This window comes from Colias croceus, chromosome 2, assembly GCF_905220415.1.
Source record: "Colias croceus chromosome 2, ilColCroc2.1".
Taxonomy (NCBI): domain Eukaryota; kingdom Metazoa; phylum Arthropoda; class Insecta; order Lepidoptera; family Pieridae; genus Colias; species Colias croceus.
This window is the reverse complement of record NC_059538.1, coordinates 10,480,291-10,600,110: the sequence shown is the minus strand read 5'-3', so window position 1 is coordinate 10,600,110 and position 119,820 is coordinate 10,480,291. Positions and strand designations below refer to the sequence as shown.

At 33.7% G+C, this 119,820-nt stretch overlaps 7 protein-coding genes across 14 annotated transcripts; 5 read left to right on the top strand and 2 right to left on the bottom strand.

Moving 5' to 3' along the window:
- The first annotated feature begins 12,411 nt into the window (after nt 1-12,411).
- On the top strand, nt 12,412-20,985 carry LOC123702929 (aspartate aminotransferase, cytoplasmic). Its single transcript, XM_045650788.1, has 9 exons — nt 12,412-12,590; nt 12,999-13,106; nt 14,573-14,646; nt 15,101-15,209; nt 17,541-17,758; nt 18,111-18,261; nt 18,632-18,797; nt 19,617-19,688; nt 19,850-20,985. The coding sequence occupies exons 1-9, from the start codon at nt 12,479-12,481 to the stop codon at nt 20,067-20,069; spliced, it is 1,230 nt and encodes a 409-aa protein (XP_045506744.1). The 5' UTR covers nt 12,412-12,478; the 3' UTR covers nt 20,070-20,985.
- Nucleotides 20,986-23,677: 2,692 nt separating this feature from the next.
- Nucleotides 23,678-29,897, bottom strand: LOC123701988 (periodic tryptophan protein 1 homolog). The gene is made up of 13 exons (XM_045649622.1): nt 29,689-29,897; nt 29,505-29,563; nt 29,198-29,316; nt 28,924-28,997; nt 28,636-28,741; nt 28,097-28,204; nt 26,865-27,039; nt 26,482-26,578; nt 26,136-26,306; nt 25,628-25,718; nt 25,246-25,327; nt 24,416-24,567; nt 23,678-23,801 (listed from the first exon to the last, which is right to left on the bottom strand). Exons 1-13 carry the CDS (start codon nt 29,770-29,772, stop codon nt 23,731-23,733), a joined length of 1,389 nt encoding a protein of 462 aa, XP_045505578.1. The 5' UTR covers nt 29,773-29,897; the 3' UTR covers nt 23,678-23,730.
- A 452-nt stretch (nt 29,898-30,349) lies between these two features.
- On the top strand, nt 30,350-36,605 carry LOC123703697 (zinc finger protein weckle-like). 5 transcript variants are annotated; one of them, XM_045651800.1, is made up of 10 exons: nt 30,350-30,481; nt 31,177-31,413; nt 31,498-31,582; nt 32,780-32,963; nt 33,049-33,391; nt 33,774-33,904; nt 34,235-34,360; nt 34,588-34,696; nt 35,102-35,270; nt 35,655-36,605. In XM_045651800.1, the coding sequence occupies exons 2-10, from the start codon at nt 31,194-31,196 to the stop codon at nt 35,833-35,835; spliced, it is 1,548 nt and encodes a 515-aa protein (XP_045507756.1). In that variant the 5' UTR covers nt 30,350-30,481; nt 31,177-31,193; the 3' UTR covers nt 35,836-36,605. The 5 variants fall into 5 exon arrangements, with proteins under 5 accessions (XP_045507756.1, XP_045507748.1, XP_045507739.1 ...); XM_045651792.1 differs by lacking the exon at nt 30,350-30,481 and adding an exon at nt 30,761-30,955; XM_045651783.1 differs by lacking the exon at nt 30,350-30,481 and adding an exon at nt 30,761-31,087.
- Nucleotides 36,606-36,957: 352 nt separating this feature from the next.
- On the bottom strand, nt 36,958-41,318 carry LOC123704693 (protein lifeguard 4-like). The gene is made up of 5 exons (XM_045653125.1): nt 41,161-41,318; nt 39,404-39,567; nt 38,699-38,804; nt 38,047-38,198; nt 36,958-37,536 (listed from the first exon to the last, which is right to left on the bottom strand). The coding sequence occupies exons 1-5, from the start codon at nt 41,224-41,226 to the stop codon at nt 37,284-37,286; spliced, it is 741 nt and encodes a 246-aa protein (XP_045509081.1). The 5' UTR covers nt 41,227-41,318; the 3' UTR covers nt 36,958-37,283.
- Nucleotides 41,319-55,935: 14,617 nt separating this feature from the next.
- LOC123700279 (acetylcholinesterase-like) lies at nt 55,936-96,292 on the top strand. Of its 2 annotated transcripts, XM_045647456.1 has the most exons (5): nt 55,936-56,031; nt 80,899-80,979; nt 90,725-92,522; nt 92,909-93,084; nt 93,565-96,292. In XM_045647456.1, the coding sequence occupies exons 3-5, from the start codon at nt 90,757-90,759 to the stop codon at nt 93,687-93,689; spliced, it is 2,067 nt and encodes a 688-aa protein (XP_045503412.1). In that variant the 5' UTR covers nt 55,936-56,031; nt 80,899-80,979; nt 90,725-90,756; the 3' UTR covers nt 93,690-96,292. The 2 variants fall into 2 exon arrangements, with proteins under 2 accessions (XP_045503412.1, XP_045503420.1); XM_045647464.1 differs by lacking the exon at nt 80,899-80,979 and having other exon boundaries at nt 55,950-56,031.
- Nucleotides 96,293-103,740: 7,448 nt separating this feature from the next.
- Nucleotides 103,741-109,859, top strand: LOC123703577. 2 transcript variants are annotated; one of them, XM_045651660.1, is made up of 8 exons: nt 103,741-103,771; nt 105,033-105,124; nt 105,845-105,974; nt 107,146-107,285; nt 107,853-107,913; nt 108,642-108,753; nt 109,301-109,396; nt 109,654-109,859. In XM_045651660.1, the coding sequence occupies exons 2-8, from the start codon at nt 105,046-105,048 to the stop codon at nt 109,714-109,716; spliced, it is 681 nt and encodes a 226-aa protein (XP_045507616.1). In that variant the 5' UTR covers nt 103,741-103,771; nt 105,033-105,045; the 3' UTR covers nt 109,717-109,859. The 2 variants fall into 2 exon arrangements, with proteins under 2 accessions (XP_045507616.1, XP_045507624.1); XM_045651668.1 differs by having other exon boundaries at nt 103,745-103,776.
- Nucleotides 109,860-111,200: 1,341 nt separating this feature from the next.
- LOC123703382 lies at nt 111,201-114,399 on the top strand. 2 transcript variants are annotated; one of them, XM_045651302.1, is made up of 8 exons: nt 111,201-111,271; nt 111,414-111,512; nt 111,869-112,025; nt 112,306-112,448; nt 112,617-112,677; nt 112,905-113,022; nt 113,679-113,774; nt 114,169-114,399. In XM_045651302.1, exons 2-8 carry the CDS (start codon nt 111,416-111,418, stop codon nt 114,259-114,261), a joined length of 765 nt encoding a protein of 254 aa, XP_045507258.1. In that variant the 5' UTR covers nt 111,201-111,271; nt 111,414-111,415; the 3' UTR covers nt 114,262-114,399. The 2 variants fall into 2 exon arrangements, with proteins under 2 accessions (XP_045507258.1, XP_045507256.1); XM_045651300.1 differs by having other exon boundaries at nt 111,411-111,512.
- Nucleotides 114,400-119,820: the final 5,421 nt, after the last annotated feature.

The following is a 119,820-nucleotide window of genomic DNA, read 5'->3' as shown; positions in this document are numbered from 1 at the left end:
ATAGACAAGTTTATTTCTTCTTATCATTTACCCACCATTTACCCGACAACTTCATTTGAATAGGTTCAAAGTTCAGTTGAATTACCTACAAAAAAAGGTTTTATTAACTTTGCAATTGCAATCATATCCAACGACAGTAAAATTTTTTTGACACAAAGAACCATTGATTGAAGTTATCAAACAGCTTTCTAAAAATTTACGTCTTAAAGATTTTAACATTGTTGAATTTAAAAAGCGCAACTAGATAAAAATGCCAGAGCCTCCCACTATCGGCCATCAAGTGAACTTCGGCAAATCTTTGGTAGGCCTCATCAAGCAAGGCTTTTGGGAAATTCCGGCGGTTATGTGTTCCACAATAATGGGTTTTATAGGAATTGGCATGGGTTTATATGGCCTCCACAAGTATAACAAGGACAATGGAGAAAGTCGGGAATATAAGAATATTTATACGATCATGAGGCCAGAGGATCATAGAGTTGGTCGCTTGAGAAACCCAGTGTATACTCAGTACTAAATTGTTTCTTGGTTTAGAATTTAATTAATAAATAGCTGTGTATTATTGCGCTATTGTGTACTTCCTTTCATTGCTTTCTTTTTGCGTGTAAAATGCACCAATAATTAGTAGGTATTATGTAGTTAATAAATTTAATAAAATAATGTTTTTAAAAACTAACTTTTGATTGTTGTAATATTATAACGAATACCTAACCAATACATAAAAATTAAAATAAAGCTGGTAATTTAATTTTAAACCTGAAATTAATTTAATAAAAATGTGTATTTTATCTTTGTAGCGCGAGCGTCATAATCTGAATAGTTTAACTTGTGTGTAGATCGAACTCTAATATCTCAGTCTGAACCTTTGGCTGTCTGAAGTCTGAACCTCCGCTAGGCGTACTAGTGTTCTGTGGTCAACTATATTATAACGACATAGCAGTTATTCGAATAATCATAAATAAAAAATATGATGATTCACCAAATGTGGTGGGAGACAGTTGTCGCGGCTATAATGACCACCCATCAGCTGAAGACGAGTCGCCAAGCGTCCGTGTTCCGACTCGATGAAGCTGATGTAGCCTTAGTGAAGACGGGTCGAGTCAGTTGCGCTCTGACAATCGGGACGATCTGACACACTGAAGTTGCTGCATCTGGTGCCTAGTCATGGAGGTTAGCGGGATCCGAGGCACGGTGCACCGCTGGCCGACCGCTGGTCAGTAGGGGGCCCAAGTAGAGTGCTAGCCACACGCGAAAGGCTGCCCCGCCAATCAGCGAAAAATCCCAAGTTGCGCCATAGTGCCGGTTGGCGACCGGATGAGAGGGCCCTATGGACAACTTGGGGGGGCTCGGGCGTCCCCGCAGTCTCCAGACTAGTCCCCAATAGTGCGGCAACTGAGTGTGTGTCTCTGGTCCTGGTGTTAAGCGCCTCGACTCACTGCCGTCTTCATACCTACTTCACTCTCTTCTAAAACAACTATGAACAAGGCAAGATACAGGAATAAAGTTGCACAGCGGCAGCACTCCCTCTCGCTGAAAGTGGACCTAACTAACATCAGAGGTCTCCACTCTAATCTCGCTGCAGTCCACTTCCACCTTGAGACTCATAAACCGTGTATCTTGTTCCTCACGGAGACGCAGATAAGGTGTCCGTCTGACTTGGCGTACCTGTCCTATCCCGGCTACACCCTGGAGCATAATTTTAAGGCTCGGTCAGGTGTGTGCGCGTACGTCCGAGATGACATCTGTTGTCGGCGTCTCCGGTATCTTGAAGACCCCCATTTTTCAGTGTTATGGATGCTGGTGGACACAGGCCCAGAGAAACTTCTCTATTCCTGTGTCTACCGGGCGCACAGCGGAGACCAGGAGACGATCAGGCTCACAGAGTACCTTAGTGAGGTGGCGGATGCTGCTCAACACAAATACCCTTCCGCTCAGCTTGTGTTACTGGGGGATTTTAATGCCCACCACCAGGAGTGGCTATACCCATACCAGTGCACTGACCTAGCTGGGAGAGAGATGCGTAAACTGTCCATTGCATTAAATCTCACCCAGCTGGTCCAAGGAGCGACGCGGGTTCCTGATGTTGAGAGCCACACAGCCAATTGCTTGGACCTTCTGCTGACAACAGATCCAGACCGTTACTCGGTGGCGATTTCTTCGCCGCTTGGCAGCTCCGATCACTGTCTGGTGAAATCTGTATCTGTCTACTCGCCGCCCGATCCCAGTCCTAAGGGCTCTCGGCGCGTGTGGCGATACAAGTCAGCAGATTGGGATGAGATGCGTTCCTTCTTTGCGTCTTATCCCTGGCGGCCTGTCTGCTTTTCTTCTGATGATCCTTCGACCTGCGCGGATGCTGTGACAGATGTGCTGCGACAGGGAATGGAGTACTTTATCCCATTCTCGGACGTGGCCATGTCCGGCAAAGCTCAGCCCTGGTTCAGAGCCGATTGCAGACGCGCTGAAGCGCTAAAGCATGAAGCATATCTGGCATGGGTTGATGCTCGACACCGCAAGGCCAAGGACGTGTCAGACAAGAAGAAAGCCTTCAACCGGGCCGCCAAGTCCTGCAAAAAGGCTCTACGGAAAGCTCGATTTGACCACGTCAGCCGTATAGGGAACAAACTAGCTTCTTACCCCTCTGGTAGCAAAGCGTTTTGGTCCCTGGCTAAGACGGTTGAATCGAATTTCTGCCGCCCCTCACTTCCTCCACTGCTGAAACCGGATGGGTCGCTGGCTCACACCGCCGTAGAGAAAGCGAACCTTTTTGCTTCTCTTTTCGCGGAAAATTCTCGTCTTGATCCCGCAAATGCGAAACCTCCCAGTCTACCTGGATGCGAGGTGAATATGCCGGAAATTCGCATCCGTCAGACTGAGGTGCTTAAAACGCTGCGGAATCTTGACGTGAATAAAGCCAGTGGCCCTGATGGAATTCCAGCCATAGTACTTAAAACCTGTGCACCTGAGCTGGCTCCTGTTTTGACACGCCTCTTTCGCCTCTCGATGACGACTGGAATAGTACCGAAATCTTGGAAACTTGCCAACGTGCAGCCCGTGCCCAAAAAAGGCAGTCGTGCCGACCCTTCCAACTATAGGCCAATTTCAGTCACGTCCATACTCTGTAAGACTATGGAACGTGTACTGAACAGTAGGCTCCTGGCACACCTAGAAGCGAACGACCTTCTCAGTGACCGACAATACGGGTTCCGCCGAAACCGGTCCACTGGGGATCTTCTAGCGTACGCCACCTACGTCTGGAGTGAGGCCATAGAGAATCATGGTGAAGCACTTGCTGTCTCCCTTGATATCTCGAAGGCCTTCGATAGGGTCTGGCATGATAGCCTAATTGGCAAGCTTCCATCCTACGGTCTGCCTACCGGTTTCTGCGCCTGGATCTCAGATTTTCTGAGAGACCGGTCGCTACGAGTAGTCGTTGATGGCTGCTCGTCCGACCTAATGGCTATCAATGCCGGGGTCCCTCAGGGATCAGTTCTCTCCGCAACACTCTTCTTGCTACACATCAACGATCTGCTGAAACCCGGTATCTATGGGTACGCAGACGATAGCACTGTTGTGGAGAGATATGTATCCAGCGCGCGAGCCAGTATGGCACAAATCCAGTCTCTACGGGAGGCGATGGTCGATCGCATGAACTTGTCCTTACAGGCGGTCTCCGACTGGGGCGATGCCAATCTGGTCAAGTTCAATGCTACTAAGACCCAGGCGTGTCTATTCTCCGCTAAACGGAGTCCATTCCATCTGACTCCGACTTTCCAGGGTGTATCCGTGCCGATAACCAACCACCTCGAGCTTCTTGGCATCACCTTGACGCCTACTCTGAACTTTGGTTCCTATATAGAGTCCAAAGCCCAAGTAGCCTCAAAAAAGCTTGGAATTCTGGCGAAGGTGAGACAGTATTTCAGCCCGGGACAGTTGCTCAACCTTTATCAAGCACAAGTCCGATCGTGCATGGAATACTGCTCTCACCTCTGGGACGGTTCCGCCAAGTACCAGCTGGAGGCGCTTGAGGCGATAGAGAGGCGTGCCAAGAGGCTCATAAACGACGATGAGCTAGTAGGCAAAAAACTCCAGAGCCTCGCTCATCGTCGCAGAGTGGCCAGCTTATCGGTTTTTTACCGGATACACTTTGGTGAGTGCGCTGCGGAACTTCACGAACTTGTTCCGCCATCCCCGTTCTTCCATCGATCGTCGAGGCGCACAGATTCTAGGCATCGCCATATGGTGGACGTTCCATGTACCCGGACTAAGCGGTTCGATTCTACATTCTTCATTCGAACCGCAAGGGACTGGAACGCGCTTCCTGAATCTGTGTTCCCCGACGAGTACAATATGGGGGTCTTCAAGCGAAGAGTGAACCGGTACCTACTAGGGAAGCGCGTACCATCTTAGACCGCATCTCAGCTTTCCATCAGGCGAGATTGTGGTCAAGCGCTTCCCTATCCTAAGTAAAAAAAAAAAAAAAAAAAAAAATGTGTTGCTAAGCGCAAAACTCGAGAACGGCTAAACCGATTTCGTTAATTCTTTTTTTATAATAAGTACTCCTTGAAGTACGAGGATGGTTCTTAGCAGGGCCGTCTTAGACTATGCCGGGGCCTTTGGGCACACAAGAATTGGGGGCCCTTTGAAACCAAACTAGTTATACAAATTTTTTCCCATAAATATATGTGTTTTTGCCCTAAATTGAAACTTATAGAAGTAACTAATAAGAAATGAGAAAATTTTTGCTCCATTTTTTTATACATTTTACAAAAAAGTTACTTCTGACCAATTTTGTATTAGGTATATGGTCTTTTGATGAAACTTTTTTTCCTTATTTTTTGCTGCTGCTGTAATGGCGCTCCAAAGTTGACTTAAATTAAATTTAATTAAGAAATATTTTAAGAATTACTTTTTCAAATTACCTTTCTCTTTTTCAAATTTATCTTTTTAATATTAGCATCTGGATTTTTTGAAGTGAAACTTCTTTATCGGGGTTGGAAAAAGTGTAACATTTTTTCGTTACGCGCCATTTTTTTCTTATCCCTACCACGCGTGATTCGATGTCTTCGACGACGTTTCTGTAAAGTTGCATATATGTATATAATTTTTGGAAAAATAAGATTATAAAGAAGTTTCACTTCTTACGTGTGTACACAAGTACACGCACACATTATTCTTTCGTAGCCGTTTCTTATCAAAATGGTAGGAAGCTACATCTACAAATAATGTATTGATTCTTTTGTATAAATAATTTTATGATCTACAAGTACTAGTTCGCGTTCGCGTTCGCGTTCGCGTTCGCGCTCGCGTTCGCGTTCGCGCTCGCATGCGCGCTCGCGTTCGCGCTCGCGTGCGCGCTCGCGTTCGCGCTCGCGTGCGCGCTCGCGTTCGCGTTCGTTTTCGCGTGCGCGCTCGCGTTCGCGTTCGCGCTCGCATGCGCGCTCGCGTTCGCGCTCGCGTTCGCGCTCGCGTTCGCGCTCGCGTTCACGTTCGCTTTCGCGCTTGCGTTCGCGTTCGCGTTCGCGTTCGCGCTCGCGTTCGCGTTCGCGCTCGCATGCGCGCTCGCGTTCGCGCTCGCGTGCGCGCTCGCGTTCGCGTTCGTTTTCGCGTGCGCGCTCGCGTTCGCGTTCGCGCTCGCGTTCGCGTTCGCTTTCGCGCTCGAACTCGCGTGCGCGCTCGCGTTCGCGTTTGCGTTCGCGTTCGCTTTCGAGCTCGCGCTCGCGTGCGCGCTCGCGTTCGCGTTCGCGTTCGCGTGCGCGCTCGCGTTCGCGTTCGCGTTCGCGTTCGCTTTCGCGTGCGCGCTCGCGTTCGCGTTCACGTTCGCTTTCGCGTTCGCGTTCGCGTTCGCACTCGCGTTCGCGTTCGCGTTCGCACTCGCGTTCGCGCTCGCGTGCGCGCTCGCGTTCGCGTTCGTTTTCGCGTGCGCGCTCGCGTTCGCGTTCGCGCTCGCGTTCGCGCTCGCGTTCGCGCTCGCGTTCGCGCTCGCTTTCGCGCTCGCGTTCGCACTCGCGTTTGCGTTTGCGTTAGCGTTCGCGTTCGCGTTCGTGTTCGCGTTCGCGTTCGCGTTCGCGTTCGCGTTCGCGTTCGCGTTCGCGTTCGCGTTCGTGTTCGTGTTCGTAGTTTAGTTTTACCTAATTTCAGTGTAATGAAAGAAGGCTTCGTCGAAGGTCGAAATGATTTAATTTACGTAATATTAATATAAGTGAAACATCTTTAGGCGCGTTTAGAGTTAAATTTCAAGATCGCGTCATGGCAATACCGTCACGTCATGGAGTAAGGCGACCACGGCGACGATTCTCTACAACGATCTTTGCATCTTGGTAATAGTGTGTGTACAAATTCACGCTGGATGTTTAGAAAATCATGTAATTTTTTAAACAGAAAACGTGTTTAAAAAATTGCAGATAATTTTTTGCACAGGGCAATGTGCGCTGACATTCAAAACATACAAGAAAATATAGAAAATAATACTAAACAAACCATACAGAGAAACCGCAACAAAAAAAAAATCGTATATAAAAAGTATTATATTCTTGAAGTAAATCAAATTTGCAGAGTAATTTTCTGTCCAAAAAGTAATGATATCCCACCAAAAACATGAATGTAAAAACTGAACTCGGCTCCAATTTTTACATTTATGTTTTTGGTGGGATATCAATTATTAGTATCAATAGCGGATTCTATTCTCTAGCGTTTCTGCCACTTGTCTACAGGCCCAGAGATTAAAGTTTTGTCACAACGCCCATATTAAAAGCTAGGTATTCTGTAAACTTATACTTGTTATTATTTTCATAATTCCGAAAATAATTCAAGTAAGTAAATGTCTGATAAGTTAATTATAATGGTGTTCGAATCACTCGAATTATTTCTATACATAGATGTTTTGATTCGAATAAATCTGAAAATGATCTGACGTTCTGGCAACGAGAAAAGTGTATTGCTTTTAATAAAATATTTTGAGATATATGTGAGAAAAATTGTCTCCAAAAATCTCCTCCAGGGGGCCCCCAGACGATGGGGGGCACTGGCCCCCTGTGCCCCTATGGTAAAGACGGCAATGGTTCTTAGAAAACGTAAACATGTACATTGTACATGCCTCTACCACGGGCGAAGTCGGGGCGGATCTCTAGCGTGTAATAATAATATTTTATTGTATGGAAAGGAGAGGAAATTCCACGCTTCTAAATTGATAAAAACTGTGGATAAAAATGAGAAAGACCAATTATTATGATATCGTGTGTGATTAAGATATGTAGTTTGTAGGTAGCTGAGATAAGTAAAATCAAAAATGTATCGGATGTTATGAATGTGTTTTTTAAATTATAAAAATACTAGCGGTCCGCCCCGGCTTCGCCCGTGGTACATATTAACGTTTTCTCTACATAAGAACCATCCTCGTACTTCAAGGAATATAATAAAAAAAGAATTATCGAAATCGGTTCAGCCGTTCTCGAGTTATGGAATTACAACGAAAAGTGGCATTGATTTTTATATATTAGACTAGCTGGTGCGTTGTGCGCGGGCTGCAAGCAGCCCGCGAGCCCCTTTTGCCCCTGGGTTGAAGCAATAGGGCAGTCATTTGAAAATATATTCGGATTTTCTGTCCATTTGTTACATCTGCTAACAGCGATTCTACAGTCAGTCGTTAATGCTTATAAATTCCCCATTCAAGTATTTTCCACTCCGGGAGCGTAGTGCGCGGGCTGCAAGCAGCCCGCGAAGCATCCCAGGGCAAAAATCTTCAGTCATTTGAAAATGCATTCGAATTTCCTATCCATTTGTTACATCTCCTAACAGCGATTCTACAGTCAGTCGGTAATGCTTATAAATTCCTCATTCAAATATTTTATATTCCGGGGGGCTGTCCACCTTCGAGGGTGCGTGGTGCGCGAGCTGCAAGCAGCTCGCGGCTCATCCCAGGGCAGAAATCTTCAGTCATTTGAAAATGCATTCGAATTTCCTTTCCATTTGTAAACATCTGCTAACAGCGATTCTACACTCAGTCGAAACTGCTTATAAATTACTTATTCAAATATTGTTAAATTTTTGAAACGTCTTATCGATAGCGGGCAGTGACTTTTGATAATAAACTGTTCAAGAGTTAACCTAACACGCTCGTCGCTTCGCTCCTCGCTACCTATTTGAATATTTAGGCCGGCCGCTGCCGCTCTTCGCTACCTATTCGAATATTTAGGCCGGCCGCTGCACCGACTCGCTCGCTTCGCTCGCTTGGCTCGTGCGATAGGTAGTTCAAAAGTTAACCTAACACGCTCGTCGCTTCGCTCCTCGCTACCTATTTGAATATTTAGGCCGGCCGCTGCCGTGACTCGCTCGCTTCGCTCGCATGGCTCGTGTGGTAGTTCAAAAGTTAACCTTACACGCTCGTCGCTTCGCTCCTCGCTACCTAAACTGCTTATAAATTACTTATTTAAATATTTGAAACGTAAAATTTTTGAAACGTCTTATCGATAGCGGGCAGTGACTTTTCATAATAAACTGTTCAAGAGTTAACCTAACACGCTCGTCCCTCGCTACCTATTTGAATATTTAGGCCGGCCGCTGCCGCAACTCGCTCGCTGCGCTCGCTTGGCTCGTGCGGTAGGTAGTTCATAAGTTAACCTAACACGCTCGTCGCTTCGCTCCTCGCTACCTATTTGAATATTTAGGCCGGCCGTTGACGCGACTCGCTCGCTTCGCTCGCTTGGCTCGTGCGGTAAGTAGTTCAAAAGTTAACCTAACACGCTCGTCGCTTCGCTCCTCGCTACCTATTTGAATATTTACGCTGGCCGCTGCCGTGACTCGCTCGCTTCGCTCGCTTGGCTCGTGCGGTAGTTCAAAAGTTAATAAATATTTTCTACTCCGGGAGGCTGTCAACCCTCGAAGTTGCGCGGTGCGCGGGCAGCAAGCAGCCCGCGGTGCCGTCTTTTGCCGATGCTATTCAATTACCCTTCCTACTATGGAAATTTCCATACAAAATTTTCGAAAAAAAAAATTTCGCTTTTTAGCAAAAAATTTTATGTGCCTGGAAGCGGACCAAGTTTTTAAACATTTTTTACCTTGGTGACCCCAACCTAAGTGCCACCAGTTCAGAGAGCCGTTGAATTTCGTGATGTATGGAAAATGGAAACCGTGGGTCGGAGAGAAATTCTGAGTATGCAGTTTTGTAAATCTGACCAATCAGAGCACAGAAGTCAATTTTCAGACCGATCGTGACGGAACCGGCGCCACCATCTTGCTTTGAAAAATTGGCCATTTTTTGAAAAAAAATTGCGTCCAATTTGAAATTTCTCGATTGCCCTGGTAGCACCCCATCTTCCTGATCATTTTTTAGTTCTACACCCCCCACCTATCTCACGCCGTTTCAGAGAGCCGTCGAATTTTGCGTTGTATGAAACTCGGAAACCAGCGATGGTAACTCGATTATGAGTATGCCAACTTAATATGCGGCTCGATTAAAGTCCCTGTGCCAAGTTTCAGCGCAATCGGACTAGCGATGGCCGTTTTAGAATTTGTATGGCGGCGGCCATTTTTTCCGCCATTTTGAATTTTTTTCACTATCTGTGGTAATTGCTCGAGGTCTACTCCAAGTTTAGTTCGAGCACCCCAGATGCAGCTGCTACCGTTTGCGCGGGCCGTTGACCGTCTTCGCGAGATGTGGGAAAGTTTAAGATTTCGGATTTTTCGGGATATCCTGGGAGCTGGGCGAGTACGAATGCGTCATTGGTGTATTTCTCCATTGCACCACCTCGTCTAAATTTTCGTTTTTATGTTTGCGCCAAAAATGGAAAAAATCCAAAATCGAGCGTCCCACTATGGCTCCCTGGTAGCGTCCCAGGGTGGTGATCATTTTTAGTTCCGGGACCCCCAACCCAACTCACACCGTTTCCGCGGGCCGTTGGATTTTGCGTTGTATGGAAGTTGGAAACAGGGGCCCGGAGCCACTCGAACGGGGCATCGATCGATTCGCCGGCTCGAACAGAGCACGTGTGCCAAATTTTAGACGTAAGGATTCATAAACGGCGATTTTGGCAAAGTACGGCGGCCATCTTGTTTTCGCGAAAATCCTCATTTTTCCACCACCCCTGGTAATCGCCACCAGTTCCGAGCATTTTTTGTTCAGACACCCCCCCTCCAGGTACCACCGTTTTTGCGCACCTCCAGGGGTCCACTTGGTTTTCGAAGATGATCGAGATCGCTATATTTTTCCGGTGGTCACTGGGAGCACCTCTACACGATCACGTCAAAATCCCCCCAACTTTCCCCGTAGTTTCCGAGAAACCCGATGTCAGTCAGTCAGTGAGTGAGTGGTAGTGTAGCTTTATATATATATGATATAGCGTACAAAATAAATGCAATATGATCGTCGATCGAAGCTCGACGTGCGTCGCCACAGAGCAAGAATCAAGATGTGCGTCGTATCATGGTCGTATCGACGGCACAGAACATAATATTATCACAGACTAATAAGTCAGTCAGTCAGAACTGAGTATATAATATTTGTATACTACGTATACAAATATTATATACTCAGGGGAGGTCGACGGCCACGGGGATGATCACAGTTGCAGAATACTGTGGTTGCAGTCTGAGTTTACTCTATGAGTCTGAGGGCAGTCGAGTGTCGACCAATGACTAAGGAATGTGATTCCTTATTCATTGGTGATTGGTGTCGACCAAAGAGTAAAGGACTGTCACATCTGTCACATCTTGATTCTTGATACCAAGCATAATTGATACCTAAGAGCAATTAACCTATAGAGTACTTGTATCGAGCGTATACAATTTACATATATTTGTTTCTCTCTATCTAAAGAAAACGTCGTATGAAAGAATGAGAAAGCTATAGACAACAAGCTACGTTTCAACATAGTCATGGCACCATTTTTACTATAGGTACGTATTTAGATAGATAGAAGGTGATAGTGATGGGATGAAATTTATGATGCGATTACAATGAAATTTGGAAAAATTACTTTTGATCCCGTAAATCCAACAGGAATGGGAACTATGCGGGTTTTTCTTTGAAAACGCATGTATATTAAGTATGTATTTCAATAGTAGTTTCTCATCTATGAGAACTGTCATTTAATCAACCGTTTAATTTTCACATAGTTACACATTTAAAGTAGGTAACTTATGTGTAAAAAATTTCAAAATAAAAATTCACTCTCTTTAATCAAATGTATTTATTATCTACAGGAACAAAAAAAAACGTAAGCGTAAGATTGCGAAGCGAAGATTCTAGAGTATCCATCTTGATAACACGTAGGCTCGAAATGCAGTGAACACAATATTGCAAATTGTGGCGGCGTCCAATCAACTCATGTCTCACGTTTTATACCCATTTTTTATTTAGCTCTGGAAATCTAAAACAAAATGAATTTATTAATAATCTGAAAGAGAAATTAATAAACAACAAACGAAAACTAAAACACATAGTGCAAATAAAACAACCACGTGGTATGTTTTATTTTCCTGCGGTAAAAAATTTACATCTATTATTTGCAACAACAACTACATATAAATCTGATTTATGAAACAAAATAAATAAATCAACGTTAATATGAAATAGATTTTTTGTCATAAATCGATAATATACGCTAGATGTGTTACAACACTACGGTGGTAAACAAAATGCCAAACGTGATATTATTGTGACGTTTTTTAAAAATTATTTCATTATTTTATATTCCACAACCCCATAAAGTGGGTAAATGTTACAGATACAACATAAAATTACAAAAAAGCGCTTGATAAAACCTTCAAATAGGTTTAAAACATAAATATTTATCAATTTGCTGAAAATCACTTACCGATGGAAAGATATTTTTACATTGTTTTTATCCAAAACTCCCATTCGACTAGTGATAGCCGGTTGCTAAACATACAATAGTTATTTTAGCACACTGACAAATAAAAAGAAACACTGTACACTATATATTTTCTAAATATTTCGTTAAAAACACTTGACGCACTGAGCCCACCAGCTGGTTGGAAAACAAACTGACTGCCGGCGCGCTACGTTTGAAGACAGTGCAGATACTCTATCGCTATCTCAATCTGGCTTTTGCTGTTATTGACTAAGAGTAAGTAGATTAGAAAATATGTATTTTGTTCTGTCTTAATATAAGAACTCTATAGGTTAATTGCTCTTAGATTGATACCTATAGCTATAGAATAAAAACCATTGGAATAAATAACCAATGACTAAGGAATCCTATAACCACAGAACAAATATACTCTCCTATAACCTACCTACATAGAATAAACATGTAATTGACAGTGACGCAAATGACATTGTTTTTGTGAAAGGTCATATTGGTGAAATCTACTGATAAAAGTATTTTTTGTGATAAAAATATATTAAATAAGAGCATTTCAGTATCGATTGCAAAGAGTATAGTAATATAGATCGATTGTTTAAATCATTCCGTGTCGGTGTGTTGGCTAATTTGGTTGTGTTTTAAATAATACAATAATAACAATGAGTTCACGTTTCGCGGTTGTCGAGCAGGGGCCACCGATTGAGGTGTTTCTGCTAAATAAATTGTGTGCCGACGACACAAATAAAAATAAAGTGAATCTGGGAGTTGGCGGTAAGTGTAACAATTAGTTAGGTATATTTTATTAGCGTAATATGTTTAGAAACAATGCGATATAATAAATGTTATTATGTAATAATATTTTGATAAATCAGCATACCGGCATCGCATCACGCAAAGCGAAAGGGGATGTAAAAATAAATATGAAACATACAATATTGTATATTGTTTACCGGTGTCTTGATGATGTGCCAAAATATTGTAAACAAAAGTATATTTTTGACTATTGCTAAGGTTCAAGATCGAGTTGGTTGACTTGTCTTAAAAATAAACTTATTTTGATTACACTATTTGAGAAAGGATACTCTACCATTTTGTTTTTATTAATTTTTTTAAAACACTTTATGTATCCTTTTTATATTAACTATTTTACCGGTAAATGAATTGTTTGTATCTTTACAGCATACAGAGATGAAAATGGAAAACCATGGGTATTGCCTGTTGTGCGTAAAATGGAAAAACAGATGGCAGCTAATGAAAATCTGCTCCATGAATACCTGCCTGTACTCGGTGAGATTCTGTTATTATTAATCCTTTGATATAAAAATCCAAAATGCATGCGTATATATATCATTGTGATTGAAACACTGAAAAGTTTATGCATGTTAATAAAATATATAATGAGTAGTGCATGTTTTTCTCTAATTTAAGAAATTTTAATTGTTGTTCGCATTATAATTTTATAATAAAAATTATCAATACAATAATGATTCAAGATTAGTGTAAAGGAGTAGAAATAGCACATACAAGGCTTATCTTATCAGAAAATACAATAAGTTTTATATTGCTCTGATTAACCTATAAATATGTTAATGTATCTAAATTATTTATGTAATTATTTAGGGAAAAGATTCCTAACCCCTTAAAATGACGAGTTTACTATCAATCTCCAAATAGATATGTTATCTATTCACAATGACATAACACCATAATAATATTTTAAATATGTAATATATTTCCTACAGTTGATAAGCAAAGGTTTTTTTATATAAGACACCTTGTTATCATGTTTTTTTCTTAGTTTACTTAAATGTTAATTGCACAGAATCATATTGTGAATATTTATGACAAATATGTACTTTTTTTGGATGGTATGAATTCAGAATTAAAATTTTAGCTAGATTGTGTCCATTTAGTCTTAGAAGAAATTTTAATATATAATTTAGATTGTATTATTAAAAACTACATAATAAGCACATAAAATGTTTGTGTACTTACAATATTCATTATTATAAGATCAGGATAAAATAAATTAAATCTTCAATGTAAAGTGGATTAAAAGGGGAATACCTATATAAAATTTGTAGTGAAACTTCTTTAGGCGCGTTGATAGTAAAATTTCAAGGACGCGTCATGGCAATACCGTCTCGTCCGCGTGGAGTGGCGTTTTGGTATCCTTGTATCTTGCTGATGAAGTTTTACTTCTGACACATGTGCTTGACATACACTCTTTTTATTATAATACCCTTGTAGTATCATATGCAATGTCTGTTTAGTAAATATAAGACAACCTTAAAAAATACTTCACATACATGTGAATGGATGTTATTAAAAATATGTTATTATTGATGCAACTTATTTACTGTATTGGAGTATTGATTATTCAGGCTGGTTGCAGAGCTTGACCGACCATCAGTGCGTACCGTCGATCCTGACGATACGCATCAACAATGTGTAATGTGTATGATATGACACATATACGCATGACAATACGCGTGCGTATGGTCGGTCTAGCTATGAACGGTTTTATGAATTTTCATACATATGACAAGCGCGACTGAAGTACGCACTGATGGTCGGTCAAGCTCTGCAACCAGGCTAAGATTATTATTTTCCAAATAAATTATAATAAATACCAGCTTTGTGCAGTGTTGTACTAAAAGCTTTTCTGTATTACCTACTGATTTGTTATAGCAAAGGAAATTAGTTAGTAAACTAATACTTACATAAATATTATCTTATAATTTGTATTGCAGGCCTTGAACAATTCAGCAACTTGTCAGTTTCTATGCTGTTAGGTGAAGACAGTCCTGCTTTGGCTGAAGGAAGAGTAAGTTTATAATTAACTAACCTTCTGCGTGCGGCTCCGCCCGCTTTGAAGAAAACTTAACAAATTATGCATACTGAAACGTTCTTCGAAAACCCCCATAAAATCAGTTGCATTTAAAAGATTGAAACAAACATAGGGATGAATAGGCAGTGACAGCGACTGTGTTTTATACTATGTAGTGAAAATATTCGCTATTTTATTAATTTATTATTTGTTTGTACTTATAAGTAGTGTAATCTAAATATTTATTGAGAGAGATTTAAATACAATGTATTTAATTTGTACAATTTCTCTTATTATCTACTCTTACGATAAATACGCAAGTTAGATTGTTTTGTTACGGATTAACTCAAGAACCTAGTAAAAATATATATGTAGTTTTATTTCATCAGTGATCACATACATTATTTATGAGTAACTAAGAAGAGTGGATAATGTTTTATGTTAATTACAGGCTTTTGGTGTCCAAACATTGTCGGGAACAGGAAGTTTAAGAGTTGGTGCGGAATTTTTGAACAAGCACCTTAAATACACAACATTCTACTACTCGAGTCCAACATGGGGTGAGAAAGATTAATTAATTTAATATTATGTAAAATTTAAAGATATACTGATATATTGCCAGATAAATTTGTCAGTAATATAATAAAGACTTTTACAATCTATAGTGAGTTTAAAAATTGAAAAATAAAGTTGTTAAATAAAGATATAATTTGTGTTCAGGTTATGTTTTAATTAGGTACAGAACACTTATGTGTACATAAATGCCTTAATTAAATTGTGAAATAGAAAAAGTTGTTGCTTATGTTATCAAAAACGTTATAGCTTTCAATTGATTCATTTCGTGTTGAGATATTACCAACTGATATACAGTAGGTACAACAATCACGTAAATTTAAGACGAAGAGTGGAAACAATATTTTTGTAGATAAAATTGTGATTTGGAAGATTTTTATTAATTACCGTGATAATTGTATATTATAAAAGGATAAATTTAAAGCGAAAATATTATGAAATCTGAATTAATCTATAAGTACACATTTGGTACAAATAGTCACTGTATAAAATTAAATAAAAGACAGTTGTTTAGAATTTTGGAAACTGTGCAATTATTTGTTTCTTCAATATCAATGATGTAATATTAGTTTTCCGCCCGCACCTTCGCCCGCATTGTTTTAAATAAATAGCTTATTGCCAAATTAATTGGATGGTTAAAACTTCCTCGACAACCCCTATTAATTAACTTCTTTAGGCGCCTTGAGAGTAAAATTTCAAGGTCGCGTCATGGCAATACCGCCATGTCATGGAGTAAGGCGACGATTTTGGTATTTTTGAATCTTGCCATAGAAGTTTCACTTTTAATAGTCCAAGATCCCAGAGCGATAAGACATAACTTATTTTCTAAAAGATGAAACTTTAAGTTCTCAGTAGTGTCTCATGTACTTTGTATACCTGCGTGTTTGTGAAGTTTGCCCAGTGACACCTGGGAAGGTACCAGGTGAGAAAGGTGACTAAAAATAAGAGTTACTTTACTTAAATTTAGATGGCTGATTTTTACATATATTTTATAGAATATCATTCTCAAATGGTATCGCAAGTATCAGACACTTTTCATGGACCAAAACTTTAGTCAGACGCTTTAAAGCTCCGCCAAAAATAAATAAACTTTACTTATTTTTTAATGTCTGATTTTTTAATATGTTATCAACATAACTATTACAAAATTATATTTAATCAGTCAGACAAATTGGAATGACCAAAAATCCACTAAACACAAAAAATATTCAGCCGTGAGTACGAACGCGAGAGCACTTTATGAGCATGCGTGTCAGAGGGAAGAATGTAAATATTCCAAAAAGTACTTACTGCTTTCGATAAAATATTTCTGCATCTCTTTTCAAATAAAATGAATTTCAACATTAAGGTAATAATTAATAATTATTAAAATTAAAATAATTTATTGCATATATTCGGTAAATTATTTTTTAGCATAGAACCTCCACCTTTTTGTTTTAGGATGAAAAAGAAAATAGTGTGACAGGCTTAGTGCTTGACAAAGTGGTAAAGTCACGTATCGATAAAAATACAATAATTATAATATCATATATGCAATTCATATCATATATGCAACTATAATATAATATATGCAATAAATTATTTTAATTTTAATAATTATTAATTATTACCTTAATGTTGAAATTCATTTTATTTGAAAAGAGATGCAGAAATATTTTATCGAAAGCAGTAAGTACTTTTTGGAATATTTACATTCTTCCCTCTGACACGCATGCTCATATAGTGCTCTCGCGTTCGTACTCACGGCTGAATATTTTTTGTGTTTAGTGGATTTTTGGTCATTCCAATTTGTCTGACTGATTAAATATAATTTTGTAATAGTTATGTTGATAACATATTAAAAAATCAGACATTAAAAAATAAGTAAAGTTTATTTATTTTTGGTGGAGCTTTAAAGCGTCTGACTAAAGTTTTGGTCCATGAAAAGTGTCTGATACTTGCGATACCATTTGAGAATGATATTCTATAAAATATATCTAAAAATCAGCCATCTAAATTTAAGTAAAGTAACTCTTATTTTTAGTCACCTTTCTCACCTGGTACCTGCCCAGGTGTCACTGGGCAAACTTCACAAACACGCAGGTATACAAAGTACATGAGACACTACTGAGAACTTAAAGTTTCATCTTTTAGAAAATAAGTTATGTCTTATCGCTCTGGGATCTTACTCTATAAGTCGTGACTCGGCACACACGCTCTATTTTTTAACTGTCCCTTTAAAGTGGGTCAAAATCGATTCTAAAGGAGTTGGTTATATACAAAAATGTAGCTGACATACAGACGAAGGCTAATTATTAGTGTGTTCATTTTTTTTTTAGAAAACCATCACCTCGTATTCGTGAACTCTGGCTTCACGTCACCACGCACTTACCGCTATTGGAACCCCAAAACTCTGGCGATCGACTTCGACGGAATGATCGAGGATCTACAGAAGGCGCCAGAGAACTCTGTGGTCATACTGCACGCGTGCGCACACAACCCGACCGGCATTGATCCCACGCAAGAGCAGTGGATCAAGATCGCTGATGTTATGCAGGTTTGATGTGCTTGGTTATTAATAAAATTATTGTTAAAAAAATAATGTTTACTACTCCGTTCTAAGCAATGTTTTTCTTGATAACGGGGTAATAAACAATTTATAAATTGTCGGAAAGTGGACATTTTGTTGTTTGCATGTAACTCATTATAAAGATATCACAAAAGTAAAGACTGTTTAAGTAAGAATTGACGTCAAATCATAAAATAAAACGTCCATTAAAATACATGTGCGACTACATGTGTTCCAATCAGGATATTCAAATTTAAAACCATGAATAGAGTTTTGAAAATTGTTTTCAATTGGATTTTTTTGTGTCTAATTTGAATTTAATATTGATATTTTTGTCCAGGAACGCAAATTGTTCCCGTTCTTCGACAGCGCGTACCAGGGCTTCGCGTCTGGTGACCTCGAGCGGGACGCGTGGGCGGTGCGCTACTTCGTGAAGCGCGGCTTCGAGCTCGTGTGCTCGCAGTCGTACGCGAAGAACTTTGGGCTCTATAGTGAGTGCGATACGGGCTAGTTTTGTGTGTTGTGGGTAAATTATAGGGAATAAAAAAAAATATATTATTATATGTATGAGTATTATTTTAAAGCTAATTGGGATTTTCTTAGTTATTTTAATATTATTCACTTAAAAAAGTCAACAAGAACTAATAATCTTAAATTAATTGATGCATGTTTTTAAGTAATGACTAATGCCTGACATTGCCTATATTTTATTATTTTCTGAAAAGTTTGTCTATATCGCAAATAGGTAAACGCCTATACTTATCAGGTGAATATTTAAAACAGAAATGGTTCAATAGACATTACCTGATTGTACTTACCAAAATCACAACACGCGAAAATTAATACAAACCTCTTTTACAGACGAGCGTGTCGGCAACCTAGCCTTCGTAGTATCGGACGCCAAACTGATCCCCGCTATGAAGTCGCAGCTCACGTGGGTGGTGCGCGGCTCGTACTCCAACCCGCCGGCGCACGGGGCGAGGGTTGTGGCCAACGTGCTCGCTGACACCAAGCTGTTTGACGAGTGGTGAGTGGCGAGCTTTATGTGGCAAGTGACAGGTGACAGGTGGTGCGGGAGGGAGTGGCGAGCTTTAGGTCTTGACAGGGGGGCGAGTGGTGAGCTTTAGGTCTTGACAGGGGGGCGAGTGGTGAGCTTTAGGTCTTGACAGGGGGGCGAGTGGTGAGCTTTAGGTCTTGACAGGGGGGCGAGTGGTGAGCTTTAGGTCTTGACAGGGGGGCGAGTGGTGAGCTTTAGGTCTTGACAGGGGGGCGAGTGGTGAGCTTTAGGTCTTGACAGGGGGGCGAGTGGTGAGCTTTAGGTCTTGACAGGGGGGCGAGTGGTGAGCTTTAGGTCTTGACAGGGGGGCGAGTGGTGAGCTTTAGGTCTTGACAGGGGGGCGAGTGGTGAGCTTTAGGTCTTGACAGGGGGGCGAGTGGTGAGCTTTAGGTCTTGACAGGGGGGCGAGTGGTGAGCTTTAGGTCTTGACAGGGGGGCGAGTGGTGAGCTTTAGGTCTTGACAGGGGGGCGAGTGGTGAGCTTTAGGTCTTGACAGGGGGGTGAGTGGTGAGCTTTAGGTTTTGGTGACAACAGGACGGGGAAGGACAGGTTGAGGGGGAAGGACTTGTAGTTGTTACTTATAACAACACAATTTGAAAACTTCTTCGTCCCATTCACAGGCTGAATGCTATAATGCAATAAAGTTTTGACTTTTTTGAATTCACAATTTACAAAAAAAAGTATAAATTATATAAAGTAATTGATCACAGAATCATATAAAATCAAATATTATATTAAAAATAATATCTATATTTAGACTGTTATATAATTTATGAATTTTTTTTTCAGGAGAGACCACATCAAAATGATGTCTGCCAGAGTAATGCAGATGAGAGAAGCGCTTCGTGCTGAGCTTATCAAGTACGTATTGAATATATTATAATTATAGGAGCAATTTTTTTTAATACTGATAATTTTAAACACTTGCCAAAAACAGAAATACAATAAGAAGTTTTCAAATATTATAATAATAAGTACTTTCAAATATTTACAAAAATAACATTTAAATATATTTTTTTCAGACTGGGCACACCAGGAAACTGGGACCACATAGTGAAACAAATCGGCCTCTTCTCATACACGGGTCTCACACCGAAACAGTGCGAATATCTCATCCAAGAACACCACATTTATTTATTGAAGTCCGGACGTATCAACATCTGTGGCCTTAACCCAAGCAATGTGCAATACGTAGCAAAGGCCATCAACGACGCCGTCACAAAGTTCCCGGCTGAAGAGTAATGCTTTTTTATCATTATAATCATTTTGTCTGTGTGATTGTACAATTTGTGTATTATAATATGTGGATCGGGCAACACAGTCATTTTATTTTATCTGTATTCATAAGAACGTCACAACAACGAATAGTGTTTAAAAATAGAACTGTAGTTGTAGGTACGGTTTGTGTAATCTGTGGTTGAAATTGCGCGGGAAATTTGACAGGCAGCATTTATTATGGCGGCTACTTTACGCTGAATTGTACGATCGCACACACAATCAGCTTTTAAGTGAGATTATTATTTTAATAAAAGGCAATGAATATCGGAAATAGAACAATTTTTATAACTATATACATATTACATTATATAGATGCTATTATTTATATACACGTTTTTTAACTACAAGAGAATAGTGTGAAAATAGAACTAAACCCACTTGCCTTAACGCTTATAAATAGTATAGACTCTAATAATATAGCATTTTAACATTTATAGTATAATCCATTTGGATACTTTTTCTTTTAATTCGGTTTGAGATTATTGCACTGCCGCAAGGGACGAAATCGTGTTCAATTTAAAGTGAGGGACCTTTTTGGTCGATATTTTTATGAAAGCTGGATATTTTCTTGTTATTTGTTAACTATAATCGAGTATTTATGCGCTTTTAGTTAATGCATGATTAAACGTGAATATTTAGAGTTCCTTATTAGTTTATTTGTATCAACAATCATACAGTGTTTAATGTAATCAAATGTTATGTTTATATTTAGGTGTATAACGTCTATGAAACTGTATTATTGTAACATTCAAATATAATTTGTGTTAATTTTTTATAATAAATTCGTGATCTACAAATTCCCAGGCGCATAATATGATTGTGTAGTTTTTTTTTATTTAGTTCCTTGTAAGAAATGTTGCAAATATAATCTCAGTTACAATTCTTGTTTTATTTATTTTTACCATCTACATAAACATCGTTAAACATATTTAGTGAAATTGGATAGTGATATAATTTTAATAAAATAGTAAATCTCAGAATACTCACACATTTTTACACTGCCTACTTTTGATATACGTATGTAAAAATGTATAGGGTTATATTAAGTTCTTACAAATCGCACCATAAACCTTACCTTAATTAATTTTTAGAAATTATTTATTCGAAGTTAAAATACATAATAAAAAGAGAAGTCAATGAGTAAATCGTTTTTGTTAATACATATGAATGCTAAAGTATTCACCACATTCGCATCTATTGGTAATGTAATATTATTTAGGCTATATATAGCCTACTTCGATAAATTGACTAACTTTGGTATCAAAACGAAAAAAAATAAAATCAGTAGTTCTGAGTTTAGCCCGATGATCCAAACAAAAAACTCAGGGCGCTTTCAATTGATGCGTTTCGTGTCGGACGGCTGCGGTGCCGAAGCGGTGCGTTAGACGTACGATCCTTTTTTCATACAAAACGCTCGGTGCGGCGCCGCGAGCGTTCGCGGTAACGCATAAATTGAAGGCGCCCTTATAAAATTAGTAAAATTATTATCGAAGATCCCACCGCAGGATAAGTACGTTCATAGTTTTTTTGATGAAACGAAAATTTTATGTATATTTATAATTAAGAGAATGTATATCGACTAGATTTCCAGTCAAAATTTGGCCGCAAGCAATTTTAATTAATATTCATCATCTTTAACAGCCAGCAACCCTCATTTGCAGCTGAATTTAATAAGGCAATCATATATGATATTGAAAAGAAAAAAAAATAGCTTTAATTTGATATATGATTCATTAATGTGCGTTATGGATTGAAACCATACCTGTTTGCACCAGGCTGGGTGGCAGGTGAAAAACGGCAAACGTGGTTTTTTAGTATCTTTATGTAATTTAAGGTGATGTAGACTATAAATAACAAGTGAACGGATTTTTTTTCCAAAAAAATCGATTCATCGATCTCGAATCGATCGAAAAAATTTATTTTAATAAAACATGCTTGAGGCCAAAGGAGAATGGCGAAACTGGGCCTAACTGTTACAGAAATCATAATATATTTAAAATTCATTATGTTATTTTTAGTAATTCTTGGTAAAATATTTACTTCTGATTCTATGGGAAAACAAATCTTTGAAAAAAAAGATAATGTGTTCACTACCGGCATTGTTATTTAGATTTCTATGACTACCGGTCTTATCAAGCAGAGATTGTCAGTGTTGTCAGGAGTAAAAAAGTCGAATATATCGATTAATACCACAGAATGAATGTCTATATTTTATTTTTAATTTTTTTGAATTCAAATGCTTTATAAATCAGAAGCAAAACTTAACTTATTTTTAACACATATCTTAATTTATTTAGATCATTCTATAAAATAAAAACATGTTTTACTTAATCAATAATAATTATAACATTTTTATTAAGGTACCTGGCCATTAATAAAATGTCAAATTATTAATCATAATTGTGTCAGTGATGAGTGATTTGTTTATGTTTGTTGTTTGACATTTGAGTGAAGTTTTAGGCCCTTCTCCCATTACGATACGCATAGGCGATTCAAGTATCCTGCAAGTCTCGGAGACTAGTCACCGCGGAGTATCTCACATACATTTTTATGTAGGCTCGCACACTACGCTACTGGTATCCTACACGTCCGCGACTAGTATAGCACTACTCACCGTGTCGGTCGCTTTTGCATCGCGTCTCGACTCTCGCGCGTATCTCTTCGTTAGAAAGATAAAAATATCTAATCCTCATGTTGTAGTTCTCGTTCGGCTACAAAAAGTATCCAGTACTTCTTACTCTTACGTTGGCGTCTTCTATTTCTATAAAAAAGAAAAACTGCAAGAGCTTCTTCGTCACTGGAATCGCTGATTGCTCGACATAACGACGTAACTGTTGTTGCAATAAATAAATTAATTATTATTATTATAACGTCGGTCCACAAAAACAAGGCACAATAATGATGAATTTAGCCATTTTTCAGTCGCATAATATGCGAGCATCGGGTAGCCAGCAAATATCTAAGTAGTTCTACGCGAGTATCGTATTCTAGAAGTATCGTACCTAATGGCAGAAGGGCCTTAGTAACGTTATATTCAAAATTGATCTTAATCAATATCCCAATATCTCTGCTATCCCATAGAAAAGATCTATAATTATTATATTCATAGAGTCTGTATATTTTTATCTATTTAATCACCCATAAATCATCAGTGTAACGATCGCCCAGAGTCCTATGGGAGTTTGCCATTCTCCTTTTGACTGGCAACCTAGTCGATATACCTATTATATTCTTCATAAAACTATGAACGCAATAATCTTGCGATGGGATCTAGTACCATTAGTTTGTAAATAAGTTAAAAGTACCTTTCTAAAAGTTATAATTTTGTTGCAGTGACTGCGCGTCAAAATTGTAAACAATTGGGTTTAAGGATCTTCTCAAAGCGGTGGCAGTATTTTCCAAATAATGGATTACCAGTATTTTAATAAACTGTACATTTTGAATCATTTATATTTTATTGTTATATATTCCTTTTTATTTTTGGAAATAAAAATATTATTAAACATTTTGGATTTTTACTATAACACCCTCGAAACTCATAAGTCATAACAGTATTTTAAGGAGAAACACGATTGAAATATGTATATAAATTTTATTTTTTCTTATTAATCTATAAAATTATTGTCTATGACTCCATAGCTTCTGTATTTTCTGCTGACACGGTGACTTGAGGCCGTGATCCGAAACGGTTCATGACTGCGAAAAAAAAAAATATCACATGAATAAAGTTATGAATTTAGATACAAATTATAGATTCATTTTAGAAATTAATTTCTTCAATTATAAAATAATAAAATCTATGTATGGGTTCACTCTTTACCGAGTTTTTTATATTTAAAAAATAGTCAAGGAATCCATGACTGCTATATTTATAAATATGACCAACCCCTTCTTCCTTTCAAAATTAGACAAACGATAGCGATAGCAGTATTTATCTATCTATCGGAGATATTACATACTAAAACATACAAGTCAATAGATGTTACTGTTTGCGAATTTGGTCAAATATATTGCTGTAATTTCTTCCTTTACAACTGTAATGGCACACCCAGTTATAAAGTTGGCAAACTGAATTATTATATTATCACTAGCTGCGCTCCGTTGTTTCACCCGCGTGGCTCCGCTCCTGTTGGTCATGGCGTGATAGTATATAGCCTTCCTCGATGAATGGGCTATCTAACACCGAAATAATTTTTCAAATCGGACCTGATCGTTTCTGAGATTAGCGCGTTCAAACAAACAACCAAACTCTTCAGCTTTATAATATTAGTATAGATTACACACACACACACACACACACACACACTTACCCTCGTCACTGCTGGTCAGGTCGGCCAGCTCGATGCAGTTCTGCTTGTTGTCGCCGCCCACGGCCACGGCCAGCGGGTGGTCGGGGCAGGCGGCCGCACACAGCGCTTGCCCAACACGGCCAGCCCGCTCGCTTACTTGTACGGCGCCAGCACTGACGAATTTAAATTGTTTTTTATTATTATTACGATAGATCTGCTTTTTTGTATGAGTTTTGTGGTAATAAATGTGTGATAATAAAGTTTTGTTATTATGTGTTAGTTGTTACTATGCCTTTACTGATGTGTATTATTATTGAAATGAAACTTCTTTATCGGGGTTGGAAAAAAATTTATATTTATAAATTTATAAAAAATTTAGTGTAACATTTTTTCGTTACGCATGACATTTTTCCGTTACGCGCCATCTTTTTCTTATCCCTACCACGCGTGGATCCGCTTATTTCTGTAAAGTTGCATATAGTAAATTATTTTTTGAAAAATAAGGTCATAAAGAAGTTTCACTTCTTACGTGTGTACACTACTACATGCACACATTTTTATTTTTGTATAAGTTTTGTGGTAATAAATGTGTGAAAATAAAGTTTGTTTCTTATGTGTTACTATGCATTTACTGATACGTATTATTATTATTTTAATTGTTTTATTATTTTTACAAATTTTTTACATGCGTTCAAAGATTTCCGAGAATTAATTTATGACACTCAGAAAGCGAACCAACTAAAATCTGTTAAACTCTTAATTTTATTGTATAGCAGACAATTTTACAATTATATTTATTTTTCAGTGCCTTTTACAGCTAGCAATCTGATATTAAATAAATATTCACTCACCTAGTTATGTCCCATGTCTTTAGTTTCGCATCTGTACCAACGGTTATCATCAAACCGGGTATCTTATCACTTAGAATTAGACCTGAAATTAATAAAAAATATTTAAATTTCTTTTTCATTGTAAGAAATGATAAAATATTAAAAAGAAATTGAATGATGTTGTAGTGAGAATGAAAAAAGGAAACATTTTTGTGATTACTTTTTTATACTTACCAATTTTATAATAAATTTTAAATTAGTAAAGTGTAAACGATAAAATTATTTTAGAAAACATTATTTCTGAATGACTTATTTAATTCTAGTTTTCATACAAGTAAAGAAACAGAGATTCAAGTTTAATTTTTTTCTCAGTTCAACTCGGGCTCCTAAATAAACGACATACCTGTAACCTCTTTCTCGTGTGCCTGTATCGTCCACAACGGTTCGTCCTGTCTGCAGTCCACGTACGCAACTTTGCCTTCGTTGTTGCTCATCTAATTATAGAGAAAAACAATAGTAAATTTATAGTGGGTAGTTCAATAAAATATGTTTTACTTAAGAAGGACATTCTTTTTTTCATATTTTTACCCGCCTTCTCCGTCTCGCTCGCCCGTTCCCTTTAATTTATCGATGAGCGTTAACTTATGAAACGGGCATTCGATATGATGAGATAGGTTAAGTTCAGTTTATTTAAAAACTGTACAGAAAAAGAATCACTGTTAAGCGAGGCTCCGTCGCATCGTAACCTGCACCTGCCGGACTTTGGTCTTGGTCGCACTTGGTTAGGTGTTAGTTGCACTTGGTTTGGTGTCAGTTGCACTTGGTTTGGTGTCAGTTGCACCTACCTGGCGTGTTCAACTAACTCAGTCGTGCAGACTGCAGTCTGTGCCGCGCGCACAGCTAACACTCACCGCGAAGCAGAAGGGACTGTGCACATCCCACAGCACGCGCTCTATCTCGGGGCCGAGCGCCCACGTGCGGTGCGCGTCTGGTGTCCTGCAGTCTGTGACACGCGCGTGACCGTCGCACGCGCCGGTTAGTAGCGTTTGCGCTTCTAGCGGGTGGAATACGAGCGATTGGACCTAGAGTATTGAAAAGTATGATTAAAAATTAAGCTTTGACTCTCTGAAATGAAATCGTCTTCTTCTTCTACTTCAAAATAGTCCTAGTGTATTTATCACATAAATAAGTATTGTGTAACATTTCCAATAAACACAGAAAAGACCAGCAAAAAACATTACAAAAAAAGAAACAAACCTTATCTTGGAAGTAATCAAGTTTCGTGTGCGGCGTGCCCTGATCGAGGTCCCACAACAGAACTGTGTTATCCGCAGACCCGCTCGCCATCACGTGCCTAATAATAATTCAATAATATACTTTAACAGAAAAAAATAATTTTACTGCCGTTTATTTAGTCCAATTAAAAAATTCGGTGTTAATCATCAAGCTTAGAAATCGTTTTGCACACTCTGACTGAAAACGATAAGTATTGAAAAAAAAAAATAAAAAAAATTGTCGGCAATATACGCCATTTTAATTCTGACAGCGAAGAAAGAGTCTAATTCATCAGGCTACTGTAAATATAACATTTATAAAAATTTCTAAATAAGTAAAATATAATAGAAATAAAATGTACTCACGTAAAATTCCTATTCCACGACAAATCTAAAACAGCATCTTTATGTCCGACGCGTTGTATTTTCTTCTTCTTATTAGGCTTTTTGCCGAGTTTGAATGCTGGATCTAGACAGTTCTCTATGTCTAAATCCCATACTTGTATGACGGGATCCATCCCACCCAGCGCACATAGGTTACCTGAATGTTATCAATCGTTGATTTTTTTATGCTATTTATATGAAATAAAAATAAAATTTCATAAAATGACAGTGGAAGAAAAATATTGCGTATTTAATTTCCGTTTTCCAAAGATTTCGAACAAAAATTGTATGAATTAGGCATCTATGATCGACTAAAACTTTTTCAAATAGATTCTCTAAAATCCATACTAATATTATAAATGCGAAAGTAACTCTGTCTGTCTGTCTGTCTGTTACTCAATCACGCCTTAACTACTGAACCAATTTGCATGAAATTTGGTATAGAGGTATTTTGATACCCGAGAAAGGACATAGGATAGATTTTATCCCGGAAATCCCATGGGAACGGGGACTATGCTGGCTTTTCTTTTAAAACACGGGCGAAGCCGCAGGCGGAAAGCTAGTATGCTATAAAAATAATATATAATTTTAAATCCTTTATAACTGCTCATTTTTATAAATTTACTGTACCATTTGTTTTAAATTCAAATATACTATTGTGCTTAGCTATATTTTCGCAAGTAAATTGTCTACGCGATGTTGAGTAATGTCGATCATAGATGGCGCTAAGCGACGCTGCATCGCGCTATAGTTATTTTTTACGGATTTTGCAGTGTTATTTCTGCTATAATAGCATTGATGATACTATTTTTTTTATATAATATTAGTTTACAATGCAGATTTTAATACATTTTCACACGCTTTAAAGGTAATAAATTAATAAATTTCTATACATACAATAAAAAACTATTCCATTTTTTTCTGAATATCAAACTCTTATGCAGTTTGAAGTCAACTTCACCACCAATACCACAATATTCCTTCTTACTTATAACGACTTCAATACTGGCATATATAATGGGCCCTCTTCACAACAGGCAACGTTGGGCGAGTAGAGACAATCATCATAGTGTAGAGGGCCTAAATGTCTATGATAGGCCGTAATGTTTATTCATAATCGCCGAATTGGCGGCAAACATCGACGATCACTTGTTCGGCCAACGCTGCTCATTGTGAAGAGGCTATTTAGACTAAGACTAAAATACGTTACTTACCAGGCTGTGGATCTGATGGGTCATGGCTCAGCCATTCTATACATAGAGGGAACCATGGCAAGATTATATCGTGGTGAACATAGAATGATCCCTCCTCTTTGTTGTATACTGAAAATAGAGGTTTAATTTGATTGAAGATATATATATAAAAGTATTGTTATATTGTAGTATCAAAAATCTATACTAATATCATAAATCTGAAGAGTTTGTTTGTTTGTTTGAACGCAATAATCTTGGGAATTGCTTGTCTGGTTTGAAAAATTATTTCGGTGTTAGATAGTCCATTTATCGAGGAAGGCTATAGGCTATATTATATCATCTCACTAAGACCAACAGAAGCGGAGCACAGCTAGTAAAAGATATGGTTGAACATAATGTATGCAAATACAAATTGATTTTATGACCCAGATAGTTACAGCATATAACAAAGAATATCATGAAGTTTTCTACTGATGAAAACTAACATTTGGTTTGGTTATTGTACAGGTAATACACTATTGATAATTGATATACATTTCTCATTTCCAATATGTACTTACTGTAAACTTCTAAAATACTAGCATCACTCTCTACATGGCCCACTAAAAGCAGGTTATCATCAGATTTTATTATGTCATCTTCTTCATCACTGTCCGCACCATCAGTCTGTAATAAAAACAATAATAATTATAATGAATGAATAAAACTAAGAATTCACTTTTAAAATTTTTAATGGGTCATGATTGAGTACTTTGATAAAAATCAATCCTTACAAAATATGTTTAATAAATTAACATTTGTTTGTTTTCAAAGTGAAACTTTTTTTTAAAGTATCACTATTTCCTTACCCTGATTTTAACATCTTCACTCAGATCTCCAAGGTTAGGCAATGTGGCTATAGTTCCCAGACCAATGGGATTAGCTGTGGATACAATTATTTAACATTTTAAGCATTATAGATAGTATATGATATTTAATTCTAAATTTATCTATTGTATTGTGGCCCAATCGGGCCGCTCGGGGCTCAATGGGTTAACTTAAAACATACTTTTTTATAAAATTATTTAAAATATATACTGAAGTCTGAAACTATAATATAATATAAATATATAAGGACATTACTATCATCCTCCTCGTCATATTTCTCAAAGTTGAACTCATCATTGGGATCAGCAGGCTCAGGAGCTGCACTTGCTTCATTGCCTTCTGAGTCACTGTTGTCATCGCCCTGTTCTGTTAATCTATAAATTAAAATATATTATACAACAAGGAAAATAGCAGTAACAGAAAATAATATCAAGCATTTAAATATGATTATTTAGTTTGTGTATTTAACTCAGCAATATGTTTATAATATCGGTGAATATTATAGCTACTGGTACTTAAATATAATTAACAATTCTACATATTTATATTAAATTCGTGCTACCTTAAATCATCAGCTGTTTGTTTGATTATTTTTTCAAGTTCCTTTTCAGTCAATTCAATCTGTAACAATACGAATATGTATTATTGGGAAGGAAACACTCTTTTCTTTTTTCTTTTCTTACCTTATGTATTCCATTATAACATTAAATTGTAACGTAATTAATGAAAAACCAATGTTAGTGTACCTTTTCGGGGACCGGTTTTGCAACGCCTCGGCGTACGAAGTGCATACATGATACCAAGCTAACTGATGGCGTATTTTCTTCCATTGTGATTAAATAGTTTTAGAAAATATATTTCATAGAACGAGCAGATTATTAATTTATGTTTACCAAAAATCTCAACACGAGGACTATCACGTTTTTTTGACAGCCGTCACTTGTCAGTTTATTGTCAAGTTGCCAGAAAGGACAGTCAGTTCACTCAGTTCACACAAGTCGGCTAATTACTCTGTAGTCAACTAGTCAGGACCACCGACCATTCACGCTGGGATCATGCTAGAGATCCAATAAATATACTTTTTGCCTATAATTCTATTTTTTGCTTGTCTCATCATAATCTACCAAAGGTATTTATTCTTGATATTAATAAAAAATCTTAAAAGATATAATTGTAATAAAAAACATATTTAAATGTTCTAAATATTACGTAAATTCTAGAATGCATCACTTATATACGTCATATTCTTTACCAGTTATTCAATTTCCTTCTGTTAATCCGTAACGAACTTACCGCTCGCGCCAATCCGTTACATCCTAATAGTGAATGGTAACCTTATGTGATGTTAATAGCGTGGTGTAAGCGTGGTGTGCTACAAAAATCGTTCACTTATTCGTGAGTAGTAAAGTGAGTATTGTTTTATGTCTTGCAAAGAGTGTGTTAAAAATAGAAATTAACTTTCTACGTTGAAATTGCTGATATTCCACGAAGGCGACAGATTTATAATAAAAAGACGTCTTACATTATTCGATTTTCCATGTAAGTGACAATAGTAAAAATTGTGTTTGCATGTCACCGTAACAATTTTGTGCAAATTCCTAGATAATATAAAATCTAATATCAAGCGTTTGCATTTCTGATTTCACAATAACACTTTTAAAGCTTTCTGGTTCCAAAAATTAAAAATTTATTGTTCAATGAACTACTGACAGTACCTACACACCAAGGTCCAAGAGTCTAAATAGTACTTAGATAGTTTAAAAACGCTTAGGTAGGTATTGTGTCAACTTGTCAGTTTTTAAATTTTTGTTTCAAATACGGTGAAATTTAAAAATGCATTAAAGAAATGTTGAAATTATTGTGAATGCGTATATTAAATACAACTTAAGTTACGAACAGAATGCTGAACTTAATCTTTAAAAAATGTGTTCAAAACAAGACTGAAAATTTGATGACTTCCCATAAATATTGTGCCTAATGACTGCATGAGTGCTTTATGATTATTTACTAAATGTAATTAAATATTATTGTGTTTTCTATAGAAACATATGTACAGTTACATTGAAGTAAAATAGAAATGTTATGTTTGTGCAGCAACTATTTTGTGTGAAGTTATAATCAAGTGATAATAACTATGTACCTAATGTAATGTTTATCTTAACTTTTATAATGTTTTACCACGAAAGTTAGTTAACTTACCAAAGTAAAAGTTATTAATTACTGTGTAATTTTAGATAGAAAAATAATAACTATGAGTTCTAATGGAGTGACCAAGAAAAAGTACAAACATAGTTCCTATTGCTGTGTCCCTCAGTGTATGAACCATGATAGGGAAGGTTTAAGCTTCCACAGTTTCCCCTCCAATGAAAAACTCAAGAAGCACTGGGAGACAATATTGAAATTGCCCAAACCAGCTTCTCGTTTTGTCCGAGTGTGTTCGGAACATTTTGTCAAACATGATTTCTTTCCAGGTATTTTATTTTCCATATTTTTGTAACTATTTCATTCATATATGGAACTATAATTCAGCAATTTCTTTATTTAAAATTTTACAGGGTCGAATAGACAGAGGCATAGGCTGAAAAAGAATGCAATACCAAGATTAAAGCTCCCTAAACCAGTACCTAAATCTAAGTCAAGGTACATATATTGCACATTAATTTACAAAAAATAAAAATGGTTACTTTTCCCTTTCATTACCTTCTCATGTTACCTGGGTTAAACAGCACTGTCTGATGCTGCCCTGAACATTTTTGGGATATTACCATGTGTCAACTGTGTTTTTTTATTGCTTATAAGATTCATTAAGATGTTCATCTGAAATTTATTTATAATTCTGTTGATTAATTTGAGTTTGTTTGATATAATCATAACATAATATAAAATAAAATCCAGGTATTTGTGGTATGTACTAGGTACACTCAAAAATACAATTTTGGACAAAAAATATAATATGTCAAGAGGCTTTTTTTTTTTCTAATTCAAATATTTAAAATTGCAAATTATTTTCATTTCTATTTTTATCAAATTATTCCTTTTTTGGGTAAATAATTGGTGGTTTACTGGCAACATTTTGTAATGTGACATTTCGAGAAAGGACATAGACAATACGTTATACGATGTCTACACGACACGACACACGTTCTTTGTACCTTTCGAAGTGCTTTCGATGTTGTAAAAATTAAATGTTAGTTATCTCTTTAACTCATTAAGTTATATTGATAATAATATAATAGTTACATAGTGTTTATAATTTTTGTGTTTTTATAAACTTTTCATTATTTTGATAACTAAAAAATTTACTTGGTCATAGACTAAAATCCATATGATGAACAGTACATTACGCGTCTGTCAGTTTTATTTTATCGGTGCTCTTGTATTAGTGTGAACTACGATTAGTACAACAAAAATATTCAGTTCTATTAATATTTCCCTTTATAATTTACTTTATTTGCAATTAATATTTGATAATATTAATCCTTATTGTAAAGTGTAAAGTGACATTGTTGATAAGGTTTTAGTCTAAATGTGATTTGTCGTATCAAAATAAGTTTTTATCAGGTTTGTTGCCAAGAGTTCTGTCTATGATTTTTAAAATTAAATTATATTAACTAGTTTTTTTATATAACTACATAATCTTGTTCCATATTTACTTTCATATTATTATATTATTTCAATTTTTAATAATGATCCTTGATAAATCTTGTCTGTAGCATATGTCAATATGAAATGTCACTGCCTAATTTTGAATGTCATAAAATTAAATAAATATTGTTATTTTTTTTTACTTTTACACAGAAATGCAATAAAATGAATGTAATTATTCTTTATTTTTAGTTTTACACCTAAGATGTTAAAAGATGAAACGAAACACAATGAAGTTATCGATGTCGAATGTCGTGCTTGTTTGCAAAAGTGCCGCGAAGGAGAGAGATATGAATTATTTAAGTGCTGGGAACCTCCATGGACCGGAATGGAGAATACAGTTGTGGAAGATTTGATAAAATTGACTCATGTACAGGTATGTCTTGCGTAATTTATTATTACGATTAAACTTGGTTTTATATATTTATTTTTCGTTATAAAGTCCGCATTAACTTTCACAGATTTTAGAAACGGATAAGCATTCCAAAGTACTCTGCCATTATTGTTACAAAATGTTGCAAAAGGCTAACAACTTTGTTCAAATAGTTCGTAGAACAGATGAAGTTTTAAAGCAGAGGTTTATAGAAGAATCCAATGGAGAGGATAATTACTGGCCTAAACCTATACAGATTGATAAAAACATGGACAATTTGTATGATAATGTGAAAATTAAAGAGGAAGTTCCATCCGATGATGAATATTACGGACATATGAATGGAACAGACCAAACACAGGAATTTCCTAAATTAGATATTAAAATAGAGGCTGAAGAATGGGATGAAAATGCACCTGTTAGAATAAATGGTAAATATTAAATTAATAATTAATGTGTTAGATAACATTGAAATTAATTTTAATTAACTCATGTACTGTAACATTTAAGTGTAAATATGTTTTTTATCTCTGTTTAAAAAACACTGATAAATAGGTCATTTTGGTAAATATTATACATAATATCATAACATAGAATGTACTACATATTGTTATATAAAGTAAACAAATAAAGTCTAATTTGTTTAACTGATTCCACTTTTTTATTTTTTATAAATAATATGTATTTTTCAATACTATTTTTTACTACTATTTTTCAATACTCAAGTTTTTGAATTTAAGATCTGTTAATGCAATCTATGCTATCTATTGTATAAAAATGATAGAAAAATAATATTTATTGAAACATTTTCAGGCACAATTTCCCTTAGTCAACTAAATGCTGAAATGGCCAGGTTACATGAATCTCCCCCGCCCAGTAAAAACGAGGGTGACGAAAATATGAATAGTGTTTTAACTAATGGCGATGAAGCAAGTGGTATTCCTGTAAGTATTTTATTTTGCTTGTGACCTGTCTGGAATAGTATTGAGGGACTGTATCAATTTTGGTCAATAGTAAAATTATAATTTATAACTAATTTTAAACTCTTCTATGTTTACACTAGCTTTCTCTAAAACCTAATAAAATATATACTAAAACCTTTGTCTTAAATCACTCTATCTATCTAAAAAACGCACAAAAATCTGCATAATTTTAAACATTTTAGCATACATTAAGGGACAGAGAAAGCGACTTTTTTAATAATATGTAGTGATATCACAAATCAATGAACATTGTGTTGTGATAAGTGAGTACCCAATAATGTGTGTTTTCAGAGTTTAGCAACTAAGATAAAAGATGAGCCCCTTAGTGAGGACGATGTGGATGAAAATGTAGCTCCCGACCTGCCTTTAGAGTGTTTATTGTGTATGAAACCATTTCTAAGTATCAGTGGACTTAAGGTTAGTTGTTTTTTAATTATTTTTATTTTACTAGTAGTAGTAGTGTAAAATCCAAATGAAATAATAAAATTCTTGTGAATTGATTACCTTATTTGTATATAGTTTTATAGTAATAAATTCAAATTTTAATAAGATAAAAAATACCATTAGTACTTTATTTACTTGTTGAGAGTTATAAATCTTATAAACAAGTAACAAGTCAATAAAAACTATATTTTCTATTACAGGCCCATGTTATAGCACAACATTCATACAAAACGGTGAAGAGAAAACACACAGATAGCCTCAGTCCTGAAAAGAACGAATTTCTGTACACCTGTACCATCTGCCAGAGAAGTAAGTATTATAAACTAGCGGTCCGCCCCGGCTTCGCCTTTGGTACATATTCACGTTTTCTCTACATAAGAACCATCCTCGAACTTCAAGGAATATTATAAAAAAGAATTAACCAAATCAGTTAAGCCGTTCTCAAGTTATGAGCTTACCAACACATTTTGGGATTCATTTTTATAAGATATTGTTTTTTATTGGTTATCCTAGTTAAATAAAATGAAATTTATTTTGAAATTTTTAATCGATCCTATTATAGTTATAGTTATAGCTTGCAGCCTGTAATGATTGAATAATAACATTGTGAATGAATCAGCATGTTTTGGATCCAAAAAACGTAACGAAATGTGTTTAAGGAAGTTATAGTATAGGCTAGCGAGATAGTCTGTAAAAAAAACTTTTCTTTTGCAGAGTTTGAAACATCAACGGACCTGATGGTGCACGAGACGTGCCACAACAAGTGCGTCTGCTACGTGTGCAACGCGAGCTTCGACACGTTCGACGCGCTCAGCGAGCACCGGCGCAGCTGTGCGGGCGAGGGGAGACTGGGCCGGCGCGTCACACTGGACGATGTCAAGCGGTGAGCGGCTTGTGTACAGTGGGGCAGTAGACACGAGCTGCGACACGTTCGACGCGCTCAGCCAGCACCGGCGCAGCTGTGCGGGCGAGGGGAGACTGGGCAGAGTTGTATTCATAGACTTTATTAAATTACTGTTTTAATAGTAATATTTCAACGCTAAGGTGGTTTATCAATGCACAGCCAAAACTATTGGATCGATTGATTTTGGCATGCAAATAGCCATTATGATATCGGCATCCGCCAAGGATTTTGATAAAATATTCTATTCCCTTGACGATAAAATAGGTCATGAAAGTTCATTATATCGCCCACACCGGCGAATCTAAAAATGCTAGCTAGTAATTTATATTTATGACTGTAAATAACTTTTTCTTATATTTTCAGGCCTAACAAACCAACAATAGAGCTTGAATGTCCACACTGCCCAGAAACATTCACGGACGCATATTACATGGACATACATTTAGAAATACACCATCCGTCGAACGATGTGTGCACGCCGCAAAGTTCTGATGAAGAGAATATGGAGATTGAAGCCCTCGAAAGCTTATTGGAGGAGATTTAGTATTTAAAATGCAGGCTTGTGATTGGTCCATTTAAATTTAATTTGGTGAACATTCTGCCTCGTGATTGGATTATACATGCTGTCATTTGTGACGTAAGAGTTTTAATTGGCTACAGTTGATGCATGAAATTGTTTCTGGTTTTAAAAATATTCGCGGTTTTTTTTTCGTTTGATGTTGCCAGTTATCAAAGCTAATGTTAAAAACATCTTATTAAATTGTACACCAAATAATTAGAACCATGATGTCGAGTAGTTTTTATTATTGTGAATATACATGTGTAAATTCCTTAAAAAATCTCACTTCATTTAATTTTTCACCTGTTTCATACAGTTGAAAATGCACACTTCATAATTTTCATTACTATTAATAATGATCTGATTAATTATTACAATTGGGAGTTTTAATTTTACTAAGGTATGTCGGCGCCATCTTGGCTTTAGTTATTTTGCTGTATATTGCAAGTTTTACAAATTAAAATGTGAATAAATCTAAATATTCTGTTTTATCGTCAAATTGGAGTTGTAATTTAAAATTTAAATAATTTTTGTAAAATATTACGTAAATCTGTATATTTTTTTAAACGTGTTCAAAATCGAGGATGTGAAAACTAGTGTGATTGGTGCGTTTGCATGGTTTTAAAATGTGATCCGAGTAAATAAAACTGTAATTTTAATATGTATAGGTTAATATTTCGCTAACTGTATGAATTCATTGTATATTGTCATTAGTGTAAATACTCATTGTATTAAATATACATGATTTTAATAGATTTTTGTTGTTTTCTTATAACTCCTTTATCATTTTCAGTAAGTTGGTACCTAATTTTTAAAATTAACTTGTTCGTCGAATATTAGACCATATATTATTATATTATGAACTATAAACAAATATGATTTTAAATGCATGATTGACACAAGTAGGTACCTATTTATATCTTACTTTTTACTTAAATAGTGCTTTTCCACAATAATGTGAGAGGATGTGTAGCGAGGAATGTGTTTGTAAATAACCAATAGTATCGCTTCAAACGCGATTTCTAAATAACCAATCATATGCACCCTAATTCTCTGAAGCAAGAATCAGGGATGGATAAAAGGCGGTATAAAATTAAAACAAACGAATTTTTCCAAACAATATATTTGCAATTGGACATTGATATTAAATAGTTAAATAATGGCATAATGTGCTTACTTCATACATATAAAAATAATAATAATCAAAACTAAATTCATTCGTGTTTGGAAAATAAACTGACATTACTTTCACTCACAGCCACATTTACGGAAAATAAAGTCCAATACAATAATACGATACAATACTAAAACCTTTGCAACAATAAATAGCACCGGTGAATAAAACCGATATTTATATACAATATCAAATATAAATCTATACAGAGAAAATATAATTTTTAAATTTGTGAGGTAACAGTTACAATAATACTGAATTAATTACGATTTATTTCGTTTAAAATGCGCAAAATATACAGGAATAAGTTGAGGATATCCATGTATAAGTTGATTGTGGCCAGAATGTATTCTTCTGGGGACAAAGTGGTCATTAACTGTTGCGTGTCGAAAATTAGGAACAGGCCAAAGAAAATGGCGCCTGTGAATGATAGAGCGACTTCGAACGCGGAGCTTTGTAGGAAAATCTGTATCAGCCCACCGATTATAAGCACGCTGAGTCCGGCTACGAGTCTGAAAATATCACAAATATAATTTAAGAAAATACATATATTGCAAATATTTAAAATGTAGTTAACAATTTTATAAACAATTCATTGAACATAAATTAAAATTATTATTGTATGACATTGTTTTGTTTTTTTTTAAGAATCCAAATAATAAAGGTGCTTAGAAGAACCAAATGTTTTTGAAAAGTTGGTCAAAAGATGAATAAATGTTTAAAAAAACGCATAAGCTGTATAAGATCATTGAGATATACATATGGAGACGACACCGCCTACATCACTTATGTTATCTCACCATAAGCCATATGGCTTAACTGCACCCTCATTTTTTATATGTTTTAAAGTGAAACGCATCAAATATGCCTTCGTGTGAGTACCTAACCAGATAATAATTTTTAAAACTTAGTTAGAGCATAAAAATGGCGCACAGATTTTGTTCGTGGTGTCTCCTCCATACGTAGTAATATTATCTCAATGTATAAGATGGATGATTTTTTGTTTAAATATTTCAACTTACCCATAACCTACAAAGGAAAAGTCCCGTTTAGTGTTGAAAGTGAAGAGCGTCAGAGCGAACACCACAGTAAAGGTAAGTGCCAGAGCTTGCAGCACTATGAACGTGTCGAAGTAAGATACAACTACGCCGATCGTGTAGGCTTGTATCACTGTCTGGAAGTGAAATATTCATTTAAAAATCTGTGTATACTAGCTATACAATTATCTTTAACTAGCTGTTCCCCGCGGTTTCACCCGCATTGCTCCGCTCCTATAGCCTTCCTCGATAAATGGGCTATCTAACACCGAAAGAGTTTTTTAAATCGGACCAGTAGTTCCCAAGATTAGCGCGTTCAAACAAACCAACAAACAATCAAACACTCTTCGGCTTTATAATATTAGTATAGATATATTGAGTTCTTAAATCCTACACTGGTATATGCATTGTCCTTTGCCTAAGGTTGGCAGAGACGGCTTAGAGCGATAAGGCAAAATTAATTAATGTTTCTTTTTAATATAATTAAATAAAAATTACTGGAAAAGTAAGTCAAGCAAAATATTTTATTAAAACACAAGTCATGACCAACATTACTGTTTAAACTTGCTTACTATCTAATACTAAAGAAGAGTTAAAAAAAAAAGGTTTATTTAAAAACATTTCTTTATATACTTACAAATCCAGCCAATAGATAGAGGTTGGCTGGGTAGTCCCGCCGTTTTGCGATCAGTGCGAACAGTGTGACCATGCTCAGAATGAAGGCGATGAATACCATCCACTCACTGAAAACAATGATGTTATGAGAATTCTAGTTGTGCTCTGCAGTTTTACCCGCAGTGCTCCGCTCCTGTTGGTCTTAGCGTGATGATATATACCTTTAGCCTTCCAAGATAAATGGGCTCGAAATAATTTTTCAAATCGGACCTGAGATTAGCGCGTTCAAACAAACAAACTCTTCAGCTTTATAATACTAGTATAGATAGATTGTTATTTTTTTTTATATATATATCTTCAATTTTTTTTATTCAAGTGATGGCTTTTTAGTAAATTCAATAACTTAATAAAATTAAAAATGATTTTAGGAAAGTTGATAAACACATACAGTGGTGTTTATTTATAGTAATAGATTATGGATAGTACACTAACATTAATTATAATAGATATTCATTAATTTTTCCTAAAAGAATTTGATTGATGAGAATCAATTTATTTTAACACAAAAGCTGCAAAGTCATCATCTATACAGTGATAAAAAATAGATCTAAACCATGAATATTTTAAATTAATTGAATCTTTCGGGTAAAAGCAATACTTTCAATCTACTAGTTTACTAAATAAGTGTCTTAAAAAAGACCATCACACAAATGAAACCATAACCCACTTGGAATGTATGAAGACTTGTACAGGTTTGACGAGCAGGAACACGGCGGCTATCGCGACCGTCACAAGCAGTTGTATCGTGAGCAGACTGTACACTTTGCGCACGAAGCCCAGGCGGATCTCCTTGTCTGCGTTCACCACATTGTTGCGGTATGCGAAGTCATCCTGGAAGAGAAGAATTAAAAAATCATCATCATTGTCCACCCATATATATCCCCACTGCTATACATCACTACACTACATCGCTGGCCGATTGTGGGTTAGTAGATAGTCGTTTTCCTCACAATGTTTTCCCCTTCACGGTTCGAGCAGTGGTGAGCATGAAATGCACAGATAAAGATAAAATTCTGTCCGGAAATCCTAGCACTTAACTTATCATATACTTGATGGCTTAAAAGTTGATGTCGATTACAACGAAAATTATATTTTTTATTTAATAAATAAATTACAAAATGGAAATTTTCAAAAAAATATTTTTGTGGTTTTTTTTTACTTCCTTAATTTTTTTTTTGAAAAAAGACAGTAAAAATGCCCTATGATTTTTCCCAGTTATTTTGCAATGTGCTACTTAATGGAAATGGTTGTGCTAATTTCGCTAAAGAATGTTTGATTTGAACATTGAAATATCAATTAATAAATAATTCTGAAGAAAAAGTTATGAGTAGAAGAAAGCTGCTATAAAATAACTGTTGTTCTGCCTTACTCTAATCATATAGGGGGAAGAAAAATATATTATCTTATCCAATTTTCAGACCTACCCAATATGTATGAGACAAAATTTCATTAAAATTAGTCAAGCTATTTTGAAAGAGTTTAACTTTAAACACAAATTTTATATACCTATCAGATAAATATTTCATGAAATTATACATTTTTTGCATTGTTATTCAATTTAATTGAAATTATTGGAACTGATTATTTATGTATAATATTTCCTAGAATAATAGAGTATTTTATCTGTTATCGTCTTTTGCCAGTATTGATATGAGGTAGCAATGTTTTGGTAATTTTATTATTAATTATGTATTAATTTTGTGCAACAAAACTTACAATTCCATTTAAGCTGGGTTTTCATCTTTAACGGTAACAACTGAAAATAGTCATTTTATGTTGTTTTCTTCATTTTAAGTTGGAGTTTACGATTGTCATTGAATTGAAAATGTTTTCTAACATATTATGTAGCTATAATGTCATAAAATTTGTGTATATTTTGCATTGCTTATTATTTTACACAGATTTACCTACTTACCTACACCAGCTTATTAGGTAGTAGGTACTAGCAAATATATATAACCCGTTATATATGCATATATAATAATTGAATCATATTGAAAATAACATTATTTTTTATTTGCGTAAATGTAAAACAATATGGATAGATGTTGACTTTTAAGATTATGGATGTTTATCTTATCAGAGCACAGTTAGTGATATAAGTAAGACAATATGGCAAATTTTAGAGTATTTTGATGTAATTAACATATTAGTGTGACGTCACATCGATTCTATATTTTTATGGTTGATTTATTTCGAAATGAAAGTTCTAATTACATTAGGGTTTTCCCCGAGGTCTTTATGAAATACGTCGTGATTACTCCTTATAGTTAATTCTTTTATATTTCATGTAGGTCAATGTAATTGCATGTTTACCTATAGGAAAAACAATACAAATAATACGACGTGAAGTAAATAGTTAAACTGTGAAGGCCATCTGGTGTAAACGAGATCGAAGAAATTGTATACAAACTAGTGTATTACCTCGATGTTTCCTTTCTCCCCAAGCTCGCAATCTTCTTGAGCGTACATTAACGGTATACTAGCCATTTTAAATACACTGAATCAGTAGTTTTCACAAAATAATATTTATTTCACCACTACCTATTTGTTTGACCTGGCGACGACGACAGTTGACATTTGCCAAGTGACATTGACAATTATTACAAATTACAATATTGCAATCAATAAAAACTAGTGCGGACAGACAAATCATTAGGCACTTAGGCACTAGGCATGATAGGTATGAAGAATTGAGGCATGCCATGTCTAATTTTTATTTAATATTTAAATTTTAGTTTATGACTAGTTTTAACTTTTACTCCAATGTTTATAATCTGCAGTTTGTTATTAATTAAAAGTGTGGGTAATGTTGTTGCCTGTTTTAGCAAGGATAACATTTTTTTACATTATAGGTAGTTTCTTTTAATATTCCATAAACCTTCACACAAAGATGAAGAAAGGCACCTACTAAGCACACTACTAAGTAAATAGGTGTTCTGGTGTTTTTGCACTTAATTGTAATTCAAACCGCAACACTACTTTTGTTGATATTGAGCGAAATGTAATTTTATTTACGTAAGATCAAGACATCAAGGCTAAAAAAAGGCAAAAAAAAGTATGGCACTCATTGAGATATACATATGGAGACGACACCGCCTACATCACTTATGTTCCGCTCAACATACGCCTTATTGCGTAACTGCACGCTCATTTTTTATTTGTTTTAAAGTGAAACGCATCAAATATGCCTTCGTGTGTGTTACGATCCCACCAAAAACATAAATGTAAAAATTGGAGCCGAGTTCAATCGTTGACTAATTTGCCAAAAAAAGAAATGAGATCTAAATGTGTGCCAAGTTCTGCAGACAGTCCAGAAATTTATTTACAAGGATTTATTAAGTTCTTAGGTTGACTGAAAACTCAATTGTTTTATTTTCCCTTAGAGAACAATGTTTATTCCAAAATATAACTTTTTTAATTTGAATAATATAATTATTTTCACAAAGCAAACAACTAATGACCTATTGAACCCCATAATTTGATGAGGCTAGTTTTTAGAACCTCTCAAAATATAAACAGTATGTAAAACTAGCCTCATCAAATTATGGGGTTCAATAGGTCATTAGTTGTTTGCTTTGTGAAAATAATTATATTATTCAAATTAAAAAAGTTATATTTTGGAATAAACATTGTTCTCTAAGGGAAAATAAAACAATTGAGTTTTCAGTCAACCTAAGAACTTAATAAATCCTTGTAAATAAATTTCTGGACTGTCTGCAGAACTTGGCACACATTTAGATCTCATTTCTTTTTTTGGCAAATTAGTCAACGATTGAACTCGGCTCCAATTTTTACATTTATGTTTTTGGTGGGATATCATTACTTTTTGTACAGAAAATTACTCTGCAAATTTGATTTACTTTATGAATATAATACTTTTTATATACGATTTTTACTATTTTTTCTTGCGGTTTCTCTGTATGGTTTGTTTAGTATTATTTTCTATATTTTCTTGTATATTATGAATGTCAGCGCACATTGCCCCGTCATTATCTGCATTTTTTTAACCCAATGAGCCCCGAGCGGCCCGATCGGGCCACGACACAATAGATTTTCTATTGTGTCTGTGATTCCGGGGGCTGAGTTAGACTAGTTTTCTGTTTAAAAGATTACATGATTTTCTAAACATCCAGCGTGAATTTGTACACACACTATTACCAAGATGCAAAGATCGTTGTAGAAGAATCGTCGCCTTACTCCATGACGTTACGGTATTGCTATGACGCGATCTTGAAATTTTACTCTAAACGCGCCTAAAGATGTTTCACTTATATTAATATTACGCAAATTAAATCGTTTCGACCTTCGACGAAGCCTTCTTCCATTACACTGAAATTAAAACTAAACTAAACACTCATAAATAAAGAATAAATAAATGTGAATATGTAAAATTATATATTATTTTTAACTGTATGAGCAATATTTTTATTACAATTTTCTTTTATTTTACGTTTAATAACAGTCTTGAATAAAGAAATCATGCAATCGAAGTAATCCGCCCTAGCGATACAAGCGCGAGTGAGTGTGATGTCAGAGGCGCTTCGAATCTACAGATGTTTCGTCCTAAAATATGTAAACTTCAATAATCTATATCTCAGTCATTTATTGATGGATTTCAAAATTTTTTTCGGCCACTGATTAGTTTTGATCTATTTTTTAAGACTAGTAAGGTGAATATACTATTTTCTATTTTTTTAAACTTTTCCATTTTTCCATACAAACAAAATTAATGTCATTGAATAAAAAATTAAATACAAATAAATTCAGTATTTTCTGATTTTTTCCTTTGTACACTCACTATTACCTAGTTGATTACAAAATTTGAACTTTCTAGGTCATCTGGAAGTGGGTTAGGTTTTGTATATGTCTATAAGTCAGTCAGTCTTAAAAATTGCGATTTTTGGATATTAATATCTACGCAACTGGTTAATCTGTATTTATGAAATTTAAGGTTCTTGTTTATCTTGAGGTCCTCTTGATATGTACCAAATTTGGTTTATTTAACTTAAATAGTTTTCGAGTTATAAGGGGGTGAAAAGTGGCTCGAAATGGTTCGTGTAAATATACACACGGCTGCTGCTCGCCAGTTCTCTTCGCTTGAACTCGGCTTGACACGCTGCCGCGTGTCTAGATATTGCACAAATAATACGAGAAAGTGCAAAGGAATAACTTTCATCGGTAAGTACCTAACTAGATAATATTTTTTAAAATTTAGAGCAAAAAAATGGCGCACAGATTTTGTTCGTGGTGTCTCCTCCATACGTAGTAATATTATCTCAATGATGGCACTCGGGGACTGCCGCGGTAAAGCTATTGCATAGCATGCCTTCAAGCCACACCTCCGAGCCCGTCGGAGTGGGGAGCGTGAGGTTTTTTCGTTACGGAATTTCTCGATTCGTTTCCCGCGCTCAAGGCCCGCGATAGAAGCTATGCAATAGCTTAATAAAAATGAAATACATGATATTATGCTGTTGGGCAGCCCTATCATAATGATTTCCTTTTAAAGATGAGCGCCAGTTTATGACCTATTTTATTATTATCTTAATGTAGAGTACAGCCGTAAATGTTCAGCAGTTTTATACGATGCATTTACTTTCATCCATTAAAACGATGCGCTTGCAGGAATATTAGGGTTGTGTAATTAATATTTTAAATTCATTTTAAATATTAATTTAAATTTTGAATAATGCTACAGTTTTATTATTCTACTAGTTCAGGGTTTATTTTACAATCTGTTGCACTAGATTGTTGTTAACTTGTTATTAACTCTATAGCATTTTTGAAAATGTTCACATTTTTTTAAACTATAATATATTATTAGATATGTATTTCAAATCTTAGATTATGGACATTATAAGCATTTTTTCTGTTAGTTCTCTTCATCAGAAAGTACTAATTATTTAAGTCATCATATATATTATTTAAAAGATATTACTGAAAAGTATGTTCAATAAGTTAATTAATATATTTTGGCTTTTTGCAACTGAGATAATTTACTCTGGTTAAACTCGTTTGAAGTAGTAGAGCATAGGTACGCAATAAAATAGTAATTACTACTCGACCTCACCCGTATAATAGTAAAGTTTTAATGCCTGTAAAATAATGTTCGTTCATCAATAGATGATATAATTAAATAATATGGTTATGTTAACGAAGAATTATGTTTATCTATTTATTAAATGTTTTCTACTAGTTCATAGTACTAATTTTAGCGAGGTAGGTATCTACCAAAGAAAAGTTCCTTAGTCATGCGGTATACGGTCATACGGTAAAAGTTCCCTAATCATAATAACAGGCTTTTTTGGTCATTTTGGTATTATCATCATCATCAGCCCATATATATTATGTTGCCACTGGTGGGACACGGGCGTCCTATGAGGGTTACCTAGCCATAATCCACCACGATGGCCGCATCACGGTGACACCGCGCAAATTAATTGAACAAGCAATTTATTTCCTGCACGCTCGAACCCCGGACTTTTCGACTTGAAGTCCGAGGTGCTCACCACTGAGCCACCACTGCTGTATTTTGGTATAGGTACCTACTACCTACTACCTAGTCACATTATCGAGTAATACACACACCTCCGTCCAAACCTGTAATTTAATTTAAGAGTGTTTAGCGGTATAAGTAAAAAGTGCGGGGGAGTGAAGCTGTGAACATGAGTAGGTATTTATATTAAATTACAAATAAAATATAATACTTCCCATTTACGAAGCTCAGTGACCTAGAAATACAATTTTATTGTAGCTCTCAAGGCCGAGTAAGATTGTAGAGTATTATTGTTTTGCAGCAATACAATAGAAAGAAATATATTTTCTTAGCGAATTTTATTTTTCTTTTTATTAGAGTATGAATAAAAGAAATTAAAACTATTTTTAGAACGTGATTGGTGATTGTTTTGTGTTTTTGTACCATTGTCCGTGAGTTTTGTTCCCAATTCAGGCCAGAATTATTTTATACAAATTTTCGCGTTGACGCTGAAAATATAGTGTTTGAAATGAAGTATAAAAAAGGATCATATTATCAAGATTTTTATCATGGAGCGATTTAAATTTAAAATTTTATTAGGTACTCAAAACTATATGACCTGAAAAGTATATGATCATAATATTATTGTTAATTAATAAATAAAGAAAAAATAAATATATTGAGATCTCTTCATTGTAACATACATTATAACTGATGTTACAATTTAATGTAGCCAGGATGACCTGTATTTACTCCTCTCTGGACACAAAACGTTTACTTTTTACTCGTAAAGGAATGAATTTTCTTTAAAGGTACAAGAAAATAGTACTTAATATAAGTATTATATGCGTTCCGCCTCTCTTTTTGACGTTATTTCAAAAAAAAACCTAACCTAAAAACCTTACAATTCCAAAGCTAAAGGTGACATTCCACCGTTCTCATAACGGTGTGAAGTATTGGTTTATTTTTAAACGACCATTAGAGCGCAGTCGACAAGTATCCAAGAAATTTAATTAGAGTTCTTGCGAAATTAACCCAATAAAGATGTCGAGATAAGAGTTTTCGGGAGCAGTGTGTATTCTGCAACCGGTCGATATGATTTTCGTCGTGCGATATTTTATAAGTACCTATTACAAAGTTGGGTAAACAATTAAATTTTGTATAAAATCTATAAATGATTAAGCAAGCTGAAAAATTCATAATTAAATGAGCCCGTTTTTCCTTATCCCCTCGTTGGAAAATAACTTCTGTGGAGGTATAGGTCATAATCTACCACCTTATCTTTTTTAAGTGGGTAAATCTTGCATAATATGCCCACAGCCCCCGGGGAAGGAGCCGTGGGTTATGTCGGATTTTTACCGACCTAAACCCGACTGTGTTCCGTCGAGCCGCAAATGATGGGGCCGCGGGTATTGTGTCGAATTCTTCCGCGACATAATCTACCACCCTGGGCGATTGGCAATTGCAGGTTGGTAAATGTTAATCGTCGAACGTTTTCATTATTGTATACATAATATAATGTTATTTTTCTCACGAAATTTTCCTTCTTGATTGGAGAAGTGGTTATTAACCCATAAGTACAATGTTTGTTAAAATAAAGTATGTATGTTGGAATTTCATGCTATTCTATTTTGATTAGATATCAGCATCAAATTTACGAAAAATTACTAAAATAATAAGTATTGGCGAGATATATTTGAGAATACCCCACCAACACTGAAAAATGGCCGCGAAGGTATTCCACGCGACATTTATTTGTAATTAAATTCTTTCAATGTTGCGTCTAAAAATAAACGTGATTTCCCAATTTTAGGGTAATATTTTAGTGGTAAGCATCATTTTTAAAATAGGTCCATATGTATTTTATATCAGTGCTATTTGAATGAGTGCAGCATGATTTAATTAAAATATTTATTAATTTCAACGTTCCTAAAATTTGATTTTTGTATATTTACCTCTAAAATGTTAATATTTATCACCACAGATCAATGAACGATACTTAATTGTATAAAATATAATCTACCGTAGGCTCAACGTTGCATACTGCATTGTGCTATAATATTCCGCATTGCGTCCGATGCACTCGCAATTAATAACCTATAAGTAACGAAAAAGATGACCCCAATATATTAAACGTAGTGAGCGAACGAGCAAGGGTCGTAGGTATATTGTGAAATAAACCGGCGTTATTGGGAATGGAACGGAGATTCTATTATGTTTGTATGGTCCTGTGAAGAATCTGATTATTACAAAGAAGAATATGACAAAATATTTTTCAGGACGAAGATGTTTTATAGGAGCTAGTGGTAAATATTTCGCAATAAAAGGTACCGGTGCCTATGTTCTTTCTCAGGGCCTAAAGATTGTCTGTGCCAAATTTCATCAAAATCGGTTGAGAGGTTTAAGCGGGAAAGCGTAAAAGATAGACAGACAGAGTTACTTTCGCATTTATAATATTAGTAGGAATTTTAAGAGGAATGTCGATAACGTAACAACTAAACTAAAATAGTCCTTACTTATTATGGAATTAAACAATAAAGCGAACTTAATAAAAATCCGTGTCAAACGTTTTAGCTTGAAAAAGAGTGAAAAACGAAATTACTCGCAGTTCCAATTGAGCAACTGCACACGTCCAATTTACGTTGACCCACCCTATGTAGAACTCCTATTTGAAAGATATAGTCAAAGGTAATGAAATACCTGAGTTCTTCATTAAATGGATCTCGCTCACGGATGCCGGACGCGATTCATTTGAAATTTGAATTTGGACCCTATTGTATTGTTTTCATCTGGTATTTAGCGGTATTGTTCAATTTTCCGCATGAAAAGCGTACCATTTCGCGTTTACGGTATAGATACAGAGATGTATTGTTAATTCCTGCAAGCATTGTTCATTAAAAATTAAAATTAAAACTTTTTGAAATTAAAGCTGGATTATAATAAAACACCCCTTCACGTATGAAATTTAAGGAAATTTCTGTCACTCAATATTTTACAGCAAATCTATAAAATATAATATGCTGCGTAAAGTATATGATATAATCAAGTAAAACAATCATTATAGTAGTAATCGTAGATTTTATTTAGAATGTAATATTTACTATGTAAACTTATGAGAATGAGAATATTATTATCAGTTGCTCTACATGTCCGTATTAGCATTTTGACCTTTACGTAATAGGAATTAAGTCTGTTTTAAATGTCAAACAGATTGGTCGACTTTACATAACCGTAGTACCATGATGATACCTTACCATTATTCAAATTGTGCAATCATTTGATATATAGCCTTACTCCATGTAATATAGTTTATTGATTGGACAATATCAGATTCGTAACTAGACTGCTGGCTAACTTTGGGGCCCTATTTCTTGATGTTTATGCAGTCTTTTCCTAGGGTAACATCAGATCTGAACCTTCGGGCTGTTTATAACTTTAGGGCACCCAATTCTTCATCTATATGTGGTTAGTCTTTTATTGAGCAATATCAGATTCGAACCTTGCCTTGTTTACAACTTTGGAGCATCATGTTTCCAAGTCGGTTGCTTTCTAACACTGCTCAGTAACTTTAGGGCCCCATTTGCATTCAGTTGCCCCAAGTCCGGCCTATACAGGTATATTTTCAAAGAGTTATTAAAAGTTGAATGCGGATAAACGTTGTATTACGGTGTGAACGTTTTATTGTTATCGCGATATCTGCAGTGATCGTTTTTGGATTGAATCCAATTCACCTGAACATGTAAAGCCAGGTGATTAATTTGAATATTCATTGGCGCATTTTATTCAAAGCTAGATGCGGATGAAAATGAGTTCAATGTAAAATAAGGTAATGGTAGTGTATCCATATATATGTCTCTGTGAGGAAGATAAGCATATAAATACTGCGTAAATATTAAGTAAGTATCATTTAGCGTCTTTTTGAACCAATTTCATCAAAATTTAGCACAGAAAGAGATTTATCGATTATGAAATAGCAAGTTGAAATTTATGCTGTGCAAAAACGAGGAGACGTGAAAGCTACTAGATAAAAAAGGTAATTATTTATTCTATTGACTCAAACATTACCTGAACTAAATAGCTTATAAGTATAATATAATTAATACGCTAATAAGTTAAAGTTACACTTTTCAAACTGAAGTTAAACTCTCGAGTTTAATTTTAAATGGCTCATCCAAAAATATGTGATATGCTCCGAGCCAGTCCGGTTGTATTGCGCAAGCAAATTTAGGCAATTTGCTTCGTTTAATTAATATGCGGTTTGGAAATATCTCCGATTAAGCTTGCATACAACTGAAACAATGTGTAAGCACAAATGTTCAGGTTATTTAAGCATTACATGTTTGAAGGAATAAATTGAATGGAAAGCGAAATTAACAGTTGAGTGAACCTATCTTCTCCTATTTTTCCTGACTTTTTTATCGCCATGTTAATATAAATCTTCTTATTATCTTTCGTACAAATCATTAAGCGTAGAATGGTTTACTAATCGAAGCCCTTTATTTCATACTGAAAAGTAAACGCGAAAGAGCGATTCATGAAACCCATACATACCAACTTACTCATACTATAAAATATAACATATAACTTACTTAATCATATACCTCTACAGCAATAACAGTGCACAGAAATATACATAAATGTATTGCATGACCCAAATAAAAACAAAGTCATCAAGTCAAACTAGTGGAAGTTAGATTTGTTTTCATCACTATGACCTCTTAACGACAAAAGAGATAGCTTATGCAAAAGTGCTTTATAAGTATGTTCGCTACGATATTAATTTAATCTGTTACAGGGAGGTATTTTAGCGGGGCCCTATGATTTTGTATGGAAGTATTGAAAAGTTTTCATGATATTTTAGAAGGGTTAATTTAATGGGGTAGGTTAGAAGGTTAATTTGCAATTGATGAGCACTGCTAAGATTTTGGTGAGTGTATTGCGAAGATTACATAAAGAGATGTCTGGAAATATTATCTTATTCTCTCTAGAAGAAAATAAAAGGATTTAGTATAAAAATTTCTTGCTCCCTAAATCAAATCAAATAAAAAAATTCAATCTATTACGTCATGAAATCACTTTAAATTATTTGGGACGCCATTAATAATATTCTTGATATAGAAAGGTATTAAAGGTACTATATACATCTAAAAAATACGACGCACTACTCCCCGGGCCCTTGTACATTCAATCCAGGCCAGCCTCCCTGAAATTATTACTTTAATATCAGTTTACCGGTACACTCGACCGTCGCTCCATCACTATAATGAATGTATTATTTACATTGCCTGTGCTTTATGTGCGATGACGTCATGGTTTTTATTAAAATCACCACTTTTATATAGATTGGTCCGCGGCACAGTTTTCGGTTTGATGCTTTTTGTTATATCTTTTGTTTTACGGCGGCTTAGCGATTGTCAAACGTTCTCGATTCATTGGTGGATATTAAAATTGGCGTTAAATAGTAAATACTACGATATTAAACAGTTTTACTTATTTATCACTGAATGAACATTAAAACGATATAATCCCTACTTATATTATAAATGCGAAAGTAACTCTGTCTGTCTGTCTGTTACTCAATCACGCCTTAACTACTGAACCAATTTGCATGAAATTTGGTATAGAGATATTTTGATACCCGAGAAAGGACATAGGATAGGTTTTATCCCGGAATTCCCACGGGAACGGGAACTATGCGCGTTTTTCTTTGACTGCGCGGGCGAAGCCGCGGGTGGAAAGCTAGTTTATTCATAATTCTTTAAAAAATATATTGTACATTTTATGTAATCACTTTCTTACTATGACTTAATTTGCCTTTTCTATATAATAAGTATTGTACCTATATCTAAAAAAACTGCGATAGTCAGCAATCCCTCATCAATTACTTATATTAACATAAAAAAAATTGTAGATAATAATGAATATTTATAACTGTTTCTTATATTAATCGACATGTAATATAAAACGAGAAACATCAGTAACGTAAGAACAAAAAATATTATAAATGAATGAAATATTATTCCCTTTTTTAAATACATTGCTGTTAGTGAGTCAGTAACTTTGTATGTTTATTTGATACTGATAACATTGTATGGAAGGACATAAAACTAGATAAATCGTTCTGTTACGTAATAAGTATAAATTGCTTTTAGTGTTTTGTTACGTACTTCAAATTGCGATTTCCACTGTAACTGTATCAATATCTCAGGACAATTTTCACACACGGCACGATCTGATCCCATCTATGTCCATCACACAAATATTTGCCCCGGGTGGGAATCGAACCCACGACCTCTGGCTTGGAAGGCAGGGCCACTACCAATCAAGCCAACCGGTCAGTCAATGATTTATCTTCGAGATTATTGGTTTAATATAAAGTAAATGAATTTGTAATAATAACTTTGCTCTTTTTCATAATTACTATACCTATATTAAATTATTTATCATTATGTTCTTTAGAAACTGAGTTAGAAACGGATTAATGGTTGTATAAAAAAGTTTAATTTCTCGCTTGAAAAATAGTTTCAAAGAAGACGAGGGGATTGTTAAATGTTCGACTTATAGATTAAATAAAAATGTGCTGAAAATTGCAGGAAACATAATAAATAAGCGGAAATCTAATTAGTGGAATAAATTACTAAGAAACGAAGGAATGAATTACAGTGCAATACCATACAGTGCAATAAAGCCTCTTCGCCAGTAAATCGAAGATAAAAATTCATCCGTAATAAAAATGATTGTACAGTAATGTCGCATTCCGTATCGCAATGCAGCGCGATGAAAAATGTATACTGTAAGCAATCCAGCGGCCGAATCGTACAGCCAAATGTGTTACATTGCTCTATCGGTTAAATGACCCATGAAAGTGCACTTTGAAGTGTGTATATAAGGAGGAATGTACTACGTTTCAGGTCGGTATCGTTTGAGATCCGCGCGATGAAAATTTTATGCCATAAGCGCCGCTTCAATAAATCCACTTTGTACGAAATTTGAGCAGTTTCTCGTCTCATGGCCGGGTGGGAATTTTAAGTGACGTATACAACTTCATTGTAACTGGATCAGTTGAAACAATTATTTATTTGGGGCATGCATTTGCATTACTTATGCTGACCTAAACTAGAACGTTTTGGTGGAAATGGTTTGACCTTCGTCCGATTTTTTCATAGCAGTCCATCTTAGTTTCGTCTTAATTCCACAAGTGAATGGAAAATTCAATACAGATGATGAATTGATATACTATGCATTTTATTAGTGCTTCTTGAATAACTTTTTTCAACTAGTTCCATTATTTTCCATACATCTATGAGTGCATTTTCTTTATTACAAAGCCTTACACAGATTCATATCGAAACAGTACCATCTTCCCAATGTTTTAAGATTTAAATTAGCAGGTTATTGTATAAACAAATAGTTCCTAGTGAACTATACAAAGAGCATTGTAATTAATTTCATCACTTAGTCTGAATTAACATTTTTGAATCATTTTCTAAGTTATATTTTTAGTGAAATATATAATTAACATGCTACTGCTATAACATACAACATTTACAGCATGAATACACAGAAAGTAGGTAAATATGATTTGCAGCAAAAACACAAACAACACTTATACCCGCAAAATAAACAACTACTAGGGTTTGGGAAAGAGTACGACAATCCAATTTAATTTGAACCGTATTTTATATATTCTACTTAATAAAAAAATTAACTAACAAAATTATTATACAGCTCTTCGTCTTACAAATAAACTTGTACTAGATACATAAAATTGTAATACAAATACAAAATAAAGCAAAAATTATAACAACAATTTCGTGTAAAACTCTTTAAACTGCAAAGCAAACGGACAACACAATTGCTTTTCCCGAAACTGTAAATGCACGGCACTTTCTTTCCGAGAAAGTAAACAAGGCCCATATTTTACGTGTTTGCGAAGTAGATAAATACTAGGTTATGAGAGCTGAAATGCTGTTTGTGCTTTATAGGCATAGTAGGGCTGTCGACTCGTTTGCCATTACCAAATGAGGCTGTCGTTTATGAGACATTTGAAATGAACACACCTATTAAATGTATATAAAACCATGTAAGAACATCCAGTTGCATCACATATTATGTTGTTCATATTATAAGAAAAAGAAGGAGCTTAAAGCACGATTATATGCAAATTTCATAAGAATCTAGGTTGACACTAAAAACAATATTTAACATTTTGAAATAATTGACAACCCTAGAACTCTCTTTCGCTTAAATTCTTAGCATTCTATGCTTTATTTCCTGCCCCTTAAATGTTAAATTTCTTTACTAGGTCAGCTCTAAACGATGTGGTAGTCATATTGTGTTCTCTGTAAATGTTGTCTTAGTAAAGGAGTGTACTGGAGATTCATAACAATTTTTTACGTAAAATAATATTTAGAAAGGCAATATTTAATACATCTCTTAAACCTTTAACTGTTAAAATATTGTTATGCAGATTGTTTCTATGCTGAAAACACACCCAGTATAAATTTTATAAAATACACTGAAATGGGCCTGATTTATGTAGCATTATCGAGTTGTATAAATTGCGACATGATGGTGAGACTGTATTCGCGTCGTCTAGAGTATATTTCAAATTATATCGTATTTTAATAATATAATTTATATAATAATACGACCACGCACGCATGTATTCCCTCCATAGAGATGATGCTTATTACAATGTAAATTTGACAATTCATGCATCTATCATAGTGGTATGAGGACACATGTAGTCACCATGTAGTGGATTGCAGCGGACTGTCATTGAAATGAAAACGTGAAATTTCGACTACATTGATTAAAATTCAAGAACTAAGTACTGGTTCCTTTTTGCTATATAGTTGAATACAAATAAAAATAAAACAGAAACTTTGTATATCATGATATGTATCATTAAATAGGTAAATGATGTTTCATGTTCAATTAGGATAACCATAATGAAAAAAAAAACCAGGAATTATTTTTATGGTTGCCTGGAGGAGATTGCTTTTAAGCAATAAGGCCGCCTATTGTACACTTTTCAATTCTATGTATTCGTTTATTTTTAATTTCTCTTACATGTACAATGAAGTGTCATAAATAAATAAATAAATGTATATTCTTTCAAAAATCATGATTATCAATAAGCAAGCTAAGGACATAACAATTATATTACTTCTTTTATAACCTTTCTATTAATTAAAGCTTACTTCATTAATTTTAACAAGCTCAACGAAGAATAGGTTTATACCAAAACATAAACAAATTATTAGGTAAAAATCCTTTAACGAAGTATAGCCGGTCAGCTATCGAGGAATTTTATTAAAATTGAGTTAGCCGAGTTCGTAGTTGTTGTGCTGTTAATGAAAGGATTACGGTCAAGAGGTTTCGATGTTTATTTCTAGTTCGAAAATAAACAGATCGTGGAAGTACTATTGAAGTTAAAGTTCGGTTTGGACGGATTGGATTCTGTTATTTAATTAATTGATTAATTTGATTACTATTAAGTATTTATCGACGGTTTGGAAAGCAGTTTTTATAGCGTAGAAGAAAATAAGTACTACAAACTACTTATAACTTTTTTGTTGGTCATGCTTCAGGTATGATTAGATGTTTAGATATTTATAAAAAATGAATTGTTGTTATTAAATGTATGAAATAGAACGTAATATTTATATCATTACTCGGTTATATGATATACCGAAAAATCTTAATGTATTTTATGTTTTCACGGTTAAACATGATGAACATAATTTGATGATATTTGGAAGTTAGGTAGATGAGCAGCCGTAATTTTATATGGGCCATTGCATTTCAGTTATAAGCCTAATGGGGTAAAAAAAATGGGAAGGCTCAAGGCAAAGCAGAGGGATATTAAAAGAAAAAAAGCGGAAATAATTTTTAATAGTTTATTTAAGTGCTAGGAAGTATCGACAATCTTAATTAATCAAATCGTGACTAATATTACATAGATTAAACTCATGTTAAATGTTTTCCATCGGCAAATTACTGCTTAGAGACAATTATTAGTGATTCTTTTTACAAAACATTGATGTAAATGTCCTAGTAGTTTATAGAAATAATGTAATCCCAAAACATTTGTTTGTTTTTCAAACTACGAAACCATTTGAAATCATCGAGATATATGTACTACGTAGTACATATATCTCGATGTTTGAAATACATATTGTCTTAATAATCTAATCTGGGCGGATCGCTAAATTTCGTTAAAATGATAGTTATTATACCATTTTTCTAATTTATTTTTGATTAAGATGGTTGGAAATAGAGCTATGTTTATATATATGAGACTGAAGATGGCTCCTTGGATTTACCAGATTTACTAAACACCCGATTCCTTTACCTCAATTCCATCAGAAAGCAAATCCTCAACAAATATTATCAAAAAGCTTAAATCCAAAATCTATAATGCTAGGCCATCCGGGGAACTTTGTTTCCCGTTCATTACGAAACGATTTAATACTTTTCTCATCGATACACCTTACATTGCGCAATTCGTCCTTATATTTCACGAGATAAGGTAAACTTACACAGCGATGTAAAGCTTGGCATGAAAAATGATCGTTGGGGGTGTGTACATATGAGTAGAGGCGAGTAGGTCCACAGATCGAGCCTACAATGCACGTTGTTTATCCGCTAGGGCGCGGGGGAGGGTGCGGGTCGCGCGGGGAGGGGCTCTTGGCCGGGCCCAGAGCATTCAGTCTGAAGCCGCCCTCCGTAGTAGTCGCACGCGACCGCGAGTGCACCAGTGCCCATAAACGATCCGACCTTCATACCGAAAGAACGAGACGTCTATATATTTGGTAAGTTCGGTAAAAAAAACTTTAAAAAAGTTCGCTCGTCTCATTAAGCGTCACCACCGTAGCCGCTACGAGTGCTACGGGGCTACGGAGTCTAATGTGTATCGAGTGTTATCGCGGGTATTAGCGATTCTTGAGGGTCACGGCAAGGTCTTGCTTATCATTAAAGGGGGTTGCCGGTACGTGGAGTCGAACCGAGTGGACAATACGCGGTCTCCACGCCCGCTGTCATTTCAGCGTAATTGTCCCGAAAGCCTCGACCTTGTGCCGCTAACGGACCATGACTTCTTTGTTCGATAGGACAAGACAATTATGTAATTTAACAAAATTCATGTATTATTATTATATGAGGGATGATTCAATTTAAGAAGGAATATATGGAGGTTTACGTTTTGATTATTTTTAAGATTTCTTATAGCTAGAAGTATCTATACATGTAGGTAGGTATGTTTAAGACCGATACTAGTTTAGATTAATATCAAAAGAAAATGTATTAAACGCGTTCTACGTATTTGGTTATATCAATTAATTTGATTGAAATCGTAATGAGAAATACACATTTATAATAATTCCAAAATGTATGCGTTGAATAAATTCTATGGAAAATAATATTATCTTCAAAAGATTTTCCTACATATGAATTTAGAATCAAATGTTGGGAGGATAATTAGGATAGTTAGTCCTATATCGTTAGAAAGCGTATACGAGAGGGTATATTATATTAATATATTGTGTAGTATATAATAAATGGTATTCGAAGTATTATTCGCATATGTATCCCATATTATTATGTTGTTGGATTTATGTGCATCCCGACTTGAAATAAATGCGAATGTTTTAACAACTTCATAAAAAAATCAACAATCAACACCCTAATTTTAATTTATTGAAATTACAGATTAAAAAAAATTGGTTTCAAATAAAAATAATAATCAATTAAAAATAAAAATATATAAAATCAACAAACAAAAAAAAAATATTATAGAAAAGTAAGCAAAGTGTACCAAGCTGTGGTACCAAGATATGAATCGGGTACATACCTACTATTCCCAAATTATATTACACAACGACTATGAAAAAATTTTTGGAATATTTCACATTTCATTGTTATGGATATTAGGCGACGACTCTATCGTTCTAGATTTTATAAAAGAAAAATAATAATTGTAAAGAGAAAATGTAACCGTCTCGCTTATAGTATTATCGCGTGAAGGTGATTTATTCTGTTTGTAAAATTCGTATTATGAATGTTTGATTTATAACCACACAGTTTTTTATTAAGTCTAGACGTATAATGTTCTTATTATGTGCATGATACAATTTCAAATACATCGGAACGGAGATATAACCTTATAGGATCACAAGTAAACATCAAACTCAAACATATTATACTTATTAAGCTATTGCATAGCTTCTATCATGGGCCTTGAGCGCAGGGACCGAATCGAGAAATTCCGTAACGAAAAAACCTCACGCTCCCCACTCCGACGGCCTCGGAGGTGTGGCTTGAAGGCATGCTATGCAATAGCTTTACCGCGGCAGTCCCCGAGTGCCACACGTCTTTTTTTTTTTACTAATAGGAATATGCAGTTCGTGAACAGCCGGCATGAAAGTTTACATGATATGATTCGCATTTCAATTTATATAAATTTTTCAATACAACTTTACAATCAAAATAACAAAGAGACCAAACTGTGGTAATAAAGTAAGAAAATTCTTACCTTAGGCTTTTCAAACCATACTAACATTTAAACCGTAAACATTAAATCCATACAAATGGGGGAGAACTGCTACTTTTTGAACACAACGACTGTACTCTTTTTTATATGATAGAAACGAGAAGAGTTTAACTAGAACTTTAATATTATAAAATACTAGCGGTCCGCCCCGGCTTCGCCCGTGGTACCTACATGTTTAAACTATCCTATCTCTCATGTTGAATCGAACTGCACATGGTGTTGCGAATTTTATTATAATCGGTTAAGTGGTTTAGGAGTCCATTGAGGACAAACATTGTGACACGAGATTTATATATATTAAGATATCAAATGATGGAAGAGAAATAAGTGTATAAGAGCTGGCACCTCATAAACACTTTGGCGCTCTTCACAAATGGATATTTGAATTTAAATTTGTGTTTGATATTTAGCACGTAACATTAGAAAATTAGAAATGGAAACCGTTTTTAATTCAATATAATGTTATGCTTCTTGGTTTAAGTCTACGACATTTCTAAATTCGAAGTAATTTTATGGTTAAATTTTTCGTTAAATGGAATTCTACTACATAATATTATCAATTACGAATATTTAGATGCATTTTAAGGTTCTGAAACTTATAATTCTATAAACTAGTATGGTATAATTAAATTAAACACTTGAGGTATTCATATTTGCAGCAAATATCTAGAAACATTGGAATGGAATGAAAACATACTATTGAAATGAGTACTTAAAAAAAAAATATTTTGCTAAAGCACTCAAGTTGTAGCGCATTGTTTTAAATTGATTACTAATACTATATTTGTATAATCTCGGTATTATCTTTCTTTTTTAAAATAAAAAACATAAATAAGCCAAATCAGTTCACCCGTTATCCAGTTTTAGCGAAACAAACACACAACAACTATCAAAATAAACATATTTGGATTTTTTAGCACTTGTCGCGTATTATTTTTGAGATATTTGAGAAAATACATATTTATATGCCGACGGCTAAGAATCCTACCGACCGACGCTTATTACTTCAGGGACCAGCTATAAAAAAATATTATAGCAATGCTTTTGCAGATATTTTTACGCTGTTAAACAGAGATGGCAATATGGAAAATATATGTTGCATCTCTGTCTTGCAGCATAAAACGGCAATAAATTGAACATAATAAAATAGGTGATATTTGATGGAAATAGATGATTTTTAGTTCAAATCGAAGTTATTAGATTTTATTGCGTATGTATGTATGCATTTTTTATTGTTTGTATATTTCATGTAATAGAATAATTTATGAATCTAATGCATACACACGTGCTATATATTTTCGATAATTTAATCAATTATTATAAACGATATAACTTTCTATATACTGTGGTAACACTGACAATAAATTGAATACACTTTAGTTCCGCAAATTAGGATCACGCATAAGTACGACGTATATAAGTACCTACACAAGATTACTCAATTAACAACAACAAAACAATTAACAATAAATAATTAACAACAAAACACCAAATACTCCACAATACATAATCTAAAATATCTTTTTCAAAATCAGTTAAGGACTATGACGTGTTAATGACCGCTGTCGCGACGATCGCCCACGCGTGTTTTGGTAGACGGCTCTGCCCACGCCACAGCTGATTACCACGTGGTAGTGTAAGGCTTTCGGTGACGTCATGTGGAGACGTGGAGAGAAAGTAGAAGATTTTGATGACGTCATATGGAAACGTGCTTGAAAAGTAGAAGGGATGTGCAATTTTGAGTATCTTTTCTCAGTTGAGTGTAAGGTTTTGATGACATTATTTGGAGACGTGCTTGGTACTTTTATAGCCGCGTAGATGTAGCTATAAAAGTATGAAAGTTTTTAGTGAAGAGATGATTCGAACAAATAGATTTATGTATGATATTGGGTACTTATTTGATTATTATTAATGGCATAACTGGATATTAAATGACGTGATATGAAATAATTTTTATTCACAATATTACATTATAAGCTTTGAAACTTTTTTGTCGTCACAATAAGCAATAATGCAGGAGAAAGCATCGATGTTGCAAATACGTTACTAAAGTTCGTGTAAAAGCTGAGGTGATAAGTGATTTATGACAAGGAATAATAAAGATAAACTATAGATTTTAGATAGCGAATGCCTTAATTGCCTATTTGTTAAAACTAAATATAGGCGCTCGTTTTGTAGGCCATGGGGCAGATTCATATCAAAGAAGAAATGCCAAGGATATCTCGGTTGTAACTCACTTAATAATAGTGGTTTGGTGAAAAACATCGTTTATTCAGATAATGTATTTCCATCGCATAACTCAGGCCCCGGAATCACGGACACAATAGAAAATCTGTTTTGTCGTGGACCGATCGGGCCGCTCGGGGCTCAATGGGTTAAAATACTAACGTTTTATAGCTTGATCCTATCATGGGATTAGTTTGACATTTTAAGGAATATTTTGGAACAGGACATTATGTTTTTTTATTTATTCCAAAAATGGATCAATAACGTCCTTTGCAACAACAAATCTCATATTTTTTGTATCGAGTTGTTATAAACTGTTGTTTTGTAATTCGTAATGTAATCAGCAATTGGATAACTAATTTAAAAACATATAGCGTGTAGTACACTATTTGTCTGCGTTTTAATTCAATTTATCATTCCAAGTATAGATGTAAATTAGATTACTCTTATACTGAGTCGTATGGAACTCACGTCTTTGTAGTGGATCAAAGTTGTACAATATATCTATCGTTTCTTTGTAATAATATCTTTTGTAACATTATGAAAATATATTATTTGGTAAACCTGATATGAAATAGTGCTAGCACTATTTCTATTTCTACTAGCCATACAAGGAGTGTTGAAAATGAATGTACTATACTGTGCTGAAAATTAGATTATTATGTTTTAATGACTTTCCCAAAAGCGACAGAAGTTAGAAATGTGTGTCCAATATTTTTTACTTACATAAACTTGTCATAATTAACTTAGCCTAGCTAAGCCCGGTTAAACTTTTTAGTAAGTTTTAAGCGTTACACTCCTAAGAGTTTACTCTAAAGTAATTGTCATGCGCGAAGACATGTAATTGTGCCTGCCCTAAAAGTGGTCTTACTAACACATATTCTTCTTTCATAAATATATTCGCAAACCACAAGTACATCATGTGACAGCGATTTTGTCATGATACACAATTGGTCGGCAAAGCGTCAATTCGTAATTGAACAGATTGAATATATCACCACGTATCCGTTGTGAACGACATTTTATTATAACTGTATTTGACAATAGCTTACGAGTAGCGACTGGTGTTCTTCATAGTGCATTGTGGAAAGTGCATTTTATATGTTTGAGAGGCGATAGGATAGAAAAAGTGGGAGTTTTATTGATTGATAACTTACCTTCTTAATTTGCTTCTTGTTGATTCTTATTGTGTTGAATAGCATATAAGAATCTAGGAGATTAGAGACTAGGATATACATTATACATATATAAATATATAAAATTGTTCAGAAATTAATGATTTTTGTAATTTTAAAGACGATTTATGCGTGTAAAATCAGTGGTATAGATATATTTTGAGTCAGTCGAAAGCAGTAAGAGCATTTTTTGTTTAAAACGTGTTTGTGATAATTTTTGAAAACTGGGAATCCTGGTTTTAAAAGACACATTTCACATCATTAACGAAAACACTGACCATTGATCTCTATCTGTGTAAATTCTCAACAAATGAATATCGAGCTTTTGTTTATTTATTTTTGTTCTATTTATATGGCCACTGTTTGGTTTAGTTTGTAAAATGCGTAATTGAATGACGTCACTGCTCTTGCTGTTCACAACATGTAAACAAGATGATATATTGTGAACTTCTGGCCGCATTATAGCTTTGTTTGTTTTCGTATTTCCCTATAACGTAACTATCATAAGCTAGTTATATGAGTTGCCTATACTCATAGATACTAATTTAATAAAAATATTATTTAACAATTGATGGATATTGATACCGATCTAAAGCAGTTAGGAGGCTGATTTTTTCCGGATCAACAAGCGTGAAGCCAGGGCAAGATAGATGTGAAAAGTTCCAGAACATTGCCTTTGATTAAAACACATGTCTTAAAATAAATAATATTTCTTTCAATTTAATCAGAGATGTTATACAAAAAATTACTACATTGGCTTTTTGGAGCCAAAAGCGAATGGAATTAATTAATAATAATACATTGTTCTTTATCTTATCTATTGCAAAAAGCTCTCTAAACACTCAAATCCTTATAAAATCATCCAAATTGATACAGTTGTCTTTTACAAAAGTTAAACAATCACGTTCGATACGAACTTTCGGTTTTATCACAATATTTATAGAATTCGCTTTCAAATTAAGACTTTCCAGTTTATTTCTAGATCTTGTCCGTCCTAAAAAGTTTTCAGGTTATTTTTACCGGTTAATTTTTATCTGTTAATTTTCTGTCATTATGAGAGTCTGTTTTTTGTGAGTTTTATGTTAAATAAAATTTATCTAAATTTTATCTTTGATTCATGTGAAAAAATGTGACATGCAAAAAGTCAATTAAAACAAAAACCAAGTTCTATGTGGTTCTATCTTTAAAATAAACACAAATTACAATTTAATATGGATATCGTTTTAATTTGATTGAATCTGTGTGCTTACAAGTCTCTCATGGGTATAAACTAAACCAGATTCTTTAAATAATAGGTTTATATTCATTTTATTCTATTCATTTTTCAATATTTTTGTACTAAAGTATATATTCAAAATATAGTCATATAACCGCAGTACTCGCAAACTTCTAACAATAGTATATAATCGTTTAAAAACGGATCGAACATTCCCAAAAGGCGTTTATTCCAAGGCATGTCCTTACCTTACCGCATTTAAGGCGGCTCGGGCCATCCATCGTTGTGATAAATTGTTACCACTCACGAAGGCAGAAGGTCAAGTTCTTTAGCTATCGAATGTAGCTATCATGGCTTATGTTGAATTTAATATATAATTTTGCTTCTGAATTGTTTAAGTTCATAGAACAAAATTGTAGTTTAAATCTAGCTTTAAAACTATACGAATAGTATAAAGCTGAAGAGTTGATTTGTTTGCATGTTCGCGCTAATTTTAAAAACCACAGGTCCGATTTCAATAATTATTTCACTGTTAGATAGTCTATCTATCGAGGAAGGTTTTAGACTATATTATCACGCTAAGAGTAATAGGACCGGATCAATGCAGGTAAAACCGCAGGGCACAGCTAGAATGTACCTACATACTAAATTGTGAACAAATCGGGGAGAGACACACGTACACGTGCTTACGAACCCTTAAAATTAGTAATTTTTTAATGTCGTATCACGTATTAAATGTGTAACGAGGAATCAATTAAATTTTCAACAATGTTTAACAAATTTTTATGCTTTTTAATAATTACAATACTTACATAACAATTGAGTTTCACTGATATGCAATCAGTTTCTTAAATAATTAAAATTGTTATCTATATATATTATATAAGCCAAAATGTTTAAAAAATTTGATATTAATTTAAGTTATTATGATGACTAATTATTTAGAAACTCAAATCAAACTCATTTAAACTATACCACAGAGTCCACAGATTTAATATAGTTGCATTCTTTTCTTAAAGCCGGAAAAAATGTCAGAGGAACAGCGCAGTCTATATTCCATTTTCCTGTAATTAGCATTACCTCTTTAGTAATAGCCCTTTTGTTAGCTAGATGTTAGGGATGGAGTATGCCTAAGGATATAATTATGAAGATTATAAAGTATTAATAAGTAGGTAAAATTTATAAAATGCTTAATATTATCCTATCCTACTTTCTACTTAATATTATAAATGCGAAAGTTTGTGAGGATGTGTATGTGTGTGTTTGTTATTCTTTCACGCAAATACTACTGAACCGATTACAATAAAATTTAACACACATATAGAGGGTAACTTGGATTAACACATAGGATAGGTTTTATCCCGGAAATCCCACAGGAACGGGAACTATGTGGGTTTTTCTTTGAAAATGCGGGCGAAGCCGCAGGCGGAAATCTAGTAAATTTATAAACGCGAAATGTTGTAAGGATGGATGGACGATCGGTATATTTACGCGGCAAAACTTATTGTTGTTTAATATATTGTTTGTTTGGCTAATTGAATGTAATTTGTTCAGACGCACAATTTAGCATAGTACTTTTTTAATTACCACGTCAGTTAATCCTATACACAGACACAACCGTTGGCTAAAACTAGCATCAAATGACTATTTCTAGACCAAAAACGAAATATTAAAATAACTTTTAAGCTATACAAAATATTCTTGTCTTAGCCCGTCCTGTTTTTAGCTCAGGTTAAGATTGTATAAAATATATTATACATACAGGTCAACTAGTGTGTGCTCAATTTTATTAAAAAATCTGTAGTGAGATATATAACAAGGTTTCTTTTTTTAAATTGTCAGAGATTTTTTATTCATGTGTTCTTTTAAAAATATAAATAAAAACTCGAATTAAATATTTCTTTGTTGATAAACATTTAGATGACACTTCAATTAATTATTAAATACCTATCAAGTTTAACAGTTGTTTTAAATATAGAAGAAAATGAGAAATGAAATGAAATCAAGTGAAATCATTATTATTAATTTGAATTGATTTTACAGCTGTAAATCAATTCAAATTAATAATATTTGCGTATAAAATAGTGGTTTATAATTCAACAACGAACAAGTTAGGTGTAAATCTACAGAGTTTTTAAATTAAAATTGCAAAAAAAATCTGACCGAGAAAAAGAACATAAACCATTGAGATAATATTACTACGTATGGAGGAGAAACCACGAACAAAATCTGTGCGCCATTTTTTTGCTCTAATTAAGTTTTAAAAATTATTATCTAGTTAGGTAGGTACTTACCGATGAAAGTTATTCCTTTGCACTTTTCTGTATTATTTGTGCAATATCGTAACACACACGAAGGCATATTTGATGCGTTTCACTTTAAAACAAATAAAAAATGAGCGTGCAGTTAAGCCATATGGCTTATTGTGAGCAGAACATAAGTGATGTAGGCGGTATCGTCTCCATATTATGTTTATCTCAATGACATAATCATGACAAAAAATTGACCCAATCTAATTGATTGATTCGTTTTTTAAATATAATTGGAATCATTAAAACGTTCTTAATTTAAAAGTTATTAATTCAGCCAGAGTAATTAAATGGAAAATGAAGGGAAAATGCTTTTTAAATTCGCATTCCACTGGAAACGAAGTACACTTCATTGATTAATCGACGATAGAACTAGAAATGCTCTTTTTGCGGAGTAGCTTTTATCTAAGTATAAGAGCTTCGTTCATCGTCCGTTAAAGTTGATTGCTAGGCCCTTGACACATGGCGCGTGGGAAATTAAAAATAAACAGATCGGAATGAATGGGTAATTTATGAGGTTTCATAAGTTTAGCGTGGCGTAGGATGCGTAGCCGCTCTATAATAATTATAACAATTATTACAAAGTAAATGATATAAGAATAGACTTTAATTTATTTTGTAAACCTTTTAAAGTGATATTCTTGATGGCAAAAATTTTCTTAAATACCGGTTCCTACTTTGGTTATATTTGACGTTTTATACACAAACGACACCTTGCACTCGCCGTCAGTTATTAAAATTTTAAAATTCATTAGAATTTTGCATCGTTTGTTTATCATTCATCCATCACTCGAAATGCAGTATTATTTTTGAGACGCCAAGTATACACCGGGCCTAACCGCACCGCACCGGCGCATGACGCAGGCAGCCGCAGTGCGGTACATGCGAGCGGAATACGACACCACAGCTCTCATTAATCGGGACCTTGGATAGACACTTTTCCACTAAACGATACTTTACTCAACTGTGGAAGCGACTGTACTTCATAAAACGCAGATGGAAAAGCAAAGGGCTTTGCGCATACAGCCTAGTCTAATATCAAAACAGTTCGGAAATGGAACATCGATGACATTTCGTTTTAATTCTCACTCATCTTCTATATAAAAATTGCAATATGTTAAAAGAGTAGTTTTAATTAAAAGGACAATGTAAAATAATCCAAATTTTCATTCACATACAAATTTAATTATCATTCAATAGCCTTGTTAACGGAATCCCTTAATGGTACGCGAATAAATCGCTTATTCATACAGCAAATTTGGATACATTTGTATAATATCCAGTCTGGTAAATTTAACATATAGGTAAGCATAAAACTCGTCACATGATTGATGAGGACGGCGTGACAAATGAGCCTCATTTGTGGTAAGCACGTGCTGCGTGATAATCACGTTAAATATTTTATAATCTGTATTTATGTTCTTGACGTTTGATTGTATCTGTGACACTAATGATATTTGTTTTGTGTTAATTCAAGTTAATTGTTTGTTGTTGTTATTGACAATACTAAATAAAAAAATAGTCGGTACCTACTCAAATTTCGACGGACCGAAGGACGTTTTTTAAAAAGACAAGATTTAATTTAAACGTCTTTAATATGTGCTCTCTACATCCAGAATGAAAACTTAAACTATAAACTTATCGTTAAACAAAAATGCAACGCTGCAATCTATGTTCTAAGAAATACAAAATGCATTAAGGCGATGCAGGGTGGCCGTAGTTATGCTGCGTTAACAAATACGATATCACATGCATGTACTGCGGGTTGCCCCGACATAACTCCTCCATCCTCAGTTTCAAGAAAATCTGAAGGATTTTCTTGAATACATATTTTTCTTAATTTAGACTTAATTACTACCACAATTACAATTATAATTACGATTAATACAAAAGTTATAATGTTAATCGCTCCGACGGCACTATTCACTGTACTACTAAACTGGTTTTCACTATTTTCACTATTTTCAATTAAATGCCTAAGCATATTTATGTCAGTTAAATTTGCACCCTTCAGGTTAACAGGCTTCCTGTCGGTCGGGAAGTTCATCAAATTTGGTAATATAATTTTTGGTAAACTTGGGTATATAATATCAATTCCATTTACTTCATATTTCTTTAGTGTTATATCTCCGATTTTCACGTAACAGCCAGTCTCGTCTAACGTCAATAAATAGGTACCATGAAGGAATTCTTGGGTTACCTCGTTTTCACAGACCTTGGTAAGTACTGTTTCCACATTTACGTATAGTATCCATCTATTTGGCAGAACATTGTCGATTTTCACGTCATCTATGGAAATGGGAATCGGCTGACAACTGGAAACATTTGTAGATAGCCGCAAAAGATCAGCTAAACAATCGTCTTTATATAATGTTGATGTCAGTATTTCCGGGCATAGGAACCGGTCTTCATCTATTTCTTTGCATGGTTGTGAAAGTGGCATGGTTTTCAACCCCTTCACAAGGACATATGGGTATTTGGGTAGGATAAGGGAAGTCTGACCTTTTTCTTCGTTAAATATAGGTAAAGGTATTATTTTAAAATATGAATAAATGTCGTCAGTAATTAATGGAATAGTCATTACGAATTTTATTTGACTTTGTTTTACATAAGTTTGTACTTCTATTAATTGTTCAATTTTAAGAACATTATCTAAATTTACTGGAAATGGCAACTTAGAGCTAGTTTCAATGTTTTTTAATAAAAGTAATAATTCCTTAGTATCTACAACGGATTGGTGTAAAAGTTTAATTTTACTAAAAGCTACAGCAGTTTCTATTTCACTTAATCTAACGTAAAGAGACATAAAATTATGTAAGAATGCAGAATATGTATGTATAATTTCATTAGTCCTTTGATGTAAATTTGTGTCATTTAAAAGCGAATCAATTACATTTAGCTTATTCTGGATTGCAATGAAATTGTTATTAGATATTTCAGCTACATTTAATAACGAATCAACCATCTCGGTAACTATTGTCATCTTATGTATTATAGAGTCTTGTTTAGTCTTTAATTTATCAATAGTGTTTTCAAATTTTATAGCATCTTCGTTGTCGAGGTTACCGGTGATAATTTTTATAACTGAACCAAGTGGATTTAATAAACCACGTTTAGATCTAGAAGACGGAATTAATTGTTCAAATTTATCGATAGTATAATTCATATGATAATCTGTTTGCAATTCGGTTATAATAAAATCGGAACCTAACGCCTTTATATCAATACAACTATGAACCTGATTCCTAAATGATAGATAACTATTTATATTAAATTCTAAATCTTCATATATTAACTTTAAATCTAAAACCTTAATAACTCTCCATGTGTCATTGCTGACGACTGCATAGCCTTCACGGAGAGGTAGTATTCCGGGGTTCCGTTTAATCTGGTGCAGTTGAAGACCCTGGTTTTGGATCACGTGGATCGCCAAAATTAGTAACCTGTGGAGGACGCTTAATGTTTTTAATGGGAACTTTAGTTTCACGATTGTGCGTCGTTACTGGCACAATATTTTTATGGATCGGTCCCGTGACTATCGCTTTCTGATACCTAGGCTTATCTATAGCACATCTCGTGTTAACTCCTTTAATGTAAACTGAATCTCCTATGTCTATGTTAAAATTATTTTCACCGCCATGCTTATCCTTAATAACCTGTTTCTTATGAATAATTTTGTCTTTAAGATATTTGTTTAAAAATTTTGTATGTTTGTGGTGATCTTTTACAATTTGTTGAGTTAATTGTTTATTACAATCTACAGCTTCATCTAGAATCAGTATGCCTTCCGTATCAAGATCGCGAGCTGAGTGAACCGTATCTGTATTTTTGCTATTATTGCTAGACGCGGTCAAGGTGCTGCTTTCCGCGGTTATTGTACTACTATCAAGTGACGGAATCGAATATGGGGACCTCGGGCAATTATTTTTAGTAATAGGCACTGTTCGGTCTGAATCAGACGAAATTGTATTCGGCGTCAGGGGTCGCGGGTCACATGTTCCAGCCTGATCGTTACTAACTTTTACTATTTCGTCTGTTGCATCGGTTAAGTGTTTTTGAAGATTTCGCTCCTTTTCATCTACATTAACTTTCATTGACACGTCAACTATTGCTGCTGGCATACGAACGCTTTCACGAAAAGTCTGAAAATCTAATATAGAGTCACCGTTCTGAAAGTTAGTTGGAATTGATACTCTAGTTTCTGATCGAGGCTCTAAGGTGATTTTTAACGGAGGGTTATAAATAATCGGTATTTTGGCGTTAAATGTTTCTAAAACTTGGTGTTTCATATCGATATTTGCATCTAGGTTCTTAAGTAAATCAGATCCGATTAATCCATCATACTTACTGTCTACATTGTATACATAAAATTTGTGGGAAAGTGAGCTTCTAAAAGTTTTTAATAACGGAATTACTATAACCTCATCATGAGTGCTTTGCGCATGGGTACTAACAACTGTAAATTGTTCATACTGTTTATGGTCTCTAAAATATTCTTCTGCTTTGGCCGGACTTATAAAAGAACGACTGCTTCCTGTATCTATGAGAAACTTTGCTTTTATTTCGGGAACTATAATATGTGGTAATTTTAAGATGCTGTCACAATAATTTAAATTAATTATTTCACCGTCTCGTCGGAGGCCGGTAACGGAAAATTTTCGTTGTTGTCATTAAAATTACTTTCAGTTACTTCCGGATCGGTATATTCGTATAACTCGTTCGCGGCTTCTTCGTTATAATCTAAGGTTGAGTTATCGTAATTTTCATAATTTGGCTCATCGCAGTAGTACAGATTATGAGTTACGTTTTGCCTCATAGGTGCCGTACGCATTGATACATCGCTATTTAAGCCGGGGTTCGGTGCCTGGGCATGTTGTATGCCAAATTTAAAACGAGGTTGGGCTGTTTGTTGATTTGGGATTCCAAATTTATAACCGGAATTTTGAAAAGGTCGCAATTGGTGGTTATTATTAGATTGTGTGCCAAATTTATAGCCTTGGGCTTGTGGTGTTTGCCTTAACTGTTGAATAAAATTTGGTCGAGGTGGTTGCATTAAATTTGGTCGAGGTTGTTGAGCGAAATTCGGTCTATAACCAATTGGCTGTTGAGGACTGCCGTATTTAAAGTTTTGATTTAAAGGCATCGTACTGAAATTAGGTTTTAATGGATTTTGGAAAGTGTTTTGAGTTATAGGTTTTGGCTTACTAATCTTTGCGTTATATTGTTGTATAAAATTTACTTCTTCTGTAACTACGCTAAGTGCATTTTCTAAGTTTGTACAACCCCTTAATCTAACAATCCGGATCATGTCCTCCGGGAGGTTGTACAGAAAAACATTTAACGCAGTATTATTGTATATGATCATCTTCGCGGCTTTAACTCCTTCATCCGTGAGGCGGTTTACTTTTGAAAATAGGGAGCTTTTAACATTTTGTATTCTGTGGCAAAACTGTATGTAACTTTCACCTTGTTTTATTTTTAACCCTTCTAATTCTAGTGCGATACATTCTTCCGATCGCGGGTCTCCGAAATGTTGGGTAAGTATTTCCTTTAATTCAGTCCATGAAGTTATATTTTGGTAATCACTAAGCAGTGAAGCTGCCTTACCGATAAGCCTACTCGTTATGGCATGATATACATATAAGTTTTGTGCGTTATTGTTCGCATCTTGGAATGATCTTATAATGTATTCGCTTTTATTGATAAATAGGTTTAACAGTTTTTCATCTCCATCAAATTTGGGGATGATACATAGTATTTCTCTTGGTATGAGTTTAATCTCTTCCATTTTGGTTCTTTTAGTTAGTTTTAGCGATTAAAACTCTAAATATAATAAAGATAACACTATTTTTTACTAATAACTAACACTTAAAATTAAACACTAAAAATTACGACTTATCACGATAATTGTAACGAACAAAATCAAATAATCGTAATGATTAGGCCGACTATTTTGGGTCGGGGATTTCGTGAAAACAGGGAATGTGAAAAACAGGAGTGAAGAGGTTTACTCACAGACTGCTCGCTCCCATGTCCTTCACTTATGATCCTGGATGCTCGTCCTTGAGGTCACAGTACGCGTTTCACTTCAGCGATTGAGTTTTACGCGTACGCGTCGCGGGAGAGTTATTTATTTGGTTCGAGGATACTCGTACAAGCACCGCACTATCACAGATCCTTTTATAGGCTATAGTGTTAGCTCGGCAGCAGGATATTATCGAGTATCCTACCGGCTGCGCCACTCAAATTTCGACGGACCGAAGGACGTTTTTTAAAAAGACAAGATTTAATTTAAACGTCTTTAATATGTGCTCTCTACATCCAGAATGAAAACTTAAACTATAAACTTATCGTTAAACAAAAATGCAACGCTGCAATCTATGTTCTAAGAAATACAAAATGCATTAAGGCGATGCAGGGTGGCCGTAGTTATGCTGCGTTAACAAATACGATATCACATGCATGTACTGCGGGTTGCCCCGACATAACTACCTAGTTACATTAATTATTATAAATAATTTTTTATATTATTTATTTTATTTCTTAATGTTGAAAATGCGCTTGTTAATCTACAACAGGATTTTGATCGTATAAATAAATGGTGCCACGATAATGGTCTTGTTCTTAATGCAGATAAAACCAAATTAGTACATATTCGCTCTCCGTACAATAAAACATTGTTCGATGCAAACAATGTAATAGTAGCTCATAATCATTATTGTTTGCATCAACATAATGTGCGTAATTGTAACTGTCCTAAAATCGAAACTGTAAGTAGTCACACGTATCTGGGACTTATAATTGACAGTAAGTTTAACTGGCAGCCACATATCAACTCTGTTTGTGATCGACTCCGAGCTATTCTAGCTAATATAAAAATTATTAAAAATAAAATGCCTTTCAAAATTTTGCTAATGCTATAATATAACGCCCTAGTTAATAATGTTATAAGCTACGGTATAAGTAACTACGCCCGAACCTTTAAAAGCTATTTGAAGAACATTGAATCACTACAACTAAGAATATTAAAACAAATAGTATCTCCTAAGATAAAAACATTATGTAAAAATAATAATGAAAATCTCTTTCACCATTGTAAAGTTTTGCCGGTAGAATCTTTGTTCCATTACACTATATTAAAAGAACAATTCTTTAACTTTGACCTGCAGAAAAAACTTGATAGCGTAATCATTACCCGTCAACAAACCAACCAACGCTTAATCATTCCAAAAATAACTAACATTTACGGTAAAAGAACAACTCGTTATTTAGTTCCTCAATTATTAAATAATCTTGATTTGAACTTTAAAAAAACCATAAATAATAATAATGTTAAATCTTTTGTAAACAACCTGTATAATGTGGCATAATTTTTGTATCTAACTTGTCGCGAGCATTGAATTTTGTCGTGAATGGATTGCTTTGCATGCCGGACAAATCTTCGTGGTTTTTGGCATGTTCAATTATAATGTATTTTTCTTTTATTGATAAATAAATTAAAAATAAAAAAATAAATAAAATATATTAGATTGCAAACATGTTATTAAATTGAATTATTTCATGCGAAATGCGAAATGAATTGTGAATTTGTCAGTTTCAACTGTATGAGACAGGCGAACAGGCATCAACGCATCACCATAATGTAATTGACATAACAATGAGCATGATGTTATTATCTGTGCGGAATACGATTAATGTGCTGTGTGTGATGAAAATTGCTTTATCTGTATTTCAAAAACATTGGCGCGAAAAACATAATATATGGAATGTAATTGTAGTTTCCTTTAACCTGTATTACCCATGTATTACCTGTATTATTTTTTGTTTTTGTATGAATTTTCTGTTGATTATAAATTGGGAACTTTTGGATGGATTGATATTTCTACAGTCAAAAATACATACGTTTATAGTTTGGTAACTTAAACAAAAACCGTACCTAGAAACTAATATTTAAGTTTAGTACCTATTATTTTGTGATTGAGATCGTTATTGTAAAACAAATTATATATTATAATCCAAATCAAACACATTGCTTTTTCTTATATTTTATAAGATATAATAAAAATGCAATATTTAAGTGGCTCTTTATTAAGTTAAGTAGTCGCGACCCTCTCGAGTCGCTGTAAGTGGCTTGCTCTTAGTTTGGAAACAATTGTGAATGGGCCGTATATATATCATAAATTTATTAAAATAATATTATAATAGCTTAAAAATTATAAGAATTTAATTAAGTACAAGTATAATAATATTATATAACATAGTTATGTAGTCGTAATTTTTAATGTACAGTACCTTTTTACGTAAAAGTGACTAACTTGGCAAATACGCAGACCAATACCTACTAAAATTTGTACTAAGCCTTTGAGGAATTAGGAATTTTAATTTCGTACTTTGTAAAAGCTGAAAATGTATACTTACCGATAATTAATCTTTCTCCGTTTTTCGTTTCGTTCATTATTTTATGCATAAAATTCATAACAATATCGTGAAGATTTAATTTAAATAGATGGTTGGTTTTTCTTTTTTTCTTATCCATACTAATATTATAAATACGAAAGTAACTCTGTCTGTCTGCTACTCAATCACGCCTTAACTACTGAACCAATTTGCATGAAAGGAGAATGCCCATGAAAGTATGGACCACAGTATAGTGTTGCATCAATGCCAGAGTGGTTTTGAAGGGTTCTTCGATATTCAAAAGATCTTTACCAATTGATTTTTTGTGATAAAAACAGGGGTTTTCAAGATATTGAGAAAAATGTGAATTAACCTCAAAACTTAAATAAACCCGATTAAGTTAGGTTTATGTGTGATTTAGGTAGTATTTTATCGTCTGAAGGTTATTTTTCGTTTAACATATTTAATCTATGCATAGAGCTTATGCTTTCAGACAAAGTCTACCTGTTCATCGGCTAGTGTAGGTAGGCACCAGAAATCTTCCGGGACGGATTTCAAGAAAACCTAAATATTCGGTTTACATATTGTTGTTGTTGTTTGATTCATTTTTTCACTACATATTCGAAGAAAGAAACAAATAAGAAATAACTGGTTACCTACCAAGCTATGTCATAATAATATTTTTTTATATATATTTATATTAATTTACTTCACTATATATGATAAAACAACCTTACAGAGTGATTTTGATTTTTTTGTAATTCAATGAAAACAATAATCGATATTAATACATTTAGCTATTTACCATAGTAAATGTCATAATAGTTACCGCTTGGTTACCGTGGTAACCGGTAATGGATACTAAATCTATGGTAACGGATGTAATCAATTACATGTCTTATTAGATTTTACAAAACATTCCCTGATCAAAATATATTTTCCGATAGTAAGAAGGCCTCTAAATTGCCGAGATTTTTTTTAATAGTATTTTTATCTTGATGCATGAGAAAAACCTGTAAGTACCAAAAATGTAAACGGTAATGGACACTAAATCTATAATAACGGATCTAAACAATTACATGTCTTATTAGATTTTACAAAACATTCCCTGTTCAAAATATATTTTCCGATGGTCAGAAGGCCTCTAAATTGAAGAGATTTTTTTAATAGTATTGTTGTCTTGATGCATGAGAAAAACCAGTACCAAAAATGGGCATTCTCCTTTGGTTTAGAGATATTTTGATACCCGAGAAAGGACATAGGCTTCTTTTTACCCCAGGAAATAGGATAGGTTTTATCCCGGAAATCCCACGGGAACGGGAACTATGCGGGTTTTTCTTTGACTGCGCGGGCGAAGCTGCGGGTGGAAAGATAGTTTATTATATGTTGCGGTCTATCCCGATTGGCAATACTGTCACAAATTATTCATTAAAATAATATGTATTATTACTTATTTATATTTATGAGCAAGTTCCCTAATATTGAATCTGAAAAATGATAAATTATCACATCTTTAATGACCATAGATAACAAAATTACCTTGCCAGTATTCAATATTGAATCTATAACATTTAATAATAATATTAAGAATGAAGTAGGTAATGTAATCGGAAATTGGCCCGCGCTCCGATTCGTCCCTTAATGGAGGCGAATTGGGTTATCGTATCGGCCTGACTTTTTTCAATAATGGCGGTTTTTAATGATATTAAATGGTTCGCTTTATTCCGTTTGGCATTTGTTTTGTATGAATATTATTGGAAAAATTATTTCTTAATGGTCTTTGTAACGAAGTTATAAAATTATTAAATTTACTAGGATGAGGTCCTATCATTGTCAATCGACTTAAAAAAAGATGATGTTCTCAACGGTATATGTTTTGGGTTTGCTATACAAGAACACTTGATTGGGTGAACCAATTTTGATAATTTATTTTGCATTTGAAATCTGAAACCATCATGGGTTTCGGTTATGCAAAAAATATTATTTACAATATATGCGTTGTTAAAACAATAAAGCATAATAAAATAAGTAGGGATAGCTAAATTTGTAGGTAGAGGTTGCCAGGAAAAGTTATTATTTACATTTTTATATCTATAATCTGTTTTATTCCATTAGGTACGAATAAACTAGATTAGACAAAAGATTAATATAAACAGTTTGTTTGGAAAACATAATTCCAATATTGTGTGCCGTATCTTTTGTTTACATTATCGCTGTAATTTCTAATCTTGATACTGCTTTGTATATTCGTTTAATAGTGAAAATAATGGGTTCTAATATTTACATGTTTATTTTATTAATATTAAGGTTCAGAATGTCACGATTCTTATTGCATACTAGCTGTAGCTGTGCCCCGCGGTTTTACTCGCATTGCTCAGCTCCTATTGGCAAGCATGATGCTTTATAGCCTGTCTCGATAAGTGGTCTATCTAACAGTGAAATAATTTATCAATTCAAACTCGAGGTTCCTGAGATCATGGCGTTCAAGCAAGCAAACAAACAAATTCTTTAGCTTTATAATATTAGTATAGATGAGACAACCTTATTTAGTCGAAGCTTATTTTAACATAATATATTTTTTATATCACCACAGATAATATTTATATTGTAAATCTGAAATATATGAAAGTAAAAGATTCTCAATGTTCAGTGTTGCTTAAATGAAGTTAAATGTGTTTCCAAGTACGGAAATGTGCGATATTTTATAAATAATGCATTAAATGTAATATTGGTTTGAATTGAATGAATTTATAGTGGACAGTCTCATGTTATTTTAATTGTATGTGAATCGTAATGGTCGTATGTCCAATGAATGTGTTAATGTTGAGTTGCAAATGGTAATAAAGGATTTAATTGATGTGTTACCGTAAATTACAATTTAGCGATTATGTCCGTGGAAATATGGTGAAAAAAATGAAGTCATTCCTTTAATATCTGCATATTTCTCAAACGCGCAATACGTCTAGGAATCGGACGTAAAATATTTTTTTTACTATAATACTAAGGCTAACTTAGGGCTAACTAAAATCTACATTGATTGTTTTCTGTATTACATACTTATTATATACTTTCTTCCGTGTTTCGTACCCTTAAAAACTGATCATATGTTTATTTTAAAATATTCGTTTATAAAACGTCTAGCCTAGTATGAATGAAACTTTTAAAAGCTATTATTTTAGACACTGAAAATTTCGTTGATATTATTTTAAATGTCCATTTCGAATACCAAAAAATAAAAGGAATAGGTACCTCAAAACAAAAGAAAGAGATCGGTAGGATATTTATTATTTAGATAACGGTCTGACAATGGAAAATCAACCTTAAAAACAAGCGCTTGAAAACCCTTTTGGATGATTGAGAAATAGTCCTTTTTTATTATTGATGATAAAAGGATTAGGTATAATATGAATTGCATTATTTGTATGTATTTGTTTTTATTATACCTATGTATTAGTTAGACCACAGATAATATAATAGGTACTATGTTATACTATATCAGGAGTTTGTACTTCCAAATGTTTATAAGAATTATACCTTTTCCTTTTTGATTCGTTGGATGTGCTTACTTTGCATTGATTTGAACAGATTTAGGTTTGGGTTTAATTGTTTCAGTTGTATTTTGTTTTTTGTACAATAATTAAAGATTATCTGGATACATTTGAAATTATCTATCTCTTGAACTAACATTATGTTGCTAAAATTATGTTTAATATACAGATCAGTATAGTAATAATTTTCTCATCTGTTATTATTTTATTGCTAACTTCATGTTTAATGTAAAGTTAAGTAAAGTACTTTTGATAGTAATATGTAAAGTTATTTATTTTTTAATTTAATGTTAATCCAGCTTTTAACTGCATCACTAATTACATACGTAAATAAACTACTTACTTCTCTTTTATCTACAGAAGGTTAGTGCGGTGTTCCTCTAAATTTTTCCTCACGGTACCCCAAAAAGACGCGATGTAAATAGGGTGTGTCACGTAAAATCAATATCAACCCATATGGGAGATGTGATTGTTACCTGTATAATATAAAGGGCTTTTACCTCTCGTGTATTTTTTATTTTTTTTTTATCATTGCGAAAGTGTTGTACTTGATAAGTTTTAGAAGGTTTAATTGGTTTAATGTTAATTAGTCTTTTGTTGTCGTTTGGAGCTCAAAGTGTGTTAAATGTTGTTTATTTGAAGCGATTATTTTATTGATAAAAGTAAAAATTGAGATAAATAATTCAAAGAAATTAGTAAACCTAAAACCAACAAAATAAAAAAGTTTTTAACATATAAATTAAAAAATAAATTAGCGTACCTACCTACGTTATTAAATTAATATTTTGATACAGAAATCAACCCCGCATTAATCGTTTTTAGCCTAAAATTTTCACTTTCACATAGTTTTAATATCCATTAGTCGTAGTAAATTCCCATAGCAACCAAGCTCTTCACTTTCCCGTAGTTTATTAATAAATTAAAACTCTCCGAACTAAAAGGTAATTAAATCAGCTCAAATTAATATAAATTTACGGAGGGTCGCAGGTGCAATATGTTTAAGTTGCACATACACATGCATCGAATTAATATTTACAGTGCCTTTTTATTTATGCCATTGCAGTGTCGAAAATTTTAATCATTATTCATGTATTTACTTTGCTCGTGTTTCGGTTATTTAGTGCTGAGCTATTTTCTCAATACATATAGTGTTTGTTTCATTTAAAGATTCTCTTTAGTATAAAATTAAAAGCTACTGCAATTAAGGTCTTGTTGAAACGCATTGTTTTACTCAGTATTTTAGGTCGTTGTTTCATATAATCAAAATACTGCTCTTACCAAATAGAAAGTGGTAAGAAAACAGTTTTATTTTGTGCTGACAATAGTCTTTTGTGTCCACGAATTACGAAAGATAAATGTATAAATTGCTATGAAAGGAATGACAGGCGTGCCTCTTTCATCATTTGGCCATTTAGAAGAACGACTTGTTAAAAATTCGCCTTAATAACTGTCTCAAAAAATCAATACTAAGGCTGTATTTACATGACAGATACGACTGACTTCTAGCCTTGACTTCGAGACATCGTTATGCATATGTGTAATTTATTCATGGGAATCGTGGTTTATGTGAAAATTGTCGTCTTTGCTGGAAGGTCGTCTGTGTTGCAAGGACAGTTGAAATAAGGGGCATTATTATCAGTCTAGGGTATATATTATGTGGCAAAGAAGCAGTTGTTTATAAGGTTAAGATTTTTAACAAATGGTTCCTATATAGAAGTATTCTGTTAAATAATATGTACTTATATGCTAGAAATTAATAGGTAGGTAAAGTCTCATGATTCAGGTATTTTTGTCAAAAAAAATCCTTTCGTTAAAGCGCAGAATATTAACAGCTTTTCCTATTGTTGTTTTAAAGATGTAGTAGTTTATACTAAAATTCTTCTCTTATATCCATTGCGAATGTGTTTGAATGAATTTGTCATGAAATCTATTTGACAAGTTGTACGTGTATTTGCAACAATTACCTCCAAGAAACACTTTACCTTCAATTATTTTGTTTTAACCTCATTAAGAAATGTTTGAAATATACAAATGTTCATTATCAATCGAAATAAATATAACAAAAGATTAACGCGAATCCGCGCAGCATAGATAATGTAAATATTGTAAAACATATCTCCATCAAATGTTACAGCGAAAATACATTCGCAGTAACTAGAAACTCGAGTTGCCGGGTAAATAGGCATGAAAAATAAATACGTACTTTACCCCGGACGAAATAATTTCCCCAAGTGCCCTCAAGCTAGTTTCCGGAAAAAAGAAAGTTCGTAGAAACTCGGGGTTTTTTTGCCGACGGTACTAGTTCAGTTTAGTTTAGCTGAGAGCTCTTTACAAGCTGGACAAATTGCTCATGAGAGGCTTGTATAGGAATGGGTATTTGGTTATGTTTCCCTGGCGATACTGTCGATAAATAGCCGGTAATAACTGGGTCAATTAGGGATTAAAAGTTGGCTTCAATGTACATCGTTTTGGTAGAGTAATTCAAATTAAATCCCTTAATTGGAAATATTTTTAATAAGAGCATTTCTATGATAAATGTAATGAAAGTGCTGATTTATTACTTATTTTCCGAATCAAGCACGCTTTTACTAAAGTATGTAATGGCATTTGCCAAACTGAATGAATAAATTCCAAATAGGATTGGAAGCTGTAGTAATATTGAATGGTTTTTACGTTACATAGCGTAAACCTTATAATTATGAATTAAGCAGAGATTAATAGTTTAATTCAAAACTACTACACATTTCCTTAAAAAGAACATCTGTATACCTCATATAAAACATGTAATGTATCGAATAACATATCAAAACTGAACTCATACATTAAATTCGTAAACTAATAAATACTTTGCAATTTAAACGGAATGTTTTCTCGGAATGTAAACTGGGATCTTTTATTTAATTTACATAAAAGCACCGTCTTTAGATTTAAATCTTTTCGTCTTATTTTCTAAAGCTGCAGGTTTTATGTGCTATGACCCGCTGACGTTCTTATTAAGTGCATTGAAATACGGGGTTTATAGTCGATTGTTTATGATTGATTTTAATGTATTGTGTTAAGAATGGATTAATAACAAACGTGGTCAAGGAAATAAGGTAAATGTAAACATAATTGACTTCTATTTTCGTTGATAATATCTAGGATTTTTGTAAACAAAATATAATAATAATAAATACACTTTATTTAGCACAAAATAAAAAACAGACATTAAAACAAAATAAAAAGACAATATTATAATGTTAAGCCAAACAGGCGGCCTTATCGCTGCTGAGCGAAATATGAATAGTTCAGCTAGAAATGGTGGTTTAAAAAGAATTCAGTACGGGTCAGTTTTTAGATATTTTTATGTAGGTATCTCGATTAGCACTCACCCAAACTGGCTGTTTTTTGTAAATATTGTACCATTACTGTTCACTCGAAATGTCCTTTTTGAATGTAATTTATTTTACATTTTTATGTATAAATGTTTGTAGCATGACATATTTTATACATCATCATAAAATGCTAAACGTTTAAGCTAGAAAAAAATAACTTGGTAAACAATTTTGTTCAATACTTAAAGATGTGAATATTCAACCAGAAAATGTAACCCACATCTTGTAACCCATTTAAAGGATAATTAAACGTTAGTATATTAAGTGGAGTAATTACCGATCTAATCAACACATAGGCCAATGCCCTAGATTCCCGTAATCAGCTGATTGCATAGCCGCAAGGGATATTGAAGACGTTTTGAGGTAGTCATTGGTCATTGGTATATGTTTTATACGTAGACTGATTAAAACTATGTACAGTGTACACAATTCAATAATTTTATTTTATTTATATCAGGCAGAATTACCTATATATATTTTTAGTAGTAGGTACTTATTCTCGTGTTAATAAACTACTTATTATTACACTTTATTAAAATAATGCGTGTCATGTAAACAATGTTGATTGAAGAAAATTAATAGCGGTTTCTTTTTAAATTTGGAACGAATGGTTCCAGAGCTCATTTGTTTTTTTTTTCATTTTGTTACCAGCCAGCAACTTACTTAAAAATAATAAAATTAATACAATTCTCTTTAGAATTCGTATACTTTTTATATTTTTCTGTAATGCAATATGCAGTGTTTATGTTAAAATTACTTTACATATACTACGTATATATTATCTTTTCTTATACAAAACTACATTCGAGCAATACAAGAGAACGAATGCATTATTCATCCCCTGGCCGTCGTTTATAAATAAATAAAACGAAGTTTATCTTTTCAGACAGTGGAGATAAGTATGTGAAGAAGCTTGGTCGCGCATGTGTCAAGAACTTCTGTCATGGCGTTTCGGAGATAGTGCCAGGTAAAATTTGGACGATTTTTTTAATAAATGAAAGATTTTTGAGCACTATAAATTGAGAGTGACTTATATAGGGCCCTTTGGAGCATCTCAATTTAAGCTTTTAAAGCTTTCTTATTTATTTAACACTTTTAGAATAGATAATGTCATTAAAACGAAAATAAAATAACAATACTGATACAGCATCATAATGGAGTGGCCTTATCACTTAAGAGTGATCTCTACCAGGTGACCCCTTGGCTCTTGGATTTTATCTATCCCTAAACTAACCTTTTTTGTTTAAAATGTTAATCATCATTTGGATCGGCTCAATTTGATTTACTGGTATTGATTTTGTAAATAAACTTTTATATATGAGGTTTGAATACATTACAGATCATAACAGAAATGAAATTAAGACCTTTTATATACCTTTACTTCTTGTAAAAATATATCTACACAATAGGTATGCGTTTTATCTTTTAATTCTAATTCATTATTTAAAAAATCAAAATCAAAAGGAACCTTACATATTGTTCCTATATATACTCGATATTTCTAATAGTCAATCGAGTAGATATCGTCAAAACTCAAAACCACACACCGTCACAGATCCTCACCTCAATGATCATGCATGAACGAACGCTAGATTTTAAAACGGAAAACTGATGAATATTCATTCATTCACATTTTCTTTATTTACGTACGAATTCGTTACCTGCAATTTCATCGATATTCATAGCGAATAAGAGTTGCCCTATTTATCATACCTTTTATCGATAAATATTCGATACAAAATCAAATCACAGCAGTTATACATTATATAAGGTGAAGCATGGCACAATCGCGTCGGGGTTGTGAGAAAAATATAATTACGTCATTTGTATGTGCGGGCACGCGCCCGGGCGTGAGTAGACTGCGAAGTGAGCTAGTGATGTATCGACACATCGATAATTTGACTGACGTTCGCGGAATACGATGAGCTCTGATTTAGCATAGATTTTTTTGTAGACTTGATACGTAATGTCGACGGATTTTTGGGCATTGGGATTTTTATAAGTTGGTTTCTGATATGATTGTCGTTGTTAAAAGATTTGTAATAGAAATATATAGAAAAATTAGATAATTTATTTCATTAGTTTTAATTTAAAATAAATGAACTACGTTTAACGGTAACTATTAAAAGGCGTTATACAATAATTTTTATGGGACAGATTTATGTGATGATTCATTAATTAAGACTCGAAAATATATAATTAGAGAATACCTACTCTTATTATAGACTAGATTTCCGCCCGCGGCTTCGCCCGCGTTTGCAAAGGAAAACCCGCATAGTTCCCGATCCCGTGGGATTTCCGGAATAAAAACTATCCTATGTGTTAATCCAAGTTACCCTCTATATGTGTGCTAAATTTCATTGTAATCGGTTCAGTAGTTTTTACGTGAAAGAGTAACAAACACCCATTCATCCATACATCCATACTTACAAACTTTCGCCTTTAAAATATATATTAAGTTTTCCTTACTTTTGAGTTTACTCAAAAATAAAGAAAATTAAATATTGTAATACATGTTAATACAGATTAATAGTTTCAAAACATTCAAAACTCATTTGCCTATTTCTACGAAAGTTCAATCAAGTGACACCAAACGTCGACTATCGATAAAACGTCACTACTTGCTCTGGATAAAGTTTTGCTCTTTAAGTAGTACGTGACCGTATAAAAAGCTAAAGTGGAAAGTCACGGTCGGTACAAAAATTAACTGGTAATTATAAGGAGCAGTTAATACAGTTTGTAATAAAATTGGGACTAGGAATTTTAAGCTTTCGTGTACTTTGAATATAAGTTTAAAGGTTGCCCAGTATTTATGATATATTAATTTTCGGCCACGGCTTCGTGCGCACTTCACGTTTAATAAATCAAATGTTTTTTTAGTAAATAGCGTATTTTTGTCAAGTGTCATGAAAAAAGAAATTATTCAATGTTCTAGGCGCAAAAACGTTTAATCAGGCATTCAGAGCTACATTCCCGTTTATAACATTATTAAATGCATTAAGTAATTTTATTTAATGCAATAAAATAATCAAAAAATCATGAAAACAAACAAATTAAACGTATATCGGCTACAAAACTTCTACGCCGTAGCACTGCTACGAGTTCTCGTAAACAGGCCTAGAAATGAAAACAAATATATTTCCCAAGACGCAATCAGCAATTCCTTCGGCTTTACCTAATCAATATGTTGTCTTTCGTGTCAAGGGCGTATGTACCTTAGCCGGTAACCATAAGCCGTTGTATACGAAAAACAGCCGACTAAGCTATTCCATCTGAATTTAATCAAAATAACAATAACCTTCGTGATTAAAGGAGGTGAAATGCGTATTTCTTATTACATTTTCGTTTATATGTTGGGGATAAATTCGGGATGTTTAACTTTCCAAATTGTGATAATATTGTGGAGGTGAATATGCTCCAGTTTTATGGGGTATTATATTATTTGGTCCAGTACAGAGGCAGGATTGTGAGGCCTTGCTGTAATGCCTCAATGGCTATGAAGTTGTATTAATATTTACGTGTTTATCATTGCAAAGAAACTAGTTTTTTAGTTAACATAATATATTCTATATTTAATTAATATAAAACACATAAAGAATGAAAAACAAAACAAAATTTGTTTAGTATTCAATATTTTTTAAAAGAGATTAATATAATTATAATTCTTATAACTGTAGAAAATAGTTGCATTTTTAATGGAAAGGTTAACTATGAATAAAAGGTCCCCAATGAATAACCGTTTACGATGATAGCTAGTTTGTAATAATTTAAATACACGTAAAATACACGTGTAAGTTTTTTTGTATTCGCTATAGAGAGGAAAATAAACTTTGTATCAATGATAGAAGAGTTATAATCTTTTGGCAAACCAGAATTTACATTTACATTTCATTTAAAGTTTTATTTTGAATCGTTCCGTGTAGATTCAGATAATGGCCACTTTATTATCACATTTCTCATCGGAGCAATTTATCATAAACTTTTGCCTCCGAATAGTTTTTCATTAGACCTTTTTATTTTTAACGAATATAATTAATGTTGATTTTTTTTCAAAATTTTTTACCTTGTTCCACTTTAACTGCTTTATCATAATAATATGATAATGAATCTTTCAATGATTGATAAATATATTCAATGCTTCTAGACCGATTGAGCATACTTTAACTTTTAAACACACATACATGCAAAGTTTGCATGCAAGTACACGTGTCACAACTTCTTTGGCAAGATTCAAAGATACCAAAATCGCCGCCTTACTCCATGACGCAACCTTGAAAATTTACTCTCAACGCGCCTTAAGAAGTTTCACTTCTAAAAATTACAATTTATTTACTGGAGTACAAATGACTTCAAGGACACAGAGTAAGAGACTGTCGCAGTGCCACCACTCAACGTCTGTTGGAATTGCAAATGGCCAGGCGTATCTATACTGTGACCTTCTGGCACGCGATCGCGCGATATCGTAAACTGCACTGCAATTTCAAATTTAGAACGTTATATTTTTTCGTCGTCAATGCGGCCTGAATTTTAATGTACTTATGCTTCGGACATCTTTTTTATCTGTGCTAAATTGGCGGGAATCGTTTTGATAATTTAATTTATATGAAAAGTGTTTCTTTTATTTTTAATAGCTGAAAAATGTCAATTAATTTACGTGATTGTATTCATTAATTTCAATTAAGAGGTCTATAAATCTTTATTATGTTTATTGATTAAAATAATGATTGGATTTAATAAAATAACAGTGGTAATTCTACTTTTATGTACACAATTGCTAATTGGCTATTACGCGGTCATAATAGGTAATTAAATAAATGTATCGCTGATGATATAATGAACTAGACAGTTCCGAATAATAAAAAAATCAAGAAGCCAATTTTGCAGTTGCCATATAAAAAAGAAACGTCATCACAAGTCATTCACAGACTAACGACGTGACACAGTTTGGAAAATAGTGGTCCAATTTAGCGTAAAGTCTGAAAAGATTTAATCTGGACTCATTCTCATCTCCATTCAAATAATTAAGTACTATTTAACAGAAAGGTCTATTTAACTCGTCTCTTTCTTGTTGGATTCTTTTTACACGTGTTCTGTTGAAAATTTCACGCGCCAGGAAAAAACTCGGAATGAGGTGAATAATTTAGAAGGCCTTTATGTGAGAACAAAGTATGAGGATGGCTAGGTTTTATGCAAACTAAGTCAACAATAGCAACCACTATTGTTTGAGGATTTTGTGCGAATATTCTTTTTTGAACGAATTTACTTTTCGCATACATTTTTTTATTGTAAAATCTGCTGATAATTATGAATTGTATTAATATGGTCTCAACGTTTAAGATGGTAATAGAAAGTAGTAAATTTGTGATTTGCATACACGCAAAATATAGTTCATATTATCTTCTTATTGAGCTTATTGTTTTCTCAGTTATAAGATAATTTTTCAAGCAGAATTTAAACAGACAACAAAAGTAAGTCGCAAAGGTAAAACTGCGTAATTCGGATCACCCCCTTTAAATTCCACATCCACCGTTCCCTTTGAGGCCTCAATTTTCCGTGAAACCTCTAGATGGGCGTTTTTTCGCTGGATTTACATAATTTAATTTAGCCTGCCTTTCGGAGGGAGAGAATCCTCGTGTCATTTGTTAAGGATATCTAGGGACGTAGAAATTCATAAATTGCTACGAAATACGAATATATGCCAAGCATTTTGTGGATAGCAATAGACATGGTTTAAATAAATAAATCATACAATCTTTATATTATAATATACTTTGTTCTGTCTTGACACTTTTATCAATAGAAATTACTTTATCTTTTGATAAAAGTGTCCAGACAGCGTATTTTTTTATAACCAATACTACCGAATAGAAACAAAAATTCATAAAAATCGGTCAAGTTCTTTCTGAGGAGTATGGCAAGCAATATGACGAGAATTTTGTTTTTTATAGATAAAGAAGATTACTATGCGTGTCATAATGATAATATAGCAAAAATACAAAATCCGAATTGCAGAAGAAATTATTACTATTTAAAAAAAAATCAGTACTTTTGTTATTACTACTTAGGTCAACTCCACTCAATTAAAGAGCAATGTTATGCCAAAATAAGCAGTCCTCTATCTATATTAAAGTTTATCTTTCCCCACACAGCGTCCAGTGGCGAAATTTTGTTTGTCTGTTTGCTTTGTTGTGTAAACACTAACAATCGAAGCGAGCGGGATGATAGTAAATATTTGGCTCGAGAGAGATCGTATTGAGCTGTACATTTTGTACATTTATTTTTATCGTTTTAACGTATTATTTTCATATTAAATATACTTTGTAATTAATTTTTCCAATGTAACGTTTGTTGTTAATATTTGTTTTACGATTTAATTCATGTTCCGGAGTTATTTAAGAATATACACATGGATAAAAGAATATAAGAATCAGTAGATCGTTAATGGTGGTGTTTAAATTTTAATTCTAACCATGTTTAAAAATGACAATGAAAATGGTTAAAGTTTCATAGTCCTGTAAGAAAGTTGGTATGATAACTACGAATAACGATAACAAGAAGACAATTACTTCAAAATTAATCAATAACTGAATACGTATGAATAAATTATTTGTGATAGAAGGTTAAAAAACTTATGAACTTGATGTGTTCCTAATGATAGCCGATTGAAAAAAAAACTTATTGTAAAACAATCAATAAATAAGAACATAGTAAAAGTGCCTGGATACATCCATACTAATATTATAAATGCGGAAGTAGCTCTATCTGTCTGTCTGTTACTCAATCACGCCTAAACTACTGAACCAATTTTCATGAAATTTGGTAAAGAGATATTTCGATACCCGAGAAAGGACATAGGCTACTTTTTATCCCGGAACATAGGATAGGTTTTATCCCTGAAATCTCACAGGAGCGGTAACTATGCGGGTTTTTCTTTACCTGCGCGGGCGAAGCCGCGTTCGGAGATCTAGTCTATACATATAATAAATCTGTAGAAGGGTCAATTCTGTACATTGAAAATATTGAAAAAATAAATAGCAGGGGGTGTTACTGGATCGATACCAAACCCAAATATGTGATTAAAAAAATTTTTGTCTGTCTGTCTGTCTGTCTGTCTGTCTGTCTGTCTGTCTGTCTGTATGTGAAGGCATCACGTGAAAACTAGCGGTTCGATTTCGATGAAACTTGGTATAATTATACCTTATTATCCTGGGCGTAAAATAGGATACTTTTTATCCTGGAAAAATACGTAGAAAAAAATTAATCTTAATTTTTCAGTTTTATCCATAGACGTTGTTCCGTAGAACCGCGAACACACGTTGCGTATTATTATAGGCCTAGCCGTATTTGGGAATTGGGTCCAATAGATATTTATAAGATGTTATTGACAGAGGTACTTACTCAAAATGGAGAAATAACCATCCACGCGAAGACCCACATCCGCGCGGACGGAGTCGCGGGCGGAAGCTAGTATTAAATAAATTTCCCTATAAAATTAAGAGTTTATTGTTTATATTCTGTGGTAAATACTGGAAACTTGAATTTAGTACTGGATTTACAAGGACATTATGGTGACAACTGTTTACTACAATACTGTTTGAATCGTGAGCTATGCTTTTTAATCACATTATTTTAAGAGTAAAAGCCTTAAATAACACCGACGGACTAGAGTCGAATGTTTTTCATTATCAGCCTATTTATTTTGTATGCAGGACGCGCCTTCCACGAAGGTTTAGGACACGTTCCACCACTCTGACGACATACGGGTTAAAAGGTGTCACAATTTAAATGTTTTCACCTAAAGACCTTTTTTTGGTACGTTGGTCTTTTTTTTTTGGTAACGGGAAGGAAATCTTCAAAAGATACTTTCTTTTTGGGGAGAAAGGGAGCATGTGGGGTTTTTACCCACTAAACCACCTCGACGGTCAGACCAAAAGAATAATATCGGGGACTTCAGGGGGGTTAGACAAGTGGCTTTCGTTTAGCGTTACGTTTGAATTTTGATAGAATAGATTATGAATGGATCTCTTCAGGATCTCTTGTAGAACGCACCAGAGCTCCCGCAGCTATATACCAGACTTCCCTGCCTCATTATCGACTACCCAAAGTAGGTAGGACAGTCATGGTATGTCGGTCTAGTAGCAGATCACTAAGTCTTAGATTTATCTTGAAGATATATTCTTTATCTCAAACTTACACTAATTAACGATACAGATGTAATGTCTTATTAACTTGGTCTTTGTTTACGCCTTATCAACGGAAGTTAAGATTGCCAATATTTAGTATATCAGATAGTTAATAGATTAATTTAATTTGATTGTATAGTTACATAATAAAGAAATACTTGTATGTTGATAAATACATTAATTAAGTGAAGTGATACATCAAAATAATCTTGTGAATTCTACGGACTTTTTCTTTAATTATACATTCTCAATATACTTACGTTTAATTTACAAGAACATGTTGTTGAAAGAATACGTATATAGAAATGGAGTTATTAAATTGTACGCTTTGAAGTTTAATAATCTGCGAGATAAATTGTAAATATTTTATTTACGAATCAAAGAAAACTATCACAAAATTGAGCCAACATTTCGTATAGAAACAATGTCCGAACAAAGGGAAATTAATCGAGAAACAATTAAACAAAACTGTTTATTACAAAAGGAATGTTTTCAGCAAGCAATCGTTCGAACCTATCGAGTGAACAAAAGCGCTGGGAAATGGATTGCTTTATTGTTATTGCATTCGATTTGAAGCGCTGTAGCGCTGCATTTCGAACGGTCCTCGATAATGGTGTATCGTTACCAGTATAACACTACAAGCGCTGTAGAAAATTGAAGCGCTGTGTGATGCATTTCACAGGAGCAGTGAACTATTTCTAAACTATTTGGCTGTAAGCGATGTTTTATTAGGGACTTTTATTAGTGAAAACTCTGAATATAGGTGTCCTTTCTTATTGGTTAAATCTATACTAATATTATAAAGCTGAAGAGTTTGTTTGTTTGAACGCGCTAATCTCAGGAACTTCTGGTCCGATTTGAAAAATTATTTCAGTGTTAGATAACAGAAGCGGAGCCACGCGGGTGAAACCGCGGAGCGCAGCTAGTTGTGAATATAGGACGTCATGTTGGTAAGCTATATTCTTTTTAGTGAGAACTTTAATATAGGACGCCTTCGTTGTAAGCTGTATTATTAGCGTCATCCGTGCAGCTTACAAACGATTTAGGAGTTAAGCCACAAGCAACAGCATATTAAAAGCAACTTAGCTACTTCATCAAGTAATATTAGAGTATATTACCGCGACTAAGCTTTTCGATAAGTAGGAGTACATAATAAGAACTGTTTATCATTGTACTTCATTGAATTTTTTTCACTAAAGCTTACACATTTTTCGTACTGAAAATTTTAATTTTACATTCCCGCAGATCCTAAGAATTCTTTGTTATATGTTTTAAAGTAAAAAAATAGCACTGCATCTATTATAATTATGAATCATGTGCAATAAATATATACTTACTAATAATACAGCTTTCAAAAACCAACCTAAGTTCTATTGCTCCAATACATTTATTGAAACTAATCGTAACATTAAACTAAAGAAATATCACTTTGACCTCTCATTGTACGAAATAATTAAGTACTGCACTATTAGCTCTCAATAGCTTCAAATGTATTGAAGGCAAAGCGTGTGAAGTTACATAGTAACATTAATATCAAACATTGCTTAAGTTTAACTTAATTAACAACACTTTAAGATAAATCACTAATTCTGTTTGTATTACAAAGACGTTTATTAGAACGGCAAGAAGCTTAGTTGAATTTGAAATTGCAGCGATAAAGCGCTGTAATTTAGAAGAATTATTATTTTATATTATATATAATTTCTTAATATATACAGAAAAATATAGATTCACATAATATAAGAAAATGTTTGTATGGAAACACCATGTTATGAAAACTAATTAATTTAAGTTGTTATGTAGATGAGAAGTAATGCTTAGCTTTTAAGGTAATTAAAAAAAAATTATTAAGAAAAAAGACATGAATACAATATGTCACACACTTCTCAGTATACCACATAAGGATTGGATAAAGCCATAATTGGCAAAAATCGTCTAGATAAGACTTTTTTTGTAGGATTGCACAATTTTCCGAAATACGTATCATCAAAATTGGATAAATAAGTTATTGTATAAATCGGTTTGAAAGCTTAACTATGTGATTGTCCATTTATTACTACAATCCGATCAAATCAAGTTTGATTATGTAACAGTAATTGCGTTTTGTGATTATCATAATTATTGAGTTATAGCACAGTAATAGTCATCTAGATATGACCGTCATTTTGATAGTTGAGGTATAATTACCAGCTTAACGTGCAGACAGTATAAAATCTATTTACTAAGATATAATAATTGTTTAAAAAATAATTTGATTTTATACTAATTAATATTGGTTTTAAAGCACGATAAAAATATTATGTTAACATTACGCTCTACACATCTTTCTACAGAGAAAGATCGTAACGTATTTAAAAATAACAGCAAGCATTGTAGTTTTTTACGAATTATAGATATAGTTTTGCCACGTCACTCGTGCAAGTTTTAACCATAATCTTGAAAAAAAAAAACATCTTTACGTTAATAAATTTAACTCAACTTTCGAAACAATGTAGAGTTTCGATTAATTCCACCGTTGTCACGTTCCAGGTGGTGACTGTGGGAGTGCGTGTAGAGGCGGCATGCGCGTGTTGGTCGCGGCGCTGTTGGCGCTGCTGGCCCGCGCGCTGGCGAGCCCGCACGAGCACCGCGCCAGGCACCACGCGCCCGACCACGCCGCGCACTTCCCGCCGCCCGCGCCGCAGCCCTACCGCGGCCACGGGGAGGCCGTGCGCTACAACCCCGAGTCCGACACCATCCTCCCGCGCATTGAGGAGCACGAGACCTCCTCCAAGCGCGCTAGGTTCGACGAAACCGAAACCTCCTCCAAGCGGGCGCACGACACGTTCTACTCCAACCATGAACGAGTTGAAGAACTCATGGCTGACGAGCCCCGCTACGGCCCCGATGACGACGATCCCCTGATAGTGCGCACTAGAAAAGGACGAGTCCGAGGTATCACCCTCACCGCTGCGACCGGCAAAAAAGTCGACGCCTGGTTCGGCATCCCGTACGCTCAGAAACCGCTCGGTGACTTAAGGTTCAGACATCCGAGACCCGTCGAAAACTGGGGCGAGGAGATACTCAATACAACGACACTGCCACACACGTGCGTCCAAATTGTAGATACGGTGTTCGGTGATTTTCCCGGCGCCATGATGTGGAATCCCAACACGGATATGCAGGAAGACTGCCTTTATATAAATATAGTCACGCCGAGACCGCGTCCTAAAAATGCAGCAGTGATGCTGTGGGTTTTCGGTGGTGGTTTTTACTCTGGAACCGCGACGCTTGATGTTTACGACCCAAAAATTCTTGTGTCAGAAGAGAATATTGTGTATGTGTCTATGCAATACAGAGTTGCGTCACTAGGGTTCCTATTTTTCGATACAGCCGATGTTCCCGGTAACGCTGGACTGTTCGATCAACTTATGGCGTTAGAATGGGTGAAAGATAATATCGCATTCTTTGGAGGGAATCCTCATAATATAACATTGTTCGGAGAGTCAGCGGGTGCGGTATCGGTTTCTCTGCATTTGCTTTCTCCTCTGTCAAGAAATTTGTTCTCTCAAGCGATCATGCAGTCCGGAGCGGCAACAGCTCCTTGGGCCATTATATCTAGGGAAGAGAGCATCCTTCGTGGTATGCGATTGGCTGAAGCTGTTCACTGTCCAAGTTCCAGAACAGATATGGGTCCTATGATTGAGTGCTTAAGGAAGAAAAGCGCAGACGATCTCGTTAATAACGAATGGGGAACATTGGGCATTTGTGAATTTCCATTCGTTCCAATAATCGATGGCTCATTCTTAGACGAAATGCCGCGGCGATCTTTAGCGCACCAAAATTTTAAAAAGACAAACATATTAATGGGATCCAATACAGAAGAGGGTTATTACTTTATTCTGTACTATTTAACAGAACTGTTTCCGAAAGAAGAAAACGTCGGTATAACGAGAGAGCAGTATCTTCAAGCTGTTAGAGAATTGAATCCATACGTGAATGATGTGGCTCGTCAGGCAATAGTGTATGAGTATACGGATTGGATAAACCCAGATGATCCTGTAAAGAACAGGAACGCTTTGGACAAGATGGTTGGAGATTACCATTTCACATGTGGAGTGAACGAATTCGCTCATAGATACGCAGAAACTGGCAATAACGTATATACGTATTATTTTAAACATCGAAGCAAGAACAACCCCTGGCCATCTTGGACGGGTGTGATGCACGCGGACGAAATTAATTACGTTTTCGGCGAACCGTTAAACCCTGGAAAGAATTATTCTCCAGAAGAGATCGAGTTTAGCAAACGGCTCATGAAGTATTGGGCTAATTTTGCTAGATCTGGGTATGGCATTATTTTACATTCTTGAAGTGAAACTTCTTTAGGCGTATGAGATTTTTATGGATGAATCGTAATAAACCGTCCGTACCGTCACGAAGATGTGCAACATTTTTTTGAAGAATAGAGAATGAGAAAGGACGAACGTAGTATAGTAAAGAAGTTTCACTTCTGACATGAAGACACACAATTTTGAAGTGAAACTTCTTTGCGCGCGTTGAGAGTAAAATTAAAAGTTCGCGTCATGGCAATATCGTCACGTCGTAAGGCGACCTTTTGGTATCTTTGAATATTTCCAAAGAAGTTTCACTTCTGACACGTGTGCTTGGCACACACTCTATTTTTATTACTATTTGTAGACAAAATATAATTAATTTGATTTATTATTTCAGAAATCCATCCATAAATGCCGGAGGTGAAGCGAATAAAGTGCACTGGCCGTTACACACGACTACTGGGAGAGAGTACTTGTCCCTTGCGGTCAACTCCAGCTCTATTGGACGTGGTCTGAGGGTGAAACAGTGCGCTTTCTGGCAGAAATATATCCCTCAACTTATGGCTGCTACGAGTGAGTATCACTATCACTATATAGTATTAAATAAAGTCGCTTACTCTGTCCCTATATCCCTATGTATGCTTAAAACTACGCAACGGATTTTGATCCGGGTTTTTTAACAGATAGTGATCCTCGAGGAAGGTTTTAGTATATAATTTATTGGGTTTAGACAAAGCGGGCGAAGCCGCGAGCGGGTCGCTAGTACAACATAAATGAGAGAAAGAAAGAAAAAAATAAAAGGTTTTTATCATTGTTAATTGCTTATTTATATGATTTACAAAATATAACTTGGTATAAGTATATGAAATTATATAAATATTCACTACAAAAATGTGAACACAAAAAAGTTTATTTTGTTCAGATTTCCTGCAATCGCGGCATGTGGCTGATAGCTTATTTCACTTCATCTAGGATACAATGATATTATTCTGAAGAAAATTACTAAAAATATGTAACTACTACGACTACTAACATAATCTTTCTTAATTCCAGGCAAGCCGGATCCACCACAAAATTGTACTAACGTAGCGATGACGTCACGGTCCTCTTATGTCGCTTTGAGCCTGAGCTTCGTCTCAGCGGTTAGCTTACACACCATGTGGTTCAAATACGAATAAATAGTTTATTGTACTATAACAATTATTGCTTTGTATTCTATTACATTGATTTTTTGCTTCTGTATTCGTTGTTGCCCGTATTGAATGTTCGAACCGTAAATGGATTCAATAAATATATGGTTGTATCATTATAAAATTTATTTGTACGGTCAATTATATGATATTTATATTTATTTACAAATATACGTGAAATATTTTCTAAAATTTATTTTTATATGTAAATTATAAATATGTATATTTAGTTGTAAGCCATTTTAAATGTTATATTGCTAAGTCCACTCAGTATTTCGTAGCGGAGTAATATTGTGTTGCCTGATCGACGTTAAGTGTTAGGGGTATTGTTCATTCATGAATGTTGTCTTTAAGGAGGAGCGAATCTCTCCATCAACATATCACTTGTTACTAACAAATTTTAGAACTACGTAGAGATAACGATTTGTCGTAGCTTGTAAGTCTTTACATATCTTTGGGGAATTTTGAGAACGATAAAAGCCGGAGTGTTCGTGACGTTTTTATATTGGCGAAGGTAAAATTGAGAAGAGAGCGTGTTCCTTTGACATATTGGTGGTTGAGACGAGTCGAGCACGAGCCGTAGTGTGATGTAGAAGGAACAATGTGTTAGCTTTAACGCGCCACTATTGCAATACATATCACGCAAGGCATAGATATGTCTAAATTTAATCATTCTAGCCTTACCGTAAGTATAGACGTAAGTTAGGTCATTTCATAACTCTGTAGCGGACCAATATTAGAAAGTTGTACGTTTGATGATAAAACCGATTCGGGGGTACAAAGTAATGATAGTGAAGCGGACAATGTATTAACATGATAACGAAATAGTTTACACCTCAAGTAATCATAGGAACGGACAAAATTAACCGAACAAAGTCTATGGAAGTTCTTAGCCAGGCTAAGGTCAGAACCAATTATCATACTATAGATAATATAAAATTTTCTACCGACTTTAGGTTTTAATAGGTACCTTTAATGTGGCCTGAATCGAACACGGATTGCAGTTTACAACAGTCAAAATTAATTTAAATCGACGAATATTTATATTTCAATATTCAATGTATTGGATATACATTGTAAAATATATTATAAAGTTAGAACATACAAAGTAGTACCTTAACGTATTAGGATCGATAGTTGATACTAGTTTAGAGGTCATAGTCCAGCGGTTCAGCTTTCGAATATTGGTGTTTAATAAAATAGAAAATTCTTCACGTTCAGTTCGACATTTTGAAGTTACTCTTAGTCCAACGTTCGGGATAAGTTTAACGACTGGACGAACTGTTTCGGTCGTGAATCATTTATTGTAAATAAGGTATATGTTAGAGATAAACGTAGGACTTATTGTTATTCGGCCCTTCGCGCTCTTGTCTTTATTAATTCAAGAGACCCGGGTGTCTATGTATCAAATAACCTGTTGTGGAAGACGATACTTTATGAGATATAGAAATTGTACTAAGTGTAATTTTACGTAGTTGTACTTCGATTGTTTCGTGTTTATTTGTAATTAGTGTAATTATATGAATTGAAATTGTATATTTGTATCAGAAAATTCGACTCGTATTTCGTCTAAGGGCAAAGTTCTATCGATCACGATTAGTGAAGGCGCTAACGAAGGAATTAGACTCTTGTCCTATCGCTTGGCTTGTACGATGTTTGTGAGCTGATAGAGGATGTAATATAGCGTCAGTATTCATGTAATTTCACGTTCGATGTTTTAAGAACTACGCTTATTTTAACCTGCGTATATAAACCTATAGAGTGCCTCTTGTTCACTTTTATATATATTGATACAACACTTAATATAGGTGATAAATGTAGTTGTAGAGACTCTTCTTCTTAAATAATTGCACTAAATTTGTTTATTTTTTTAATTTGAATGTATCGGACAGATTGATAGGGATTTGTAGTGCCAAAACAGAACGAGAGCGATATATTTTATTATTGAGTTTGTTGAACATTATTCACAAAATCCTGTACGCAAATAAAAGGTTAAAAGGTCACTAGCTAATGTTCTTTTCATGGTCACAAATGTAATTTCATAAGAGCGGTTAAGTATTGAGTCGGGGTGTTAAAATGTATTTGGTAATGTGAAAAGATTTTATAATTACAAAACATAATTGAAAATTAAAGCTAAAAAGAGAATATCGAAAAAATAATATACATTAGTGATTAGTTAATTGTCTGGATAATTTCATTCCGATTTTTCACAAGTTCTTCGAATTCAGGAAAGAATTATGTTTTATGATTTAAATTATTATAAAATACGGAAATACAGAAATGTATTATCTATTCAATGAATACACAATTATGTTTTGTAATTAAACAAGAGTTTGATGAGATTTTGAATATTTTTAGCACTGATATTCGCCTGAAATCCGCTTGGCTGTACAATTTATCTTCTATTAAAGGCCTAAACGTAGGAAATTTGAGCACGAAATATATAAGGCCTAAGCATCGCTATTTCATTTAATTCAAGTTGTCTTATTTAAATTCTAATAGAAACTTCGAGTAAGTTAAATTAGTGCTATGACTGCATTATTGAATGTTTGCATTTATGTTTAATTATGAAAATAAATGCTTGTATATAATTTGTGTTTTTCTTACTAATTTAACCCCTAAGTAGCCTTTAGCTACTATTATGTATTCTGTGCCCTAAGTATACAATATATAATGAAAGAAAAAATAAAGATCGAAATTAGCGTGATTATTGAAAGTTAAGAGAATGTATTATTCAATTGAACTAAATTATAACCAATACAAGAATAATACAAGACAAATAAATGTATTTATGTTTGGTGCTAAAATAAGAAATTTCATGTCATACCTTTTTTCTTGACCTAATTAATCTCTCTCTAAAATATATCGCAACAGATTCCACTGATTACAAAGTAATAATTGCGGTAATTATAGATGGCGCTAAATGCGTAATTTATCGCAAAACAAAGCGTGATTATCAGCCCTTTGAAGCATGTATAAATAATGCATAAGCAAACAGGGCCTATCTGTTAATACGAAAGTATTTGCATTTGTATATAGAGAGGTGGTCAAATATAAACAAAACTCGAAAGAACATCTTCAGTCACCTTCTCTTGTAGAGGAGATGAAACTCCTGTGATCCGAACTTTCAGGATGTATAAACGATATATACAGGGTGTCCCACAGATGGTATACTAAGCTCAAAGGAGGTTATAGTTTTGCATATACGCTGAGTACGTAAAAAATAATTATAAAATTCAAGACGCATTTTTTTACCATATACCCATAACAAGCAACCCGCCCAGCTTTGATACCAGCACGTGAGCTATCGTTTAAGATTATGTTTTCATAGACAAAATGCTCACATTAGAGAAGCGGTATATGCCGGCTGCGCGAAGCTAGAGAAGAAAACATGGATTTTCAGGAAAAATTTAGCAAAATTTTTTTGACGTAATTTTGTTGTTTAGTATTTTTGAAGTTATACTTCTTTTGGGTACGATGGAGAAAAATGATGAGAGTGAATTTTTTGATGCGTGCGCACACCGACACCTAAATTTAACAGCATGAAGTTAGTTCTAGGTGGTATGAAAATTGATAACTATGTTCAAGTTGTATACTCTAGTATTTTTTACATACGCCAAAGAAGTATAACTTCTAACGCGTGTACATAAGTACACACACTCTTTTTTTTAACGTGATCAGTGTATGCAACTATACGTCCCTTCGCGCTTAGTATACCAATAGTGGGACACCCTGTATATATTTTGTAGTTGTTATGGATGAATTTAAGGAGGCAGGTATTTAGTAAATCACAAAGGGAGGTAATGATTTATTTTCTTATAAGTACATACTTATTGAGAGCTCTTGGTGGCTAAGTTTCTTTGAGACGTTATAGAGCATTATCACAGACAATACTATACTAGTAGTTTTATGCTTGCTGGTACTTTAATTATAAGAATTTATTATGAGCCAACCCTTAAAATCTTGCTTAGTTCTACTGGTATCGGTTCACCATCACGGATAAGACTATTTGCGAATAACCCTGTTATCGTGGTGATGAATCGAGTACATATTTTCCATTATCACTTTGATAAACATTCCTTAGGTTACTGACCAGTTGTCGCGGAAAAATTCCCACCAACACCCGCGGCCCCTTCATTAAAGCGGACTATAAGGACTGGAAGGAAGGACTATAAGGATTTATAGTCCTTATAGGTCTATTTCTATAACAGAAGAACGTTCTATCACCTACTATAGATTTTTTTATACTTTATTTTATCAAGATTCTATATACACACCAATCCCAATGGATTGGTGTGTATATTATGGGTGTGATTGTTTGAACACCAAAACGGCTCAAGCATCACGTCGAATTGTCTATAAAAGATAAAAGATATAGGGTTTATCAAGTCCTATTTTAATAGATATACAACTCTAGTCCCATTCAGTTTTTTGTAAAAGGAAATACAAATTCATTAATTATTGATATGAACTGATAACCACTCCCTTTGTTTGTTATCTCAGTGATTTTGTTAATTAGAGAGAGATTGAGTATGTTATCTTGATTTTGTGTCGTAGCTACTGCTTTATCTGCACCTGTTGTTTTTCTTTGATATATCATTCATAAAACTTGTCTGCTAAACCAACTAAATAAAATAAGGAAGCTCTCATTTTGTATAGATCTTTCATTTCACCACAAAAATTTCAACAGCTAGAATCTATTGGCAGTTTCATACTGTTTAATAAACTATCTCATCTAGTCCTTTTCTAATTTTGATTTGTAACAAAAATACATCATACATCAGATTTTCATTTGACAAGTTTAAAGATTTATCTATACGTATTATCTATACATATAATAAATCTGTAGAAGGGTCAATTCTGTACATTGAAAATATTGAAAAAATAAATAGCAGGGGGTGTAACTGGATCGATACCAAACCCAAATATGTGATTAAAAAAATTTTTGTCTGTCTGTCTGTCTGTCTGTATGTTCAGGCATCACGTGAAAACTAACGGTTAGATTTCGATGAAACTTGGTATAATTATACTTCATTATCCTGGGCATAAAATAGGATACTTTTTATCCCGAAAAAATACATAGAAAAAAATAAATCTTAACTTTTCTTAATTTTTCCGCGCGGACGGAGTCGCGGGCGGAAGCTAGTTTTTTATAAAGGAGTCAAGCTTTTAACTTTGAATGTCTGTATGTCATAATATTCGGAAGTATTGCTGGTATATTATGTTGTATCATGAATTCTTTTAAAGCTACACTAATCTGGGCGAAACCAGGACAAGAGCTAGTCTACAACAAACAGTATGATATAAAATTTAAATAGATACCTGGTTATCTGGGGACGATATTTTTGAAATTTAATTTATTATCAATGTAATACTTAAATGATAAGAATATTTTTAAAATTGCATACCTATAAGTTCTGCTATTTGATTTTGATAAAAATAATTCAATTATTTTGCTTGTTACCATGGTATTAAATATTTTCAATTGTTTTTTTTAAACATTGCAGTATGTTAAGCTATTGAAAACAATATACCTAATGCTAAAAGGACTCAGTCTACTACAACGTATAATGACCGTAGCAGGAAGGTGTCAGAAAAAAAAAAAAAAAACGTGTGGCACTCGGGGACTGCCGCGGTAAAGCTATTGCATAGTTTGCCTTCAAGCCACACCTCCGTGCCCGTCGGAGTGGGGCGTGAGGTTTTTTCGTTACGGAATTTCTGGATTCGGTCCCCACGCTCAAGGCCCGCGATAGAATCTATGCAATAGCTTAAAAAATATTTGTATTGAAATGTATGAGACTAGATCGTTCCGTCACTGATGCAAGGTCACGTGGCATGCACGGAAGTACGGAACGTCAACATATTCGACGAGAATATATTTTGAAGCGTACAACTTACCACAACAAACAAACACTACAGAAACAAAGCTTCGAGCCAGCGCGCACGAGCAACTTTGTCTCCGCAACTATTTTGTCTCTCCCACCCATGGGCTAGTATGAAAATGCGCGCACGTAGCGACGCAACTCCCCATACAAATTGATGGGAGAGACAAAATAGTTGCGGAGACAGAGTTGCTCGTGCGCGCTGGCTCTTAAGAACTTACAAATGTCTTATCTATTTTGGTTGGGTTGGTACAAATTATGAGGTCTAGTAGCCCACTAGTAGAGAATATTATTTATGACCCTGACACGTTCCTATTACGGTCCTAGTATGAAACGTTATAGTGGGTAGCCCTTTATTTTTATTACAAACATAAAAATGGCGATATAATTATTTCATTCAAATTTGTCAATTGAATTAAAAATTTTCAAACCGATAAATCAAATTTATCGTAACATTTATCCTCGTAACGCCCAGATACCTAATAAAAGGCATGCAGCTCGATAGTGGTACCGGCCCAAGCTGTTATCCAACTTTATGACATAAACGCCCACGGTACCTTTTTAAAGGTATCTGACAGTATCTGATTTGAAAACGCCGTAACATTTTAAATTACGCGCCAAATCTAATTACTGTTTTTTATCCGGCTACTGGAAAGTATGTTTTTGTCTATGGTTAAGCAATAGTGTCAATAGAAAAAGAAAATATATGTAATTTCCGGCGAAAAGTCTGGCCATCTTGACTGACTAGAGGACATGGTAAGTTCAATCCATGATTATTGATGCAATCTTAGGTTTTTAACTGAGAGTATCTTACTCTGCTTGTTGCCAAATATGTAAATATTATAATTACATTTAGATTTACGCGAAAATAAAGAATATGCGTGTGAAATAACCTTGTAAAATCTGGATACCTTTTAGAAGGTATAAGAGTATTAACATATTATTGGATTTTAAAAGGTATAAGGGAATAAACCACTAATCAATTTGATTTGCCTTTGCAACTTATGATTTAGACCGTTTTCTCCTTCATAATATAAAGTAAATTATTGAGTCCGTTACAGAATATTTTAGTACCTATCCTTTTCAGGTAACCCAATGAGAGATGAGCATATCGAAGAAGCTTTAGAAGTATTAAATCAGTCAGATATAGAAGAGTATGAACTATTTGGAGATGAGGATTTCAACATAAACCAAAACTAAGAAAGCTCTTCAAGTTCTGAAGAATCTGAAAATAATATTTTTTTATTAAAAACCAACTCTTATTTGCAAAATTATTTAAAATTTCTATAGAAATATATCAATTTACTATTCTGATTTTAAAAGGTATATGGGTTGCTATCGTGTTTTTGGCTCCAATTTAGAAACTTGTTAATTTTTGCTTCTGTCATCTGTTGGAAGTGGATTTCTTCTGATAGAAATCCTAAAACACGTGATAAACTAGCCTTTAAAAATAATAAGTACAGAAAATAATGATCATATTGCTCAAAAATTGATATTTTTTTCTCAGATTGTTAGTGTGAGATATCTTTTTGGTCATTAAAATTTTGGAAGACATCTATTAATCCAAATATTTATGTTCATTGTTTTTTGTATTATAAAATAAACCCTATATTGTTTACCGCTAATCAATAATTTAAAAAATACGAATTTTGCGAAATCGAGTTTTGTAATACATTAAAGCCCATATGCCTAAATAAAGAATAACGAATTTGGGGTTATTTAGTGTCTCAAAACCTTCCACTGATATACATTTACACGCAGAAAAAATCCCACGCTCATACGGAAATAATAAGGCACTTTTTTTAGATTTCAACACCTCCGGGTCTGCACCATGTGAACCTTTTAAAAGGTACTTGGGCTGCAAGCCCATGTTTGGTAAAAATAGCCTGGGCGTTACGAGGATAAGTAAAAATGATATAATAATAAGTAAAATTGCCAATCGCGACATTATCTCACCTATTAATCAAAGTCTTTACTATAAGAGGGGATTAAATAGTAACTCTAATTATTATTGTTTTATACAATATTCCATTCATTTACAAACCTCTATGATAATAACAACTCTTTTTGAAAAGTCCCTTCCCGCCAAATTTAACTAGGGATCAGCAACTTTACGAACTCTTCCAAAGAATACAGGACCTCATATGACATTGGTATTCAGTTTTAAGTAAGAAGAACTGATATATTTGATAAATGATTAAAAAAAACATATAATAGTGCTAAGAGTGACATCTTAAGTAACATACAAAAGTAATAGACCGGGAGATACTGACACAAAATTTCGAGTCATTTGTAACAGGATGGCGGTTCTACAGGGGTCTTAGTACGCAATGACAAAAAGAAAAACGATGGTGTGAACGCTGGTACCGGCGGCTTAGTCGCGTGGGCGTTAGTCGAACTCGTCGGAAAATAGCGAAAGTCAAACGATTTGTAACAGTATGGCACTTATTTTTCCTGTAAGTTTGAGGATCAACGAATATAAATACAAAATTTCAAAGATCTAGGTGTTGGAAATCTTCACTTATATAAATTAATACTAAATTAATTTTTCAAGTATGACAGCACTTTTTCCCCCTACTAGAAGTATGGCAAATATAATAATGGTCACATTTTATCAAATACTCTCCAAAAATCCAAATGCAATACTGGTACAAAAAGTTAGGCGAAATAAAAATTTTTTGCAGATTTTCGGCAGTATGGCGACCATTTGGAATCGTCCGAAAAGTATGGCATGGCGATTTTCGTAAATGGCTGCACGACGATGGTTATCTGTGCAAAAGTTAGCCTGATACAAATGGTTGAATAATTGTTTTATTTAAATCAACACATTCGCGTCGGTATGGCGGGCTGTAAGTCACACCGGAAAAGTATGGCATGACACTACCGCCTACTTCTTTTTTATGGGCTATCGGTAAATTCAAAAATTTTTGTGTTACAAATCGTTTGACTTTCGCTATTTTTCCGACGAGTTCGACTAACGCCCACGCGACTAAGCCGCCGGTACCAGCGTTCACACCATCGTTTTTCTTTTTGTCATTGCGTACTAAGACCCCTGTAGAACCGCCATCCTGTTAAAAATGACTCAAAATTTTGTGTCAGTATCTCCCGGTCTATAATGAAGTCCCAGCAAAACATTTTTTATATAAAACTAGCGGTCCGCCCCGGCTTCGCCCGTGGTACATTTTTACGTTTTCTATAGGTACATAATAACCATCCTCGTACTTCAAGGAATATAATAAAAAAAGAATTATCGAAATCGGTCCACCCGTTCACGCGTGATGCCGTGACAACGCGAAACGGGTTTCATTTTTATCTATACTAATATTATAAAGCTGAAGAGTTTGTTTGTTTGTTTGAACGCGCTAATCTCAGGAACTACTGGTCCGATTTGAAAAATTCTTTCAGTGTTAGATAGCCCATTTATCGACTATATATCATCACGCTATGGCTAACAGAAATGGAGCTACGGGGGTGAAACCGCGCGGAGCAGCTAGTATAATATATAGATGTTGCCAAGACTCCCTTGTACTCTGAAACAGTTCTGAGATCTAATATAGAGCCAAACGTCTAACTCTAGAAACTCCAATTCTATTCCTTAGTTGTCTTAGTAGCCTTAGCGTATTGGCTGTTTTGCGATCTTAAGTTGGCGTAAGGGGAAAAATTTAATTATTTATCACAGTACTAATTGCAGCAATGAAACGGTCAAGTCACGTATATGTACAATCAAGACCTGCAGTGATAGATTCACCTGTATAGTAATAGAACACCGAAGATATATTATATACCATATTATGAAGCATCCTTTTTTATCAGTAAGTTTAACCATAATTTCGTCTAATTTACTAATTTCCATCAACTCTAAATAGACAGTTTATAACAAAATCGGTTGACGTATGTTAGTATGTCTTTTCGTGATTAAGACAAATACTACTGCACAAATTTTCATACTGTTTCCACCCGTGGATATGCGTATTGTAAAACGAAAATCACGCTATCGTGATTCTCGTTTTACAATACGCAGGCAGCAAGCTTTATAATTTATATGATCCAGTCAATCAGTTCATTAATCGCTTCAAGTGTCTTGAAATCTATGGGATTATTAATTATCAGGCTGTTTAATATATTTCTTGTTATTTTCAATGTCCTCATATAGTTCGGCAAGTTTTATTTGCCATTACGGAAGTCTAGGTAAGGTAATAAGTAATTTTTTATTAAATCCCGTAAATTTCTGCTCCTTTTTTATATCCATGCTTGTAAAGCGGTAATTCGTGTGTTAAATCCAAATTCATTCATTTTAAAATATTAGGCTAGGAAGTACATAGTACACTACTTGGTAAATTATCTCGTATAAAATATTTAAGCTAAATAAGGTATTTAATCTTTTTCTGAAACAACAGTCTCGCAGCGCTAATATCCTACAGCTAGCGGTCCGCCCCAGCTTCGCCCGTGGTACATTTTACGTTTTCTCTACATAAAACCATCCTCGTACTTCAAGGAATATAATAAAAAAAGAATTATCGAAATCGGTTCACCCGTTCACGCGTGATGCCGTGTGCCGCCGACTTCGAAAAGCACCCTATCAATTTTGATGATCATCACTCAGTCCGGGGCGAAAACAGGGGTTTTAAGATATCAATAAAACTGTAACAGCTATGAAATTGAAATTTAGAGTAATTTTTTTTCTGAAAATTTAACTGGGGTTAATTAAACAGGAGTTATAAGCAATAAAAAATCCGGCGAAACAGTTAGAGAAAGTGGCCGTCTATTCGCTTTGGGTCGTCGCGTCGTCGTGAGATAATTTCAAGTGTATTTTTAGGTTTTTTGGTAACTACATATATTCCTTTATTATAATATTTCCTATGTCATATGCATTAGCAGTCTAAGTAACTTACCATTTAATACGTGCATATGTACACTATGCAAATTGTCCTGCAAATAGAAGTTGTAAACACGTAAATGATGGAAGATGTTACCTATAAGAAATTATCATTGGAAAATTATTATTTGTAAAATTTTAATTAATCCAACAGATATTTTTGATATCTATAGATAACTATATCTGATTGCTAATAATTAATTAGGGTAAAATGAGATACTTATCGTACATATATTAAGTATAAAAGTGAGATTTTTTTGTGATTTGGCATACATTTGTAGACGGTAAGTTGAAGTAATTATTATTATATTTTAATCATTGCGCATTACTTTATTGTGATATAGGTATGAGGTACTTCTTAGGTGGAAAAATTTAATATTAAAAATCATTGTATCTTCACTTTTTTTACTAGAATTTAATGGATAAAATATAGTTTTTTTTTTGGTTTACTTCGGGGGAAAAGAAAATTAAGTAAAACGATTTCGTTTACCAAATTGTTCATCCCTTTTTCGGTTTTAAGGTTTATACATTAGTCTTTATTTATTATATTTTTATTTATTTTATATGTTTCAGATAAGCAAACAAAATGAAATTCTTAGTATTTGCCGTGGCCTTCCTCATCGCGGGCACCTCTGCCCTCCCCCAAACCAACGATGTAGAATTAAGTAAGTATTTTCTTCAAAATCATCATTAATTTTAAAGACGATAAATATAGTAAGAAAAAAAAATGTGTGCGTGTACTAGTGTACACACGTAAGAAGTGAAACTTCTTTATGACCTTATTTTTCAATAATGTGTGCGTGTACTAGTGTACACATGTAAGAAGTGAAACTTCTTTATGACCTTATTGTCAAAAAATAATTAACTATATGGAACTTTACAGAAATACGTCGAATCACGCGTGGTAGGGATAAGAAAAAGATGGCGCGTAACGGAAAAATGTCACGCGTACCTAACGAAAAAATGTTACACTTAATTTTTTTCAACTTTTTCACTTCAATAGTATCAATAATTATAAATCAAATATAGTAATATGGTTAGTAAAAAGTTTATGTAAGTAAGTAAAGTGAAGTCCCATGTCCCCTAATGGGGTAAGGGCCATTATACATCTGTTTCACTGATCGATTTTCTTTAGTTATCCTTCCCATTATATAGTTTAGATTTTTGTATTTTTTTTGGTAATATAAGATTAATTAATAAAGAAAAATTGTTAAAGATTTTAATTTTTAATTAAATAAAAATTAAAAAATTATTTAATTATTTATTTTTTAATTTTATAAAAATTATTCGTACAATTGATCGGTTTTTGGACGATTGTGTTATAGCACTATTTTTTGAACTAATAAAAACGATTTATTAAAGTAAAATACTTATAATATTTGCAGTGAACAAGGAACAGCGTTTGGTCACTGGTGTCATCAGGGACATCATCCAAGAAATCAGAAAGTTCATCCAAGAAAATAACCTCGACCCCCTCCTTATTGATAGAGCGGAGTATAACTATAACATTCCTCTGTAAGTTTTTATTTATATATTCTTTATTGGACACTTATAAAGTTTTACAAAGGCAGGATATAAATGAGGAAATTAACGCAATAGTTTTTCTAACTTGATCAATTCTAACGTTTTCTTGCCTGTTATAAAAATATGAAATGAAGAATTAGAATTAGAGAATCAAAATTAGGTAGTAGAAATTTCTATTTATTTGAAATGTGACATTTTTAAGTCGCGACATAGAAGAGAAAAAGTTCAATGTATTCAATTTTAAATTAAAATTATAAAGTTGTGATAATAGTAATCGTTCTCTGGCTTTAAGAGCTAGGGGAGATGCGTCGCTACGTGCGCGCACTTTCTTACTAGCCCATAGAGTTGATGGGAGAGACAAAATAGTTGCGGAGTCAAAAGTTGCTCTTGCTCGCTAGCTCTAAAAGTTGAGAAACCTTACTAGCCCATAGAGTTGATGGGAGAGACAAAATAGTTGCGGAGTCAAAAGTTGCTCTTGCTCGCTAGCTCTAAAGGTTGAGAAACCTTACTAGCCCATAGAGTTGATGGGAGAGACAAAATAGTTGCGGAGTCAAAAGTTGCTCTTGCTCGCTAGCTCTAAAGGTTGAGAAACCTTACTAGCCCATAGAGTTGATGGGAGAGACAAAATAGTTGCGGAGTCAAAAGTTGCTCTGCTCGCTAGCTCTAAAGGTTGAGAAACCTTACTGGCCCATAGAGTTGATGGGAGAGACAAAATAGTTGCGGAGTCAAAAGTTGCTCTTGCTCGCTAGCTCTAAAGGTTGAGAAACCTTACTGGCTCATAGAGTTGATGGGAGAGACAAAATAGTTGCGGAGTCAAAAGTTGCTCTTGCTCGCTAGCTCTAAAGGTTGAGAAACCCGTCTATTATGTTGCTTTGTCAGTCTAGTTGTCTGGACAGATCATGCCCTTTCTGCATGAACTATTATTATTTGCTTAAGTTGTCCAAGAATTCAATTTTCTCTCTTTGTCTCTATTGAAATATACGAATATCATCGTTCTCAAGTTCTACGATATAATATCATCATCAGCCCATATACGTTCCCACTGCTGGGATACGGGCCTCCTATGAGAGTACAGCCCATAATCCACCACGCTGGACAAGTGCAGGTTGGCGGATCTACGTCAAATATTTTTATGTATTTTATGTGTCTGCGTTTATTACAGGTTCCTGAACGTTAGGTTATTCGTCGAAGACCTCACCTTCGTTGGTGCTAGCAACATCAGGTTCAACAACCTCGATTACTCAGTTTTACTCAACAGATTGCGATTTGACATCGAACTCCCATTGCTCGGTCTGGAAATCGGTGAGTATCATCATCACCATCATAAGTCCATTATGTTCCCACTATGTGGACACATGCCTATGAGGGTATATGCCATCATCCACCACTATGGCCCAGTGCAGGTTGGCAGTTGATAAACTGACATGGGTCTCCTATGATAGGATATGTCACATATCTTTTGATTCTTCGACTCGTCAGTTTCATCACGATCTTTAAAGTTTCGTTTAGCTGTAGTTGCTAATCCAAGAACTAGCAAAACATTTTAAATATAATTTATTCATTATTTTCTTTTTATCCTTTTTTACTATAGAAATATGTTACTTTTCGTCACAAAAAAAAACCATTACAAAGTCCTCATAGTATTAAAGAGTTTAGAAGGACTAAATTAGTTGAAACATGGATTAAAAACGTATTAGTTCAGACTTCAGAGAGCCTACTACATAAAATTATATTTTTGAATGGATGGAAGATGGAAATCTGATGAAACTGCTTTGGGTGGTGACTGGTTTTGACAATTCAAAAGCTCTTCTAATCGAAGACTAGTTTAATGAATAAATGTTTGAACTTGTGTTTATTATTTCATTTCAGGTAACTCTGGTGTTGAAGCTAATATCCTCGGAAATGAATACGACATCAATTTCAAGGGCAGGTAAGGATAAAAAAAAGAAACAATTTAAAATATGCGGAAAATAAAGAAGTATTTAAACAATAATAATAAAGAGTTGCAGTCACAGGATGATGATTTGCAGAACATTTGCAACTGATTAACGTAATTAAATGATAGAATGAATTCTTGGCCGATAAAAAAGCGAAAATAATCTTTGATAATGGCTACAATCTAGATCCAGTAGTAATAATCAATGCTGTATGCTGGAAAATTAGCAATTGTCTTTATTATTATTAAAAAAATTAAATGCAATTTAAGTATATAAGAATCAATTTTTTTTTCTATTATCTTGATTAGATCTATTTATTTTTCTATTATTTAAATTTATGTTGAAACGAATGCTTTCGTTATTCGGTTCATCATCCCACACTTAATGGACCATCTACACAACGGCCAACAAGTGATCGTCGATGTAGACATTTAGGCTACACTATCGTGATTGCCTCTACGGGCCCAACGCTGCCCATTGTGAAGGCCAATAATATTTGCTTAAATAGAATCAACTTCATTTTATTTTTATTTATTTATTACACTTTACTATGGTAGTATACATATTTCTATTATTAACTACTTAAAATTAAAACTTATAGCTAGACTAACACAGAGGGCGGCCTTATCACTAAAGAGTGATTTATTCCAGGCAACCCACTGTGTGAAGTCATAAAGGAGGAATAAATAAGGAACTCTAATTTCTATGTTTGTGTCGACAGTTCTTCAATCTCTCGCATTCGTCTCAGCGGTGAGGTTCGCGTTAATGTTGGAATCATCTCCGGTATCAGCATCCGTAGCATGGAGATCAAGTTCAGCCTTGGAGGAATCACTGTGAGTAATGGGATTAGCCAGTTTTGTACCATTACTGTTATTGTTGACTGCCTACTTGGTACAATGGTTGACGCGTGAGCGTAGCACCGAGGGGTCCTGGGTTCGATTCCCGGTTGAGACGAAAAAAAAAATGTCTTTGTCTGGTAGGTTACAGAAGGCTGATCACCTACTTGTCCTTAAAGAAAATCGATCAGTGAAACAGATTTATCTGCCCCTTACCCCACTAGGGGTCATGGGACTTCACTGTTATTGTAATTCATAAAGTTGTTAGTAGAACCCTGCCTTTAACACCAAAAGGCTGAACACTTTGAGCATAGCTAAAGAATAGACTTTTAAAAATAGTCTTTAATTAGTACGGAAATAATAATGAATAGAGAAAGAGGATAAACAAGTGCTTAACGTGTTAAATTAAACGAAGTGAACTTCTTTTTTTTTATTTTTAACCGACTTCAAACAAGGAGGAGGTTCTAAATTCTACCGTATATGTTTTCAATTCTAGAATGCTTTGTATTTGCAATTTACAAACAAATTGTTTTTCTATTTACAGTCTGACCTCAACCTTATTTTGTTTGGCGATGACTTGTCTCCTGAGTTGAACCATCTTCTCAACCACGTTATTCCCGTCGCGTTGAAGACTTACGAGGTAAGAGAAAGAAAAATGTGAAGTCAAAAATGAAAAATGTTAGTCAAAAATGAAAAGTATAATGGTCAGCATAGTTGCCTTCCCAGAGAAATATTTTTAATTTATTATTTTACTAGATGATTTGATTGGAAAAACCCTCTACTGTCTTTAATGTGATATGAGTGAATTTTTTCTGACAATTTCTTTAAATCCATCGTGTTTTACCTGAGAATTTAAAACTGAAAAAGATGATAATCTGTATTTTAATTAATTTGCAGAATGAGATCAACCAGCTCCTGACTGACGTCATCAGAACTATTGCTGACTTTATCTTGGGTTAAGAAGAAAGTTGAGAAACCAAAAGAAAAATCATCATATTTTTTCAAAATTAACTGAATCTACAATGTGATATTCAATTTTAAAAATACTCCATACTCAATAATCGTTATTGTGTTACTACACTACTTCACATTAATTGTTAAGAGACAAAATAAATATAATATGTACAGAAAATCTTTTGTTTTATATTTACCCCCAGTAATTACTATTACGTGATATTGCTTATACCAGAATATATATTTTAGTATTATAAAACTTATGAGATTACAATTCTAAATTTTAGTTACGTTATACTCTCATTGACGTTATTGGATCTGAATTAATTCAATAGAAAGTTTTACCATAAATATATATAAAGATATAAAATAGATTTCCGCACACCACATTAGAACAGTGTTGAAGTATTCGGCTCTTGTAAATCTATTTGATGTTTTCAATGCAAGAAAATATTATTAGGAGAATGCGAAAACATACTGTACTTAAAACATTTTGCTATTCTAGGATTTGTTACGCAAACTTAAAAATTTATCCTGTTTAGATTTTACTTCTTTTAAATGTAGCCCATGGCTTTTTTATCAATAAAGTTTCTAGGTTCTTTAGCTGATAGAGTTGTTTCCTTGTAAGAACCAAATTTTTCTAGTACTTTTGGAGAAATGATCGTTGGGTTTAGTATGTCAGGTGAACTAAAAAGCCTCACAGTTTCCTAGTTTGTCAATAACAAAGTTGCAGGAACATAGGATATTTACATGAAACCGTTCACACGTACATATGACAAGCGCGACTGACGTACGCACTGATGGTCGGTCAAGCTCTGCAACCGGCCTCTATCGATGAAATTCAAGACTAATTGTACTACTCTATACTAGATAAATACATTGCTCAACTTTTTTATGTTATAAAATTTCTGAATACTATCTATGATACTTGAGTACCGACTGTTTAAAGATTATCTATTAAATTCGAAATAATTACATTTCTAAAACTTTCTACGAACAATAATTGTCTACAAGCTATCTTGAGTATGTGATAATGTATCAAAAACGATAGGAAATAGTGACAATAGAACATCACAAATAATGCTCACACTCGACATCTTCATGTGCCATTATCACAGTATTACAATATTATTTCCTACCATTATCATATAATACTCAAAAATCCATACTTAATATTATAAATGCGAAAGTAGCTTTGTCTGTCTGTCTGTTACTCAATCACGCCTTAACTACTGAACCAATTTGCATGAAATTTGGTATAGAGATATTTTGATACCCGAGAAAGGACATACCTAGGCTACTTTTTACCCCGAGACATAGGATAGGTTTTATCCCGGAAATCCCACGGGAACGGGAACCATGCGGGTTTGAATGCGCGGGCGAAGCCCCGGACGGAAAGCTAGTTAATTAAATAAATACAGAAATTATCTTTACTAACTCTTAATCCCTGATTGCACTGTGATTAATAAACGACACAGATTACAAATCTTTTTGTTATCAATTAATTCTATTTTGTTATATTGGTAGCACGTTAATTAAGGAACTTTGATTACATTTTGAGGTAAGAATTTGTTACGTTTTCTTTAACATTTTGGTAATAATAATTTCGAAGTATTTGTACAAAGTGATGCAGAACTTTTAAAAGTAGAAATAAATACATTAAAAATGTTTTACAATGTAATATGAACTATTATTTTCAGAAGTCATGCGTCTGTTTATCATTTTGGTGTTAGCCGTTCTGAGCTCAGCGTCCAATTTACAAATTGACAAGGCGAAGTTCAATGAAGCTCTTAAGGCAAACCGTGAGTAATTAAGTATGTTAACGGTTAAATGATGTCTTATTGGAGCTAGATGACCTATATAGCTCTGTCATTATTCCACACTGGAATTAAAACTGCTTCAAGACATGATAGTACCTGCTTGATATTTGTGTAAATTGGTTATTAAAGGAATACCGAGCTTGATGCAACTAAAACTAGAGATATCTGCTAGTAAAAAATCTGCTAGTCGGGCTGATGGAATAGTCTAACCTGCATTGGATGCTTTTTTAAGTTGTGCGTCAATTTTTACGTTTCTTTTCTAGATCTACATAATACATTATTTGCCTGTGTAATAGACGATGGATAGGTCGACCTTTTCATTTTAAGAAACTCTTTAGGTAATGGCGCAAACAATCGTATCATCGAGAGTATAGTGTTGGATCTTCTCGAACAAATCCGGGAGCTGATGCGGAATGGTTCCGGCGATATTCCTGTACTTGATCCTTTGAATGTTGGCTCCATAAATGTTGATGAGAATCTTATAGGAATACCTGGGTATGAGATATAACGATAAATTTTCAAAAGCATTGAAGTCGAAAAAGGTGAAATTATAATCCAGTTGAACAAGCAATGGGAATAATAATAAGAATAACATATATGTTTTATAATTGGATGAAAATTGTGATCATTGAGATACTATATAGAATTGAATAAAATCTATCACGACAATAGGCTCTCGGGCACGAGAAATTGAAAGTTTTCTATAATTTAAAAATGTCTCATTTATCAATCCATTTATAAATATCAAATTGTGATCATTGAGTTTGATTTACAGGTCATTTATTGAATTAAACAACTTGACGGTGTCGAATTTGAGCGACTTCGACGTTGACTTGGGTTTTGTTACGGAAGGCATTATATTTCAAAGATACACAATTACTTTGGACGCCCATATTCCTGAAATCAACTTGGATACAAGTATGTTTTATTTTTTTTAATACTATTGTAGATTCTTGGATGTATGCAAAAATGAAATTGACATTTTAATCAGATGTTTCAGTGCCGAATAAATGTAGAAGTGGATAGAATTTTTTGTGATAGATAAGATTTTATTTTCCTTATTAACGTTGAAATTGGATGTTACAGGTAGCTATGATATGTACTTAAAAATATTTGGAGGAGAAGTATATGGAAAAGGTGACATGAAGTAAGCTTTTTACACAGGTTTTTTAGATTATTTTCTTCTAGGTAGTTTGAAGAGTTTTCTTCATTGAAGTATTAAACATACCCCTTTTATTTATTTGTCAATTTAATATTTTGTTTTTATACAAGTGCATTTCTTTTCTTTTCTTTTTATATTGTTTAGCCACTAAGGAAAGTGGAAACTTCATTTTCTTAATAAAGGAAATTCAACTTACCTATTTTTTTTTACAGATTAAAAATCAAAATGCCAAGACTGCATGGAGTCATTAAAGCAGCGCTAACCACAAATAATGGAATATCTTTGATATTGAATGAATGTGACTTAGCGATCGGTCTTGGATCTTTTGAGGTATTTAATACGTTTTTATTAGTTTCACTTGTATATTTGTATGTTAGTATGTAACCGACTTCTTCAGCCTCGATTTTAGCTGGGTTAGTGTATATAAAAAATGTGTGCGTGTACTAGTGTACACACGTAAGAAGTGAAACCTTACCTTTCATTACCTTATTTTTCAAAAAATAATTTACTATATGCAACTTTACAGAAATCACGCGTGGTAGGGATAACTGAAAAATGTCACGCGTAACGAAAAAATGTTACACAAAATTTTTTTCCAACCCCAATAAAGAAGTTTCACTTCAAAACATTAACAAAACAATAAACAACAATGTTGATAATATGTTATGACGATTTAAAAGTGCTTCAGGAAGAAGTCGTATTGAATAAATAAATGTTTGAGTTTGAGTTTAACTTGAGTAACATTTTTAGATTATTGAGATTTCATTACAAAATTGTGTAAAGGTTTTAGTTTATATTTTAACAGATTTTTGTATAGCTTTGCCCACGTATAAGAAAGTAACGTGCATGCAAAATTTAATGATTAGAGGTTCAATAATTTAGTAGTGACTTTTCCATTTTTAATAATAAAAAATAAATAAATGCAAAGCAAAATATTTTAATTACGTATAAGAATTAAGACAAAAATGTACTATTTTTCATTACAGCCTGAAATTACCGGTTTCTGGGGTAGCGAGACATCAAGTGCTTTTATTTCGGCGTTCCTGAAGAACCTCATTCCTGAATTATTAGATTTCTTTGAGGTATATATTTCATTTTATCATGTACTAATATTATAAAATTCCTATATTAATGTGAGAATCTATTATTTAAAAAAATATGTCAGAATATTACTACTTATATATATAGTTTAAAACTGTCTCCAAAAATAATATGCTTAAATGGTGTAATATATATGCATAGTGATATGTCATTTTTCTATGTATTCTATTCTCTTCATAAACTGGTATCCATAATTGGGTATCCAACACATTATTTTATAATTTAATAATAATTTATCTCGACTTCTATAATATCTATAATTAAAATTTATGAACGAAATTATGTTGGTTTTTAGATTCTCCTTCAATTTATTGTTTTAATAAATTTGAATTTATAGTGTAATAACGGTATATATAAAATACCTTTTACTTTCAGAACGACATCAACGAATTCCTCAGCCAGACCGTACTCACCGTGGGAAATGAAATTCTGAAAGATCTTGATTTAATTGATCTTATCAGACCATAAATTTATGACGATACAGTACCTACAAAAAATACACTTCAATAAAAATGTTACAAGGAAGAATTTGTATTGATCTATTGAGTTGAGTTTGTATATACCAAGAATTTGATTTACCAAGTTTTTTTATATGGTATAAGTAATATTATGACCAACAAGTTTTGATCTTTTCTAATTTAAAATATAAAATTTTGTTAAATTAAATGTTTATTTCTAAAAAATGTGTTTACTTTATAAAGTTACATTAAAACAAGTGAATAATAGTGACATCTTGAAATGTAGGATTGAAGTGTTTCAGATAGTGAGCTGTGAGAGAACTGAAAGTTTCAGTTTTACAATGTTACTACTAGATGGCGCTATTCTTAAATTATTCCATAATATCAAATACTTACAATATTGTCTATGATTTTTTTTATGAATAATATATTGTTTCTTAATTTACATGGGTGTCATAAAATCAGAGATATTTAGATATATTATATTAAATACTGGGTTTAAGTATTTATTATTTACAATATATTATGTACGTATGGTAAAGATATATTAGCCCGTCTCTCATCTATCTCATGAACATATTATAATACGTTGTTATAAAACATATGAAATAAAATTCGTGTGAAAAAAAGGTTATTGACCATTAGGCTCGTGACGTGCTCGTGACCCAATTCATTCGATGATGTAAAGTATTCTTTCGTCATACGTAAAAATTACTCTCATACGTAAAATAACATTTTAAATCAGTTTTTTAGATCCAGAGTTTCTTTTTCGCACTTTTCTGTAGAAACTTCTTTTCAAACGTTATGTTATGACGATTTCAAAAGCGCTTCTAGAAGTATAATTAAATCAATAAACTGCTTGAGTTTAAAAGTAACAACTTTATAATATAGATGGAATACGCAAATCACAAAAACATATATACAATTTATTAACGTTTCACCTAGGCGCATTTTCAGCTATAGGTACTTTCATGGACGATGCTTAATGAATATCCAACTAAACTTTTCTTCATAGTCATAGTGACTACTGACTATGTTAGAATGGTAGTTTATGCAGAGTCACAGTACATTTCTATTATGTAAGCTAATTTTTATTCAAGATCGGATCTGTTCTATTTCTGGAGAAATTGTACCTCTGAATTCGAAAACACTTTATTTTTGACTGAAATTGTAAAATTGCCAATAAGTTGTTAAGTTTGGATAAGACATTTTTTTATAGAGGAGCTGAATTTTTTTCACGATGATACCTATGTGGTCGATTGAAATGTTTTTCATATTTGAACTTGGCCGAATTAATGTATAATATTACTGTAAATTAACAGTAATTACTGTAAAAGCAACAGTTTTGAAGCAAACCGTTAGTTATATTTGAAGGCATTCAATATTTCGCGCATTCAATATCTCTAATATGTTTGCCTTTCGCATTTAGATGATCAAATGCGAGCAAAATCGCATGAACTAAATAGTACATAATAAACAAAACAATATAGGATTAAAAAGGTTATTAAAATGGACAAAGCGATCCGCGACGCTTCAGTCCTTTGACATTAAAATTCCTCGAAAATCCCAAGTTGATGTTTCAGAAATTCCGTTCGTGTCGCATACTTTGATAGGTGTCTACTTTGTATGGGCCCGTGGTCGCTTCAAGATTAGCTAAAACGTAATACAGTTAGGAATAACCTTCCAAAATAAAGTTAGGACTCTTTTAAAATTGTTAAATTAAGTTATGACTCTAGCCGTGTTGGAGAGGCTTTTTATTTTTAGGTGTTACAAAGTCAATTTAATAAAGGCATTATATTTAGGAATACTATAAATACATCTACACTAATATTAGGTATAAAGAGGAAAACTTTGTTTGATTGTAATGAATAGGCTCATAAACTACTGGACCGATTTTGAAAATTCTATCACCATTCGAAAGCTACATTATCCACGAGTAATATAGGCTATATATATTTTATAACGCTAAGACCAACAGGAGCGGAGCCACGCGGGTGAAACCGCGCGGCACAGCTAGTTTTATATATTATGCATGTACAATGTACATCGAGGAATATTATGTCCGACAAATCTTACGTAATAAGCAACTGTATTGAACCCAATGATATTATATATAGAATTGAACCATCGTAAACCTTTGGTCGTAAATCACGTTGTAAACCCATTAAAAAGTTATAATTTTCCATTTATAATACTGCTTAAATCAAACATGAACAAAGAAAAACGTATTAAAATTTACAATAGCTCTTTTCGTGTCGACGATTTGAGTTTTAAACATTAAATCCAGGGGGTTCCCATCTTATAGCAGTGTTATTTCCACTGTGAGAAAGTGACGGCGCTAGACGACTTATACAGGGTGTAATCGTTAAGTGTGCACAGGCGATTATTTCGTAACTATTACAGATATCCAAAAACTTTAAACTGATATCGAAAGTACTTAACCTATTGAGTAAAATGGCTATAATAAATTTTAAAAAATAAACCGAGAAATATCTAAAAAATAACTTGAAACCCTCCCATACATTTAGTATGAGATATGACTATCCCATGTACATTTAATATGAAAGATTTTAGCTTTTTCTTTCTTTTTTTGGTTTTCTGTTTAAATTACTTCGCAAATTTGAAGGGAAGTTCATTTCGAAACTGTAAAAAGAGCTCCTCATTGTATTGCACAATGAGGATGTCATTTCGAAAATCTGCTTTGAATATAAAATGTATGGGAAATAAAATGTATGGGAGCGTTTAATGTAACATTTTTGGATATTTCTCGGTTTATTTTTAAAAATTTATTGTGGCCATTTACTCATTAGGTTAAGTACTTTCGATATCAGTTTAAAGTTTTTTGATATGTGCAATAGTTACGGAATAATCGCTTGTGCACACTTAACGATTACACCCTTTATAGCGATGTCATTTTTCCACGCTGGAAGTAATACTGCTTTAAGACGTAAGGAGCAGAATGGTTGGTAAATAAAACCCTATCATGTTAGCAATGCAAATGCTCTCTTTAACTAAGCTGCAGCTTACGTTCGCTGCACTGGATCTTTATTTTATGTAAAGAGAGCTGAGGAAGCTGGTTTATTGCTAATTTAATTATTCAGTTAGAACAATGGAGGGTTAGTTTTTGGAAAAGGGTGGCGGTACGATAATTATTATTGTCTAGAGTTTTTGGCAGATATGAAGTTATTGCCTTTATCTATTCTAATATTATAAATCTGAAGAGTTTGTTTGTTTGTTTGAACGCGCCAATCTCGGGAACTATTGGTCCGATTTGAAATATTCTTTCGGTGTTAAATAGCCCATTTATCGAGGAAGGCTATAAATCATCTCACTAAGACTAACAGGAGCGAAGCAGTGCGGGTGAAACCGCGGGGAACAGCTAGTTAAAAGATATGCAGGAGAAGGAATGTTGAAATAATGCTTTTACAAAGACTAAGCAGAGATACATCAACATCTGGAATAATTTTTAATTGGTCTAGCCGAATGAAAGGTTATTATCATCACAATGAAAATAAATTGAAGAACTTTTATAATAATGTTATATGTAGAATTTATATTTATATTTTTTTATTTAGAATCAAAATGAATTCAAATAGGGTATAATAGATTTTGCCAGTTGTTTTTTTCGATTCAATCTCTCTTCTAGTAAACAGTAGCCGTCTTAAAATTCTAAAACAGTAAAGAAAGACGAAGTAATTGCTACAGCTAAGGTCATTAAAGAAGATGCACTTTTATTTGATTAAGCTAACGACTTGCAAGAGCCTTTAATTTTGTTACCGTCTACGTCTCTTAGTTAGGCAATTAGTGAATGTTTACAATATTGACATACTAGTTCTAACCCGTGATGTTGCGTGATTAGATTAGATTAGATTAGTATGAATTAAAAATTGTAAAATATTAACTCGAAAAAATTTAGGAGGATATTGAGGTGAAGCTTTTCGCAACGAAAAATAATACTTTTAAGTTTTAATAATAGGATTATATTTCATGACATGCATTATTAACTAACCGTCAAGTTCGTTAGATCACAGAATAATTACTATGCCTAGGTGTGACCAATTTTATGAAAATCACTTCAGTTATCAGGTTAACATTAGTAAAATAATGATTTATTTACTTCAAAGAAGAAACAAATAAATTAGTGATAGCATTTATGAATAATTTTTAAAGTTAAATCAAATGAAAAGACGTGCGGCACTCGGGGACTGCCGCGGTTGCATAGCATGCCTTCAAGCCTCACCTCCGGCTCCGTGCCCGTCGGAGTGGGGAGCGTGAGGTTTTTTTTCGTTACGGAATTTCTGGATTCGGTCCCCGCGCTCAAGGCCCGCGATAGAAGCTATGCAATAGCTTAAAAATGCTCCTATCTCCGTTACGAATATTTTTGTTTGTCTTCTGATATTTACGTGTGTGTTTTGACATATATTCTTAACAAACATACAATAAACCATAATACAATACTGATTGGAATCTGTGAAATTCATGGAATTCAAAATCTAATTGACCCTATATTCTACATATCAAGTATCCATAGATTGTATTAGTTACCGACAATTGTATAGATAATTAGTTAAAGCCGCTTAACCTCGACAGCCAACCGCAAACCAAATCGGATACAAATTAAACACAGTGCCATATAATTTAGTATCATTTGACTGTTTCTGTCATAGCGATGGTTAGCCGTCGAATTAACACAGGTTTTAAAATAGCTGGATTCGACAAAGATTTATATGCAGTTACAAAAATTTAATTAATATTTCTTTAGAATGATTTTACATAGAAAGTAGGAAGTGTAGACTATAACATTTAATATCTATAGTAACTAATAGCAAATTAGTTTTTATAAACAACGACAAATAATTTTTAAGACTGATTAAATAGGTTATAAAAATAACATATAACCTGTTTTACTCTACAGAAATACAGATTTCTGATGATTAAATAATTTTCAAACCAACGACTACCTACTATAGTATTTGAATTAAATCGATACAATTTTTTAAAAACAAGTTTAGAAGAAACTAATATACCTAACCCTCAAAATTTTACTGCGTTTATAGCTTTTTCTCAAAATGTACGTTACAAATTCTTTAATACTTAGTCTAGTATATTTAACACTTATACACTAGCTGTGCCCCGCAATTTTACCCGTAGTGTTCCGCTTCTGTTGGTCTTAGCGTGATGATATATAGCCTATAGCCTTCCTCGATAAATGGGCTATCTAACATCGAAATAATTTTTCAAATCGGACCAGTAGTTCCTAAGATTAGCGCGTTCAAGCAAACAAAAAAATTCTTCAGCTTTATAATATTACAATTATAGTATAGATAGATAAAAAATAAATATAAATAATATTTAAAGCCAAGGGCCAAAATAGCACTAGAAACTGTATTCTACAAGTTTAATTTATAAAGTTGATGTGGTTTTATACCGAGTTGCGCTTTACTGAGATCAGATACGCTTAGTAAACGGAATTCAAGCTTGGGTAATTATTAATTTTGTGAGTAAACGAATACGTCTGCAGTTTAACATTCGAGGAATACTTAAGCATTAAAATTGTGTGTTTCATTAA

Coding starts and splice junctions, on each gene's coding strand:
- LOC123702929 (XM_045650788.1), top strand. CDS start 12,479: ATGAGTTCACGTTTCGCGGTTGTCGAGCAGGGGCCACCGATTGAGGTG. Junction 15,210..17,540: donor CTACTCGAGTCCAACATGGG/GTGAGAAAGATT, acceptor TTTTTTTTTTAG/AAAACCATCACCTCGTATTC. Junction 18,262..18,631: donor GAAGAACTTTGGGCTCTATA/GTGAGTGCGATA, acceptor CCTCTTTTACAG/ACGAGCGTGTCGGCAACCTA.
- LOC123701988 (XM_045649622.1), bottom strand. CDS start 29,772: ATGGAAGAAAATACGCCATCAGTTAGCTTGGTATCATGTATGCACTTC. Junction 29,317..29,504: donor CAAACAGCTGATGATTTAAG/GTAGCACGAATT, acceptor TTTAATTTATAG/ATTAACAGAACAGGGCGATG. Junction 24,568..25,245: donor AAGACATGGGACATAACTAG/GTGAGTGAATAT, acceptor TAAATTCGTCAG/TGCTGGCGCCGTACAAGTAA.
- LOC123703697 (XM_045651800.1), top strand. CDS start 31,194: ATGAGTTCTAATGGAGTGACCAAGAAAAAGTACAAACATAGTTCCTAT. Junction 31,414..31,497: donor CAAACATGATTTCTTTCCAG/GTATTTTATTTT, acceptor AAAATTTTACAG/GGTCGAATAGACAGAGGCAT. Junction 33,905..34,234: donor ATGAAGCAAGTGGTATTCCT/GTAAGTATTTTA, acceptor GTGTGTTTTCAG/AGTTTAGCAACTAAGATAAA.
- LOC123704693 (XM_045653125.1), bottom strand. CDS start 41,226: ATGGCTAGTATACCGTTAATGTACGCTCAAGAAGATTGCGAGCTTGGG. Junction 38,805..39,403: donor CAAGTCTTCATACATTCCAA/GTGGGTTATGGT, acceptor CATTGTTTTCAG/TGAGTGGATGGTATTCATCG. Junction 37,537..38,046: donor TTTTCCTTTGTAGGTTATGG/GTAAGTTGAAAT, acceptor TGATATTTTCAG/ACTCGTAGCCGGACTCAGCG.
- LOC123700279 (XM_045647456.1), top strand. CDS start 90,757: ATGCGCGTGTTGGTCGCGGCGCTGTTGGCGCTGCTGGCCCGCGCGCTG. Junction 92,523..92,908: donor GCTAATTTTGCTAGATCTGG/GTATGGCATTAT, acceptor TTATTATTTCAG/AAATCCATCCATAAATGCCG. Junction 93,085..93,564: donor TCAACTTATGGCTGCTACGA/GTGAGTATCACT, acceptor TCTTAATTCCAG/GCAAGCCGGATCCACCACAA.
- LOC123703577 (XM_045651660.1), top strand. CDS start 105,046: ATGAAATTCTTAGTATTTGCCGTGGCCTTCCTCATCGCGGGCACCTCT. Junction 105,125..105,844: donor AACCAACGATGTAGAATTAA/GTAAGTATTTTC, acceptor TAATATTTGCAG/TGAACAAGGAACAGCGTTTG. Junction 105,975..107,145: donor TATAACTATAACATTCCTCT/GTAAGTTTTTAT, acceptor CGTTTATTACAG/GTTCCTGAACGTTAGGTTAT.
- LOC123703382 (XM_045651302.1), top strand. CDS start 111,416: ATGCGTCTGTTTATCATTTTGGTGTTAGCCGTTCTGAGCTCAGCGTCC. Junction 111,513..111,868: donor TGAAGCTCTTAAGGCAAACC/GTGAGTAATTAA, acceptor GAAACTCTTTAG/GTAATGGCGCAAACAATCGT. Junction 112,678..112,904: donor TATGGAAAAGGTGACATGAA/GTAAGCTTTTTA, acceptor TTTTTTTTACAG/ATTAAAAATCAAAATGCCAA.